Here is a 144,179-nt window from a genome sequence, read left to right as displayed (position 1 = left end):
CTGCCTGCCTGCCTGCGCGCCGTACTCACTCCACTCCGGTGCAGGGGCACTCGCCTGTAAAGGTCAAAATACAGCATCGCACCTGCTACCGTCTAAGGGACAGTCCGGTGCAGGTGCTTTGTCTGTCTGTCTGCTGTGATTCGCGCTCGCCCTCTCGCTCGCTCGCTTTTTGTTTTGTTTTCTTTTTTTTTTTTTTGCGCGTTTTTTTGTTTTTTGTTTTTTTGTCTTTTTTTAAAGATAGGAGAAAAATAAAAAAAAAGAAAAACAAAAAAGAAAAAAAGGAGGACAATCAAAAGTTGGGGGAAGGAGAGGAGGAGGAGGAGGAGGAGGAGAAGGAGGAGGAGGAGGAGGAGGAGGAGGAGGAGGAGGAGGGGCCGGGCGCCCCCGCCGCGAGTTCACTGCACGGGGGTCTGCACCCCGTGGTGCGGCGGCGTGTCCCTGCTGGCCCCGTACACGTCCTCGGCGCCCGGCAGCGTCCCTCCCGGGGGAGTCATGCGCTTCTCTTTCTGTCTCCTGTTACAAAACCACACTCTCACCACCTCCTTCTCCAGCTGTAGGCTGTCCGCGAGCGAGGTGATCTCCTGGGCGGAGGGCTTGGGGCACTTGAGGAAGTGGCTCTCCAGCGCGCCCTTGACGCTCACCTCGATGGAGGTGCGCTTTTTCCGCTTGCGGCCCTGCGCCGCGATCTTGTCTATGCTGGTGGGGCTGCCCGAGGAGGAGTCCGCCTCCTCCAACCACTTGTTCAACAAAGGCTTCAGCTTGCACATGTTCTTGAAGCTGAGCTGCAGGGCCTCGAAGCGGCAGATGGTGGTCTGCGAGAAGACGTTGCCGTAGAGGGTGCCCAGCGCCAGCCCCACGTCCGCTTGGGTAAATCCCAGTTTGATGCGCCGCTGCTTGAACTGCTTGGCGAACTGCTCCAGGTCGTCCGAGGTCGGCGTGTCCTCGTCCGAGTGCGGGTCGTGGTGCGGCGGCGGCCCGGGGGGCGCGGCGGCGGCGGCGGCGGGGGGCGCCGGCCCGGCCGCCCCGGGGTGGGGGCCGTGGGGCGGCGGCGGGTGCTCGGGGCCGTGGTGCGGCGGCCCGGGCGGCCCCGGCGGCGGCTCCTCGTGGGCGTCGCGCAGGCCGTGGTGGTGCAGCGCCGGCTGCGCGGCGCCCAGCATCCCGTTGACGGTGAAGCCGGGCGGCTGGGAGTAGAGCAGCCCCGCCTGCGCGCCGTTGGCCGCGGCCATGCCGGGCGGCAGGTGCGCCGCGCCGCCCGCCCGCCACGCCGCCGCCGCCGCCGCCGCCGCCGCCGCCGCCGCGTGGTGCCCGCCGCCGCCGCCGTGGTGCACCAGGTGCGGCGCCCGCCCCGGCGGCGGGTGCTGCGGCGGCGGCGGCGGCGGCGGCGGCGGCAGCTCGTCGCCGCGCCCGCCCGCCTGCACCACCGCCGGCTTGATGTCGGGCTGGCCCAGCGCGCCCGCCGACCAGGGCGCCTCGCCGCCGCCGCCGCCGCCCCCGCCGCCGCCGCCGCCGCCGCCGCCGCCGCCGGGGCCGCCGTGGGACAGCGCCGCGATCCACTGGTGAGCGTGGCTCAGCGGGTGCCCGTTGCTCTGCAGCGCGTAGTCCGCCTGCACCAGGGCGCCGGCGTCGCGGTAGCCGCCGCCGGGCTGCATGCCGCCGGGCGGCTCGGCGTGCACCATGGGGGAGCCGGAGGCGAGCAGGCTGTAGTGGTTGGAGGCTGCGGTCGCCATGACTCGCCGAGCCGCACTGATCGCGCCGGTTAAAGGCGCCGCGCATTTGACAGCTACTTTTTCGCCTCGGGCGCCGCGCGGCGCCCGCGCCCCCCCGGCCCGCGCGGCGGGGCCCACTGCGAAGGCACGCGCGGCCGCCCCGCCCCGCCGCCGCACACCATTGGCTCACCGCGCCCTGACGGACGCGGGCGCCCCTGGCGACCGCCGCCGCCGCCGCCCACCATTGGCGCGCCCCGCCGGCGGCGCCCCGCCCCCCGCCCCGCCCCCGACCGCCCTCTGGAACCCAACTCCGAGGGGGAACGGGGCGCGGGGGAGCGGCGGCCGCGGGGCGGGGGGCGGCGGCGGCGGCAGCAGGGGAGGGGAGGGGAGGGAAGGAGCGGAGCGGGGCGGGGCGGGGGGGCTCCGCCGCCGACCCCGCCCCGCCCGGCCCCGCCCCGCCCCGCCGGCGGGAGGCCGCCGCCGCTTTGCCCGCCGGCTCCTGTTGCTCGCGGCCCGCCGCGGGTCTCTGCGCGGAGCCCGGCCGTGCTGCCCCGGGGCGGCCGCCGCGGGGCGGGGGAGGCCCGTCCGCTCGCCCGCCCGCCCCCAACTTTCTCAGCCGGGCTGAGCGCCGGCAGCGCCGCCCCGCAGCCAGCCCCGCAGCCAGCCCCGCCGGAGGGGCCGGGGAGCGCCGCGCCCCCGGGGGCGGGGAGCGGGCCGCCCCCTCCTTGCCCGCCGGCCCCCGGGGCTCCCCGGAGCACGCCGCTCCGCCGGGAGTGTCGGGGCTCCGCACCTCGGCACTGCGGCGGGGGGGGTAGTGCTCGCCTCGTCCCGTCCCGAGGGTTCGGGGTGCCTGAGGGTCCGCCCCGGCCGCGCTGGCGGCTCTGCATGGGTACGGAAGATTTGGGCGGGCCGGGAGGGGGGCGAATGGAGAAGGACTAAAGATTAGCAAAAAGAGGGGGATAGGGTTAAAAAAAAAAAAAAAAAAAAAAAAAAAAAAAGAAGTTGCGGCCCGGACAGGAAGGAAAGAGACCCTGGAAGTGGATCCGGACTTCCTAGGAATGAGTTTGCGCCCGTGCTGGCCGCTGCGAAAAGAGTTCACTGCCCGTTTTTGAGCTGGAAGCCATAGCTTTGTCTCGAAAATAAACTGCTCACGGGGGTAGGTGCGCGTCGCAGGCTCCCGCTATCTTCATCGAAATAATACAATAGGGCGGACCAGGGAATTTATTACTACTAACAAGAAACAGCTTTCTTCTGCGAGTTGTTTATAAATCATCGAATTTAACGTGAGCGCTGGAAAGGCTCCTTGCCTGGAAATATTCCTCTGAGTGGGGGTGTAGAGTAGCGGGGGGATGGGCTCCTGCACATAAACATATACACAGAAGCAGCATAAACAGGATATCCAGTGCCCTGAGACAAGGGGCGCAGCAGGAGTTACCTCGTTTCGTTAGTTTAGCGGCGTATCAAGAGCTCCTTCTGTCGGGGGTGGGAAGTGAGGGAGGGAGGGAGGGAGGGAGGAGGAGGAGGAGGAGGAGAAGGAGAAGGAGGAGGAGGGGGGGGGAACAAAACTTTGTCCATGAAAGAGTGGAGACTCTTCCTAAGAATAATTTTTTTCCCCCTTTCTTCGAGGTGCAGGCGAAGGGAAGAACAATACTGCCTGTTCTGCGGGTGTCGCGGGGAGGGAAGTCAGTGCATCTGAAGTGAACCTCTGCCTTTTGTTTCCCGTGTGGAAGCAACTGGGCACCCAGGAATTTTAGAGTTTGATGCTCATTTTCTCGTCTCTCTCCTCCCGATTAGGTGTAGACCAGTGAGTTGAAACAAAACAAGAGGGCAAGTCCGCAGCAGGCAGCCGCCAGAGCATCGCGGGGACCGTCCTGGGAGAGCCGCCCTGCTCCCCTCGGCCAGGCCAGCTCTCCCGCCCCGCTCCCGGGGCCGTCGGGGCTCTGTCGGGGGCGGCTTCCTCGCCAGCCCGCCCCCAGGTCCGCTGCCAAAAGTTCATGCGTGGACGCGACGCGGGGGGCCACGCCACGCGTCAGTATCGGAGATAGATGTTCACGCGGGTGCCTCCAGCCTGCGGTGCTCGACCAGCACGGACCTACCCCGTGACCAGCCGTGGGAACTCCCTTGTGCCCAGGCCCCACGGCATGCGCGAGTCCCACGGACAGCTGGTCCCTGTGGGGTGCCGACAGCACCGCGCTCCCCGCCGCTCGCCACGACGAGGAGACGGGACGCGGCGGGGGTCAGCGAACTCCAGCCATCGAATTTTTTTTTTTGGGGGGGGGGGAGCCCCCCATCTCTGTCCCGGTCGTGCAACTGCCCCCGCCACCCCCCGCCCACCCCACTCCCCCCTCGGTCCTGCCCTGCCGCCTGGCAGGTGATGCCTGCGGTCTCCATCCTGCGTGCCTCTTACCCCTGCCGCCCCAGCGGCAGATCTCAAAGGCTAACGGTAATCACACAATTACCGAAGTAGCAGCACGGCGTTAGGAGGCGGACAAAACCCAAGCCCGGCAGCAGAGCCCCTTGCCGTCCCTCCCGCCCCCTCCCCGGCTGAGCGCACGCCTGTGGAGGCGCAGCTGGGAGCGGCGAGGAGCGCGGCCGGTGCATTCAGAGCCGCCGCAGACTCCACCTCCTCGTCCTCCCCATCATTGTTAGCCCTGTCATTAATACCGCTCCTTAAGCGTCCTTCGCTCCCGTCTGCCCCCGTGGAGGGGAGCGCCGGGGAGCGGGGAGCGAGCGCCCGGCCGCCGCTCTCCGCCGCCGCCCCGCGGGCTCCGGCTCCGGCTCCGGCCGCTGCTCGGGTCCGAGGCGCTCGGGATGTGAAAGAGACAGTCATGTGGCCCCTTTCTGGCGGATCTGACCCCGCGGGATTAGAGGTCTCACCAGCCTTTCTTTCCTTTTCTCTGCTAGTATAAAGGCAGGTTGAAGGTGATGCGGTGTCTTGGGCAGACACTGCGGTGTTTTGATTCAGCTCAGCCCTTTTCACTGTTCAAAGCAGCTGTTCAAATACTAGGGCTGCTTACTTTGACGTGAAGAAGATTTTCAAACAACCCCAAAAGCTTTGAACTGACAGGCCTCCTTGATATCTCCTTCATTGCAGTGCAGCTACTCGAGAATATTCGCTATAAAATACATAGAGCGCCACTTAACTGGAGCTCTCTCCTGGCTGGGAGGCGAGGTGCTGCATACACATCAGGTGCATGCAGAGGGACGCTGGCGGGCCTCGGGAGCCCTCCGGCCGCCCCACGCCCGGCCACCCCCTCTCCCGGGGGTCCCCTGCCCGCCACCCGCCTCGGGCTGCTGCGGCGGGCTCCGGCTTGCGAGATGTCGGGCTCCCTTGGCGGTTCAACTCCGTGCGTGCCGGAGAGGAAAGCTGCATTTCCAGCAGCAAAACACGAGCACGGTTCGTTTCGGCTCCCAGGCGCGGCTCAGCAGCCTCCCCGGCTCTGGGGGCCGGGGGAGCGCTCTTCAAACACGCGCTCTCGCCTGCCTTTGGGTGCGAGCCTTGGCAGGGCGGATAATACATATTGCATATGCCCGTTCTGTCTAGGGGTGACGAGCTTAGTTTAAACTCTGGTCTCAGAGCCTTGAGATAGACTCACGCAGCTGAAAGGAAAGGGGAGGGGGTGTGTGGGGGAAACCCCCGCGCCTCCTTTCTGCCTCTCTATTATCTTCCCATTAGATGTTGTTTTAGGAGGAAATGCGCCAGGAGGGCAAAGACGCGGCGAGTTGCTCAGAGAATTGCTGGGTGCAATAAACGTGAGGCTCCTGGTGCTCCCTTTAAAGGCCAGCTTGGAAGATTTGTGCTTATTGCTGGGGCGCATTTAATGCACCTTTTGTGAGATGGGATTGTTTTGATCTCTGCTTCCTTTTTAACCTTTCTCTATGAGGTATTCAAGCCTGCACTTTCGTGCGGCTCTTTCCAGTGTTGCTCCAAAGAGTCTGATTCGGTGGAGAGACCCAAAACATGAATGAAACTTCAACTTTAAGGGCCTGCAGAGAGACAAAACTGAGGCCGGGGCTTCACAAGTGATTGCTTTAAAAAAATCCAATCTACACAAAGAGGCAGCTGGCTGCTTTAATGAAAACTGCTTAAAGCTGCAAGAACCGCAGCCTCAGGGATGTATTTATAAGATGACTCAAAAGCTACACTTTCAAGTTGCTTCTCCTCGGGGTAGATATAACAAACACATTTAACTAAGAAATCTAAACAAAAAGGACAGAAATTGATAACTTTGATTGCACAAGCTCACATTACCCATTGAAATTAAAATCCGCCATCTAAATAGATTTCTCCACCTATCTCTAGGGGAAAGAAAACCTCTCTCTCTGCATATATAGATATACACACGCGTACGTGTAATATCATACACATTTTTGCCCTGCTAGAATACTGATTATCCCGGAAGATAGAAGAAACGTGTAGAATTAAAAAAAAAAAAAAAAAAAAAAGTTCCTGTAAAGTTTGTATTAATGTTCATTTCCAACATTCCCCACAACTCTATTCTTCCGGCCACTTCATTCATCTGAGACTGCTATTTTATCTGCATCACTGTTTAAACTAGTCGGATATAATGTTCTAAGTTCAGTATTTGAAATTAAATTATTTGAATTCACGGATATTAATCTTTTCCCTTCATCCTCCAGTTCTGAATCTTGTCATTAAAAATGATCCACCCTTTGTAGTCCGCAAGTGAATATTTTATAGACAGATACCGCTATGAAGACTTCTAACACAACGTCAACCAGTCAGACTTAGCTGTTGCAGGGATTACTTTGAGTAATTTATCAAAGGCAGGCTGCTAAATTTTGAGTGGTGAATATGAGGCCTTGGGGGGAAAAGAAGCAGAAGAAGCAAAAGAAAAAAAGACAAATTCCATCAGTCTACGAGATAAATTCTGTTTGGAGTTAATACAGCTTGTTTATTAAATTCTCGAAGACAGACCCAGATGCAATTGGTGCTGCGGAGTTTGCAATTTAGTGTTCAAAAGCCTGGCTGGGAAATGACCGCCCCGCGACGAAGCTGGAAGGGCGTTTCTTCTGGCGTGAAAAACAGGTGAATTGGTAGGAGAGGGGCGGCGAGCCAGCCTCTCCGGCACGGGAAAGCGGTTTCAGAAGGGACTTTCCAAAGCCTGCGCTGGCCGGAGAATTGTGCAGGATGAAACACAGAAACAGATTAAAAAAAAAAAAAAAGTAAGAAAAAAAATAAAGGGGGAAAAGAAAAGAAGAGAGAGGGAAAAGAGCCCAGCCTTCTCTGACAAACCTAACGGTTGCTTTTTTGTTTGTTTCGTTCAGTGATCGCGTCTGATGGAGACGAGCAGACACCCCGGGAAGAGTTCAGATAAATCGTGCCTCTGCTTCACCGGGGGACGTGATCCTCCCTCCCCACCTCCAGCTTTCGGGGCGCTTTTGGGCACAACTCCCGCTCCCCTCCCGAGGCGCCGTCTCAGAGGGCTCTCGGCCGCCGCTGCCCCTCTCCGTCCCTCGCGGGGCGAAGCAGGGGCCGCTCCCGGCTGGGGCTGCGATTTTTCGCCACCGAAGAGGCGAGCCCGGGAGCCGGGAGCCGGCCGGGGGCTGAGGCCCGCCGGGGCTGCGGGCGGCACCGCTCCGGCCCCCGCCGCGCAGGGCCGCCCCGCACACCGACACGGGGCTGGGGGCGGCCCGTGGGCGTCCTGCTGCCCTCCCCGCCCCGGCATCACCCCCCAAAACCCCTGCAGCCCAACGCAACGGGGGGCAGCCCCTCTTCCCCCTCCCTCGGCAGGGCAGAAATCGCCGTCCCGCTGGCGGGGCGGCTGGGGCAAGCGGGGTCCCCGGCTGGGGGGCGACTTGTGTGTGTGTGTGTGTGTGTGTGTCCGGCTCCCACGTGGGGGTCGGCCCGGTCCCGGCGGGGCTGAGCGCGTCTCGGGATTTGCACAGGAGCTTGCCCCGGGGGGCAGAGGCGAGAAGGGGCGGGGGGGGTGGGGGTGGGGGACGGGCTGGAAACTTTCTTTCGCGAGGCGAGGAAGAAGAGGAGCGAGGCGAGCAGGAAGGCTGGGCCATTGTCCACAGAGGGTGCATTTTTGTCAGGCTGGCGTTGGTTGCTATAGTGAGGAGGGAAGGGGAGAGAGAGAGAGAGGAGGGAAAGAAAAAAACACCCAACCCCAAACCAAACAGAGAAGCACAGTTCGCCTCCCTCCGCTCTCCCGGCTCCAGCCGGCAGCGCTGCCTGCTCCCAACCAAAATAAGAGCGCGCCGCGGGCCGTCCCGGGCTCCCGGCGGGGCGAGGAGCCTCGGCGGCCCCGGCCCCGGCCCCGCGGAGCGGCCGTGCGCACCCCCCGCCCCGCCCCGCGCCCGCCGCCGCGCATCCTCCGCCGACTGCCCACGGGGAGCAGAGCGGTGGGACCGGCCCGGCGGAACCCGGGCGCTTCTGGCGGCGGAGCAGCAAACCCGCAGCGCTGCGAGATGCCCCGAGTCCCTCAGCCCCACGCACACCTGAGCCAGCGCCCGCTCACTTGGTCACAGTGGCTTCGCACCCTGCAGAGCATCCGTGACACTGGTCCTGACACGAGCTGCGTGGGGGTTTGGGGGTTGTTTGGGGTTGTTTTCTTTTTTCTTTTCTTTTTTTTTTTTTTTTTTTTTGTGCCTAAATAATTTAGAGGAGGGGAGGAAAAAAAAAACTTTCCCCGATGCAAATGATCAGCTCTTTAATTTTAAAAGAGACTCTTATTTTGCAGCAGTGTTTTCTGTTGGCTTGCTATTGAACTTTGAAAATAGTGTGGCGGGGGAAGGCAATAATGAAGGGTCTCGAAGGCTTAAGATTTAGTTAAGTGAGTGACTCAAGATGGCAAGAAGAAAGTTAGTTACTTAGTTAATTGAGAATTATTCACCTTCTGAGATCGGCGCAGCAGTTTGTTCAGATGACAGTGCGAACTTGGGGCGGGGGGAGTCAGGAGGCAGGCAGGCAGGCAGGGGAGGAGGCAGATTTCACTTTTTTTTTTTTTTTTTTTTTTTTTTTTTTTCCCCAGGACAAGTTAAATTGCAGCTGAAGGAGAGAGGTCAGTATCTTTTCAAATCAATCTCTCTGTCTGTCTGCCTATGTCCCCATCTATTCCCTGTAAAGGGAAAAGCTCCAACTTTGTTCCTCCATCTGTTCTGTATCATCTGCAATCGACAGTTCTTTAGATTGCATGCACTTTTGCTCCCGATGAAGTGAAACTTTAAAGGTGCACAGTCACTTATCTGAAATAGGGAAAAAAGGCAAGTCGTCTTTTCCAATCTTATAGGAGAATTGTTCTCTCCCCGTGCAACTGTTAATTTTTCTCCTCTCTCTCTTTTTTTTGGTCTCATTTTCGAATTGTAGTTGACAAGTTTTATTTAAAAAAAACCACTTTACGAGCCACCACTTAATGCATTATTCACATTTTTAAAAAATGCTTGAAAGAAATCACGTTAATGAAGAGAACATTTGTAGTAATTTGGTGATAATTATCAGAATCACCAAATATTCGCAAAGGCTTTAACATTACGTGTTAGAAGAAAAGCAAAACACATTACTTTAATAGTCTGATATGCAAACTATGGACCATTCAATTACATGGCTTAATAATGCATACATGATGTGATCTTGTTATTGGGATAGGAAGGGCTGCAGTAATTCACTCCAAAGACCAAGTGTGCTCTTACATTCAGTAAAATCCATTGCCATGGATCAGGGGGCCCTGCCAAACTACATTTAAGAGAATAAAAATTAATGACTGAGAATTTGAGCGTTAAATTAACATTAATTATATGACCTGCCTGCTGGAAAGATTAAATTTCTTACGCCCTAATTAGATAACGTCTCCTCATACATCAAACAATTTCCATTTCCAGATTTCAGGATTAAGATGCAGACTGGGGAGACCAGGATCGCTCGGTCGCGGGTGCCCGCCGGCCCCACGGAAAGCTACCGGCCCCGTCCCGCTCCTCCCGGCCCCCGGGGCTCACCGGGGGCTGGAAGCGGGGCCGGGGAGCAGCTCCGGGTCAGCCTCTCCTGTAACTCGCCTGTCTCTCACCCAGCGCCCCGGTCGGGGCGGCGAGGCCGGTCGTGGCGGCAGAGCGCGGAGGGTGCGCGGGTGCGGGTGGGGATGCGGGAGCTGCTCCGAGGCGGGGCCCGGGCATCCACGCAGGCCCACGGGCTGCCCCGCCGGTCGCCCCGAAGGGGCAGGGACGGAGAGACAGGGCTGTCTTCCCTCCGCGTGAGTGAAACTAATTTGTATTTAATCGCTTCTCTCAAGAATAAAACCTCAGCGGTTCCCCCTCCGTCCCTCCCCCAGCAGACACACGCGTTTCTGCCTTTTCCTGCCCGTGAGGGAATCGCTGAGAAACCCCCTCTCCCCTGCTCCTTCGCTCCTCCGGCGCCGCGGTCACCCACGCGTAACCCACGGGCCACGGTCACCCCAGGCAGCCGCCTGCTGCTGGCGCTTGCCCGAGCACCCCCCACCTCCCCCCCCGATTCCCGACGGCGCCACGGAGCGGACACGGGTGTGAGTGGCGGGGCCGTGCCACCGGCGGGGCCAAAGCAGCTCGGTTTCAGGGCTTCGGGTTTCAGGGTTTTAACCTCGACTTCTGCAGGGGGAAAATATTTTTTTTTTTTTTTTTTAAAAAAAGGAGAGGCGGGAGCGTGGGAGGGGGAGGCGTGGGTGCGCACCCGCGGGGCGGAGGATGCTGGGGTCTGCCAGCTGTGGCACAGTCGTGGCAGCGGAGGGGGCATGGCCCCGCTTGAGGCGGCCCCCGTGTCCCCATCCTGGCGGGGGGGCGGGGGGGGGGCTGGTGGAAGCTGGCGGCGCCTCGACGGTCCTTCCTCGGGTCTGAAGGGTCTGAATTTGTGCTGAGCCTTCAGAACACTCCCGAAGAAAAGTCTGAGGAAGTCAGGATTAATCCAAGTGTTACTATCCAGAGGCCATTCTGGGAGAGGATTTGCGCAGCAGAGCTGGAGGGGGGTGGTGGGGGGGGGTGGGGTGTTGGTTAAAGGCAAAGGTCACGGCAACCCCCTCCCCACCTGAAGAAAGCTGTGAAAAAGAGGAATCATAACGTCATAAAATTTTACCTTGTTCTCACTTCATTCCATAGTACCACATAATTGCTTTTTCAACTCAATTGAAACTCAGTTTCTGTTATTGCAATGTTACTGCTCCTCCATGAGTTCCAGCATTTGTCTAAAACATCCATGTCTTGTCTATTAGTGTCTCTTGCTCACTTTCTGGACTGGATTGATAACCAATTATGTTTAATACTATGTTAAGTAACAGCTTCCAGAAACGGAGTAAGTGAGGAGGCTGTGAAGGAGATAAGAGGAAATTGTCTTGTTCCTGGGCTGCCTCCCTGAGCTCCCGAAGCACCTCACCTTCAGGTATGAAGCCTCGGCCATACAGTCAGACCAGTGCTAAAATCACTATTCCCCAGGGAGCTAGTCTTTCTGACAAGTAACAAATAGCTTGTATTTTAAATAACCGATACCTTTTATTTTAAATTTGATGGCAAAAAAAGTCTGGTTGACAGGAGGCAAGAGTGCCGAGGGCAGTGGAAGTTAGCAGCATGCAAGAAGTCTGTGAACTTGAATAGCATCTCCAGCAACACATCCGCACTCCAGTAACAACAACCTCCAGCCAGAAACAGTTCAAAAACATATGTAAAGGAAGCAGATCCAGGAACAACACAAAAGAATATTGTAGCAAGCAGCAAAAACCCGTAGCAGCCTGCAGAGCTCCCACTGCTCGCCACTTCTTCCAGCTTTACAACCGTTTCTGTAGGAGGTTACTCTTTCCCCAGGTCAAATCAATGTCTGTCCCTCCAACTCCTCCCATCGTCTTTAGTGGCAGAAACAAAGGGGCTGAAAAATGTGTTGAAGAGGGCAGAAGTGAGTGGGCGATGCTGTGAAGTTGTGGTCTTCAACTAAAACACACCTGCACTTGTCGTTACCCAGTCATCAGACTGGGAGTGTAATAGTCTATTCATTATGATAAACTAATAAGCCTAGAAGTTTTATACTGCAAGAAGACTACAGCTGACATAACTCTTTCTTCCCTGAAAATGCAGACGTGGATGTGGTGGGATGCCTCTTTCTCTTTGCTGTGGTGAGTGACAGCTCAAAGTTTAATTTTAAATATTTGCAGTCCATCACATTTTCTCACATCTGTGTAAATCTGGTGGTTTGAAACGAGAGGTAAATAACTCTCTTGTTTTGAGTGCAAGGTAGGCAGGGACATTGGCTCGAGCACTGTTACAGGTGAAATGATGGTTCGCGCTTCTGCAGCTATGCTTGACTGTCTGGGGGTGCTGACACCAGTTAGAACAGCAAGGATTTCTCTGCTGCTCCCACACACAGCCCGGGAAAGGCAACCCGTCTTTGCAGGGAAGAGCTCAAATAATTTATGTACCATAATAATTGTATATTCTGACTAAAATGACACCGAACAGTTGATTCTTCTAGAAAAAGCTTTGCCCATCACCCTAGATGATTGCTGAAGTGTGACATACCTAAAAACATATCCCTAAAACCCCAAGATGGTATGTAAATATGGACAAATTAGTGGTAATTCCTGAACCTAGAGCACCCTGACTGAAACATGAGGCTTTCTTCACGTGAGCTGGGTGGCAGAAATGAGCCTAGATCCCTCCTCTTTGCCTGCTAGACCCTTCATATCATGAGGACTGGGTTGTACAACTCCCCTCCCTGCCCTGTTGACTGCTGCGCAAACATATGGTTGGTGTTTCCTCAGTAGGGAGCCCCCAGCTGAGATTGCACCTGTGGTATAGTCAACAGTAAATATGACTAAAGAGAGTTAACCTACTTATGTGCACCGAGAGAGGTGAGTTTACCCACTTTTATTTACTGCTACACCACCGAACTGCGCTTCAGCATAAATTGGTTCAAGGTGCCTCGTTTCAGCAGTTGTACAGAGAACTAGCTTCTTAGTTATTCTGTAACTCAAAGGTGTGCAGAATGACTGCCTAACTGGGAATAAAATTATCATAAGCACAATTATGCCTGTGTTGAAAGGACAAGGTCAGAAGAGAGAATCCAAAATGTCAACAAGACTAGTTCATGATGGATTGTCCCAGACAAAGCTGTCCGATGTTATACATCACAAAAAGTTAAAAGATGATGTAATTTATACATTAGACTCATTGTCAATTCACACCAGAACCTGAGGAACGGCAAAATCAGTTGTAGTACTTTCTGCCATATGGCACGTTTTGGGGTGTGTGGTGAGGGTGGTTGGCAATACACAGTTTTTATCTTTGGTGTGTCAGTAAAGCATTTTCTGAGCTGACAGTAGCTTCTGCATTTGTCATTGATAATCCTGGGGGACTCTGTGACAGTCTGCTTTCCATGCCATGGCTCCACTACAACTCACTCTCCTCTTGAAAGAGAAGGTCTTTATACAGCCAAAAAGGTCTCTGAATTAGTCCTATTGCTCCAGAGTTTTGGCATTGCTGATTCAAACCCCTTGGTCTGGTGCATCACAGTTAGGCTGGACTACTCAAGGACAATTTAGTGGCTTCTGTCAGCTCTCAAATATTTTTTTGTGGGCTTCTCGTGCTCCTCCCCAGTTATTTCTTTTCTTCCTTTTTCTTATAGCCACCTTTTACACTAACCCAACATATTTATCCAGTAAACATCCAGAAAAGTCTGGTCAACATCCAGTGTTCATACATGATTTTGGAAGCTGTCCATATTCACGGCTGCTGAAAAAATAAGTAAGTTTAAAAATATGCATGCTTTGGTTTTAAGGGTAGAAGATCTTGCTCTTTTCTTTGCCTCCTATCTGGATTCATCCTGGTCATTACAGGTGAGAATGGGAGAGCTGCCTCTTGTTATAGTTGCTTGATACTCCCAGTTAAAAAATCTCGGGTTTTATAATGTTGCTAGATTGTATCAACAAGGCCAACATTTTCTGTTGTCACCTGAGCTTCGGGAATGAGAAAAGATCAGGGCATTCAAGTTCCAGGGTGCAAAGAAAAGCTGTTATGCTGATTTGGTCAAGTTAAAAAGAGTCTGGAAAAAAAACAGGTTGTATGTATCCAGCAAAGCAGCAGCAGGCATCTTTGAAGGTTCTCTCCTTCCTGAAAAGCCTGAATTTGCTCACCTCTCTGGATGCATGCACGCACCCTCAGTAACTGGGTGCAAAGCCACTGGAGGTACACACAGGCTGCGTCTTCCCCTCCTGGCTGCTCTGCGCTGCTTCCTGAGAGACTCGTTATTGTCAGGCACATGGGCCAGATGGTAAAGCCCCCTGGCACAGAGCTGGAGGGGAGGGACAGGGTGAAAAAGAAGGGAGAAGTTGGTGATACAAATTTGGATTCACCTTTGAAGTTGGAAGGGGAAGAGAAACTATGACTTGGCCTTCAGGTTAGGAGTGAGAGCTGAAAATGATAAAAGTGGGGTAGTAATGGTTTGACAAAGAAATTAGAGGTGGGTGAAGAAGGAACCTGGGTGTGAGGATTGGGAGGAGGATCCTGCTTTCTGGAAGACAAAAGGGAAGCTTACTGAGGGCACTCTGAGTAAGCAGAAAGCTGTGTGGAGAGCTGGAGTACCTAGGGCTGAGTGGGTAAAAGAGTCTCAGACTTCTTCACAGAATCACAGAACCATCTAGGTTGGAAAGGACCTTGAAGATCATTTAGTCCAACAGTTAACCTAGCACTGACAGTTCCCAACTACACCATATACCTCAGCGCTAAGTCAACCCTACTCTTAAACACCTCCAGGGATGGGGACTCGATCACCTCCCTGAGCAGCCCATTCCAATGGCTAACAACCTGTTCTGTAAAGAAATACTTCCTGACATCTAGTTTAAACCTTTCCCGGTGCAACTTGAGGCCATTCCTTCTTGTCCTATCGCTTGTTACTTGGTTAAAGAGACTCATCCCCAGCTCTCTGAAACCTCCTCTCAGGGAGCTGTAGAGGGCGATGAGGTCTCCCCTCAGCCTCCTCTTCTCCAGACTAAACACCCCCAGTTCCCTCAGCCGCTCCTCGTACGACCTGTGCTCCAGACCCTGCACCAGCTCCGTTGCCCTTCTCTGGACACGCTCGAGTCATTCAATGTCCTTTTTGTAGCGAGGGGCCCAAAACTGAACACAGGAATCGAGGGGCGGCCTCACCAGTGCCGAGGACAGGGGTCAGATCCCTTCCCTGTCCCTGCTGGCCACGCTATTGCTGACACAAGCCAGGATGCCATTGGCCTTCTTGGCCCCCTGGGCACACTGCTGGCTCCTGTTCAGCCGGCTGTCAATCAACTCACATTCTTGAGCCATTCAGGGAGGACTGGGACATAATGTAGAAGCAAGCACAGGCAGAATTTTCATCTATGGTGGAGCAAAGAGAAAAGTCCAAGGAGTGGGGAACAGATTAAGAGGGACTGGCTGCAGATGGAGTAAGTACTTCAGATGGAGAACTAGCTCTTCCGGACATAGCTGAGGTCTTTCAGCATGATGCTATATGTCCTGCAGACGTGCTTAGGGTAGAAATGGGGGCCACTGGGAAATTACATACCTTCAGATCATAAGTGCATTGTAAATGCAATGAATAGAAAGGATTATTCTTCTTTTCTGGAAACATAACTTTCCTGGACCTTACATTGGACTATATTTGTTGTCTTAGGTTAGACTACAAAAGACAATACCATAGATAGGGCATTTTGATTTTAGTGTAACTTGCTATTATGTCCATAAAGAAAAAGGCGCATGATACATATATATATATATATATATATTTATTCAGAGACATACAAATATGGTAGCTGCATGCCAGGGGTTAGATGTGGTGTGGTAAAAATACTAGTTAAATTGCTTAGGATAGCCACAAGCCCTCTTCTTTCCTTCATGTTTCCTGAAGGTACAGAAAAGAGACTAAAAATGCAGTTTAGGCCAGATACCCAAAAGGGGTCTGAAGCTCAGTGTTGCAATGCCTGATTTTTAGATACCCCACTTTCCAAGGGAATCCTCAGCTTGGAACTAAACTCCAGATTATCTATATACAATCTGCTAAACGGGCACTTCAGAAGGGGCATGCTGGCTGGCCTCAACCTGCTGATAAAAAATGGTAAGCAGAGGCAGTTGCTCTTCTCTTACCAAGAGTTGTTCTCTTCTCATCTCTTCCCTGGGTGGTTTGTGAGAGAACAGCGCAGGCGGCGAGGGTGAGGATTGTGTCACCTAACTTCAGATGTCTGCAATGTAGGGGCCTTTTGCAGTCAACAGGAGGCACAGCTCATCTGCTGTGCTCAAGTGTCTGCTCTGGGATGAAATGCAGTGCCTAGGGTAACTCAGATATAGCTGACTGGATGCTAAAGTTAAGCAAAATTAATGTGACACCCGGGTTAAAGAGCTAGGCATTTCCACTGATAAATAACAAGCTTTGAGGACGTAAATTTTAAATGTGGTTGTCTCCAGGGACAACTCAGTGCTCAGCCATGTGTATCTAAAAGTTGAGGCAGTGTAGTTTTCCTTCATATCTGGTTCTGTTGACATAAAAGATCAGAGCTCCTATTTGTGTTTTCATTGCGTTTCTGCATTTGCATTGGGGTTGGTAAGCAATCCTAGGCTGCTCTTTCAAAAATCTTGAAGCAGAAAGTTAGTCCAGTTATTTTTTAATAATATTTTTGAATTCAAGCACCAGAGCAAAGTGGCAATTTTCAATGGGTTCATCTTTGGTGAGGCAGGAGGAGACTACCTCTCTTGCTATTAACTTACTTGAATGGGATCTTGCGAAATGTCCTCTGAAAGGCAGTGTTCACATGATTGGGATAGTTAAAGTGGATTTTGATGAGAGGTAAATGAAGGAATATGTATGCATATACACAGGAATACGTGTCTCCCACACCTGAGATATTTTTCTCTATTAGTTATGGGTGAGATGTCTTTTCTGCTTGACATTGCTGTCACTTCAGAACATTTTTGGGCAATGGGTCTGTGAGGCATAAGGATAAAAAAAAAAGCCTTTTACAGCTAAATTAAGTGTTGGCATCTCTCACAGGACTTTCTCACAATTTTTTTTTTTCCTTAAATCTCCTACTCCTGGATTTATGTAATTAAATGACAATCTCAGCTCTTGTGGAAAATAAAAAATACGGTTTCTATACATCATGATTCTAGAGGGAAGCTTTAAAAAGTGATTTGAAAGTACCCTGAATGTGCAGTAACCAACAGAGAAATAAAATGAAAACCACATTTATTATTAGGAAAAATCTTGAAACTTTTAACCATACTTGTCATTTTTAAAGCTGACTTATGATTTAGATTAGACATTAAGAACAGCTTTCTAACTTTCAGTTGGAAAGCACAAGAATAGATTGCCTAGAGTGGCAGTGGGAGGATTTTGAAAATAGATTGGACAAATGTCTGCCAGGAATGGTTCAGCTGCAGTTGATCCAGCCCAGTGCAAGAGGATGCGGGATGCACAACTGACCTCTACTTCTTCTGAGCTGCAGCTCTTTATGCTCCCTGAAAGCTGGCAGTGGTCCCCCTCCGCCGGCGCCAGTGCAGGAGCCTGGCTGGGTTATGCCGAGGTGCAGTGGTCGGCCGGCGCAGATGGCCAGGCTGCCGTCCTTCCCGGGACGCGTGTGGTGGAGGGGAGCGCCAGCGCTGATGGGAGGGCTGTCACGGCTGGGATTTGCCCCCCGCCCCGCCTAACCTTTCCGCTTGACTTCTCCAAGCATATTTTTGGTTATAAGCAGTTCCTCTGGGCAGCCAGGAGCGAGGTAGGGAGTCACCTTCTCTGCAAATGTTATACATGAATAAACACCTTCCTAGGATTACTTAACCCCAGTCTGCTGTGTGTCTGTTTCCCTGCTGACACACCATTAGCATCTGAAGCATCTATATTTCCTGAATCGCAACAGAGATAACTTATCATTCCAGCTGCTTATCTCAGACCTGCCCTGTGGATTTGGTGGAAAGATTTCCCCTTTAGCGTGTAACAACAGGTGCCTGATACTCGCTTTGAAATGTTCCTCTTTTTTTAAAAAAGAAGTTTTGGGATTCTTGCCCTGTACATTTTGCATCTCTCCATCTCTATGCCCATATAGCTCAGTTTATTATTACCAGACCTCTGGCCCATATCTTGCTGGTAGTGATAGCAGGTCCATGCAATATACACCCTGGGAAGTTTCAGATGTGTTAGGAGCATCCTTGCATTGCGGTTGTCAAAGTCGGTGTGCTGTTTAGAAAGTGGGCCAGGAGGGGATTAGGTACACATCCAGGAAACTCTTCTGGAAGCTTCAGGAATATGGGAGTACAGGAGCAAGTGTCTGTCTAATTGTCTTTTTCATTAACAACTCCTCTGGATATAAAGTCAGCACATATTACATTATGCATAAGTTCGTTTTCTGGGAAAATAGTCAGCAGAGGCAAAAGTGCCTGTAGCAGCTAGTGTGATGGCCCCAGAGAGCAGGTGTGTGGGACTATAGGGGAACTTACCTGGGAGACATCCCTTTGTGATCTCTCTTCCAGGGAGTTTCACCCTGCTCCCTGGGGCAGCCAGGTGTGGCATCGCTGGAGGCAGCTCGTCCGGCAAGCTCCTCAGCATCCTTTCTTGCAAACATGGCAGACAGTAGAGCACTCCTTGTCCCCGTTGCAGCCTGGAGCTGCCAGAGAGCCCCTGGTGTGCTTGGGGCTGCACATAGGTGCGTTTGCTGCTGTTTGCATCTCCATGGAGCCTGGCCCCAGAAAGGTGTGACCCCTCCCAGTTGTTGCTCATGTCAGCTCCTGACTCAACCTTGATCCCTGTGTTTATGTGCACCCTTATAAACTTCACTAGGACTTGTTAGGGGAGCCACTGGTTTAGAAATGTTACAACTTTTTAATTATACCTTTAGGTAAGAAAATAGGCACACTCCAAGGGAGGAAGAAGATCAGGGCAAGGAGCAGAACTTTATACATCCTCTACTGAGTACTACTACCCCTAAATAGTGTGCTTTGTCATGCCATGAAATCTTATCTGAGGTAGTGGAAAGCAGCACGTAACTTACCATGGAGTTGAGATTCACTGGCTGGAATTTTATTGTAAGAGATACAAGGAGCATGACAGACACACTGGTGCTATTACCTATAGATATGTTTCTTGATGCTTTTCATCATAAGATGCTGCTTCCTCTTGCTTATATAGTTTTGCCATCTGTCTTGAGTGTTTCAGTGCTTGATATTTTCATCCAGATCAAGATCCAGAAGACAAGTGAAAATATAAGCAACCCATCTTCCATTTCAAATGAAAGGCTTCTTGAGTTTGCAAAGTTGTGAAGTTTGCAAGTGAAACCTTGTAAATGCAGGTTTACCTTGGAAGTTAGATCACCTCAACTGCAGGTGCCTGCTTTTACTGTTATTTGAAAAAAAAAAAAAATGGTTTTACAGCTAATCTATGAGGTTTTTGTGCATGGCCTGATTTGTAGTTTCTTAATGCTCAGGACTGGCAGTATTGTTTATAGCTTTGCCAAACTTATAACAATGAAAGAGCTTTTTTTCTGGCTAGTCTCTGACTCAAGGCAAACTATCCTGGAAGCAGTCAGTTTCATGGTTCAATTATTTCACTGAATGAAATTAAGGAAAAATGATATATTTGAACATCCTACAAAATTACTGCAATTATTTCGTTGGGAAGATCTAGCACACCATGCTTTGGTACAGAAACTCAAGATTTTGTAGGACAGGGAAGTGGCTTTAACCAAACTCTGATATTTCTGAAAATGTCAATTTACAGCTGCCTGTTTAGCCCAGGCCAGACACAGTCTTTGCAGGCTCCATATGCATTTAACATATTTCAGCCTCTCCCCTCATCCAGTCATGACCAGATTGTGGATGGAGAAAAAGATTGGGGTGGAGCGGGGTGGCGGAGGATTTCCCTGCAACTTCTCTTTGTAGTGACTTTATGTTACTGTGTTTCTGGATAGGGGAACTGCGAGCAAGGGTCGCTCTCTTGTGATCTTACATGTTACATCTTATGGGATGAGGCTGGAGTACAGAGAGGGGAAAACTACTGGCAGTGTGGAAAGATGGAGGGAGGATGGGGCTTCAGACAACAGAAAAGAGGGGAAAGGGAGAATCAGAGCAGGAACAAAGTGAGATTAAGGGAACAAGGAAAGCATCAGGGCCCAAAGCAGGATGAAATATGAGACTGAAAGGGGATAAAGGGAGAGAGGCCAAAGGGCTTGTAGCTCCTCAAGGGACCCAGGGCAGGATCTGAGTGCCATCTCTCAGATTTTGTGCTCTGACTTGCAAGTAACAGTGGACGAGCTAGCCTTGCACGTGCTCCCATAAGCCTCTGGTGAGCACCACATAGAAGACAACAGCCTCTTACTGCCATTATTTCAAGCAAGGAATGGTGCCACAGAGCTAACTGTGAGTGGAGGACGTAATTCTCCTACCCAGTGATACATTTATTTTAAAACAAGTAATAAAGTTATCCTCCTCCTGAATTCCATCTGTCTGAGGGGTATGAAGGTTGAATAATGGAGCCTTCAAAAGTTACAGCATGCCAGAATTAAGTTTCTTCTGTTGTGTATATAAATTAAAATGTGCTTGTGTGATCACATATCTGGCTTCAGTTGACTAAGACTGGACATCCATAGTTGAGTGATCTCATGTGCAGGGTTTGATCAAATGACCAAATGCTTTTAAAAAGGTTTTAATTGCATATGGCAATGATAGATAATAACCACACTGTGTGTGCATTATTTTCATCCCAAAGCCTCCCTCATAATGTGGGTGGAACACTTCATTCGTCATTGAAAATTAGCCCTCATCAGGGTAAGAAATCTGTCCTGTTATTTGCTGGAACACGAGTTTATTACCCTCAGTCTTCTGGTTGGAAGTGAAAGAAACCATTACCTTTTTATTTTGTGGGAGAGAATAGAGAACAGTATTGTGCAATGCAACGCTGAGTTTTCCTCACTGGGTGCCCCCAAACTTCTCAGTGTAGATGAGCCAGGGACACCAGTTAATGTTACATTTTTCCCTGTCATGATGGCTGGTTCTCACCCTGACCTTCCTGGTGCTCTGAGACATGAGGTTGCTGGAATAGGTTGGAGAAGTTTCTGGTAGCCCAATTTTTCACAATGAGAATCAGCTCTTGGAATAATCTCCAGGGAAGTGGTAGATTCCCCAGCACTGGACACTTTTAAGATTCAGCTGCACACAGTGCTGGGCCATCTTGTCTAGACCCTGCTTTTGTCAAGAAAGGTCAGACCAGATGATCTTTGAGGTCCCTTCCAATCTGGTATTCTATGATTCTATGATTGTCCGTGGAAATGGGCACAAAGCAGCTGCAGCAGCCTTATAGCCAGGGCCCTGGTTTGGCTGCTGTTTTCCTCCTCCTTCTCAATTGCTTTTCAACAAAGATCCAAAATGACAATTTGAGGTGGATAGAGTGAGTGCAACTCTTGGGAACAGAGTTTTATTATTTTTCTGGCCTTATAAGCTTCATAATTTTCAGTGAGGGTACAGAAAAGGCAGAAGTCTTTGTTGCATACTGAATATTCAACAGACTGTTCTGCATCTACTAATTCTTAAGTAGAGATGAACCATTGCTGCACCGAGGAAAATTAGGTTTGTCAGTTCATTCACATTTTAAAAATAATCTTATAAATCTGCATTCTCTCCAACCTACTTATAGCTCCTCTCTCTCCATCTTTGCACAGCATAAGCCCCATGTTACCCAGGTTCTTGCAGTACATGCAAGATGCACGGCAATCCGTTCAATTTTAATGAAGAGCATTTCCAAAATTAATTACCTAGAAACAAATATTAAATGACTGTTCTGTATAACATAGGAGGAAGAATTATTGCGGAGGAATGAAGGCTGTTATGAATGTTGCCGTTGTGCTCCGGAATGCAGCCCCCACGTCCTCCCCCAGCCCCCCGCTCCAGTGGAAATGTAATAGCAACGAATGCTACGCTCCTCTCAAGATTTAGATATGTGCCTAATTTCCAGCAGGTGGATGATGCCGGTGATCTGATGTGCCCTGAATTAAGCACGTCTGTAAGGGTTTTTTTTGCTGAATTGAGACTTCCACTTGTGTTATACTGAGGCTGGCAGTGACTTCAATTAGCTCTGGATGTGACTGCAGGACCTGAATCTCCCCAGCTCTCCGGCCCCGTGCTCCCTCACAGGCTTTGCAGAACTGCTGCCTGAATCTGATTGCTCTCGGGCTGGAAGAGCTCTTGTTCCTCTCCAGTAATTCTTCAGCATGCTGTTTAGGATTTGAAGTTATAAAAAGCTAAATAGTAAGTCAGTGTTAAACATAACATTTTAACTGTTTCCAATGTTTTTTCTTTTAGTAAAAAGATACCCCTATAAGAATCAGTTCACTTTAAAATGCTTATACAGGCAAAACAAGTTTATTATCTTTTACCCTGATGTTTTATACATCAGTTAGGGTGGGGATTGTATGTGTGAATCTAAAAAAAAAAAAGAACGAAAGAAATGACAAGAAAAGAAAAATCGAAAGCTGTATGCTGACAGGTGTAGATGGGCTTAGATAGCAAGGATTATATTACAAAATCTAATATGAAGATGGGTTATATCTAGCCCTTGCCAAAATTAAAAAAAGGAAATCTGATCAGCATGGTAGGCAGCTGAGTTAGACCCAAAGACTCATGGAATAAAGTGCCATTTGCATCCTTTTTCTTTTCTGCAGTCTCAAACCAGTAATAAATAGTGCAATAGAAAAGAAGTGGCAGTGGAATGCCTCATTTTAAAACTTTTTTATATTAATCTCTTTCAAAAGGAATAAAATAAGAAACTGAAGGTAAACAGTTCTGTTTAATATATAAAAAGCATATAAAATGAGCTTTAAGATTTATGTTTTTATGTATACATGTTTATACTTCTTTGATGACAGTAAAAAATATGAGAATGAAAAAGAGATCTTCATTTTTTTCCACTACGCATTTTCTATGCATCTTTTTTTTCTAAGGTATCCTGGTGTCAGAAATCATTTGCAATATACATGATACAGGGTTTTACTGTGATACATAGTTTTACCAAATAACAGAGTAAATAGGAGATTGTACCTACAGTAAATGGAACCTAAGTATAATATTATGTAGTAGAAGGAAAAAAGACAGTCTGTCTCCTTCTGTCTTGTGGTGTTTGTCTTCCACAGCAGAACACCTGGTTGCCTTTCTGCCTGCCACACAGACCGCACTGAGTGGCGGGTGTCTGGACTGACCATGCCGTGCCGGCTCTACCTGCCCCAGCACCCAGCACGGCCACCGAGGCCAACGGTTCAAGGGGTTTGGCCAACCTCTTGGGACAGATGTTTTAAAAGAATTTGACTTTTATGTATATACCTCACCCAGGGACTGGATTTTCAGAAGAGCTTAGAGGCTGGATGCTGGGCTGATTTGAAATGCAGATGTTTCCTTTGGGTGCAGGAACAGACAGGGGCAGGGCTAAGGAGAGCTGCAGTCCATGAAGTCATCTCCAGCTCTGGGGCACACTTCCAAAGCAGCAGTCCCAGCCAGGATGGTAGACACACATGGAAGGAGCTACATACCCTTCTGGCTGAGCCTCCTTTGGGCACCACTCAGGAATGCCAGAGGTTGTCGGAAATAAGCAGAGCGCTAAAAATACACGTATGGTGGAAGACCCACCCTTAGTGAAGGCCATGGGATTTTTACTGCTAATTTGAAGGAAGGAGAGACTTCTGACCAAAGGAGTCAACACTCATTACTGAAGCCTTTAAATAAATTTTTGAATGAAGCCTAATATTTCCACAGCTATGAGCTAGTACATCCATCTACATACCATACTTCTGTTCATATGTAAAATGATGAAAAAAGCGTGTTCTTAAGGACACTTGTAGGCTGTACAATGCTGTGCTGAAGCTTTTATTACATTGATTCAACTACTTTCTGCAGGTTATGTAAAGTAATCTTTCTGTATCTCATGGAATTTGCATCCTGGGAGTGATTGATATTCTATGTGTGATGAAGCTGACTTCCATTCCCTGCCACACGGGTGTGTGATGAATCCCAGTTTGAGATCTGCTATTATTTACTGCCAAGGTTATTTCATAAATTCAGTTTCACACTTCTAATTCAGACCTGCATGCTTTCTGTGAGGAGGGCTCTTATTAAGTCATCATTTCTTGAGCAAACTAAACCAAACTAAAAGGTACCAGTAATAGATTGGTTTTATTCCACTCCATAAAGGTGTGAAGTATTGTTTTATTATACATTAAAAGTGTGATTATGTGTGATGGTGTCTTTGGATCATGTCAATGGATGAGTGCCGCTTTTCATTGCTAGCTTTAATCTGAGTGTAGATCACTTATAGTTTTTTAGGATATTTGTTAATGGGATTGTGAAAACTAACACACAAACTGGAAAGAGGAAAAAAAATCTCTAAAACTGCCCAAGAAGTTAATATTAATTTTCAGACTATATGAATATTGGCATATATATCACTTGCCATTAAAAAGCCAACCCTCCCATGCAGCAATTGTTTTCCATTCCAGGGACAGGGAAATGATGTATCTTTTTGGAAAGCATGCACTATTACTGCTGGCTATTCAACAGCAAACACTGGATCTCCTGCCTTTGCTTTACAGCAGAAGTATTTGCAATTGGTCAGGTAGTTGAATAATTCAGCCTTTCTAACCTCTGCCAAGCACTGAAAACAGGGCAGAACCTTCAGAAGCAGGAAGGGTGTCTGGTCTTTTTTTAGCCTAGAAGCAGGTTAGAAAGGATGAGAACATGCTTGTTGGGTAGACTCAGTCATGAAACCGCTCTTTTTACACATTACCCTTCAAGCTCAGCTTGGAATAGCCTGCCTACTTATTTGTTCTTGATTGATTTGGTGTCTTTCAGGCATCTGAAGAACAGAATCATCCCCACCTTTTTGTTCTCTGAGGTATAAATTATACAGTATAGTAACTTTTTCTTTTAAACCTTTATTTAGAGCACTCAAAATGGTTTGTGCCCCGAATCTGTGCTCTGTAACAATTTTGTTCCTGTGTTCTTGTTTCTTGTGTGTCTGTCTCTGTCTACATGGGAGACAGCTGGGCGGTTGGGTGGCTCTGCCTGTGCCATGTGAGCCAAGCAGGGAATGTTTTGGATGGATGCTCAGGACAGAAATGGACACAAAGTTCATAGGTGATTTTGTCCTTCCACTAAGTCTGGCCTCATCCAGCATATTATATCCCTTGCTAGGCTGTGTTACATGCACTGACTCCTAGGTATATCTGCCACATAGTTTATCTAGATGCTTAAGGCCCTTCCTTAAGTCACCACACAATTTTGCATGAAAAAAATTATTCCACTGCTTTAAAAGATAAGACCAATTAAAATTTCAGTTGATCTCCTCTGTCTTCCTCTTTCCCTACGCACTGCTTCAGGTATACCTCCCTTTAAATGTGTCTCACCTCTTTTCCATACCGCAATCACACTGGTTTCTTTCTGTATGAATGCAGGAAACGTGTATTTCCAGCAGCTATGGTTCACTGGGCATCTCTTCTCCAGAGTCACTGTGTAGGTAACCTTTGTTATGAGTCTCTTTCTTTCAGCCTTAGCTCTATCCTGGCCCTCTTCAACTTGTCTTTTGTCTTGTATTTTCCAATAAACCAGGTTAGCCATTTGTTCCCCCCACTGCTTCCCCTTCCTTCTCATAAAGCTAACAGCCAGATGAGACATCTCTATACTCTTCTTGATGTGAACCTCTGTGGCCCAATTCTGTTGTTATACTTGGCTGCTTTAGAAAATGCTACCCATGGAGCTTGGAGCCTGGTCTGCATCACCTCACATGGAGAACATGAGTACCATACACAGTGGTCTTTCATGTCCAAAGGAGAAGCTGTAACATGATGTAAGACAGGCCAAGCAAGGAATTTGTGGGGAGGAAAAAGTATCGTGACTGCATAGGTGGGATAACACTGCTACTTCTCCTCCTCTTCTGTGGTCTCCTCCTCCTTTATAGCCTCAGGTGCACGCTTGCTTTTGCTGTTTCCACAAAACGCTGCTGTGTTTCGTAGTCCCCCCTTGCATGATGCCTTCTTCCACAGAGAGGTAGCCCAGAAAGTGAAATGGCCAGACATACAAAGGCACATCTTACCTGGAGCTCACAATGGGTCATCTGAAATGTGCTGGGGGATGTCCCCAAGTGCTCTCTGCAACCAACACTTTTTTTTTTTTTTTTTTTTGTTATACTTGGTTTGGAGGAGTGGTAGTGGTAGAGCAGGCAAAGTAAGAACTTGGCTGGTGCTGGGTGTGTAATCCACCGGCCCCTGTGGCACAGAACTGGTGATAAAATGTGAGAAGCAAGGAAGCCACGGAGAAGGGAACAAACTAAGCAGGAACTAATCTAGGCAGGATCTAATCAGCTCACCTCTGCCACTGTTTCTTTTCCACTGAGGGAAACAAAATGAAACTTCTAAAATGACTTTGCCATGGTCCTCTAAGGCCTATATAATTAACTTTCCAGCTGATGTGTGAACCATATTTTCTTCTCTTGGCCTTTACTTTCGTAGGTTATTATCTTATGGTGTGCACATCTTACTTTAGTTTCTGCCTTCTTGAGAAGGAATCTTCCAGTGTCCGAATGCCTATTTGTCCTGATGTCAGGGACATTCAGTGCAGCTCTCCAAACTAATCTGCTTGCAGCACAGATTCCTGCAGTGTGGAAGTTTGTGGTGTGAATCCAAACCAGCTTCTATTACAATAAAATATCATGTTCTACATAAGTAAGAAGTAGTTTATTTTTGTCCTGCTTTGATGCAGATCTTGAACAGTTCTTCCACATCTGTCTTCATAAAGGATAATTCACATGGGTGATGAAGTAAGAAGTAGGGTCAGATGCAGACATGCATTTTCTGTACAGATAGTGGGAAACCACATAGAAAAAATCAGTGAAAAGACCATTCATTTTGGAGATACGGATGTAGCTAATTTGCTGTGTATTTTACCCGTTTTAAAAGGAGAGTATGTGTAGCAGTTGCTTAGAATGAATGCTTGGCATTGCTGTCAGAGTAAATCCATATACTTCCTTTATATTAGATCACTGTTTTATTTCAAGAGTTACATGCATACAGGATGACAGCAAGCTGATTTTCCAAATTGCTCTGCTTTGTCACTGTTAGCTTCTGGCATTAGGCCATCCAGAGACGCTGTTTTTTAGATGTGCCTTGCCAGTTCCAGAGTTGTCCCTCCAACTCTATCACCTTTCCGAAGGTCAGTTATGCTCCTACAGTACGTGACACATTACATTTTTTTCTTTTTTTCTTTTTCATAGACAATAGTTCTGTAGCAGTATAAAGAAATAAAACCACCCTCCCTCCCAACACAGTGGTCCATTGAGAAGCCACTGAAAACAACCTATAAAGGACATGGGGCTTGTCATTGCTATCTAGTTTCTTGACTGCTGCAAATATTCTCTATCACAAGGATCCTGTTAAATAAAAGGGATTTATGAATAAATACTCAGAATCTTTCACTCCTCAATGTGAGCTGCCTGGTATACCAGGAATCACCTATCAGGGTAAGTATTTTCCAAGCAACAGAGTGGAAGGATTGGAAGTGCTGAGGAAGCAGAAGTACCAGGGAGGAGAAAAATTGGCTTTCTGTTTTGCCAATACTTTCTCGGCTGCCAATTTCCACATAGAGCTGCAGATGCTACACGGGAGTGGAAACTTTCAGTTAGTGTCACACAACTCTTGAGATTCACTGCCACTGAAAATATAATTAGAGATCTGGTTATCCAGCTAGAGGTCAGGAAGCTAGAGTTAATTGCTAACCTGTTTATCCTACTCAAGGGATAAAGCACATAAATACAGTTAGAAACTGCTAAAAGCCTAAGAGACCTCTGCTGAAAGCCTGCTGCAGGCTTAAGGTAACAGTTTTGAAAGTGCCTGAGGGAATGAAAAACCTACAGTATGCCACCCGCACTGGTAGAGTCAGCTCCACACCAGCAGCCTGCAGAGGTCCTGCTTTGGCCACAGCCCCATTAGCAGATGGTGTCCCTCATCCCGCCCCCTGTTAGCCCAGGCAAAGTCTCTCTATTAACCAAGGCTCTGCTGGAAGGGGTAGATATATTCTAAGTCACTTAAGAGGGGAAGGTCCTTTAGAAAACCAGACTTAGATACTCTTGAAAAAGGTGCCCCAGACTTTTGTTTAAGTGGCTGCATTTACAAGCCCAGTCCTCCAAAGATTACTTGTGTGAATAGTCCTTACCCTTCAGCCTAGTGTGGCTGAAATCAATGCCTCTTCATGTGCCCCTTTCATGCTTAAATGGCAGGAACCACAAGTCATTTGTTTCCCATCCTTTCACCACCTGATTTCCTACATTAAAACCCCCACATCTATCTATTCTGAGTAGGCAATGAAATCCTTTATGCCTGTACAATGCAGCCCACTTTCAACCGGAAGATTTTTTGTTATCCCTTGTTCTTATTAAAATAATTCCTGTGCATATAAAGACTTTGATTATCAAACCTACATAATGCAGCCAAACCTGAACAGGACTTCCACGGGGCTGGGGAAAGTCACTCCACCACTCCCCAAAGACAATCTTCTTCCCAAGTCTCTTCTCTCTCCTTCGGAATATTTCTGGGCTACAGCACTTGAAAGAAGCCAGAAGAATTATTTTTATATCAGGGAAATGTCATTTTATTTTTACTCTCCTCACACTGGAAAAAACATCTTTTTTTTTTATCAAAGTTTTCAGAAATGTTTTCCTCCAGCACAGGTGGAGCATGGTGTTTCTCTCCCCTCATTTTCACCACTGAAAAGCCAGCAGCCCAGTTCAAGTCACTTGCCTGGGCTCCCTCGGCAACTATTAGGTGTTCTCGGAGGAAAGTGCACTCTCCCTTGGGAGAGGTGTTAGAGAGGGGATGTGGGGGGCTCCCAGCACTCTGCTGCGTGGTGGGTGACAGGTCAGCTAGTGAGATGAGTCTCACCTGAACCACGAGGATTAGGAGCAATCACAAAGCTGAAAGGTTTTGATGGCTTAAATGGTGGCCCTCCACTGGGGTGATGCTTCTGCCCCTGCATTCAGGGTAATACTTAGGTGTATGCCAAACTTTTAAGTATATGTTCACTGACTCCAAAGAAAATTAAGAATGTGCTTTGGCCTTGTCCTGTTACTGGCACACTCACCCTAATACACTATCAGGGAGCATATTATTGCCTGTTGCTTAATACAAACATGATGGAGTAGTTGATTCATATTATTTAATAAGAAGATGACTGACTGTTCTGCATTGTCTGTTTGCGTCTTAGGAGCAGTAAAATGAATCCATTAACTTATTAACTTTTATTTTGAAATCTTTCATGGAACTGTCATGTTATTTTGATTTGAATAAGCAATTCATCTTTTTTAACAACTATTTTTTTGGTCCAGGGAGACTCATGTACTTCTGTTAATAGGTCAGAATTATGAGACATATCACTCATGTTCAGAATCTTTTTGTAGTGTATAGCTTATTAATAATAGATTTGAATATCAAAAATAATGATATGCTGTTTCAGCATTTAATTTTGGGGAAACATTCAGAAGATTTCCCCCTTGTACTGGCACAGTCAGTGATGAAGATAGAGGGAGACGAAATGTACTGTAGGTGGGAGCAGAGACACTGCAGCAGCTAATGTGAGGTTGAGCTTTAAATTTTTATGACAATTCATAAACTATTTTTCTAGCAGAGACCCTGGCTAATCGCAGTCTCTCCCTGACAATTTCCTTGTTCTGATTCTCATGGATTTAATAGTGTTCGTGGGGGGTGAGCTGGGTGAGATAGCTTGCTCTTGTAAGCTGCTTACACTTGTGTACATTTTTCTTCGGGAATGTCATGTCTTCAGCAAGCTGTTTGCAGACGAGTGATTTCTCTCTTAATTCTTGTCTGTCTAATGGTTTTACTAGTGGAGGGTGGACATATGGATTCAAAGTGATGGCTCAGAAGCCTTTATTCTTGGTAAAATTATACTGGGTTGTTATCTTTTACATCAGATATCTCTCCATGCCTCTTCCCTCATCTCCTTCCCCCCCTGGCCCCACCACCTTTGGGGTCTTTCCAACGCTTGCCATATCTTCCTTTTCAGATTTACTCTGTGGGCACTGCCAAAACTCATCTCCCATTTTGTATAATGCTGTCTTTTCCTGTGTACATCCATGTAGCAACTCCCAACACCTGGCATCTCCTCACCTTGCCCTCCGTCTAACTTTCCCACCACGCAGGGAGAAAGACACAACAAATGTGGTTTAACTAGTCTGAAACTTTAATTTCCTCAGCTGTAAGCTTGCCAGCAATAGCTCTTCCACTGCAGGTAAGAACTCCTTTCCTAATGCCTTTATTGGCAGCCTCCTAAGTCACTGCTTTTCCCTTTGGAGGACAGAAGACACCTTGTTCCTCACCACTGAAGCAGGGTCAGGTGACTCAAGGGCTTGTCTTCCAGTGTTAGGCAGTTTGCTTTGTTGTTTTTGGCTTAATTTTTCCACTTCCAGCTCTGCTTTATCCTGTAACTGGTGTCCTGTGTGAGTGTGTTTGATGCTGTACTCTTGGGGTTTGATGTTGCTTTCTGTACTATGCACCAGGAAGATGAAGAAGATGGTGGAGCATAACTTAATTTTATAATTAACATAGCTTTTTCCCCTTTTGTGGTGACAGTGACCTCTGCCTTTGGCAATGTATCCCAGTTACCCCTGTTAAGATCATCTTTCTGGCTGGTCATTCACATTATGTTTCTCCCATTTAGCTTGCAGCTTGAATCTCTCTGCCAAAGCACCACACTCCACCCTATTGAATATAACTTTCCTCTCTTCCCCAGTAAGGTATAGAGCAGCTCCAGTCTCTTCCTGATTGCTCTTGTACCTTACTGTAAAAACTGCTTTGCCAGCATCGGCAGTCTGACGGTCCTGTCTCTGTGCATGGGCTGTCCTTTCTGAATCAGCTGGTTCCACACGTTACCACCTCACCCCTACAATTATCTCTCAGTGTCATTTCAGCTGAATAGCCTGCAAAAATTGCCACCTGCTCATAGCTAAGTACAGGACCATTAAATACTTCAAACCCCTCTTTTCCTTGGATGTGCCTTTCAAATATATTTGGATATATTCCTGGTGGACTCAATACCATCCAGGAGAATCTCTCCAGCCGCAGTTCCTGTTGCTCTTCCCTACACCCTTCTCTCTCCCATCATTCAGGCTGTTTTCCTGAACCTGTTAGCTTCAACCTGCACGAAACTGGTGCTTTTCCTCTCCACATCGGTGACATCCAATTACTTTATTCAAGGGGGTATGGACAATCTCCAGTGATTCGTGGTGTGGCATGGAAAGGGAACATGCTCCTGCTGCCTCCTTCCAGTCACCTGCTCACCAGAGGTTAGGATACACCTTCTCTTCAGCCAGCCCTATTATAGGGGCATTCAACAGTGGGAGACAGACTGGGAGAAATCCCTCTTAAAATCCTTCAGAGTGACATTGCCAGGTCATGTCTGCCAGCCCTCTCACCTTCTGCAGTGCCCGGGTGAGCAGCCTTGCAGAGGGAGAGCACATTCACCCCAGGGTGCTGGCATGGGCGGCTGTCGAACTCACGCAGCCAAATCATCATTTCTCCAGTGAACGTTGGCAGTCTTGGGACTCCACTGCTCCCACTTTGGCAGGAATCATCTGCAATTTAAAACACCTCTTGGAGCAAAGGATTTTGGTGTGGACAGGATCTTAGTTAGGAGAAAACCACTTTAGTGTAGAGACTTGTTTTAGTGAATTTACACTTGCTACCACCATGGAGCTTCAGGTTTGATTGCAGTGTTGACTACATAGTATAAAACACACAAGAACAAAAACTTGATGTATGTATAAAGCCCATATAATACATGCTGCTGGCCCTGAGGTAGCAAAGGAATTTAAAGGCAGAGCAGAGCTTGTCATTACAGATTTTCCCTCACCCACTGCCTCTTTTTTCCCACTGCAATTCCGCCCTGTGAAGGCACTGGGCCCAAATATTCTCAATTCTTTCCCTCCCCATGTTTTACATATATTACATACATGTCTTACAGTAGTAAGCAGTTTTAAAATTTTTGTGTGGCTTACCTCACCCTCTCAACCAGGAATTTCATAAATAAATCACTGTCTTTCAAACCTTTTTTGCAGGTTGCATCTGTCTAAAGTGTGTGCGCTTCAATAAGTGTGCCTGACAGAGAAATTAAAAAGAAAAATCATCTCCCAAACAGAAACTATAAGAGGCATGTTGAGCTAAACACTCACTGCACATTATTACAAGGGGAATATGATTTGAGAAAGAGTGTTTAGAAAATAAAGGTGACATTTTGTTTCCCTGAGCTCAGTGGGCCAGAACTTCACCTGGGGTAAATTGATGTAGGTTCACTGAAATCAATAGCTGATTTGTACTTGCTGGGACCAGTTCTGCTGAATTTTAGCCATCAGTTATTGAAGGGCTTATTTTTTTCCTAAGGAACTAAATATTTCTTCATAGTATGTCTTGCTGTCGGGATTTATTCAGTTTTCTGTGAGTAATTCAAAGGGATTGTCCATTGAGACTGTTTTTCAGCAGAAATGTGGATTCTTAACTAAACAGATTTTTGGAAGGAAAACATATATGCTTTTCCTGGAAAAAATTGTGATGTAAATAGATGCTTATATAAAAAAAAAAAAGGTTTGTTTCTGTTAAAATTGAAAAATTTCAGCTGAAAGTGACCCCACATTTGATCTGGAAATGCTGTGCCACTGTCTGACAGGAAGGGTAGTTTGGGGGACATAAAGCCTCTATGTCCCTCTGTAAAGGGGGATGTAAAGCCGTATTTCCCTGCTTTGCAGCTGCACTGTGACTAGGACAGGAGCCTGTGAAGATCCTTGAGAAATCAAGGTCTGTGGGGTCAGCCCTTGGAGAAGCGTGGGTGCAAGAGGCACTGCCATGCCCATCAGGCTTTGCAGTGATACACTTACCTTGAAGATTTTGGCCATTTTCTCTTTAGCCACTGATGTGAGAAATCCTGGAAAAAAAAAAAAAAATCACACCTCATCTTCTTTTTCATCAACAGTTTTGATTCATGGGAGTGATGGGAGGAAGAAGGAGGCAATCCCTTTCCCATCTCTCAGCCATTCTGAGAGGGATCCCCCTCACTCTTCTGTTGAGTGCTCTCCTCATGAGAGCATTTGGGCAATGATTAAGAGTCCTGGTGCAGACTCTGCTTCTTCACAGCCTCCAAATACCTCTCTGTTGGGGAGCTGGAGACACGCCATGTCCAGTGGGAAAAATCCGAGGAGCTCCTGGGAGGGAGTTGTGGCTGTGGGTAGTAGGGGGCAGTGGTGGTGGTGCTAGAACACATCTCTTAGCCAGCCAGAGCTGCTCCCTCCCACCCGTGACACCTGCCTTCCTTGCCGGCAACCTCTGTGCCTGGGTGAGGAGGGAGCAGAGCCTGAGCCCAGCGATGTTCAGCCCTCGCCTCCTCTGGAGGAACTCTCTGCTTTTAGGGTCAGGCATTGCCACTGTGCCTGCCGCCAGCCTTTGTGTAAGGGGTAATGGGGACGTCTCCTCTGTTCAAAGTTGCCAACTTTGGTTCATACAGCTGAGCAGTGTATGTGAGCCAAAGGGCATGTTTCGTGTATCTTTTGCTGAATAATAAGCCTTTATGCCATTCCTGTTTTCATTCGAAAGCACTGCAGATAATCTGAGTGGTGCTTATTTGCAGTATGACCACTTTACACCTTAAAATGTCAAACACTAAATTCACCTTCTTTATAAGATCTTTGTTTATGGCCTGAAGGGGTTAAAGTTGCCCTTGTGGAAAAGAAAGGAGACTTTATATATTCCAAAGGCAGTTTTACTTAAATCCTGCAGGAAGGCTGATTTTTCTATACACAGTTTTACGTTTGGATTGTGCTCAGAAATATCAGTATAAATACAAAATGCATACCTAAAGTGTACCTACAGCCTGCTGTCTGTTTTTCCAGTAGACACAACTCAGGGTGGCCCTGCCCACTTCCCACTGGACTCAGCATCTCTCCCTGCCTCTCACCTTGCTTCAGCTGTGTGTGAATAACTATTCACTGCAATGGCCCCAGGATCACCAGAAAAACAGCATCATTTAAAGAGGGCATGTTCATACTTAGATGGAGCTTTATTGCATTTTAATCTCTATATCCTTAAACCTATAAATACACTCTAACGCTAAAATCAATTTTGAACTTTTTAACTTGATTTTAAGGCCATCTTTTTTTCCCTTTCCTTAACTGAATTGAGAAAAAAATACCCAAACAAAAGTCTGCACAGTGATTGTGCACTGTAAGTTGCTGTGCTCTTTTGCATAAAAGATTTTCCATATTACAGCAGGGGGCCTTCCTCTGGTATGTCAGGAAGAAGAAGAAAATTCGTTTCTTACACCAGCCTGTCATTTGCCCTTTTATGATTGAACCATATACAGTCAGACAACCACAAAAATGACAAAAGCTTTTGCAACTGAATACATCTGATAATTGCAGTGTTTGGCTAAATTTAGGAATACAGTGGTTGATACTGCAGTGTCCAATAGAGGAGAAAAAAGAAGAAATGGTGTGTAATCTTGTTTTTCAGTCTGAGACACTTTAATGATTACGTTACTTGATCATCACCTTAGTGTTTCTATTTTGTTAATCTAAATTTTATTTTAAGGATTTTTTTTTTTTTTTTTAAATACAAACCAATCCTCTGAACACTTCAGAGAAGCAAGTACACATGGGGTTGCCTTTTCAGTTTATGAATTTTGAGGTTAAAGTGATTCACCTTTGCAGAGTGCCTGCAAAGCATGTACAGCCCCTGGGGTTCATGTGTGGTTTGGGGCATGAGGGCTACGAGATCTTTCCAAGAAGGAAATTTGCTGTACTTGTACTGTAGGAAGTTATGGGAAAGTCAGGGAGGTTTTGCAAATGGAACCCCCTCATCAGCATTTTTCCTTTATATAAGGGAGGGTGATTATGTGCTGCCTTGGGAAGTGTCCTGTGCAAGAGGGTTCCAGGTGTTTGTGTTAACCCAGAATATTGCATTTATTCAAACAAACCAGACCCAGCAACTGATGAGCTTTAAAATCTACGTGGGAGCCATATGGTCTAGGTGACCTTTAAGGGTGCCTTTCAACTCAGACAATCCTGTGATTCTATGGTTCTCTGGTCTGTTCCAAAGCTTATTGGTATCAATGAGAAGATTCGATCAAAACTCTATTTTAAAGGGTACCAGTTAAAATCAGGTTCTGATTTTGACTTTAGCCAAATTGTGTTGAAATTTGCATTCCTAAGAATATGAGAATAGTATGAGAAATAGAATTGTAGAATAGTTCAAGGAAACATGCTCAAGATTTTGATGTATCTTAAAACTATTTCAACAGATCAAGGCAATTTGAAGCAATATAAACACTCCCTGTTAATGACTTGATCAAGTACATGACTTGATTAAACATAATCTGGTGAAATATACACCACTTGGGGGACCCTGCTCTGCACCTTGCCCAGGCAAAAGCTCCAGTGAGAGGTTTTCATCAGTTGTGCAATGCCAAGGCTTTGAAAACTTCACCAGTCTATAGTCTAACATGAATCGATATAACTAATGGTATTAGACTGATATTACAAACAAATCATTTTCTTCCAGAGCAGAAAAATCTTTCCATCAGATCATGAGAGAGTATTGAAGTGAGAAATAAATTTATATGAAGTTCTTTCCAATGGTTATCATTCGTACATGTAGCTATTTAGGGTTTTCAGAGTAGTCTGAAGTTCTTGTTATTGATTTGATGCGTTTTAATGTATTTTCATGACCTTTCAAAACTCATTGTTAAAAATTCTGTATTTACTTTGTTGCTGTGTAAAGACATTGATATAATTAATATTTAACCCGCATACCTCCAGTATGAATTCTCCCTTCCTCATCCACATCGTACACATAGCAGTCAGGAGCACTGTCCCCCTCCTTTCCTACTGAACAGGAGAGAAACACCATGATCAAATTGGGGTACAGTAAATAAAGAAAGGGGTGACAGAGGTGTCAGGTACCAGTCACGTTGAAGGAAGGTGCTTTAAAAAATATTTTTCAGTTCCAGATGTATCTTAGTTTCATGGTTATTAATTTATCAGGAAACTTGGGTCTGAGGATAATGGAAAGATGTGTGTATTTGTGTAGGATGGGGGAGAAGAAAACAAATCCAGATCCCAGTGGGTGAGTGATGGGATTTGTCTGGGCCTGATTCAGCAGCACCAAAAAGGAACCAGGGGCGTCTTCAGGGCATTTGTTCCAGTGGGACCCAGTGGGACACTGAGGTTTTCACCCCCCCTCTAGCACTTTCAGCTTTTAGTTTCCTGTGAGAAGAAATGATGAAGTGGGCCAAAATGTTAACTGAAGAAAATAGTGTCAGGATAAAGCTATTAATGGGTCTGTAACTGTGATGAAAACTCAAGTCTTTAATAATGGCTGATGATAATATTATTAATACGGACATTTCACACTTCATTTTTATTTCAGATTATATTTTTAAATATTTAAAATGGGCTTTAAAATATGGCTATTATTAGGACTTATCTGATGTTATGCTAGATTGCTATGTCCTTTGGATATAGTACATACATAAGAGGAGCTGTGGCATACACTCCATCAAATATCCTCCCTGGAATTCAGTATGCAAATTATGGGACACTAAGATTTGAAGTATAATGTTTTTAATCTAGAGTATATAAAAATTATTGTTTGGGCTGATACACAGCTTTAATGAAGGATGGACGATATTTAAAATTCCTATGTTAGGAATTTGCTGCCTCGGTACTGGAAGGCTGGGGTGCCTTTGGTTTCTAACAGGGCTTAGCCACCCTCTGCACACTGACAGTTCTCCTGTGTGGTGTGTATTGAGCGCAGTGCTGCAGCACAGGATGAGTCCCCATGACCAAATGCACAAGGGCTTTTCTGAACTGAAGTTTTAACCTTGCTAGAGGTGACACACATTGTGGGGTGGATTGATTCCCTCCCTCGGTTGCAGTTACATGAAAGCATTTGTGTAAAGGATCTATAGGCAAGGACTGAGAGTGTGGTCGCAGCAGCTGCGATGAATCTGTGGGCTGCAGCAGCTGGAGGGCTGGGCTGTGGAGATGGGGGAAGAGGTGTAACGGGGCCCAGGGGATCCCAGCTCGTCCTTGCAGCAGTTGCACTATGGTTTTGCATTCCTTGTGTTCACGGGCTTGGGAAGCTGTTGGGAGCCTCACAGCCAGTTTGAATTTGTGGGAGGAGAAGGCCCAGCTATATGAACTGGCTGAAATGGGCCTTGATGTAACTTGTCGGCTTCAAAGGGGTGACCAGCTGCTGTGGCTTTGACAAGCTAAACTCAAATTCAGCATCTCTGCACTAGAGTCACTTCTGCTTGTCTCACAGCCAGCCTGAGCAGGGCAGATGGAGGGCACATGTCTTGATGGAGGTCAGACAGTAAGTCAATAGCTTTACCAAGCTGAGATACTGGGACCTTTTATTTTCTCAAAACCATATGCTCCTCTCTTTTACATCTTCTGGGGGTGGCAGATGAATAGAAGACACTTTCTTTCAGAGCAAAAGTGGCTGGCAACAGGGTAAATGCCATTACACCTTCCCAGAGGGTGCTGTGCTGTCTGTGCCACTTACATGATAGAGAGGGGTCTGGGGAAGATGAGTCACTGGGAACATCCTGGGAACTTCTCTTCTAGTCTTGCTGGGACTGTTTAGCCTAACATAATGCAAACTCCTGCTTTTTACATGGTGAGGTTTTCTGGAGGGCTGGTTTAAGTCCATGGGTGAGTAAAACTAGTGGACACTCTTTTGGAAATCCTGGGACAGATTCGGTGGACAACCAGAAGATTTTTTACTGTCAGATCAACAAATGTGATAAATGTCTGGATGGACACAGTCTGCCCTTCTCTGGTTGCCACTTAGTCCCCTTGCTGCATCCATGGGATGAGGCTGAACTGGCAGATATTTACCCAGAAGTTCTGCCTGACTGGGGAGAGGAGTTTTCCCTTTGAACAGAAACTTTGTGCCTCAATGGGGCCAGCTCTCCCACCCCTTCCTCTCCTTCAGGATCCTGTCAGCTGCCCTGCTCCAGTTCCCTTCCCCAAATGCTGGCTCTGTTGCTACCACCCCTGTGTCCTCTGCAGCCTCTTCAGTGCTGCCACCATCCCTGGGCTTGCAAAGCCACTGGACCCCTGTGGGCTTGGTGGAGCTGGTGTAGTGCCAGTGCCAGCACAGTTTGGAGACACCCAAGGTGGCTGAAACAGGGCCTGGAGGGGGCCCTGGGTCTGCTTAGAAACCCTCTGCTGATCCACAGCCTCCTGGCATGCCCTGGCTCAGGCAGCAGGCATGAATTGTTTGCAGAGAGACCAGCAAGGGGGGCTTTGTGTTGTGGCACAATGGGGTGTTGCGCCTCTGAAGAAGCAGGAACCCTCTTGCCTTCTGAAAGCTAACAGCAACATTCCCTGAGAGGCTTGTATGTTACAGGAGGCATGTCAACTTGCTGTCCTGATTATACAGCTGCTAGCCTAGTTCTGGGAAGCGAGTGCATGAAAATGAGTGCAGAAAATGAGCCTTCTAATAAGGCTCAAAGACTTTGAACTTCCCCTATTGTCACCATAGGTCTTCCCCTACTTGCTTAGCAGAGGGAGAACTATTCAGCTACAATCAAATAATGCAAATGACCTGAAGGAAATTCATCCTAGAGACACTTGCTGGATACACTGCTAATATGGTTTCCTCTCTTTCACTATTCAACCAGAATCTAGGATGACCTTTCCAATGAAACATAAAACCTACAATGTGCACCCTTACTAATGTATTCTAATGCAATTAGTTCATACAAAAGGCTTGTTAAATTTGCAGTATCTGCTTTCACCTTTACAATAATTGCTAGTGATCCCAAACCATAAGTGTGTGTCATTCTGCAAGGCTCCTGAACTGTAAATAAAATGGAAAGTTTATTTGATAATTCTCCTGCCTGTCTCCTCAACAGTCCTGCTTTTCTCACAGAGGTGTTTGTATGAAGCCTATCAGAGGCTTAAATCTGGCTCAAGAGAGAGGGTCAAAAGAAAAGATATAAGCCATAGCAAGGTATTAGGGCAGGAGCGATACTGCCAGTCTACATCATTGTGCTTTTTGCGGGGCAGGAAAGGAAATGCTAAGGTTAATGAGAAATATGGAGGCTTAAACATTGCTGGGTAGTGACTCCATTCTGCTGGGGAAATAAAGGAGGATGCTCCTCCCTCAGTCATTCTGTGATCCCTTCTAAATAGGTTTGTCACACAGAGAACTCCATGAATAATTACATCCTTATATCTCTTGAATCACGCAGGAAAGTTGCCATCCCTAATAAATGCCCACTGTGCCATTAAGCTGCCATGTGACTGAGCTCTAAGGGCTTCTGGAGGTATGTGACACTTGGGTGGGTGGGATGGTGCCATAAGCAAATCTGGTCCATTAACCAAGTCAGCTCATCAAGCTCACTGGGATAAAGCCAGCATCCCTGACTGAGGCAGCCCTGGTGGCAGAAAATCCACCTGGAGTGGGATGACAGTACTGCAAAGTACCCTGAGCATCTGGGTGCTTCAGAAGGGTTTGAGACAATAATTTTGGCCCATAAAATGTATGAAAGCAACATTTGTTCAGTGATTCTGCTCCACAATTTCTCCTGGTGACTGTTCCCCAAAGAGATAGAAACAGGTATGATCTTGCACTTTTGCTCTGAATTGTTACTATTACATGAATTGCTGCTATTATTTTGGTAAACCTTACTTACCCCGAAGTCTTTTTTCTTCTCAAAATAACTTTGCTACAAGCAGAGATGCACTGTGGTGCACTGAAACAATGCTGCATTTCCATTCCCCCACTCTGGCATGTAAAGTCACAGGAAATGAGCTTTTCCAAGGGACTGGATGAGGTCAGGGAGAAATAATTATTTTTTCCATCTAGTAGGTTTATGTGTTCAAATAGGGTGAAACCAGGGTCTCCCACTGCCCTCCTGTGAGACCAAACTCGAGCATCCAAAAACCTGTCTGGGAAATTCTTTTGTCACTTTCTGGAGCTAGGAAATCTGAGAGGAAGTACCTAACTCCAGGAGAGAACTCCCACAAAGGACCTAAGGCCACACAAAGATGGTTACTCTGTGGTTGGATCTCTTCCCCTACCTAGAAAACTCCTTAAGCAAGGAATTTGGAGATTTTCTACATTTGCCTAGGATTTCCAGCCACCTGGCAGCCCTACCACTGCTAGGGTTATATGCAGGCTGTGGGCACATACATGTGTACTTACGCAACCTCAGTGGCACAGGCTTGGGGAGTTGAACACCAGACTGAGTGACGGCCCTGCAAAATCTGAGTCCTGCCATGTGCGCTGGAGACAGGCTTAGGTGCTTCTTGCTCAGCTGTTTTTTCCTCCAGGCACTGAAACTACCTCATGCATGCCGCTGGTGGCAGGCATGTTCTGCAGCCAAAGATCCATCCCACACATAGCATGATGCCCAGGAATTTGGCGATGCAGGGCTTGGTATTGCCGTTGGTGTAGCCATAGAAGGATTCACCCATGGTGAATCACAGTCTCAAGTGAAGTCTGGGGCTGAACAAGGACCTAAGCCGAAATACTGCTAGACATGGGCAAGTGGTTTTGTTAGTGTTAGACTTGTCCTGCTGCAGCTGTAGGAGCTGAGAAGTAGTTTTTCTGAAAGAAGAGCTGACTCGGTGTGCCCATGTGTAACTCTTGCCCCTTTTCTTTGTGTTCCAGTTATTTTGGTTGAAGAACTGGCAGATATCAAAGTATCTGTTGGCTTTGTGTTCTAAGCACATAAAGAAGAGTTTATCCTTATTTTCTGTGAGTTTCTTACTATTCACATCTCCCATGTCTTGTGCTTTTGATGCAAAGCCTTCTTGCATCAAGTGCTGGTGTTTATTTACTTTTGAACATCGATATTTTAATGTGAGCAGCTCCTAATTATCTACTGCTAACTTAAAATGGGAAAATGAAGTTCTTGATTTGACAAACTGCCTTCGGAAACCAAGGGGAAAGGCTGCTGTGCAGGAACTGTGCCCTGCACATGATAAGCAATAGGTTTTCTTTGCATTTTCCTTAAGTGTAGTATCTGCAGTGGCTGACTTGAAGATCCCTCCTCAAATATATCGTCAAACAGCAGTAACACCAAAGTATTCGACTTGGCTTTCTTTGCTATTGTTATAAAAAGTGAGGGAGAAGCAGGTTTTTGGCAGCTATAAATGGGTGAAATCAATGCAGCTACACAGCTGGGGATATGGTCCTTTGGTGTCTGATGAGGAAGAAACTAACTCTTTACTTTTTACCCCTGAGGTGAGTCAGGCATTGTCTGTTGCTCCAACATACATTTCTTTGATGAGTTGTGCAGTTAGTTCAGGCTCTACTTGCCCCAACCATGTGTGCCTGTGCTGGTGGTGGGAACGGCAGGCACACTGTGACCAGTCCTGGGCCTGAGCTTCCCCACTTGGCACATCGATCTGCTCATCCTAAAGGAGAGCCAAGGAGTTAGCCAAAATGCAAGCAACCCGAGAATTAGAGCTCGAATACAAGTCAGAGTTCGCAAGACCACGTTGGTTGTGAAAGCATCTTTATTCTTGATCTGCAGAAAAGATTTCCTCATGCTATTTTTTGAGCGGAACTGATGGGATCGGGATTACTGTCTATCAGGCAACAAGGGAACCCACCAGCTCGGAGAAGGTATGTGATTAGAAAGGACCCTAGGGTAAGGCAATTCCCAGTGGGACTTATAAGGGAGCGCATACTGCTGAAGCAGCACACATTACTGGCTTCCACTGCCGGAAAGTCGGGGCTGGCATCACTGCAGACACTCCCCACCAGTGGATGTTGCTGCAGGCACATCAGAATTTCTTAATGTAGTGAAGAAGAAAGGGGGAAGAGGACAGCAGGGAAGAGAAATCGGGGGAAAAATGTATAAAAAATTCACTACATAAATTATCTGCGCTTCTTGCAGCAAAACTAACAGTTTCTTTTGAATGTGAATTCTGTTGCTTCTCTTAACTAAATGCCTAAAGGAATTGTATCACATAATATACAAGGGTAATTATTAAAAATGCATAAATAGTCTTGTAGGTACAAAAAGTTGCAACTTGTCTCCAGCAAAACATTAAAAGGTTTGCATATGTCAATGAATTACAGGCTGTTTGCTTTTAATCGCTGCTATTTTGGGAGTTCCTGTAAGGATGTTTTTAGAAGAAACACATTTGGTAATTGGAGGAGGCTGCCCCATTGTAATGGGCAGTTGAAACCCAAAGGAGGCCTAGTAAGGATTATTCAGGGTGTCTAACGGTTTTGGCTCTGGCTTTGGGTGTTAAGTATCGGCTAACATGTTTATGCCTGGCCTTCAGATGTCCAAACACAAAGGCTCCTTTCTTCTGCTCCTGGCACGAATCCAGGCCAATCTTAGAATATTTGCCCATCCTCCTCTTCTGTATCCGACCCATCATTGAGGACAGTGTTTCTCTTGGAGTTTCATCTGAAAAACACTACAGCAAAGGAATGCTCACTGACCCAGAAGCTCAGTGACAAGAAGAGGGAATTATATGTGTATGAATGTCTGCCTTTGGGAAAAAAAGCACATGGAAAGAGAACTACAACAAATCCAAAGTTTCTTTCCAAATTGAGCCACCTGGATTTTTTCTTTTTAAAAGTCAGATCTGGTGGGACATGCTTGGATAATTTTTTTAAGGCGAAGTATTATGTTAAGACAGCCTGCTTACTATTACAGCTCTGAGATTCAAGAAATAGAAAATGTACATTTGTGTTCAAGAGAACAGGCATCAGTTCAGATTGATACTTAGAGATTATCCTGAGCTAGAATAATGTATTTATGACTAGGGTCAAAGGGATTACCCACATGAATAAGACCTAGCTGGATCAGGCGCTGCTGCTTACAGCCAGCCAGGAATGGATAATGTGATATGAAACCAGACCTTTTTGGATTGTTTTCTTCAAGCTTATACATCTAATTTCTGTCTCTGTGTTTGAAGCTATTAAAAGCATTTGATGAAATCCTTCATGTTGGTCAGTATTTTCTTTTAGATTTTGTATTTTTGACCCCAGTCCTGTAGTTACAGCTGATGGAAAAAGAGATGAGTGCTTCTTGCAAGCAGCTAGAAGCCAGTTTCTAAGGACTCGTGTTATTTGTAGGAGAAAGGATTACCGATATGAACATTGTGGGATCAGTCCCAGGGTTTGTCAAACGAGTGCTCCAATGTTTATATTAGAAAAGATCAGACAGAGAAAACCTGCATTCAGCTAGGTCCTCATGTTTCTCAGTTTCCGCAGATATGCACAGTATCTGTAACATCTCAGTTTTAAGTCTGATGTTCTACAATGAATGGCAATGACAGAATACAATAAATGCATTTTACTGGCTAACAAGATGGGAAGGAAGAGGAAAGGTATTCTTAAGTCTTAATAATTGGCTTCTGTATTCTGGCTTTGTTTCAATAAGCACAATTCATCAACTGCTTACAAGAAGTATTTAGTTATTGAGAGCATCTGCATGCTGCGTTGATGTCATCCTGGCGTAGTTAAATGTTTTTGTTTTTATGACTCACAGAAGAACCCTGAACCTTCTGATGTTCATACAGCTCTGTCTCTGATGAAAGAGCCTCTCCTTTCCTTAATTCGGATCACCAGTCAATGCACCTACCTCCAGATTTTCGGCAAGGAAGAGCAACAGAAGCGAAGTTAACTGACAGAAAAGAGCTGGAAGGCAGGTCGTTCTAATTATGCAGGTAGTGTTCCCAGCACTGTTGTGTCTGCCTTCTCCCATTAAAGAGTGATTTGGATGGAAAGACTGAAGAACCAGCCATCAGTAATGCCCTCATAAAAGTTGCTTCCTCTCCCTCTGCTGCTGAAGCAAAGGCAAAAAATCCAACTGATTTCAAGAGGAGCAGGATTGGGCCCTTAGGCTGTACATAAGTGTCTGTGTTGGGAAGGAGAATGTACAGTGTTGGATGCTTCTTATAATATAAGATTAGATCAAATCCTTTCAGTGCCCTGAAGCTTTATACCTTAATGCTGGGTTACCTGTGGCAGATAGTGAGTGAACGCCTGTCAGCATGGATCATCCTCTCAGCGTTCACTAAAAATGTACAATTCTCATTTTGCAGCATTTGAGAACTTAAAAAATAGAGTCTAGTGGGAATAGAATGTAACATCAAGACAAGTAGCTTCAATTTTCACCTGATCATTGGCATATTCAAGGTATTTTATATATAGTGATGCCTGACAAGCAATCAATGGACAGCCAGAAAATCAGTTAGTTGTTAGTCTTCTCATTGAGGTGCATGAAAATTATATGTAGCTAGTCTGACAGAATGGTTTACCAGGGAAAAAACCTGGTATTTTCAACAAAGACAAAAATATGCTGATGTTTATCAGATGAAAGGAATTTCCTCTGTCCCGTCTCTAAGCTGTCCATGAAGAAAACAATCTTGCTGGAGTGTGACCTTGTCTCATGAGCGCTCAGTAGCCATAGCTGTGTGAAGCTCCGTAACATGTCTCCTTGCAGTTGGTCCTCAGGCTGGAGTGACCGATTCTAGTGCACACCTAGGCTTCTGGGCAGTGGTGAGCACCCATGGCCTGTCCCAACACCAGTGAGGGCACAGCCATGGTGGAAAACTGGGAAATATGATGATTAGACCTCATTAGAACAAGAGAGCGCACAGCAAAGTAACTCCACTCTAGCGTGTGTTGTAGGAGCCTCCCTGGAGTGTTTGGATGCCCAAATCCTACTGACTTTGGACAGCTGACTGGAGCTTCCCCAGGCGCACTCCTGTGTTTGAGGACAGAGTTTTGCCTTTGCATTTTACACACCATCTTACCTGATGGGGATCTGAGATCTCAGATCCCTTACCTGTAGGGATCCGAGTCTTCCCAGAAGGCAGGCATGCCTTAATGCCAAATGCCAAACCAAACCCAGCACTGAGTGAGAGGGGCCGGGGCAGGTGGCATAGGGTGGCTTAAGAGAGCTGCACTCTCTTCTCCCCCCAAACCCGTGTGCCTTCAGTTATCTTGCCTTCACATCCTAGGGTGTCCCCAGGTGCTGGCTGGAGAGAGTGCTGCTACCTGCAGAGCTGGCAAGTGGCCTGGGGCATGGTCACGACAACAGCAAACACTGCAGCACTCGGCTCTGCCCCACCTAATTTGCAGGTACAGGCACTTCACTAGATGCCAGATGCCCTCACCAGCCCTTCACCTTCCAGCAGAGGACAAATCCGCACAAGGCTGATGGCTCACAGTCTGAGTGTATGGAGGTGAACTCTGAAGAGCTCTGGCTTTCTCTCTGCCCTGTGTTTTACATAGGAGTTGGACAGAGCTGAAATGGGACAAAGTGTTTCCACCCCACACTTTCATGACTGGAATTTTGACTCTTTCATTTTTTTTTGGAATTAAAAGCTGCTTTTTACATAAGTAATATACAATAAGTCGGTGAATACCAATTAAAACCATATCTCACAAAATTAGACTTTCAGTTGCCTGTTCTGTTGAATATCAGTTGGTAATAAGCTTTCCTCATTTCCCTGAGCATGTAATTTTTCCCTTGAATTCTTGAGTCACTGCTTTGATCACTTCTTGATTGCTTAAAGGCTGTGAGTCAGTAATATTTCCCAGTTTCGTTGTCACATCAAAGATCTTTGAGGGGCTTTCTCCAATAGAAAGCAGCCAAGGTTCCTGGTTGACATAGTTCATCACCATGCGGAAGCTGTGCTGCACAAATGAAAATAGGGAATAATGCATCACCTTTAGCCATTTGTGTAATCATTTGAATAATATGTATCACCTTCTTAAATGGGCCAGCTGCTACACAGCATTTTTTTTTCTCGAATTTTTACACTTGAAAATATGGAGGGCAAACATTAAACAGGAAAGGTGATTTTTATCCAGACATGCTGATGAATGGAAGCAAAGACAGTTGCTTTCCTCTGTTTACAGATTTTTGCTGCTACTTTATTCAGGCATTTATGACATTAACAATTCTGGCATTGCAAGGCCTCACATTTTTACAGAAACATCATTTGATATGATAAGCAAAGTATGACTAAAGTCCCAAACAATATAAACAATTTGCACAAGATTCAGACTTTCAGTTTGGTACAGCAATTTGTATCCCACAGTGGTAGTTCTGATCAGCTTAAATTGTTGATGTGCCTTACCACAGCACACCAGATCCTGATATCCTTGCTCTGCTTTTAGTCAGGCACCTCTCTGGCAGAACACAGAGAGATTTCCAAAGAAGCTGGGTGTGAGCAAAATGTGGGCTAAATTACCATCAAGACTGACAGCTAGACAGGGTTTTCCTTGGCTTGTGGGAAGGGGGAAAGTCTATTTCCCCACCATGTGCTGTGAGCCAGGTGGTCCACGGAGATTGTGTCACCAAAGCCTCTGGGCTTTCACCTTTGGATGTGAAACCCTGCAAAGTTGAAAGAAGGGCATCACACCCAGCCCCACCTGAGCCACCTGGATCTTCATGTTCCTTTCTTGGTGGAAGAGTCAAGGTGTCCCCAAGCACACTTTTGGGATGTGTTGGAGGTCCCATCTCCTACAGAGGGAGAAATGGGTAGGGGCAGAGACTTGCTTTGGTATTACCTGAAAGCAAAAGGTATCTCTGAAGAAGGTTGTGAAGCTTGTAGTAAATTTAACTTCTTCAGGAGCTGCGAGTATTTCCAGTGTGAACTTTGCTGCCATCATTCCTGAAGCAAATAAATTACCGTGGGAAGGTATTTAAAGGGACACTGTCACCTTACAACTCCTACACTGCAAACAAACAAATGCCTTTACCTGTGTTACAAATCCCACCCTAACATTATTAAAAGTGAAAGAATTTTTAAAAATCCAATTTACTTGTCACTCTTTCTGCTTTGTTTACTGGTTGTGTTTTCTCACCATGGACAATAGAAATCAATGAAGTCAGGTTCGCCTGTGTTTGAGTCACTTCCACTTTTAGGCTTTCAGGTTTAGGGCGGAAAGTTCAGGGGAATGGTTATTTCATCAAATACGACTGTTTTCACTTGCAATTAAAAAAAATCAATGGCAACGTTTCTATTCAGACATATGTTTTGTAAAAGTCTGCTTCTGTGAGAATTAAACTTTGGACCAACCTTGGTAGTGTCCTTTGAAAGATGTAGCTAAGTAAAACCTAGTGGCAATATAAATAATATTTTTCATTGTCTTGGCAGATGAGAGACCAGTTATGCAGCAGGACCCCATTTTTATAGGTATTGCATAAATAAGGGATAAAATACAGTCACAGCCTTTGAAACAAGGGGTAGATACATCCCTAACAAGAACAAGGATAACGAGATGCTAATATTCAGCATTATGAGCTATGATTTCAGCAGCCCGAGAAACCACTGTTGTAGATAACATGGCAAAGGCTGTTCTGCAAAGGAATACGAAATCAGATAAAGGAGTAACTTTGCAGATATTTACATGAGATTCTCATAAGCACAAGGGGCAGCTTTTGATCAAAGGATATAAATCTGGGTGAATCTAAATGTGGTTTTTTCCTATGCTGGAGTTCCCTATTCTGTGCTACTGCAGGAGGGCTCAATTTAGGTCCTCATAATGGTATGCAAAACTTGCAAGATGTATCCCAGATGGGGCGTGCTCTCTAGGTAAGGCTTCCTTCTCACTCCAGCAGGACTTCAATTGAGAAAGTTACTGAAAGAGTGAAACACAGAATAGCAAGTGCTGTTTGCATTCTGAAAAGTAGCCCTAACCTTCTGCTGCCACCCGTGTCAGAAACGATTTCATGACTGGGCCTCGAGCTTCTATTTTCTGTTTATTTCAGGCTAGTGTTTTCCAGTGAGATATTGTCAGTAAAATCTCAATTTTAGTAGAAGTACGTAATTTGAATAATTAAGAATTGGTTTATTTATTTAAAAATGTAAAGTCAACTCAAAGAATTTACAATCTAAAATATGTTTTTGTTCATAACCTTTTAGTGGAAACGTTATTGATGTCAATGAATAGGGTTTGTGGTTTACTATTGACTGAGATGACTAGCCAGAGTGCCCTTCATGACCTAAAAGACTTGCCCTTCTTCCTTGTTGTGTGTGAGAAATGGTTGAACACAGAAGTCTCTACTTGGCACGACTAGGCACTGTTAATAGGCTGGCTAGTAATTCATGTATATTGACTACTCATTTGCACTGCATTTGGCATATACTGCATAATTCTGCAAAAAGCAAAACAGAAAAAATAGTTGATCAGGGATGGATCGTTTCCTTTTCTACTTAGAGAAGTGATGAAACTCCCAATTCCAGGCTTAAAACAATAGAAAATTCGTAGCTCTAGTTTTCAGATACCAAGCATTGGAAGATGCCTGGATTGAAAGTCCTGCATTGTACTACTTCTGGACCAAGTGCTAAAGGTCTCACCCTAAAGGAGCTGTTTTTTTGTTTAAAAATGCTGAGAGTACAGATTTCATCAGGTGAACACTGCTTCATCAGGTAGCTGTCTGCATGCCTTCCACTGTTCCTCCTGACAAGCTCATGTTCTTACAGGCAGCATCTAATTGCTATAGATACCTGCAATGTATTATTCACTTTCCCTCCTTAACATAAAACTTTGGCTTTAAAGGAAAAATGGCATCTGTTATTCCCGACATTTCTAAATCTCTCACTGTTGCTAGATGACACCAGGCAGGGTGGCAGGAGGAGGATATCAGGTTGCTTCCAGGTAAGCTGGCAAACCGCTCTGTGGACCCGGCGGGGCCACCAGGTCTTCTCTAATGCTATACGCATCATGGGCAGGAAACTCCCAGACAGTGAGCCCTCTTGTACTGATGGACTGGGAGTTGTTCTTAAAGGGGGAGGGGAAATGGAGGGATAAGAAAAGAAGACCTTGTAGAAAATTCCACTTTCTATTCATAAGGCTTGTGATAAAAATGACCTCATGTGTTTCATAGTGCAGCAAACAGGGTTGAAGAATGCGGTCTTGTGGCCAAGAGGAGTGTGTTTCAGTGACCATTTAGGAATATTTGAATCACACTGTGGCTTATTTCACTGTTCTTTCTTATTCCTGACAGCACAGGGTTTAGAGAGGCTTTTTGAGCGGAATGAAGACACTGAGGTTTTAGTACGGATAACAGCTTTTATTTGTATACAGCTTTGCAGAAGGAGGGACCAGATTTTTGCCCTTCTAAGACATCTCATAATCTACCTGTGTCTGTCTGTCATAGATTTAATCCTTTGAGCTATGATCCTAAACGCCATCAGGGGTCAAATTTCTTGGGGAATGAAGCACTTAACACAAACAGTCTTTTGCAATTGATACTAGATATGCTTTTAAAATACTTTTATTTCCTTAAAAGAGAAAAGAACCCGTAGAGATGAAACCTACTCATTCCCAATATTGCTGCTATTATATGAAGTTGCTACAAAGCTTAGAGTGACCAATGACACTTCTCCTTTTTGGCTGACATGTGCAGAAACTTTGTTGTTCTCCCATTTTCACCATACAGTACCAGTCAGTTTGTCTTTCCAATACATCCTAAAAGCGAATGGGCATTGAGTATCACCCAGATTGCCCAGTTTCTCAGCCCACCTCCTGTCCAAACCTCTCCAAGGAAAACAAGCCTATGGGTTCTTACGGCCAGCGTCAGGCTCTGAGTCATGAGATGACCATTTCCTTGGCTTATGAATTTGGAGATTCAAAACCTGTATCTGTAGTGGTATGTTTAGGACATAGCAAACATAGCTTTTGGCCCTGACAGGTCATCAGCTGCTCAGTCCTCAGGGATGTTTCCAACTCCCATATTTTTGACTTTTTCCCCTCTTGCAGCTTTGCAGAGATCTGCACCTGGATGGAAGCGAGCGGGAACTGCAAAGCTCCTCTCCTGTAAAGAAAGCTCTTGTAACTGCCTGCTTCTGGCTCTTTGTCTGCTTTTGGAGAGGCCCTACCCTCCTGTACGGACACAAGAGATTTCAGCTGAAACACAGGTCTCCCCTTTGCTGTCTCCCCCCTCTTCTTGAGATTTAAGAGGAAATAGAATGCTGCAATATAAGCATTTGAGTTACACTTGTATTTAGTTCAATGGCCTCTTCTTTCTAACAGTTTACTTTGTCTCTTCTAATTCAAGCATGTCAGTAGCAAGTATCATATCTGTGACATCGATAATAAAAATCCCATTGTAAATGCCAGGGTGTCATTTTCCATTCTGCCTAAACAATCCCGAGCTTTGTACTTTCTGGAGTGGCCTCTGTCTTTCACAGGTGACATTTGCAAATGGGGATCCACATGTGTAAACCGCGCAGCTAACCGTCTCATTTCCATACGCACAGGCTGGCATAAGTGCACTTTGTGTCAATGAAGAGGCTACTCTGCAGCAGGCAGAAATTTGGCTATATTTGATTTACTGTGAGGGAGCGGGTCATTCTGCCTTTGCAAGGGTGTCAGCCTGGAGGAGGCAGTGGAGGTAGGCTGTGTGGTACCCAGTGACTTCAAGTGCAACCCCATGCTCTTTGCTTAGAAGGGAAAACCAGAAAAACCATCCACAAGCTTGTGTGCTTCTGGAATGCTTTTCTTGACATGTTTTGGCCCAGGGTGCCAAGGGAAGTTGATAACCTCACTTGTGTGGAAAGCAGCCAATGGTGGCACTTCCAGCGCCCTGGAGCAGCTGGACCGCTCTGCAGACTCTCAGAGATGTGGAAGACGGAGCTCCCATTTGGGCAGGGCTGGTTTTGAGCCGGCCAGGACTTTTTCTGCATCACCACCATGGCTTCTTCTGTGGCTCTGCCAGCATCCCACTGGCAATGTGAAGGGACTGTGCTCCCTTCTCAGAACAAGTGATTCATTTTCAGAAAATGTGGCCCTTGGGAAGGCTTAGTTTACTGAGTAGGGGGTCAAAACTGTGTATTTTTGTGATCTTATTCATTCTTAGAATTACACCATCGTTTATATACTCTTATAAAGCACACCAATTACTCTAAATATGTACCGACATATACCAAAGTAGCTAAAAAGGAACAATTATGAGACTATTTGGCATGGTTACAGAATCTGTGAAAAAGACATCTTTTATGCGTAACACAATTTGTCCAGAATTAATGAAAATATCCAGGGCTGTTTTTATGAAGTAATTTGTCACATTACACTAAAAAAACCTAAGGTTATGTTGGACATGAAAAGAAACTCCCCGAAGGTCAAAGCAATTAAACATTGGAACAACCCGTCAACCCAGAGGTCACCGAGGCCTCATCTAATGAGAACGTTCAAACGGGAGGAAATCCTGCAATCGTCTCTACTCATTTCTTCGCCAGGTTAAATACCCATTTGAAGTCCTGGCACAGTGCAGCCAATGGAAAAATTCCCATGGGCTTGATTGGGACTGCTATTTTCCCCCTGAAATTTAATAAAACCTCTGTATTTCAAACAGATCTGGAATAATTCACATCTTCCATGAATTCCTGTAAACCAAAAGACTTGCAAATAACCTAGCACTATCATCTTTAATAGTTTTTTCTTTCTTCCTCTGTATTAATATTAATAGCTAACATTTGGCTGTTGTGAACAGATTCACATTTAATTATTTCTGAGGGAATATGTGTATTCTAACTGAAAAGAACTACTGCAGAAAGCAACCTTAGAAGAGAATGGTGTAACAGGAGGAGAGTGTTTATACAAATCTGGCAAGACTATAGCATGCTTTTAGCATTCAGTCAAATCTTTTCATAGTTTGGAAATCTCAGTAATAAAAAGGACTCATCACTAACAATCTGAGAATTGGTGTGCTGCCCTAACCTTCTGGAAGTAGGTATAATAAGATTTATAAATATCTCTCCTTTAAAACTGATTTAGAAAAATGCCAGGTAAGCTCACACAGATTTGTGGAAAGAACTATGTGGGTCAAGTGCTACGAATTTTTTGTGAGCCTCAAATGGGCAAACTGTTTTAGAGCCAGTAATGATAGCACAGCACAGAGCAGTTTCGTGCCGGTTGTTCCCTTCTGTGCTTTACTGCACAGTGTTTTCATTAACACTGCTCCCTCTTGTTTTCCTCCCTTCTCTTTTTTTTTTTTTTTTTTTTTTGGTGTATGGTTATCTGGTAAGTCTACAATACTGGGTTGTCAGAAAATTATGTTCTATTAAGTTACAATTGCCATAGGCATTTCCCTGCTTTAGAGCAGGTGCTTTTACTATAAACAAACAAAGCCTCAAAATATGGAACCAATGCCTTTGTGAAAAAATATATTTTTGCATTAGACAGAAGAATACAAGACAAAATAAGTGCTTGAGTCTATGTACCATCATCTGTCCATGTACTGAGATCCATGTGATTCTGTGTAGGGACTGGGGGTAAAACCAATGAAACAGGTTGGAGTTCATTATATAGAGATGAAACATGTGATAGCTTTTCATTTGGAGCAGCTTAAGTCGTGATCCAGTTAGATTAGGAACATGTATCCTTTATAAAAAAACTTTGCTATTTTGTGCTTTCTGGCTAAGTGGGATATAATGCACTCCTGTTTTCTCCACTTGACTGCTCATCAACTTTTAATTCATATTGAACAATAATGGTATTCTGTAGTGTGGAGATGGTGTTGCAAGTAAAGATTGCAGTAATCACTGATGCTGATGTTTTATCAGCAATCACCATATACAAATGGGAAATGGCTCAAAACACACACTTCATAATGATTCATCCATAACCTCACTGGTAAATAATGATATCGTTGCTCTAACCATGTCAGACATCATTCATGTCTTGCTTTCCTTCCACAGTTGTTGAATTTGAGGGTTCGTTTCAACGTGCTTTCTCCAGCAGAACAGCAGACACATGGAGCTGGCAGTGATGATAGGGCTGAGTTGAAAGTTTTCCCTTTCTTCCCATACAAAAATGCACCTTGAAATAGTATTCATACTTACCACAAAGAGGAAAAAAAAGCATTTGGTGTTCTGAAATGTAGTGGTAATAGGACATGGAAGAACATTTAGGAGAAGGAATATTAAAAATCTACATTCAGTTTTTTCCCCACTATCAGAAACTCCAAAAAAATCGGCTTGAGACCAAATTTCTTAAAGGGATCAGGATTTAGACATGACACAATCATTAATATTGTCAATGCATTAAACAGTTCAGCAGCATCTTGTGTCTGTTTTCTATGTCCTGCCAGTGTTTTTACAGGATATGAGTACATGGTTCAGCCAGGTTTCAAGCAGTGTCTGCAGGGGAAGGGAGAATTTGGGGCAGCTCTGGACAATTCTTCAGGTATTTAGCTTTAAAAAGAGTACTTTTTAGGGCTAAATGAGTGCCCTTCGAAAGAATAAATCAGAAGGCTCCACCAAATTAAACCCAGTATATTTAATTTTATTTTTAAAATTATTTTTAGAGATACTAATCAACAGTTTGCAGAACATGAGCAAAGGCTGAATTCATATTCATTCTACTAGGCAAGTTTAGAGCCTAGTGAGCAGGACAGTGCACAGTGGGTATATCCATCCTCACTGTATCAAGGTGAATTTGACCATATTGATGGCAAAAGGCCTCCTGCCTGGGAACAGCAAAAGACAATCAGGGTATGTTTCTTTCACCCAAGAACTGTTTTCTTCCCCAGAGCAGGCATCGCAATGTCATCTTCCCCTACGATGTCTGCAAGGAATACATTTTCCTCTGAGCTAGATTTCATTGTTTGCTTCTCCTGGCAGAAAAACATGCACTTTTAGGGCACAGTTCCTTTTATCTACCGCTACTTGAGGAGCAGCATTGCTTTTTGGTTAGGTAAGTCCCAACCCAAAAGGCTTTGTGGAGATCTATGTTTTCTGGGGGTCCTTATATTGATCCATAAGGCCTTCTGCTTCTACTCTTTAAAATCTTTCCTTCAGACCTTATTTTCTAAGTTTGTAAGGTCATGCAAACTGGAATGACAGGTTTTAAATGAACACACAACACCACCTAATTGAAACTAGACCCAGGTTCTGCAACCTGGTGGTGGTTCTGCATGAACCAGAGAGGAGGAGATGCTTCATGAGCTCAGTCTCACCCACACAGTCCTGGAGGGAAGCATCATGTTCTGGTTTTCATTTTCAGTGGTTGGCTATGGAAATGGAAGTGATTATTAACAGCCTGTTCTATCCCACCAGCATGGACCAGTTTCTTCCAGCTCTTGTCTTTTTTCCACTTGGTTGATAGACTCCTATGTAAAAGGTATTGAATTTTACAGATATTTGTAGAAAGAGATAATAACAATCTTGGACCCAGGCAGAACAAGAGTGCAACCCATGCATTGAATAATGACAGACACCAAGGTGGGTGGCGTCGAAGTCTCAGGGGTTTCCAGGAGTAACAGGGGAACCTGCCTTATTTCAAAACTCTTCCCCTCCAATCAGTAAATGAAGGAAAGATAATGAACTTTTGTAACAGGCATGGGGCTACTAATAGAAGCTTGTCTTGCTGACATTCCTTTATTGAGATTATTATGTGTTCCTCTTCATGTGGAAGCAAGATTAACAAAACCCTAGAATAATAGTGTTTTATTAGTCAGAAATCTGCACTGTGCCAGAAGGAAGACAAAAATCTAACCCAAATTCTCATCCACAAGTTGGAGGTGAGCACTAAATAATGTTTTGCAACAGATATCATCAGACAAAAGTGATCTTTTAAGAAGCTGACTTTCTGTTGACAAAGATGGACACAGACACTGAATGATCTCAGGGCCAAAACTAAAAGAAGAATGTAGCTGGATCAGCAAAATGTCATGGTTAATAGTATCAAAAGCAACCAAAATAATTAAAAAGCAATAGGTCAGTCACATTGCCACACTCTGATGACTGTAATAAATAATTAAAAATTCAAAACAATGCAGCCTCAGTATTATGGAAATCAAACGAGACTTTAGGGAAATTTTCTGTGACTAGATGGTCAGATACATGATCATCTTTCCCTTCATCCCTGCTGCAATCCTTTCCCAAGGTCTTAGGGATGGGAGGTGAAAGAGAAGGTGATAATTCAAGATGATTAGGAGACAATGATAATTTACTTATGATAACTGAATAATAACAGCACAATTCAAAACAGATGAAACATAATCACAAACAAGCTGTAGGATTATCCATGTTGAAATAAAAGGACCAAACACTCAAGGAGGCATTGATTGCACTTGGGGGTATTTTGGATCTGCATCATGTAAAACTTTTGCATGAACTTAATTTACTTCCATTAGCGCTGAGAATGTCAGTGGAGGAGTGACTCTAGCACATCAAATTATATGCCTGCCTAGACTGATGACATATCAGACTGTAGAGTGAATCTAAAAGTTGAAATGATCAACTAAGAGACAGTCAGAGAAGAGAAATGGAATCTACAAATAATTAAAAGGCAACAGAAAAAGGCAGCACAAATTTCTGCAGAAGTTTCAAAAAGGAGTTTTGCTATGTAATGAAAAGAGCTCTTGATCAACTTGAAACAACTTAATAGGACTTGAAGGCTAGCTAGGCTTTTGCTTGCTTCAAGTGACACCATCAAACAGTTTGAATGCATTGATATCTTCTTATATTTTAGATAACAAAATTGAAATTTGGTTTTGATTTATATTCCCTTATTCAGTTCTGGAGAGACAGAAGTACAAGTATCTCATGAAGATGAAATACTGAGTCACTAACTTCAAAGACAATGTTTTCATTGACTTGACTTCCTAGGCCCGCAGCCCCTGAGGGCAGCAGGAGCAGCTGTGTCCGTTCTATGTGTCAGAGTTGTTGTTGGGGTAATGCATGCTGCTTCAACAGCATGCTCTGCCTCCTGTGGCCCCCTAAATCAGATGGTCATCCCTGGCCATTTTGCTGTCCATAGTTAATTTTACATGATCAGGTGAAACAGCAAACCAAAATACAGAGAAAAAACCATATTATAAGCCCTTGCTCAAGAAAGGAGATTGCACCTTACCACCAGGCTTATCAACAAGTAACAGGTGTGAAAGAAAGTAAAAGATGCATTTTGATACGTACCTGAGCTTCTTCCACTAAGATCATCAAAGGAAAATATATCAAAATCCTTTCTGATCTAGACAGCACATTAATCAGTACTGTTCTTGACAAATCAGCCATTAAACAGAATGATCCATTTTAAGATTGGTGCATAAATCCAATTTAACAATTTGTCAGTAGAATGGAGGAGTTAAAAAAATCTCTTAACCAAATGCCATGAGTTATACCATTATTAGTTTTGAATTAAAGTTTAAACATGGTAGAATACAGAAAGACATAGGATCAGATTTTGTGTTTGTTGCAATGGCATCCATTCCAGTTATTCTACTGAATGAGTTCCTAACAATTCTCACGTCCTGTTGAAGCTGAATTCAGTTAATCTGATTGCTGGTAGACAGCACAACATGTTATTCTTACTGAGATCTTGCATATTGTTTTTCAGCTACAGATCCCAAAATGCATACTTGATGCTGAAGATGCTGGTTGTGACTTTGATGTCAGCGAATCTGTAGAAATATCAAGACTTCTACAAAGATTTTGAGATATTAGTAGAAATATGTATATGTCAAAGCCATAAAGGACAGGAGTCATAATAAACACAGGGGGTCAAGTTCACTGCTGATATTGATGACAGTATAAATGGCAGCACAGATAAGATCTCATACTGGTATAAGTGGTTAAAAAGATAACATACTGGTTCTGAGCTAAAGAATCCTGTGAACCTGAATCTAACAACTATTGGTAGAAGAGGACAATGCACAGATATATCTAAACTAACCAAAACATTCCCTTCACCATCTTTTTGTGTTGCAACCTTTAAATACCATTACTGGTGCAGGAAGACAGCAACTATTAATATCAAGTACAAAATGTTATTGCTGGATTTTCTGCTGCAAAACACAAAAAGCCCAGTGGAGAAGCAGGATGTTGTTAGCATTAAAACATCTGGAGAGGTCATGATTCTGCTCGTCTGCACGCATCCCTTGGCTCTCCAGTCTTCTATAACTTACTTCTATAATTTAATCACTTTGGCAGCTATATAACGGCTTATCACTTATGTTTATCTAGCCACTTTACAGCTGCTGTAGAAATTATGCTGGACCTTAGATTTTGTTCAGTTGCTCCTTTTTTTTTATACTTCTGCCCAAGAAATTGACTCATAGGAAAATATCTCCACACCTTTTCCTCCAGTCTAGCAATTTTATCCACAAATCAATTCTACTAAGCCATGACTGCATTTTTTTTAAAACAAAATGATTGTTTGGAGTTTTGATTCAGGAAAAAGTAGCAAGATAGGGAGAAATCTGATGTCTTGCCAATAAACATCAATTAATGTTGAAACGATACAAATAGAATCAGAAAAGAATGGTACCACTGCTTCAGTTTGTCCCAAAATAGATGTAGTAAGATACAGTCACCCTCAAAAAAATTTGTTTTACAACCTTTACTTTTTTTTAGGAGAAGGTTTCAGAAAAGGTACTTGATGCAAGCAAAGCTAATAAGTTGCTTTTAAGCACTGAGATTTACAAAAATTGATTTTCTATTGCACTGTGTCTTCTGGGTGAATCTTCTGGTGTCTAGTAGGGCTCAAGCAATGAGCAGAGTGTATGTGGCAGCTGGGGTGTTTTGCCCTCTCAGGTAATTTCTGTGGCATCTCTTGGTGGGTATGTGCAGCCTGTAGCCACCTTCTCAGTTAGGGCACCAGAAAAATTTGTCTCTTCTACCATTTGCTCTTCATGAAACATTTAGGAAGAAGGATAGATTTGAGCATTGTGTACTTCTGTTGGGTTGAGCTGAAAGCGCTAATGAATTAAGAAGGAAGTGGGGTAGAGAAGAAATAATATCACTTTCACAAACACATGCACACACATACACATTATATGTGCAAAACCAGCATGACCATGCAAGCCTTATCTTCTTAAGAAAGAAAGATTCAGAAATTCCTACTGACTTTGCAGAGCTCTAAGCCAGGAATGTTGCTAGATACCACTGATGGGTCAGCTGGGTTGATACTAGAATTACATTGAGAGTTACACTAAAGGTGTTGAGGCCCATCTCACACAGGGTATTTATTATCTGGGTGAATGCTAATGGGCATTTCCTGGCTATGTAGGGCAAACCTGCAGGGCATTGTAAGGACACAAGGACAGTGGGGCCAGGGGAGGTGGGGTGCATAAGCCTGGTGTAGAGGAGAGCAACCCAGTTGTAGTTTTGATGTCACATTACTTCCACTTGACACCAGGACCAGGGAGAAAAGAATCTGGCTGGTCAGCAGGCAGAGAAATAGTGCGTGGCTCAATGGGTTAAGTAATGGGCGAACGTTAACCCTGCCCAGAGGGTGGTCAATGAATGAATGAGCCTCGTTCCCCTCTCTGTTCCAGCAGTGACCAGGATTCCTTTCCCAGCCCGCCCCCGGGATTCCTCTCCAAGTAGGAAAAGGGAGAAAAGCAAATCCTTTCTCTCCTCCAGGCACAGCGGGGGCACGGAGCAGCGATCCCCCGCCCGCGCTTCCCCTACTCACCCCCTTGCTGGCATGTGGCTGCTGCAGAAGTGGTGAACTGCTGTTCCGAAATGCAAATGTATTTTCAAGACTTCTACTTCCATTGAGGAGAAACACAGAATCCAAGTGAAGAAAGGCACATGAATGAGATTTGCTGTCCAAACAGAAAGAAGAATTGAGATTCCTTTGAAAATGTGGTCCTTCTTGTTCTTTGAACAGAATAAATAAGAAGGTGACTGTAGCTAATAATACTTTTCTAACCCTGTCACCTGGGGATTTCAGTACATTTTGTGAAGTTTCCTCACCTACTTCTCGTAAAACCCATCTCAGCAGATGACAAACACTACTTCCCTCATTTTGGAGGGGGGAACACCAAGTGCTGGTGAAGGGCTTTGCTCAAATTCTCCAGGAAACCTGTAGCATAGAGAGGAAGCAGAATAATTTGATCAAATTATTCTGCCTTATCACATTTGTGTCATTGTTTCCTTTCACTCAAATAACTTCAGACATTTGCATTGTAACAGACATTTTCTAGAGCAGTTTCTAATTATCCTGAGCCTGCTGCAGTGTACCATATCTACTGAAGTCAAAAGACCATCCTCAAACTAAGGTGCTGTGTGAAGATGTCCTCATTTGGTTTATGATCAATAGCCCACAATAGCATTTGGGCCAAGAGATTATAGACATTAATCTTGTGTAAGAACTGTTTAGGATCATTAACCAATCTAACAGAAAGTCAGTGTATGTCTCTGTAAATTGAAATCAACTTAAAACCATTATTTTCTTGACATCTTTTAAAATCTCCTTCACCCTTCCCTGGGGAAAAAGATGGTTTAGCACAGAGGACATGGTTTGAAATGCATTTCTCTCTGGTGTATTCCATCTTCTCTGTCAGTAAATCCTGTTGTTACACACAATTCCTGTGAAAACAGACCTTGCTTTGCTTTTTTTTTTTTTTTTTTTAATTTGGAGGATTTTAGTAGACTCTGGTGATTGACAGGGCAACACGCTGGCCAACAGCCAGTCATAAAAAACAGACGTTACTGGTTGCAGCCTTGTTTCATGAGTACCCACTGGTACACAGTTATGACACAAACTAGAGGGGTAAGTATGAGCAGAGTCCCAGGTTTGCTCTTTGTGGATCCAATGGTGGAAGTGCAGCTGTATGTGAGCATTTGTGATTTTCTCAAGAGTTTTCAGTGTTGTTGTATACACTTTCAATTTAAACCTAGGTCATAGACCAATACCTTCTCAGAGGCATACATAGATCTTACCTGGAGATGCATTTGTGTCCTTCAGCTGGGATCAGGCATACAAGTTTACATACAAGATATCATTTTGGGTCAAAAAGATCCAAAAGACCAGCTTGGACCTGCTTCTGACTGTCAGCAGAGAATAAGATTCCCCTTCCCCTTCCTTTTCCCCTTCCCCTTCCCTTCCCCCAGCTTGCTCTGGATGTAATTGGTGCTGAGGTTTACAGGAAAAAAAGAAAAAAAAAAGAAGGGTAAAAATAGTAATCTGGGTAATAACTGGGTAGTAGCTGCTTCTGCTGCAGACATCCCACTACACTGGCTGGGCTTGATATCACTTTTTCTTCAGATGGTTCTGCTGAAGAAGCAGGTGTTACCAGACTTGCAGAGAACTTATTTGGGACTACTGAGATGCTGCCTTCTGATGGTGTGGGACACCATCATGTCAGGCACATGACAGCACTGGTCATCATGAGCCACGCAGGAGGTGAGGGACCTGTGTGCTGGGGCACGGTGTCATGGCTCACCTTCTGGTCTGCTCCTTGCACCAGCAAACAGGATCACTGTGGGGATGCGGGGAGAAAAGACCCTGGTACTGAGCTGCAGGTGTGGAAGGAAGGAGGTAATTGCAAGGAATGCATTTCCAAAAGTTTTGGTTTAGTGCCTCTGGCTGTATAGGTGCAGCTTCAAGGAAGATGAGAGAGCTGCACCTGCTTGCACCAGAGATAGATTTGGACTAAAAGACACAAGGAAGAAAATCTCAGGGAGGCAGATATCTAGACAGAATTATAGATACTACTGAATCCCCAATGTATTTTTAAACTTTGTTTTAAAGGGAAAACAATGGGAAAAAAACCTCAAAGGCACATATTTAAGTGTTAGTTTCACAGTAATACCTCCTCAGAGATCTGGCTTTATCACTACTGAAAGGAGAAAGCAGAAAATGGAATTGTTTTTGTTGTTCTATCATGTTTATGACATGACGAAAACGTGGAGTTCTTCTGCCTTTTGCTTTTCACCTTGTTGAACTGCTGTCAGACTTCTGTAAATCGTTTACACCATAAATAAGCTTTGTAAGTGAAAGGGCAAGTGCTGAGAAAAGCCAAAGACAGAGATTTTATATTGAATCTTTTCTTACAGAGATAACAGACTTCAGTGTGGACCAGCTTCACCTAGATCTGGGAAGAAAAACCAAGCATCACTGAAGACTGTATAGTATAATGAAGCTGAAACAACAGCAACTGGACTAAGGCTCTGAATGTGTTGGTTTTGGCTTTAGGCAAAGACTAAGATAATTGTGGCTGAGGGAATTTGGTTTTGAGCAAGAGCTACTGCCTTGTTTCTCCATAGCATTTCAGCTACAGATGTGTGGCACAAAAGCTCCTGGAAAGGCAGACATCCCTTACACAGGAGCACTACCTGGGAACTGCCTGTTGTTGTGAAGCTACAACTGTTATTAATCACAATGTAAAATTTACAAGACTGTCTGCCCCCATGCACCAGTGATGGGATATCAAAACAGGAAGAGAAGAGGGTGCCTTTTGCTTGCATACATGGCTATTACAGTGTTAGTACCCAGCACAGCAGGCAGTTCCAGCAGGGAGCCAGTTTGCAAGAAAAAGGCATGGGCATGGTGTACAGCATGGCAATGACAGGCTGGGATAACCAGGTGCCTGTGGGGAACGATGCTTGTATCAGTTCAATGTGAGAGTCTTAACAAGGGAACCTGCTCCTGTTTTATCTTGCTAGGTGTTGCTGTAGAAGCTGTAGTTGCTGTAGAGGCACAGGAAGAAGACTGGAGCACTCAAATAAATGCATCTGTAACTCACTGAAGATTACTGCATAAATTCAGATAAACACAGCTTGTGTACCCATAGTGTCCTCTTTGTAAACGTGGTACAGCTGATAGATGGGGAATAGTACTTAAGGAGTTTGAGAGTCACTTGCATTGGAGCCCACTAAGTCCAGGCAGCCTGACATATCTCGTGCAAATACCTGCAGACTAAGGCCAACTTGTGACTCCAAGGGAGAAATCTGGGTGATTGGTCTCTTCAGTAGCTCAAGATGCATAAGCCTCTATGTCTTACACACTTAGCTCTGCTTTGGTGGTTACATCTGCGACCTTTTAGAAAGTAATGTGACACAGTCCAGTACTAATTACTTATCTATAAACCTCTTTCTTTTTTTTTTTTTTTTTTTCCTCCCCCATTTTGTTATTACATTTTCATCACTGCTTCTCTATCTCTATATCACTTATGCCATTGGGGTTTTAATACAACAATGAACTCTTAAAAATGTTACAGACTTCAAAAATGGACACTAAAAAGTACAAATCCATAATTTAGAAAGGAATAAAAAATACACAGAGGCTATAAGTAATATAAACTGTTCTGCAAACTTGCCCGGGTACCCCAACATGCTTTTGACCACACCCGATTTGCAACCAGCAGCAATTCATGAGTAACATGGAGCCCTCTTGAGCCCTGCCCATGGTGGATGGATGCAGAGTCATTCAGAGTTAAGTGCCGCTGTAATTGGCATGCACTGAAGAAACAGGGAATGTTCAGGACCTGGTTGTGGCACAGGACGAGGAAGGCAAAGAGCAATTTAAAGGAGAGCTGCATGACTTCTTAACTGCTAGTAAGTTTCCAAACAATGCTTCCTAGGTAAGATTCTAGTGTATGTATATGAATTAATAAATATGTTGTATTTAATTAATAAATATGTTGTATTCTGTACATGTTATACAGAAAGATAATTTACATTATGTTTTGAATTCATGCAACTAAGGATCTTATTTTGCCATATAGCTCAGCAGGCATTTGAAATTAGTAGGACTGAACTGCTAGGTCATGTTGAGAAGGTGGGAAGCAACGCTGTGTGTAACATCCTGCAGCTTGGGTTAAATATTTCTGAATCTTTTGATAAAGTTGTTAGGAAATGGCTAAATCTACTCCTTGGTTTTGCTTGTAACATCCAAGAAAGTGGTTAAACAAGTCTCTTGGTCATTCACTTTGGTGCCCAAAGGTGAAGAAGAGGTACGTATAAGGAGCTCTTTGGAGAAGCCTGAGTTTAACAGGTGCTCTGAAGCCCCAGAGCACCATGCACTGCTGTGCACTCTTGACTTGGAATTCTGCCTATTGAGGGCTTAACATTTTTGATACTGAGGATTCTCTATATAAATCTGTTTTGAATATGGAACATGGATGAATTATCTGGTGTTTTTTCCTTTCTTACTGGGGAAGAAGCTGAGGAAGAGTCAGGAGAAGCTCTTCCACCTGAGACAGGCTAACAATAGGAACTCATCATCTTCTGCTGACAGAGCATTCAAATGGAGCCGAGGGGAGCAAAAAGATGGATTCTGCCTAGAACAAACACATTTTTCCTATCTAGTCCAGAAAGGGGAAATAAATAAATAATAAAGATCAGCTGTGTCTGATGAAGCTAATCATATAATTAAAGCACATGTATGTTACAGAAGAAAGGGTTTCTCGGGAGATGTTGAAGACACACAGATGAAAGACTGACCAAGCATATGTCATCTGCCCACCAACCAGCAAGGCAACGTGGTCTGGAAGGTGTCATCTGAAGGAGCAGAGAGAAGGGCCAAAAGGATCTGGTTTGTAGCTGAATGTCTCTTCAAACCAATGGGCAAGTTGAGGAGGAAAGAAACCTGAAGAATAGGAGAGAGGAATCACAAAGATCTGTTTTCTTTAGATCTGTACATTTCTGTGTCACTAAAGACAAGATGGTGTGATTTTGAAACTCCTGATTATTTTATCCCAGATGGCTAAGGTAAGTGACATTAATTCCTCTCCAGAGATGTCTGCTTCTTGTCACAGACTATATATGGAGTCTAGGTATACTTAGACAATTAAAGCTTGGCAGAAGGAACTTCTCCTTCAGTATTCCTAATTTTTCCCTCTGACTAACAAGCCTGTGGATTTTCTAAGTGAAACTGGCAGTCTGAATCTTGTCCCCAATGTGTTTCTTAATTACATCATAGCTGTTAAGCTGTAGTGATGTTCCTTGAAGAATGGTCTGAAATTAAAGCTAAGAATAAACTCAGGTGCCTTGCTGAAGCAGAGCCTAGGTACTACTTTCTAAAGGCAAAAAACCAAACACCTTTATCTGAGACTCTAACTGGTTATGAAGCGTGTAATGGTAACGGGATAGAAATAATACGCATTTATAGGGTAAGAAGTTAAATTATGATTGGAAATAGTGATCTTTGTATCCCACATGGCTTGAGGATGCTCTGATGCAGTGCACTGAAGTCCATTTCATTCAAACAGGCATCAGAAGTGGCATTACATCTTGTTTCCAGAAGTTGCAACTCACACCAAAGGGAGAGCTCAGCTCAAGCCTGGGGTCAGTTCTGCAGCCAGTGGTAATGCTAAGGAGAGGCTGGCAGGAGATTAGACAGAAATGTACATTCAATAAAATCAAAAGGATTTTCTCTCCCTAAAGGTTTGGAAAAAATGGGTTTATACATAACTCCACAACTGTTTGCCCTATGGACATCATTCTTTAACTTTCACTGAGGCATCACATGCTGTTATCCTGTAGACATCCAACAAAGTAGACAAGAAGGAATAGATGATTTTCCTGGCCAGCTCTGGAGCACATTTAATACTTTTTTAAGGATAGATCTTCTATGAAAATTATATCAACTTCAAGGTTATGTTTAATGGTGGTTTTACAGTTTGCCAGCTACTAATGGTATTTCTTTGGAAGCCTCCAAAACCATCCCAAACCACCACTTTCAGTCATTCATTTAATTGTCTGTCTAAGAGATTGTAGCTTTGAAGAAAAAATTCCACAGCTTTGAATCTTCTTGATCCTTCTTTGACTCAGCTTGACAATTGGACTTTTCTGTCTTAACCTTATGCAACTGAATTATATGCATTTTCTTTTAGAATCAGTATCTTTGATAATTTTCTACATGACTTAAAACTCAGAAATAAATTGATTAAATAGTCTTTACTAAAGCCAAATTAAAGTTATAGATCAAAAGTTAGATTGGTGAGGAATAGAGTAATTCCTAATATATTTTTCGTTTTCTTCCCTTGCCTAGCCTTGCCTTTTTCCTTTGCATCCCCCTCTCCTAGACAAGGTGTTCTGAACCAGTTTCCTTAACAAGAAGATATCACACCAGTGACTAAGTGTTTTCAATTAATTTTTTTTCTCAGAGATTTTTTGGGACTTCAATTTGAAAATTGATCTGCAAATTGTATTTTGGGTTAGAAACGCTGAACAGACTTTCTGAAAATCCCCCTTTATCATTACTGAGACATTATTAGTTAACCATCCTTAGAAAAGACATTTCTTGCCCCCAAACTCTGATACTCTGCATTACTTTCAGGAATTGATCTCACATTCACTTCACTCTCTGAATATCATCTTCTTTTCAGGAAGGGCAGAATAAAAGACCTACAATAAACAATATATTCGGTGAATTTAGATTTTTTTTTTTTTTTTCTGTTGAGACTGCCTGCAAATAAAGCTATCAGAAATGAAAAGATAAATAGCTTATTACTGGTCACCAGAGTATGTGTCACCACATTTCATGGGGCCACAAGCACAAACCAGCTGCTGCTCTACAGCATGTTTCTAAGGGGAGCATTGTGTGGTTACCCCAGGTGGATCTATTTTTCATGTAGTTGAGGGGTCACTGACAGTGCTCATTTCAGGGTGTTCAGGGTGGAGGAAGCAGGCAAGGCTACTCCAAGCATCCTTGTCACAGGTCTGTGTGTATGCTGAACTTCATGAACTTGTCTTCTTACTGCTGCCCATGGTCATGATGGGACAGATCATGGAAATCTTGCGTGAGCTATTTCTTTGTTAAGGGTGAGATGTTGGCACAGTGAAGTAGCATTTATACAGTGAAGTATCCTATGGTTGGCACTTGGGGAGCATTTCCTGAGACACAGACAGCAGCAGGATGTAGGTGATTGATTTATAACAGACTTGGACTGACATGATGAAAAACTGAGGCTGCTGCTCCTTGGTGGAGGCAGAGAAAATAATAGGGTGAGGTTAATTCATATCATCACACAGAGCTGGAGTAGGAGCCTGAGGACTTGCAAGGGAGGGAAGGGACCTTTGCGGCACTGCCTGGCATGCAGAGCTTGCCCTGAATCTGTCCCCACAACAGCTGGCTGAAGAAATGGATGCTGCAAGATATTAGCATTTGCTTTCATATTTGGGATCCTTAAATTGCTTATTAGATGTATTTAAGTGCCTCCTCGTTGCCAGGAAGAAGGTTAGGCTACATGCACTAGCAGTTTTTGAGGAGAAGGCACTGAAAGCAAAATGGTGGTGTTGGCAGCCCTCTAACATGACCAGTGACGTATCTGTGCTTTTGATGATGTGCCCTGCACATTTGTGAGGTTCAAGCAAAGTATTTTTATTTGGCGTGGTCTCTGAACACTGTAAGTTATTGATTTTCAGCTCTGATATAGGTAAGCATAACCTGTTTCCCCCATCACACAGTGCTCCTTGCGAGTCAGGGTAGTGTAAACACCATGTGATGCATTAAGGTGAGACCTACATGGTTTGAACTGTTTTAATCAATTTTTAATCATCTTTTACTACACAACAGCAATTTATTATAGGTTTTATGTGATTATAGGTTTATTGTGATTTTACTTGTTCACTTACCATAGTTTTTATGGGCTTATGGTGATTTTAGGTTTTATGTGCTAATGACATTTTGCAACTTCACTAAAAACCTTATCTGTACAACTTCCCCACTTCTCCTGCCTTGGCAGAAGAGAACATTGCTACAGGCTGTCTCATTTATTAACTAACCTGTTCAAATCAGAGAAAAAATAATGTAACCGATCCATTACAGACTTTTTATAAATGCCGAATAAATGATGTGTGTTGCAAACACTGTGCAAATGCACGCACCTGTATTGGTGTGTGCTTGCATAAAATATTCAATACTGTGAAAGGACAGGGCACAGATGGAAGCTCTATGCCCTGAGTGGCAAAGTGCTCCATCTCCAAAGTGTTCTTGTTCCTGGAAAAGTTGCCAGGCCAGGAAGGCTTGTACAGTGGTGGAGCAATCCCTAGGTGCCAGGGTTGTCTCTGGTCATTCCTATGTTTTTCACCTCTGCCACGGAACAGAACAAGCTTCTCCAGCCAGAGGGCAAGGGAGAAGAAGATCCCACTTGCTCAGGGACAATTTATGAGATTTTGGTAACTGGACAGCCTATGGGGTTTTGACAGGTCTTGGGATGTCACCGTTGTGGTCCTGGTGTGAGGGAACTGGCCAGGAGCTTCATTAACAGCCTGTGGATACCATTGAGCAAAGAGATTTGAAAGCCTTACCCAAGGAGCAGAGCAAAACTGAAGGAAACATGAAGATGTCTCAAAGATATGGACATTTCTGGGGATCTTGCCATAATTGCAGGACCAATGGTATTCACATCACAGTATCCTGGTGTGCTCCTATAGTGAACTAACTGTGGCTAAACAGCAAGCACCTTCCATTCTGGTTGGAGCTGATTAGAAACTGGCATTGGCAGGGGCCACTGCCAATGATGTAGGGGGTACAAGGCAGCAGGTAGCATGGGGGACATCATAGTATGGTAGAGAGAACTGCAGGTATTGTTAAGGACTTTATAGACTGGAGTTTAATCACCCCTAATGACACTCTCTGAGGTTTGTCCACAGTTTAAGCATGTGAACACTTCCTTGCCCACAAAGAAAACCCACTGGTTTGAGTACAACTATCTTCACCCTGCACCCTCCAGAACATGTTTAAAAGTTTTGAGGAGAGGTTGGGGGCCCCTCTGCATGCCACAACACATGGATAATTGACACTTCTGTTTCAAAATTAACTTTATAAACAGACCAGGCCAATCAGTCTCACCTCTGTGCCTGGCAAGATCACGGAGCAGATCCTCCTGGAAACTGTCCTGCACAACATCCTTGTCTCTAAATTGGAGAGACATCGGTTTGATGGATGAACCACTCAGTGCATGAGGAATTGGCTGGATGGTCACAATCAAAGAGCTGGAGTCAATGGATTAATGTCCAAGTGGAGAACAGTGATGAGTGGTGTTCCCCAGGGGCTGGTGTTGGGACCGCAGTTGTTTAACATCTTTCTTGGCAACATGGACAAGTTTGCCAATGACACCAAGCTGTTGACAGGCTGGATGGAAGGGATACCATCCAGAGGGACCTTGACAGGCTTGAGAGGTGGCCTCATGAAGTTCAACAAGGCCAGGTGCAAGGTCCTGCACATGGGTTGAGGCAATCCCATGCATAAATACAGGCTGAGTGAGGAATGGATTGAGAACAGCCCTGAGGAGAAGGGTTTGGGGCTGTTGGTTGATAAGAAGCTCAACATGACCCTGCAATATGTGTTCACAGTCCAGAAAGCCAACCATATCCTGGGCTGCATCAGAAGAAGTGTAACCAGCAAGTTGAGGGAGATGATTTTCCCCCTCTACTCCACTCTGGTGAGATCTCACTTGGAGTACTGCATTTAGATCTGGGGCCCTCAACGTAAGAAGGACATGGACCTGCTTGAACAATTCCAGAGGAGGCCACAAAGATGGTCAGAGGGCTGGAGCACTTTCCCTATGATGATAGGCTGAGAGAGCTGGGTTTGTTCAGTCTGGAGAAAAGAAGGCTCTGTGGACACTATAGCAAGATTTCAGTACTTAGAGGAGGCCTGCAGGAAAGATATGGAGGGAGTTTTTATCAGGTAGTGTAGTGATAGGATGAGGGGTAATGGTTTTAAACTGAAAGAGGGTAGATTTAGATTAGAGGTAAAGAAGAAATTCTTCACTGTGTTGGTGTTGAGACACAGGAACAGGTTGCCCAGAGAGGTTGTGGATGCCCCCTCCCTGGAAATGTTCAAGGCCAAGGCTTTGAGCAACCTGATCTAGTGGAAGGTGTCCCATGGTAGGGGGGTTGAAACTGGATGGTCTTTAAGGTCCCTTCCAACCCAAACCATTCTATGATTCTACCAGTCTAATCTACCTAAACCATAAAGTCCTCCATTGCCTAAGGAGAGCATCAGTAGGAGGATGACACGGTATGTCTGAGGACAGTTTGGAGCGATCTCACAATTCAGGACCTCATCTGTTCCAAGGTCTCCTTGTGCTAGTCTAGATACAGCCAAAAGATGCTGTGGGCTGTTGTGAGCAGCAAGGTTATCCTTGCTTTGAGAGAAGCCAGCAGGCTGCTGCTGAGCATGCGATCAAATAGGGACAGCCACAGTGGGGGATGGCAGCAGCCAGCACAGCTTTGCAGATCTTTCCCCAGGCTCCTTGCCCCAGCTCCATTCCTTCTTTCTTCCCTGCCTGTCCTGAGGGAAGAGCTGCCCCAGATGTCTTCTGCCTAGTAGGGAAACTCCACTGTGCCAGCAGCATTGCAACCCTTTGGGCTGACTTTGGCTCTGGGTTTCTCAATACTTCACCAGGTAGAAGGGTCCCAAAAAGAAGTTCAAAGACCCTGTAAATAACCCTGAAACAAACAAATCTGCTTTACCGGTTATCTCTGTATTTTTGTCTTCTGTTTCTCTGTTCAGTGTTATAAGGAAATAAAATGTGAATTAATCTTGTAAACCAGCATCAATATGAACTCCATTATCAGTTTCAGTCACTCAGACTACTAAGGTTGGCTTTTAGGCTGGTTCTTGTGTCACAGATGAGAAAGTTACACAATAGACATTAGAGAATCACTTTAAAAAACCTCCACAATCCTGCATTGAAATCCCATCCAGCAAGGGAGAGAACCAGCCCTCGCCTGGCTGAGACACAGTCACATGAGTGTCCAAAACAATGAACACACAGTGTCGAAAGCTGAGGCCATTGAACTTTATGTCACTTCCCAACTGCAGCATTACTCATAATTTATGGCTATACTCGCCTTTCAACCTTTAAAACCTTTTCCCAAGTATTTGCAGCATTCTCACATAAATATTGCTACAATAAGTAACATCAACATTTAGTAGCTGTTTTTCAAGAATAACCGTGTGACACTATTATGGCATTCCATTAAACCAGCTGCAATGTGGGGAAGGTCTAAATCAAATCATGCCAGCTAAAGGTAACATTTACACATATACAAGAGAACAATGGATGGGAAAAGTTTATTCTGTGTTTCAAGACTTAAATGACAGTTTTGTCTCCCTTTATGGCTATGCAAGATGTCTCTCTCTGGTGAAATGACCCAGAGTGGACACAGACTGCAGCTTACATTCCAGTGCTATTTGTTACCTTCTCAAAAAAAAATTGCAATTATAAAATCCATGCATTGGTTGGTTGGTGGTTTTTTTGTTTTTGTTTTTTTTTTTTTCTTTAGAGAGAAAGCCTTATTTCAAAGGAACAGGGAATGTTGTCTTTTCATTAAAGCTATCAAATGTTGTGAAATGATTAGTAAAAAATTCCTTGCCAGAATTGTTCACTGTCCAAAATGCGTTACAATGACTAAATGTAAATGACAGATAGTTAGCTTGCATATAGATACGTGCTTAATTGCCCTCATCCCTCCTGTCTGAAGAATGCACTTAAGCATATGCTCATTTAAACACATATGCTTCATTTCTGTTTAGGTCAACAGGATTTGAGCATGTGCTTAAACATAAGCAAATGCTTAAGTGCTCCTCTTGAATAGGGATGCTTTTCTGAGGCAAAGCCAAAAAAATACTCTTTTGGAATATTTCTTCTTACCCTGGCCTACCTCTTGCTCCAGCAGCACTGGTGGAGCGCTCTTCCTCCCCATAAACCAGCTTACACCCCTCTCCACATCTCCTCTGGGGCTGATGTCAGACACACACATACCCCTAATCTGATACAATGAGATTTACAAAACTGCCCATAGTGGAGAGAGATGGGAGGGGGGCAGAGGTCTGTGGAGGAAGAGGAGAAGGGGAGCTACACCAAGAATTTTGCAGTCTTCCCTGAACAGGACAAACCTTGGCAGTGTGTGAGTCTGCTGGGAGGGTGAGAGAAGCCAGCAGCACCTCTCTTCTGCACCCATTCTCTGCTGTCCTGTGGGTGCAGGGAATGGGTGCAGTGCCTGTCTGACTCCCCACGTGGTCCTGGGCAAAGTGTCGTGCTGCAGCCTGTCCCTCCACACCAAGCAGAGCTGTCTGGTTTCAAATTGCTTTGCTCTAAGTTTTGCCTACGCCCTGTCCCAATTCCTCCTCCCTGCTCGGCCTCATCCCCATCCCGGCCTTCTTGGCTCTCCCTGGGCAGTGGCGGTGCCTGGTTTAGCTGTAGTGCCCCTGCATGGAGGTGTGTGTGGGTGTATCACTGCCAACACCAGAGGCTTGGCTGTGTGGGTTCCCTGTGGGAGAAGCATCAAACAACACGGCAGTGTCGAAACCTTCCCAGCAAACTGCAGAGCAAAACAGGGCTTGATTTCTGCTCTCTGGTTGGGCTGCAGAGCCTGTCCATCTACCCAAATGCTGCTGCTGGGTGGTAAAAACCCTGTACAAACACGTGCTTGTGAGAGAGCCGGCGGTGTTCAGTGCTCTTTTCATATGCACTTGGGAGCTGTATCTGTTGTGTGTTATCAGTTTAATTAAGATAAGGATATGGAGTTTACGCTATATTCCCATAAATGACAGGGCAGGGATATGAATGATTTATATGGTATTAATTGTACTTGCGAAGCATAGGTCTGTCAATATGCATAAATAAAATCATAAGTTTAATCCAAGTAAGGGAATGAAAGTGCAAGATTTTTTTTTCATTAACGACTGCCCCAAATTCCCACTGTTTGCAAAAAGCTGTCATATGTTGGGCAAAAAGTTGGAAGGGGCAGAGACTGGACTGCCTGGGCACTAATTAATAAATACATGTCTAAAGGCAACTTTGGGGAGTAAATCTGATTCAGTGAAAGAAGACTGGCTCCTCTCCCTGCCCTGCAGGTAATGTCTTTGCTTGTGACGGCAGCAGATTATTTGTTCTTTTTTTTCTTTTCCCTGACACTGAACTAAAGAATGCATTGTGGGAAAACCGTCCTGACACATGACACTGTGCAAAGGAGGATCACAGCGTGAGGCAGCATCAAGGGGCTTACTTGGCCTTGATGCACTCTTGCACAGCATGGGGCTCCAGAGATGAGTGTCTCTTCCAACTGAAGCACTGGTGCAATTTGCACAACTCTCATGAGAGCGCACGGTGAAGCTGCTCTCAAAGCCCTCATGTAAACAGGGCTGGGGAAAGAAAAGGGAGAGTAAAAGAGCCTGCACCATGCACGGGAAAAGCACAAAAGGAGATGGTTCAAAAGAGGCTGAGTTAAGGAGGAGGGGAGTTGGGAGGGACGCAGGGTGGAAAGAGGCAGAAAATTAAATCCAAATATTAGAAGCAGAAGAGAAAGTCTTAGGAGTGTAATCGGATGTTTAGCACCACTGCGACATGAGCGGTCAGAAGAAGTGAAGTATGGGAAGACACTGGATGGCAATGCACAACTAGAGATTTAGCTTTCAAGGCAAAACTGTAGCTGAGATGCGCTCTGAAGACTCTGCCTCAGATTTGCAGCCCTTAAACTTCTTCAAAACCTCCTAAGTTCAGATAATAAGTTTGCATAAAGAGAGAGAGGGAGGGGAAGAGAAAAAATAAAGCCTGCTGTAAGTATTCCTTGCTAGCCAGTCTCTGAGCAACAGGCCCTCCTGTACTCACTCTCCCTTGTTGCTCCTGCTTATCATAATATGCCACTTTTGCGCATCAAATTTACATTTCAAAAAATGCTGTTTCGCTGCTCTAAAATTAATTATTAATCTTTCATCAGTCCCTTCCATAGATACATTTTTAACTTTGATTTTGCTACCCGTTTGGGGGAGGGATGGGAGAGGGGGGCGGGGGAGAAAAGATCCTTTAATCTTGTCACTTTTCTGTGGGGTTCTCCTCTCGTGTGCTGGTACTTCCAGCCCTGTGAGTCCCCTAAGCACTCTGGAGGTACAACTTCAACTTTTCCGCTTGCTGAGAGAAGTTCCCCACACTTTTCAGAGCAGGAAATTTTCACCCCGCAGGATGCAATTCAGAGAAGTGACTTCTCCTCTTGTTTGACCTGGCATTTCAGCCTCAGTAAGGTGAAGCTGTACTGATAAATTGAGCCCCAGGCTAAATAGCTAGAGGGATTATATGCCTCTGCTGGGAAGAAAGATCTGGGTGGGATTTATATGGCCTACCCAGAGTGCAGTATGGGCTTATTCACCGATCAGTTCATCACAGTGACTTCTAGGGTATGGTCCAAATATTGGCTATCTACTGTTAAAAGTAAGCAAGCACTGGAAATGCAGCCGTTAGCTATTAGTCTATAGAAGAACAAGTCCTTCTCTCGCCTGTAGTGGAAAAGGAATAAGAGCAAGGAGAGAACTGTGTGTCAGATGGATACTGGAGAGATGAGTACTGCTGGCAAACTCTGTACCTGTTCCACTCCTGGTCTGAGGTTGTGCCAAATCCTATAATCTACCTGAAGGAAGGGGGAAGGGCTCACACAAGATGCAGTTGTGATAAGAGACACTTTTATTGATTACAGAATAGACACATTCTTTTTTACTTCTATGCTGCAAACTTACTGATCACTGGCTTCAGTCAAATGCATGTGTGTGTAGGTGTCCACACGCATGTGCACACACACACACACACACACACACACGTGTGTACTCACCCCCTTCTCCCAGAAGCATACAATATGGATGTTCGTGAAACTGAAGTGCTGTGTGTAGGCTGCTTCCTTGAATTAAGGTGGAAAAACTTGCTGGACTCCATCATATTCACTGTACTCTACTCAAAAGGGACAAAAATTTATCTTGTTGGAAGACAGATGTCAACACAACATGTCATCTAAAGGCCAAAGTCTCCCAATTATAAGGAACCATACTCTACATTGCACTTTTTATCTTTCTATTCACATGTACAGCCTAAGAAATATGTGCTATTTTCAGCAGCTTCTTTGTTGTTATTTGCTGGGTGTATGTGTGGGTGAATGTCTCTCAGGATGCTGGACTTAATCAGAGGTGAATTTGGATCAATAGACTATCACTTACTAGAAAATCAGATAAAGTACAAGGGAAAAAGAAAGCTGAAAATACAGAGCAAAACCCCATCATGCTTGTTTTCCAAACCCACCCCTCTGTATGTGTTTCTTCCCAAAATTGTATTTGAGTAGGTTATAAATTTATCCCTGTGGTCATTCCCTCCTGACTGTGCCCAGGTTATGCAGCCCTCTCTTTTATCTGTAGCACCAATCAGCAGATCCACTGCAAAGTGTACATACTGTAGCACCGTCAGCTAGGCTGCACTTTGCCACCAATAAATTAACATTTGCATGGACACAGCCAATAGCTCTCACAGTTTACCTCTACATAAACATTATCATGTCTGCCTTTCACAGCTGGAGAAACTGAGCCAGCAAAGCTGCTGGAGGTGAGAAAGAGTCAGCAACAGCCCTGGATCAAAACTGAAGCCTTGCTCAATCACAGCTTTCTTCTCCATCTTCCAGACAGCAGTCTGAATACAGCCGCACATCTACTGTCTGTGATTTATTCTGTGTAACAACGGATTTTTTTCACAGCGGTCTTTGATTTCAGTTTGTTGACACTAGTTGTGCATGTATGTGTAATTAGGTAGGATCATCAGTGTGCTACAGAAGGCGCACTTTGTATAGTATGTCTCCACAAACCACTGGAAATGAAGTGCCATGATTCTCCTTGCACATTCTCATTTGGAGGATGCAAAGCAAGAATAACTGTAAGTGTAGGTCTTGTTTCATAAAAATAAACAATGTTTATGTGGATGTGTGACAGATGTTACACCCTGTTGAGTGCATTGAATTCCTTATAGCTAAATAAAAATAGCTAGATCACATAGGCTTCAGAGTAAGTGTGGTTTCAGCAGGAATTCAGCTCATGCAAAAAGCCAATATTGGCCTTGGGAAATGTCCCTTTTTGTCCATGTAAGAGCTGAATAATGTTCATGGCTGAAAATGCTATAGATTTTTAATCATGCACAGACTCTCCGCAATCAAAATACAGGCTACACGTTTTGATGGCTTACCCTCTTTGCCTGCCCAGCTCACCAGCCTAGCTAAGGAGCTGCATGTGTCATAAGGAGTTAGAAAGACTTTTCTTGCCTCTTAGAGCATTTTCGTTCCTTTTACAATGCTATGGTAGGGGTGGCTTTTTTCCATCCCAGAACCTTTCTAAGGGTTAGTCTTAAACAATTGCTTCAACACATTTAGGGTATTCCCTTTATATTTTTGTTGCTTTATTGCTTGGGACAGGTCTTTTCAGTAGAGTGGGGCTATAAAAATATTTCTTGATGAAACGAGGTGTGGCTGGGGAGGACAGGAGAAAGGAGTGAAGGCATTAGGTCTTCAGCACTTGAGACATGATTTTCCTGAGAAAACCTAAACAACACAGCAACATTTATCCCATATGTCCTGGCTTCACAACACCCCTCTCATTAGCTAGAGGTATCCTTGCTAGTCCAGGACCAAGACACCATTATCATTCCCCACTTGCATACCCCTTCATGCATCATGGGCCTGTGTAAAGGCCTTTGACCACTGCTACATTCTCCCATCTACTCCTCTTCCCTCTAATGTGTGCTGCAAAGAGATCTTTTAACTCCTCATTCCTGCTGCAGTCTTTTCTGTGGGGCAAGGACCAAGACTGCAAGTGGTTTTTCTCAGCTATGGGAGTATCTTTGGCCAACCGTAAGCCCCTGTCTTTGGGAGAAGGAGACACTGACCTCATGCTCGCAGAGCCCAGACTCCACTGATGGCTGTTCACTGATCCCACAACTGTTGAGCAATTTTTGAGAGCTTGGTATTGGGGGAGCTACCAATTTTTCACATGCGGGGAAAGGACAGTTGCCCAAAGCTGGCTGCCTGAATCTCCAAAATGTACTCTACACCCCACTGTGTGGGGAGCTCGGCAGCTGCAGGAAGCCTCATGGTGTCAGCAGCTGCCTCTCTGCAGGAGAGCAGGTAGTGAAAGGCGGCATCTTTCTGTAGCTTCTTGCTGTTTCATCCTCCCCATCCTTCATCACGTACTGCACTATCCTCTACAGCACTTCTAATTAGAAAGTGAAGCAATCACAAAAAAACTGGACTGAAATAGAGCTGTGAAAATTGCAGCAGCTGGATGTACAAGAGCGACCAGCTTAGCAAAGACAGAGGCACAGGGGCAAGCTTTTGGAAGTTGGAGTGCAAAATTGCAGTGTGTCTGTCTTCTCAGTGACTACAAATGTGCATTCCCAGCCAAGTGTTTCCTCCCTGATGGACACCAGAGAGTTTAAATGAAAGCCCAGTAAGTTATGTAGGAGGTTTCTGTTGGAAATAATTTCAACATAGCTGACACATTGCAAGCTCGCATCCTAACTGATAATGTCAGCATCTTCTTTGGCTCACACACTTGCCAAGCTATTTGTAAAGGTGGGCCCATACACTGAGGTTAAAAGGATACATTAATTAGGGGGCCAAATCTTAAAGCCTGGGGAGGAAGGAGTATTGTCAATCTCACATTTGCTGCAGTATCAGCCTTGGCAAATGACATCCGATTGGACTTAAAGGGATCCAGAAGTGCAGACAAACTCCTGGCATCTGTCTCTCCTTCCAGGCTTGGGACTAAGGTCATTACTGCATGCCAGCATCACTGGAAAAGGCCTACGGCCTTTGCCCTCGTCCTATAAGCATCTTTTGGATTAGTGGTTTGTTTTTTTTTTTTTTGTCTCCATGGAGAAGTAGGAAGAGGAAATTCATATCTGTGAGTTTCTGGATGCTTGCAGAAAAACAGAAAAGGCATCAAAGGTATTTCACATCTGTACATCCCAATCCAGTGAAAGTTCAGCTCCTCTGCATCACAATCCTCAGTCTGTTTGGGCCCCATTTGCCCTGTACTGCAGGAAATGCTGCTGTGAGGCCAACAGTTGTGAAAGCTTTCCCAGGCATTGCTGTGCAATTATGGGCTATCTGCCCTGGGAAAGGGATTATCGACCATGTTGGTGAGCTTCGTCCTGTGAGTGCAGTGTGGGGCTGGGCCATGGGGCTGCAGCCTGCAGAGCATCTTGGGGTGGCGTGGGCTGCCTCTGGCTCTGCGTGGTACCTGCAGACATGGAGCCAAGATAAGCGTTAGAGGAGTGGTCTGTCCTCTGGCTAATCTTGCTGCAGGGGTCAGGATGGGGCCATGAAGGACCTACAAAACTGCAGATCTGCTCCAACACACCTGGCATTAGAGTTTTAGTTTTAGACAAGATGAATTTTTATTTTGTTATAACTGACAAATTTTTTGTTGACCACTCCCTTTCAGAGAATGTGAAAGAAAAGCAAAATGAGGAAGGGGGCAGAACTGAAAGAGAGGGAGAAAGAAAGATTAAAAATAGGCTGATTGCAAAGTGTATCTAAACATTTTGTTAAGTGATGCATTTCCCTCTTGCCCACACAGGCCTGAAGAAGATGGTTTTGTAATTCAGGCACAGCTGTACCCTGTGGGTTGGAAAGCAATGTGCTTTGGTGAATGGGAACTAGGTGGGAAGGTGGGCACTCCTCCGTGCTAAGTGTTTCTCTGCTTAGACTCTGTTGATCATGTCTAAGACCTGAGGCAACTTCCTTCCACTAGTCACCCTTTCTGAAAGCAAAAGAAGGGCAGTAGCAAATGGCTCAACTTTTTATTCCTCTGTATCCACCAGGAATAAATCAGGGACAGTGGAATTAATCTCTGAGGAGGGGCTGAATCTCCACCAGTGCTTGTCTCCACTTTTTGTAGAAATTGGGCAGAAGCCAAATCTTAAGAAATCTAAAAACAGGTGAGATGAAGCCTTTTCCCCTTAATGTTGATAAGAAGTAACACCTGAAGCACAGTAAATGAGTATAAACCTGCTGTAGTCAGATGGGGACAGCCACACCTTTTTTCTGGAAGTGATGTGCAGTAGCAGGAGGAGCAGATAGGCAGGCTTGCAGGGGCTCAGAAAAAAAACCCTGGACAGAGGTGACTGTGTATGAGACTCCAATGGGTGTTAATAGTACAAGGATGGTAGTAAAGATATTCACAACAGGGTACCAGTTCTGGAGCTCTAAGAGCAGTCTGAATGTGTGCTAGTATCATGGCCATTAAGAAGCAGAGAAGAAGCAAGGAGTAAGGGCAGAACATTCGGTCTGAGCACCGTATTGCAGCTGGGAACATCAAGAAGGAATGAAGAAAGAGGTGCCTGCTCTGTGTGCCACCACTGGCAAGGGAAGAGCAAAATGTCATCTAACAAGGACATCTCACTTCTACTGAACAGCCCAGCAGTAATATGTTGGCAATTAGGAAATAAAATATAATTTTAAATGTCCAAAAGGAAAAGCAAGCTAAATAGTGTCTGAGACCAGCTGGAACTTGTCTAGACACAGGACCACATCTCTCTATGTAGGCCACCACCACCTCCAGACTGTTTTGCTTTCTCCTGAAACATGAAGACAATCTGTCTGTTTGCTTTTTTTTTTTTTTTAATGTGAGTTGAATGTCTTGGATAATAGCTGTGAAACAATATTTAACTATCGGCAAAAGCAGCTTTTATTTACTCTAGTAACTGTATTTTCATATACTGCATTTTTCTGCCTTTGTATTTTGAGCAAGTAATCTCCCTGGGGGGCCACAATTCTCACCCGCTTGAACTCTCAAGTCCACTGCACCTGCACATGGCATGGAGATGATCACCCTGTGAGCTGTGGGATTAAACTACGCAAGCATTTTCTTCTGAAGAATAAACTTGTCCTATTCTCTTTTGTTCCTGCTCTACCATGCCACATTTGTGCTAATTGCATTATTTCAGTGGTCTCAGGAGTCCTTCAGAACACAAGAAGTGCCAATGTTAGTGGGACAAAGGCATTTATGCTTTATTGGCCACTATTTACCATGGGCATAACGCTAAAGCTGAACAAATAGGCCAGCCCTGAATGCACACAAATCCTACCATCAGCATCTTAGAGCTGCCAGACTTGGTTCTGCCTCAAGCAGGAGGCAGTGGGAGGTTTGCTGGGTCCCCCCAGGTGCAATGAGAGGGCTGTTCCCCTGCATCCCAGTGCAAGCCCAGATGTCTCAGAAGGGCCCTCATTTATGAACAAGCACAACCTTTGCACACCACATGGATCAGGGGCTTTTCATTGGAAATGAAGTAATTCTAGGCAGACTGTTCCCCTCACTGTGCTCCATGAACTCTTCCTATGAGATGGACTTTCCTGGGGGCTTTGGAATCAGCAGATGAACACTACAGTGTCAGCGTTCACATCTGAAAGAGTGTATGAGGAACACAGCTGCCTGGCACAAGGCTTCCTTTCAGCAGTGCTAGGAAAGCAATACCAAGAACCCACATTTTCCTTCAGTACTCCATCTAGTAAGAAATAATATTTGCTATATAACACTTCTCAGACTCCCAAGTGCTTTGCAAAATGGATCAGTGCCAGATGAGGAAACGGAAGCAAAAAGCACTGAGTGCAATTACCTGGGACACCGAGCTCCCCTGTTTCAGCTCTAGCCACTAGGTCCCAGTGCTTAAACAGGGTAGGAGGACTTCTGCGAGACTATGGGGGACCTGGTGCTCTTTCAGGCATGCTTTTGTCTCCCCTGAAAAGTCTTAGCCTGTGCCCAGTACATAGAACTGGAAAATGATAGGGACACTGCTGGTGCTGAGTATAAAGGCATAGAAACTTTATTGGAATACGCAAATGTTTAATTATCTTTATCACGGTATAATCATCTATGCATTTATTCCCTGACTACCTTTATCCAGAGACCATTATTCCTACTGTTCTATGGATGAGAAATGGCAGCTTTCTCCCCTCCAGAAGGGCTAGTGATGCAGGCGGAGTCTGTAGTGGAAGGAGGCTTTTGCTCACTCCCCCACACCCCAGACAAGCAGCTGTCCTCTCTCCAGCCCTCCCTGCTGAACATTGTAAGCAAACCCATACACGGTTGCCTGCAGAAGAGCTCTCAGTAGCTATAGAACAGGCATCACTATTTGCCCCTTAAAGCAGTAATAGAAAGCTAATTAGAATGGCAAGTGAAGTGTACAAAAGGGGAGGAAAATGGAGTTTCGTTTGACTATGCAAATAGACAAAGAGGTAAAACTTGGATAGCAGAAGAGGGGTTTGAAACAGCTTTTGGTGCATTCAATCTATTGCCTCTTCACTCCTGGTGGAAAAGATCGCATATATCATCTTACAGTGTTTATTGTTCTAAATAAAGACCTACACCGATGGAGCTCTCACACTGACTTCATACTCCATTGTATTGTCTCCTTGCTAACACTTATCAGCTGAAACAACATTATAACAGCACAGAGACCAGAAGAGTGTATTTTACAATGCCACTAGAAGACTCTGTGTGTAGAGGGAAATACACTTTTTTTTTTTTTTTTTTCCTTAAAAAAAGCTAGAAAGAAGAAGATGATAGTACAAAAGCCAGCAGTCTCTAATAATTGGAGCCAGACCTGCTGGCTGACCAGAGATAGATACTGACACAAAACACTTTTGCAAAGGCTACAAGTTAGTAAGTTTGGACCTTTTCTAGTTACAGCAAGTGAGGTCCTTTCAGGTCATGAAAAGGACAAAAGACACAGGAAGGATGAAAGACCTTCTTCTGCATATTTTCCTTACAATTTCTCAGGTGTATGCACTGTGAGCAAGGGTGTGTGAGCACAAGAGAGGATGGCGCCCTGGGAATCGGTGATGGAACAGAGTCTTTGCCATTGTTTTATCACATCTCAGTAATAAAGGTAAAACTGCACAGAAAAGCATGGAGAAATTCTGCTACTGTCCAGTCCACAAAACAATCATGACATATCCACTGCCAATATGAGAAGTGGTCTTCCAGCTTTCTCTGACTCTGTAATCTAAATTAATACTTAGAAGTTATGAGAGTTGAAATACTCACTGTTGGCAGTGCCCAAGCAGTCAGATTGTTTGCTGCAAGCTTGTGAATTAAGAGTGCAAAGGCTTTCAGGTAAACACTAACCAGAGAGAAAGGTCTGGGTCCATTGCAGTTCAAGCAGTGATGCAGGAACCCATGTGTGTCATGCAGTGCCTTTAGTGTTCTGCATCATGGTGTATGTGATACCATGAAGCCTTAGGAAAACATATCCTGCAAACTGAGCTCTCGGATCTTGTAAGGGCAATGGAGAAGTGTATGATGGAACACAGAAAAAGCACATAATGGTTTATTTGAACATTTCTTCCATGTGGCATAGGTTCCACAACAATTGTGTAGCCTACACAGAAACTCAAAACATATACACCTCTTAAGATGGAGTACTTGCAGCCTAGCTGAATTATATTAATGTTAACCAGAAAAAAGCGTGGTTGGTCAAAAGTCACAAATACATATATCCAGTAAACCTATTAGCTTGTGCTTATTTTAAAACTTATGGTGAGTCTCTCATATGATAAAGCACTTTCTTGGATCAGGGTCAAGATGTCCTGAGGCAACAATGAGACACTCCATAGATCCACAGAGGGGAAGGGATCTACAGAATAAAGTGGATTTACCCAAAAAGTGACCTAAAGATCAGGATGCCTGTAAGAGAGCATTCCCTGCCATCCCTCCTTTGAGACTTACAAATACTTATCTTGTCCATATTAGAATAAATGGTGTGGTCAGCTGAGAAAAGCAGCTGTATGAGAACCTTTCTATACATCACACATTAGGATCAGCAGGGAGAACAAAGGGTGAGTTTAGAAAACTGTGAATTTGGTTCAGTTCAGCAGCAGAAAGAGATGTGCTACTGATCATTCCTAGATTCCTTTATCTTCCAAATGTTTCCCAATTATATATAACATTTCCAACTATATATAATTTTCCTATTAATTACCACAAATATTTTATTATAGGCTCTGGAAACTGACCCTAAAGAATTACTTGACATTTTTTCCTTAAATGAAATGAAATGAATTTTCTGTCCTGAAATGAAACATAGGTTTCTGATGGATTCTACTCTTCCATAAACAAATCTAAGCTGATTTAATTGCTCTTGAATAAGCTAATACAAACTCTGTTTCTGGTTTAGCTGTAATCAGAGTTAATAAACAAAGTAAGAAGGCAGAACTGGAACAGGTCTCTGGGTCACTGATCCGAGTCCTTTGCCACCGACTTCGATGTTGTGTTTTCCCTTTCATTAACTCATCAGGCTCTGACAACCACGTTTTAGATAGACTTGATGGCTTTCACCCCCAAATGAAAGGCACTTCCTCAAGGCGATTCCAAGACAATGCCAAGATAAAATCCGAGTATCCTGAGTCCCAGTCACTTGCTCTAATACCAAAATACCAACATGTCCAAAATAATGTAGAAGGTGGATCATGCTTGTAGGCTATATAGGGGAAGAAAATTGTATTTCTTTTTCCAATTCACTGAAATTCTCATGAGAAAACAGTGACCAAGATAAAAGCTCAGCAAAGACAAATAAAGCAAGAACTCCACCTCTTCCTCAAAAGATGTGAAAATGATGTTAACTGGAGAGGGCTTTGTTTTGCTTTTGCTTTCTCTACAACACAGAGAATGTTAATGAATTACACTGTTAAATGGGACGTAATCTTGTCTGCAAGGGATCAGGGGAAATTTAGATGTGGGACTATCTCACATAATGAGAGGCAATTGGGAGTTTTTGGAAGAGCTGAGAAATTGGCATGTGGAAATAATAATTATAGATTTTACAGTATTTACTGAGAAATGCTATGGAAGAAACCTCTTTGGTTTTAACTGTGAACCTTGGTAGAAAGGGAATTAGGATACCTGGTGTTAAAATCTCCTGAAATCCCTCAAAGCTTTAGTGAAGATCTAATGCTTTGGCTGGCACACTGGCATTTACTTAGCTGATAGAAATATTTCCAGGAAAATTTTTATGTTACACTCCCAGATGTCAGCCAGATGATACAAGGATGTTTTGGCTTGGAAGCTTCTTTTCTCCTTTTCTGTTTTGCTTAAGAAGAAAAGAATTGCTTATGTGCTATTTACAAAGATTTCAGCATGATATCTATTATTTTAGCCACTAACACAAACAACCTTGACAATCAGAATGTATTTTTTTCATCTTTCTTCATGCAGACAAGTAAGCAGTCATCAATTACAATCCCACACATGAAATACAAATTTAGCACTACGGAAATGAAAACTAAAGCAATTTGTACCTTTACTATTCCAAGGGGATTCATTCTTGCTCTGTTTACTATGAAATATTTCTTCTCTTGAAGTCAAAGTTATATCAATGTCACCGACCTTAAGCGGAATGAGACTGAGAAGATGATATCCTGGCATTCCTGGCATCATCTCCTCATTACTGAGCTTGCTAGTTAGCATGTGTTTTAAAACAATGCTCAAGCATTTGTTTCCCTTAGGTTGCAGTCAAACTTGATTTGTTTGAGTAGATAACATCAAATTTAACAGTAAAAAATGCATTTTAGAAAACCTAATTTTTTAATTGATGCCCAGTAAACAGATAAACTTTATCAGCAAAATAGTTTAAAATGTTTCTTTATGCACTACATAATCTTTCTTAATAATAGTTCAGTCATGACACTAACAGAAAAGAGCTAAAATGCAAAAGCATATAAATGTCTGTAGAAGCACACGTTTCTGTGCATCTTGTCATGAATGGCGTGAAAAACAGAAAGAAAATCCTATTTCACTTCCAGTTCTTATCCTTCTCTTGCTACAGAACCAACCAGAATATTAATATGGGTGTTCATTCTTCTACTGCACTGGCCTGTCATTTCCCCTATTTATAGTTATTAGTCCCCAGTAACAGCATTTCACACACATTTATGTACATGCACACATATGTACACATATGCACACATAAGTCATGCTGGCTCTTGCAGGAAGCCACGCCACATAAAATGTAATAGCAATGTTATAAAAGGCACACCTCGATCCCCAACACACCCAAAGGGACTCTGTATTTTCACTTCTGGAGTGTACATTTGAGTGTAGGGGCACAGTTATACTGAGCGTCTCAACACTTCCCTGTGCCCAAGATCAAAAATGTTATCAACCTGCTGCCCAACCCCCACGTCTGAATACACCTCTGCAACTCCAAACCAACTCCAGCATGGTGAATGATGCCACTCTGGATTTATGCTCATTTAAATGGAGGGGGCTTTGGTTGAAGAGGTGCCTGTGCCACATGGGGCTCTCACACCCTCTGTCCCACAAACCTCTGCAATGCTATTCCACTGCTCTCCTCCTCCTCCTCTTTTAAAACTGTCCTTCTAGTGATGTTTGACAACATCATAGGCATCTAGCACCAATTCTACTGATCGGTGTTGCTCCTTATTTCCCTTCTTCTCTCTGGTCTGACCTATCTATTGCCTCTTGTCTTCCGCTCAAACTGCTCAACAGGGATCGCCTCTGGGCTGGTCCAGTACAGGCCAAATGCAGTAGGGCTCTGAAACATTGTTAGGCTGCCTGGGCACTAAGGGTCATGCTCATCCTTCTTTCTTTTAGGGAGCAATGGAGATGCCCAGTTTGGGAATGTGGCCACACTGCAATGGTTCTGTCTCCACTGAGGTGAAAAAAGGCATTTTGTCAAGATGATTAAGCCTTGCTAAGGTCTGGAGAGGTTTCAAAGTGCTTATCTTGCTTCGTGGTCTAGAGAAGAAGCCTAGAGCAAATAAATCTCACAGAGCATCATAAATTAGGTGGGATACTCTGGGGCTAATGTAACAAATATAAAAACCTCCATATCACCGATCTACAATAACTATCCTCCCTGTGCAGGGCTCTGTTACATTAGCACAGAGACACTAATTTTGTGTGATGGGCTGGCATGGAACCATCATCCTCATTTTCCTTGAACACAAGACCAGAATTTGAATCCAAACCCTGATGAGCTTTTCCATACAGTATTTCAAATTGGTATGTTTAGATGGGAAAGTCAGAAGCACTGCATTAGTGCCTAGGATATTTGGCTGAACCTGATGTCTCTATTTTCGAGCATATGGTTTATTGAATTGTAATACTTTTCAAGATAATTCTGACTGCCCTGTTCTGAAGGATTTGTATTCTCAAGTAGAACATGCACAAGAATAAAGATTTTGATTGCAGCCTTAATATCAAAGTAATATGTTTCAATTGACTAAGCAGGCCACTAACAATTTAGATAAAGGGATGCAATATAACAATTAATGAGCTATACACAAATTCCTCATTGTTCATTAACCCTTCAGAGGTTGCATATCTGCATATAGCCCATGTTTTCCTTTCAATTTGCCAGCACTCTAAAAGGTGGCAGAGTTCTCAAAATATGCTGCTAAGAGGTTGTTTTAATGTATGGTAAGTGATATGCATACACATTACGAAATAATATGTACAAAGCACTGGTAATGGTCCTAACAGAGGTAATGGAATTTACTGTAATTTCTACAGGGTGAAATTTTAGTTAATATCCATTATAAAATCAGCTATCTCAAGCAGAGCTGGGTTTGCAAGATCAGTCAGCCTGGGGCAAAACTCTACTTGAAAGAGCAGCAGGATAGGAAAGCTTTCAGGGAATGGGTTACCCACTCCCTTATTCTTGATTTCAGCCCCAGTGAAAATGAAAACAACCTAAGGCCTACTCTGTTTGTGCATGCAATATTTTACTTTAGCAGCACGGTAAACACCTCACACTATTGTCGCACACGCTGCAGCATCTGGTACACTCTGGAGAGGTTCAGATCTGGTGGTCACACGATTTTATGAGAACCATTGCTTCAGTTCTTCAAATTTGTGGGTTGTGGTAAAAAGGCTGGCATTACAAACCCTGAAAAGTGTGAAAAAATTTTTGTCATAAAAATCCAAATTCTTCCCTTTTGTTTTCCTGACTCTGACAAGCCTTTTTCATGAGGTCCTTGGGGTGGAAGCATTAGAGTGGGTTGCCACGGCTGTTTCTCCCTTTGGATATTCTCATTCCTCCCTATTTTTTTTGACTCTATTTGCATATTTGTTTGATTATTTGACAGAGCTTTTTAGGTTGGAAATGGCAGATATACATAGATGTATATTAACTGGAGTAAGTAATCATTCTGTGATTCTAAATAAGAGTATTCTACTAATGACAGGGGAAATATAGCACACTAGGCTATATTTCCCTTTTTAACAACTCAACTTTTCATCCTGAATTTGACATTCAGGTGACCTACATACAAATGACACAAAATTATCATCCCAGTTTTACAAACGGGGAACAGAGATATGAGGCATATTAAAGCAGTTTTCCAAGGACACACTGTGAGTCTTTAACCAAGCCAGAACTTGAACGAAGGACTCCTGGAGGCCATCCCAGCATCCCATCCTCCTGGCAACGGAAGATACAAAAAGGCCATAAAAGTGTATGAATCATGTCCATAATTCATTCACTTGAGCTTTGTTTTCATTCATGGAAACAGTGTTGATAATCAGGGATGTTTTCATTGCTGCTGAGCAATGCCTGCACAGAGTCAAGGCCTTTTTTGTGTCTCACACCATCCCACCAGTGAGTGGGCTGGGGGTGCACAAGAAATTGGGAGGGGACACACCTGGGACAGCTGACCCCAACTGACCAAAGGGATATCCCAGACCATGTGACATCATGCTCAGCATATAAAGCTGGGGGAAGAAGAAGGAAGGGGGGGATGTTCAGAGTGATGGTGTTTGTCTTCCCAAGTAACCGTTATGTGTGATGGAGCCCTGCTTTCCTGGGGATGGCTGATAGGAAGTAGTGCAGGAATTCCTTGTTTTGCTTTGCTTGCATGTGCAGCTTTTGCTTTACATATTAAACTGTCTTTATCTCAGCCCACGAGTTTTCTCACTTTTACTCTTCTGATTTACTCCCCCATCCCACTGGGGGGGAGTGAGCGAGCAGCTGTGTGGGGCTTAGTTGCTGGCTGGGGTTAAATCATGGCAGATGCTCTGTGGCTGTGCCTTCCTCACAGCTCATGGACAGGGAAACAATTCTTTTGCAAACTAAAGGTTCAGACCAGACGAGTTTTTGTTATTTTTCCCTAGAAGAAGGAAAGTTCTGCATTCACAAAGACCACACTCCCTGGCCCTGAGCAGCACTTAGTGACGAGTCTCTTCTATAGTAAAGGTACAAAATATATCCTTAAAAATAAGTACTGTCTCATAAGATATAGAATGCTTGGCATGTTGGTTTGAAAGCATTTCTTGGTCCTTTTGAGGGAAATTAATGCACTAAGACTGCATTATCACAAGAGATTGTGACTATGCAGATTCCTGTGGCTTTCTGATATGTGTGCACGGCAGCTATTTCAGTTATTTCATATAACATTGGTATGTATGGCACATATTTAATTGTTCCTGAGGCTCACCAGTACCTTGAAATTATGATTTTTTGTTTCAGAATGCTTGTATACAACTAAACAAATTCAAGGTGGGCAGTAACAATATTTAAGGTGGACACAGGCACAAGCAAATAGAAAAGGAGACAGACAAAAAATAGCCCATAATTTTAGAGCTGGGGTTCTTGACTACTTTGGAAAAAGGATTTTTTAAAAAAACCCCTACTCTGCATTTTTTCCCCTGGTGCATCAAAGTTAAAAATCAAATCAATACCATCTTAGTATTAGACGGTGGTGACAGCATGCGGACATCAGTGGTGTAATTAAAAAGCCATTCAGCTCAGTTGGTAAAATGTAATTTTAGCTGTAGTCACTGGCTGTTTCCAAGCAATCTATTTACCCCAAAATGTCCTCAGGCATGGACTGAAGAGTGTGAAATGATCGAGTTTTAGTTATCCTCATACATAACAAATTTCAATTATAATTCCTACTGTAAAAAATGTTACAATAATATTACACTGAAGTCCCTGTGCTAACTGGCACCAGGGATAGAAAAGCAAAAAGAAACTTTCTCTGCTTTACTGCTCCCATTAATCTCATTTTACATGGGACTTCTTTCTTGAGCCTGCACAGGGTCTAACCTCAGCTACTGACTGAGGCACCATCCTGTGCTGCCCTGGTCTGTGGTCCATGCCAGAGACTGTTCTAGAAAATGATGCTGCAACATTTTCCCTTGCTCTGACAGGGACCATCAGAAGAATGTTCCTCATCACTTAAAGACTGGCATAGCTGTGGCTTTAGATACTGCTCACAGAAAAAGCTTAGGGCCACTCATTAAAGTAGCAGCTAAATTAATGGTAAGCAAAGTTAAGTAAAATGCACATGGCATTTAACTTTCTAAGCTAAAACTATCAACCAATTTAATCGAATAACATGGCTGAATTAAATATTAAACTTATTTACAGAGAAGAAAACTGAGGCAGAACATCAAAAGGCCAGTTTTGAGGATGGTACCTTAGGACTGCTCTACAACTGGCATTTCTTTTGGGTTAACTTATTTCTTTCTGGAGTGCTGTGTGCCCACAAACAACCTTCTTGTAGCTGTAAATCATCTGATATTCTACTGCGCATTATGAAACCCATGGAGATGGACCTGCCCTCAGTGCTGCAGGGGTGCCTGCATCCCCATCCATATCCCCATCCTCCTGCACTACTGCACATCTGCTCACTTCTCCCACTGCTCCCGGGGTCATTCCTTCCCTTCTGCTGTATTGCCCTGCCATGGACTTATCCTAGCAATGTCCACCTTGTTGGTTAAAAATGAATGCTGTTTCAGGACCCCTGAGTTGTCCTCTTTCTGGTTACTCAGCAGTCAAATTCACTGTGTCCCAGCCCCCCTCACTCTGTAGCAGGGGATAGGATACTCTTCCCCCTCAATCACAGCAAAACCAGTTTCTTCGACACATAAAAGTGAAGGTGTACAGGGCTTTGGACTGGTTTACAAGCATCTCCCAGGGGCTGACAAGAGTTCAAGCAGTCCTCAGAAGGTTTCACCTGCCAAGGGTTTCACCACTCACCTCCATATATCCTGGTGGGGCTAAACATGACGGAGGCTAGGAGACTGGTTTTGAAAGCCTGAGCTACTTGGTCTGATGAACCCAGAAGCTGGCAGAGGCTTGGAGATCCAGTAGGTCCTCAAATCACAGCTTGGACTGGCTGGCACAGGGAATGTAAGTGCAATAGTAGAAGCAATCATTCTTGGTAAATATGGAATGCAAGTTTCTTTCAGGCAGGGCAGAAATAAAAGTAGAAGCAGTGAGATAATATATTTGCCTAATTCTGTGCTAGACCTTACAGGTAAAAGAGGAGATGTTCAGATAAAAAGATAAATCACACCGCAATATGCAGTGCAAATGCATGTGTAACTTGGCATTTCCTACTCTCTCCTCTGCCCAGTGAGCCTGGCACTGTCAAAAGTAGTGGTGGTCAGCTAGGACCACCATATGTGTTACAACGCAGATGGTTTGAAGGACAACCACTTCAACTGTAGTGTCAGATAAAAATTTTAGAACCATTTTCCTGATTCTCAGTTTCATCAGCACCCTCAGCCTCAAGGTGATATGTGGTACAATGATTTCTTCCAGAGCAGAGGTTTCCAGAGGGAAAGGCTCTTCCCTTTGGGCTGCTGTAGAATGCAGGTTATTGTACCCTGCATCTTATGCTGACTTGTGCTTGTTAAAAAGTGAGAACGAAAATTAGAGAGCGTACCCTAATCTGGCATGCAGCTGACTCTGTTCCTGCAGCAGAGAGGGGGCACCAAGCAAGCAGGAGCAAGAAGGTGAATTTTATGTTTATTTTCTGCCTCTCTCTGCAGAACTCTTCCCTCCTCTGGGGGAGATGCTGCACTGTAGCATCCTTCAGTGGAAGGTCAGCTTGCAGAAGCACATGTACAATTACTGGCCTGCATCTGCTTCTTCTCTTTAGCTAGCCAAGTCCCTAACAGCCCTATTAGACCTGGCATTTTTTTCCCATCCTTAAAAGTTGCCGGAGCTGCTCTGTTCCCTTTCCATGTATGTTTCTTTCTTATGATGGCTCCGAGGGTCTACCAAAACGGGGGATTTTTTGACATGTCCAAGCTCACCAAAAGCTGAGAAGAAGCAGCATTCCTACATGTATGAAAAACCCCACAATTTTATAATTGTTTATATGTCCATGTTAAAATTTAGGGGCAAAGCTGCTTGGATTTTAGTGCAGCCGCTGACACAGAGCAGGGACCATGGACTGGGGCAACTCACAGTCTTTGCTTTTCATCAGAGGGAAAATGAACCCAGAGAAGAGGAGAATGTGTTCAGACAACTCTCACACACATCCCAGGGAAGGGTGAAATGACAGAGGAATACAACAATGTCTTCTGAAGCATGGTGAACAGGAGAGAAAAGGACAGAGAAGAGTTAGATAAGGCTCATAAGGATGACCGAGAGGCAAACATACCACCCTGGTGGCTTTCAGGGAGGGCACAAAGCCTCCCTCAGCCTTTGGGTGTAGAGCAGTGTCCACCCTGCCACACTGCCATATTTTGGGGCACACATCTCACTCTATTCCTGCAACCAGGCAGCAAGCAGAAGAGCAGCCCTGGGATGTTCCAAATGGACACAAGCCCATTTGCTGTCCTCTGAGCAGAGAACATCCATTAGCTTCCCACGTGCATTGCTTCATGTGGTCTTGAGGGCACAAACTTATCTGCACATCATTTATTTTTAGGTTTTTAAAAGATTTTAGCTTACTGTATTGACATAGAGTGCTCACTATTTCTCCCTGCTGTCAATAGTTAAAACAACATTAATTGACACTGGATTTATATTCATGGTATGTTTCTTGATCAATTAATTAAAACGTCCAGGCTCACTGCCATAAAATCCAAATATGGACTAAAGTAGATCTCATATACCATCCTGCAGAAGCTCCATGTGATGCACAGGAAGAACTCCTCACCACAAAATGACCAGTAACTTACTCATTAACCACATGTGCTTATATATTCAAAATTAAGCGCAAAATGTGCTCCTCACTCTTTCCTAGAAGCCCTCTTCGTTGCTGTGTACAACATTCAGCTGAACAAGCTGTCAAGTGGGAAAAGGAGTAGGAGGTGACCAGCTTTCCCTTCATCCTTTCAACTAGTGTGCAAACCAGCGCACAGTAACTATCAGGGGGAGCACATATTTTTTAGTAGCCTGCAGGCTAAACATCCCTCCTCCATCTACCTGTCTATCTTCCTGACGCACGCTGCACTGTGTCTCTGAAAATGCTTAGAATATGCAGAAAGAGCTCCCAGGAAAGCCTGGGGAGCAGAACTCAACCTGGCTCTTCCAGAGTCGTTAGATGAATACCAGTACTTCCTTTGCCCATAAATATGGACAAAAAGGTCTTTTTATCAGTGCAGTAGACAATGCAGTATTTCTCAAGACTGAAAGATCCCAAGGTATCAAATACCTAAACTGCAGATTGCTGATATTCAGTACAGTATAACAGGGCTTTTATACTGTTTTATACTGCTCGCTAGACATCCCCTTCTGGTCACTATTAGGCACAGGCTACTCAGTCAGATGACTCTTTGGTCTGACTTGATGCTAGGTGTTTTCCTAATATCTTAAATAATTTCCAGACTACTGAAACACCTTGGTATTGGTGAGTCTTCTATGATGAGCCTTGCAGCATGATGAAAATATACCCTAACCTGCTCACAGACCAAAGTCCAGTGGCTAGGACACAGAATATATGCATTAATAACCTCAGTACACTTTGGCTACATCTATATGGGTGAGTTAAACACGTCCAGGACTGTTTTCTGGCCAACTGGCCTGGAACAGCTTGAGTCCATATATACACAGACTGCCTAATGGGAATGGTCTCTGGACTGGCTTCTGTAGCATGTCCAGGAATTGTTTGGGAGAGCTCTAGTTGGCCTTGGACAAAACTGTGCCAAGGACCCTTCTAGCAATTCAATGGTTCAGACAATCAAGTTTCAGTGCCAGAGGTTTTTCATCTGAGTTGTTTAATTTACTTGGGTAGCATTAGCCTTTGGGAATCCAAGAATCTAAGCTCATTGATAGCCTTCTATATATCACCCACTATTATTAGCAAGAGTAATAGCACTTTCTTGATAGCAGCACATATCTCCATTACAACAGCTTTGAAGTGGTCTGCTCTGAAGCAGCAATCAGGAGTGGCAAGCTTCCAGGTAGTCTGGCTAAGCACCTGCCTGCGCTACAGGGCACTGTGCTGTTTCTGTTCCAGGATGACGTTATCCACATCTCTAGCAAAGTGGGCACGAGTCTCCCCAAGTCCTGAGTCTACTGCCAGTCACTCTAGGTCTGAAGTGCTATTGTCCCGCAGTTCCTGCCAGTTGGACAGGCCTAAAAGCACCAGATGAAATTGTTCATAGAAAGAAATAGGTTAGCAGCATTCACAGCTCTAGCATCTTCCTCCTTAATACTTTGGTTCAGAGCATGGTTGTTCATATGTTTGCAGTGACCTGTTTGTGGCTGGCACCCTGGTGATCTTTCCTGCAGGTTGTCTGATCCTGCCCTGGAAGCAGAGCTGGCTGCAGAGAGCAGAGGGATGCTGGGATGCACTAGGACAGCTATGGAAGCTGAATTCCTTTGGCTTCAGAGGAAAATCTCACTAAAAGCAGCATGAAACACCCTATGAAATGGGAAATTTTACTGTGGAGCTAGCAAGAATATGGCTCTGTACTGTGTTTGTGTCTCTGCTCTTTAATAGCTGCCCGTGTACTGCTTTACCATTCTTTTACCAGATGGCAAAGGCACTTAATCTGAAATAGCAAGACTTCTCTCTAAAAGCACAAATACAAAAATTTCCCACAGAATGAAACATGATGCAAAATCAGTGGCCGTGGTGGTTTTCTGGTGAGGATTTTCTGCGTTTCCAGGCCTTCTGACTAAGCAGAATTTGTGAGCATGCAGCCCCTGGGTTACAGACCATGGCAAGGAGCAGGGACTCCCCACGGCAGAGTCACCGTTTGGGGAAGACACCACTCCAGCATCCCCACTGTGAGTCCCACCTGAAGCACACGATCAGGTGTAGCAATGACCCAGTTTTGCATTTCAGACTGATGCAGTTCTCACAGAGGTAAGGTGGGAACCTTTTCAGTTGGGGGATTAGGGTCCGGCAGGCTCTCATCCCCAGGAATGCATGTGCAGATAGATGGTCTCCAAGTCATGGTGAAAGCTCAGGAAATCAGTCAGTCCCTTTTTTTTTTCTTTACACTTGAGACAGATTAAGCAATAGTGCACCCTGCTCTTGGCAAGTGCATGTTTCCATCTCTCTCCCAGCTTTAACTGAACAGAGACGGCATCCAGCTCAGCAGCAGCAGCCGGACTCGCACGCTGATGTAGGATAGTTGCATAATGTCATGCGATCTCTTCTGTTCTCCTCCTTCACCCCACTGGGGATCTCGCATGATAAAAACAGTAAAAGGCTCTTGATTTATTTTGCTGACTAGAACATTTCATTATATTGATTCAGCTCATGAAAGCCCCACAAGGAAATGGAAAATAGCCCATTATTTTTAATTTCCAATCGGAAAAGTTACAACACATTTCTATTTATGATGTGCATTTTTTTTTTTAATCTAAATCATCAAATTCAGCACTTATTTTTAGAACAGTCTATTTCCATCATTAAGGAAAGACTAAGGCTTGAACTTGTGGTTCTCTATATCACAAGCTGCTGAGGTTCAAAGAGATTATTCATATATATTTTGCACAGAGTTGGTGAGGAGGTGAAACTGCCAAATATCCTGAACTTCTCTATTTTAGGAAAAATGGTGGGCTAGGATGATCTTATAAAATGTATTCACGGCTTAAATTGAACAATTTAACACTCTGAAGCTTAAGTAAAAAATTAATAGAAGGCAAATCTTTGAAGTGGTGGCATGTGTGTAAGCCTCTTGTCCCCTGCAGCCAAAAAAAAAAAAGTCATCAAGGCTTCAGACAAGCGGCATTAAGCATTTGAATTCTCCATAAAAATATTCGTGATGTAGAGCAATTACTTGTTTTTGATATTAGAGAAAAGTTGCTAAAATGTGTTTATTTTGCCTCTCTCTGTATAATATCATTTGGAATATGTGCTTTGCATGACTTCTGCCTCATGGTAGATTCATCCTTTGTGGTGTAATCATATACCCCCATGCACATACACAAACGTACATATATATTTATATACACATACACATACACATACACACACACACAAAGAACAAATAGACTAGATGGCCAGAAATTCTTGGCACGTACTCTGTTATTTCTGTGTTGCTCTTGCTTGAAGCACATGTTTAACATTTTACTTGACTTGAAAACTTAGTAAGGTAGATGGATTAAGGAAAAAAAGCCAAAGGTTGAAAGAATGAATAGCTTAGAGAATAAAGCATTGGGCACTTACAGTACTGTTGGCACTGAATGCAAGGAATCATTTCTACAGACCTCAAAAGGGTGAGGAATGAAACTCAAACACACCCGGTTTGGTCAGCCCCAAAAACCTAACTGAACAAAGACATCCCAAACCTGCAGCTTGGGTTAAAGAGCTAAGACACTAATCCAGTACAAAAGGCTGTATTCAGACTGTTTACCCTTTTGTATGTATGTATATACAATCAAAACTAATTTTTTTTCAGACCCTGATGTGAACCAGTGCTCTATACAAATCTGGGGGGAAAAAGTCCAGCAAGTTATTTCACTGACAAAAGTGGCCTTTATGTTGCTTCAAAAGTGGCCTTTACTCTTTGCAAAGTTCCTTTAGAATAAGGTCTGCGAGGAATTTTGTGGAAAACAGAGCTACTTTACAGTATTTTCTAGGCATTGACTCTTTAAACATACTAAATCTGTGCTTTGTTAACTAAGCATTCAAATGTAGAGAAATCCTAAGAGCAGGTCAACTTTCTGTCCCTAATGACAGCTTTCCCTCTCAACCGGCCAATGGCCTGGTCACACAACCTAACCTTCTGCCCTGGAAGATTTATCATCAGCTTTGCATATGTCCTTGTCGCTTTGAACTAAATGGGGCTGCTCAACATGCCTTAAAATTTAGCGCCTGCATATGCCTTTGCTCGACTGAAGCTCAAGTGTTATTAGTGCAAAAAGCTAATTGTAGATGTTTTGCTCTTGGTGAGTTCAAAATTTAGTGTAGCATGAGTCTTGCTGCCTTGATTAAACTGTAAGCTCTTCAGTGAACAGGCCACCTTTTATTCTCTGTAGATTTCAGTGTACCAGGACTCTTAACTTCAGCTGGGGTCTTTAGGTGCTACCATGATACAGATAAATAAAAGACTATATAAAACGGTGCTGCTGAAGAAAGTGGAAGCATCAGGGCCTGCCTACAGAAACCTTCTGTGAAAGATGTGAAAGGTAATAAATAAAAGTAATTCAACGCATCTGAAAATAACTGATTAAATCAGCAAATAGATCAGAAAGAAGGTAAAAACCGGAAATCTTTCCATAAACATTTTCTACCTCTTTCAGAGAACCAGTGCAAAGTTAATGTATTACTCATCCCTACCCAAGTCTTGCTTAGATTTATTCCTTCTTAAATAAAAAAAAAAAAAAAGACAACATATGTGATTTTTGCTGCAAAGTGTTTATGCAATACTTCTCAAGAGAAATCCATGCCTGTACTACCAAAACTAACATATATCTCCTTAACTGGTAGAAAGACAATCTTCCAAGAGACTCTAGAAGCTAGAAATGGATCAAATAAAAGTACACATGGGTCCAAACCTTCTGTTTCATGTCTGCGGATATTAAGTATATTGCTGTGAATATAGAGCTGAAAGACTATTCAGATGCAAGACGGCAATACTCAATTTCTCCTCCCAAAGACGGTTTCTTTGTCAGAATTAGAGGAATTCTAAAGGGCTTTTCACTCGCACAAAAAGCCGCCTGCCAGCAATGATCATGGTTAAACAAAAAGCACGTCCAATAGAGCAAGCCACTCATGTGACTATCATTTGCAACCCAGGTACTGGGAGCAAACGCTGGCTGCATACTTTGATCTAAATACACCCCAATTAAGGTTTGACTGATTATCTGTACTCACAGAGTGGAGGTAGGCAAATTTAACAAATAGCAATGAGGAAACTTGGGTTTATGGAGTAATTTAGCAAAAGCAACATAATGGCAATAACACAGGAGCAGCAGACCACCTGCTCCTCTGCTGGGTTCACTTTCACATGGACCTGTCACACTGGAGAGCTCCTCACAGAAACAAAACAAAAAATAAATAATTCTCCTGGAGAGCAATTGTTAAACTACCAGTCCTGAAACACAGCCTGATGGAAACTGATATTAAGTGACATTTTTAAACCTGTTTGAGGAAGTCAAAGGTCTCATTGATTACAGCAGAGGTTTTAACCAAAAGATGTGTGAAAATCATTAACACTTCTCACTTTGTGAAATACATGTGGATTTTGCCATGATATTATCCAAAGAGCTGTAGGTACAGGAGAAAATCTTAATGAAAACAGCCTACAGAAAATAGTGGAAAACATTAGTCTTTCTTTAAGTTATTTTATATCACAATTTAACATTTGTCAGCAATTCAGATCTTTGTTATTTGGGTAAGATATAATTTTAATTTAGGGGTTTTTTTTGCCTGGTTTTGGATGTTTTGACTTTATTAGCATATTTGTTTAATCACTACTGAGCAACATGGAGTGAAATTTTGAAGTAATAAATACAATACACCTTTAAAAAAATGCACATTGTGCCATGAGATCAATGCCAACAGATCCAGAAGATAAAACTGCAATATGTAGTACCTTTTTATGGTTTGGTGGATAAAAGGAAAAATGATGGGTTTAGTCCTCAGTGGTAGGATACATAACTAGACAGAGGCTCTGAAAACAGTATTAGTATGAGGTTATTTCACATTTGTCAACAAAAAATGGGGAAATGGGTTCAAAAACCATAGCTGCTCCAAAGACTGTTGAGATGGGATATCTTCCCAGAACATTTGGACTGGATCCTAAGGGACTAATTTTACTTTCAGGTGACCTATGGACGTGAGTCATCACCTTGGGTAAGCACTTGAAAACAGATGCCCATGCACCATTTGTTCCCTTCCTCTTGCCACTGATAGAAATGACAATTAATATGCACATCTGAACATGCATATTCACTGCGGGACTGCAGGCACTAGAGACCTTTGCTTCATTGTCATAATGTGTTTTTTCCCATGAGTAAATTTACTGCTAATTCTTTCAGCTCTCACAACCAAGCATTGTTAAAAATAGAAAAGAAAAAGAAAAAAGAAAAAATATTCAGGCACAGTTGGTGAGAAATCTTAAAGTTCTGATTAAAAAGATGTTGACACAGATGTTGTGAGAGTTCACCTCTGACAGTCTCCTCTGCAGACTGCGTTTCCTGGATAGAGTAAGTGTGGGATTCAACTCATCTCACTTCAGAAGTCTTAAACATAGTTGTCCTGGTCACTCTGGTCTTTCTTTACTGTGGATAGAGTAAAAAAATAAAAGACTTGATATTCAGAAAACCATCTTAGGTTTTTTAGACAGCTACACTGCTCAAATTGCCTCTAGAGGGGCCTGTTTTCCTCCATTACTGTGCAAGTCTAAATTGAGGAGCTCAAGTTGAGACGACTAACTTCTAGGCACCTGCTTTAAGGCAGATCTTCTCTTACAGATATCCATGGAGTTTTTCTCGTGTGTCAGGCAGGCTCTGGTCAGTGCGTACTGGGGTACTGAATACGTCAGAGAAACTTGGACCATGAAGGAAAAGGAGATGGCTCCCAAACTCACAAACAAGTGAGGCAGAAAGAAGGGATCTGCTTGGAATGGTGCTGGCTTTGAGAGGTTCAGATCTGGATCTAGACCTGGACTTTGGGATATGATAGTCACTGGAAAAGAGCAGAGGCCAAAATTTAGATGAGCACTGTTCTTCCTGTGCTCACAAAATGCCTCAGGTCAGTGCTGGGCACTAAGTGCCATATGCAACGAAACACCTACGCGCCATGGGATCAGCTCAGTGTCACGTGTCAGCTTAAACTCACAATTTATTCCATTTATCAGCTCCTGTCACAACTGGAACATTACTTCAAGGCAGCAGGTATTTGGGGTGTGTGCCCGTTAATCTTACTTTACTGTGAAAATGTTCATGATAGTCCTTTTACTATCAAGATGTAATGCTGCTGATTAAATTACAAATGACACACTACATCAATTCTTATTAGAGATGCTCAGGTCTCTGAGTATGTACACTCATGTGGCTGATACCCCTCTTGCCCATTTCTCATAATATTCAACCCAGTAATTATCAGCAAAGATTTCAGACCTGAGTTGAGGTAGTCGCGCATTTCACTGTCAATCAAGGGTTTTATTTTTTTTGGCAATGCTTATGTGATATCAGGGGTCAGAGGTTTTTAACCCTACTTCCCCTGGTGAACTATTACAATCCTCTGTTGAATTTTGCTGGGGAAGAAACATATCCTATTATGCTGCCATCAATTCTTCATCTTGTAGCATCACTTCACAATTCACAGATATGATATCGTTAAGTCTGAAATTCTACCGTATGTTGAAATCTTTGTTTATTTCAATAAGAACTGAAAGATCTTTGGACTAGCTTTCAGATATGATGAGACCTGTCAAGAATAACTTCACCAGTTTTTGTACAATAACAATATTTTATTATTTAATGGTAGTTTAAGACTGTACTAGATACAGGTTATTCATAACTAGTCTGAAAAAGATTATGTTTTGCAAGCGGTTGTCTTTCATCCTTTTTTACCAAAAACATAAACACATTTGGCTGAAGACTGAAAAATATTTCATTTTTAATGCAATAGTTTAAATTTTCTATTATGACAGGTGAGAACTTTTTGTGGAAAAAAAAAAGAAGTAATAAAATAATCAGGCTGTTCACTGAAAAAAATCCATTTTGGTGGAAAATGCTTGGCAGGGCTATTTCTTTACAACCTGCCGAGCCCTACACATGTACTTTATGAAAACTTTATAAGTCCTTGATAACCTCTATAAGCAGATAAAGTGAGAAACGTAACATGATAGTTCCTGAAAGCGGCACCTCAGCTATTCTGGTTTAATAGTGGCACTTATGCTCTTTTAATAATAATAATGACAATAAACCCTCTTTTTTTTTCTTTTTTCTACCAAGTCACAATATGATGAGAACACAAAGTACCCCTCAGTATAGTTCTGCAGCACAGACTTGGCAAAAATTTGAAAGCACTGCTGTGACAGCAGAGCTGAGAAAATGAAACAGATAAAACTGTTGACAAAAAGTAATGTAACTCTTAATAGAGATGCAATAAATAGAAGCCACCAAAGTATTTTAACCTATAAAAAGGTGGTCCTTTCGGATAAAATCCACTTACATACATATAAGGCAAACTGGATTTCTAGTACAACACTGCAGAAGCACAAGGGCACTGACATAGTCCTAGAGTCGCCTTTTAATAAATGAAGTGTTAGGGGGCTGGGCAACACATGGGGGTGACACGGAGCCACTTGCTTCCAGGTCACTGCTTTGAATCTGGCTCCGGCTGATGCCAGCTGAGAGCCATAACTCTTTGATGACTGCTTGGTGGCTTTAAAAACTTCCCCCTTAGTTAGGTTCAGTGGTGTGTTTGCTACACTGGTGAGTGCTCCCATGGTGGCAGGTTTGGCATGGGGACAGTGGGTCTGGTGGTCTGTGCAGAATGGGGTGGTGTGAGTAGGGGATGTTGCTTCTGTGCCCGTAACTCAGGGTATCAACTGCCATGTTGGTGCAACCACATTGACAAAGAAGCTCCCTGCAGTCCATCGGTCTTGAGGACACAGAGTGCTTTATTCTGCATGGCTGTTTCTCAGTATGGTTCCTGAAAAGTTTTTGCTAAGTGTGCTAATCCTAAAAATGTTTTGGTTTATGAGTAGGTCAGTATTATGCCATTTTACATCTATCCCCCCACCCCCATACCATGTACCACCTGGGAGTCCAAAAGCAAGTTCACAAAACAGCATAACATTTTCTAGCTATTTATTTATTTGTTACACTTACTTTCTAATGGAGTGTGTGCAACATCATATTTAAAACATGACCTTAGAAACTTAAAAACACATCCATTTCTCCCGAAGAATATACAGCTGCCAGAGAAAAGGGGACATTCAGTAAACTGCATGTCACTATCAGCTATTGATAGCCCGTGATTTGTTCTGAATCCAAAGGCTAAACCAAACCTCATGCTGCTGTATGTCAGATGCAATTGGTCCAAAGTCAAAGTTTTACAGCTCAGACAGGGCGCACTTTATCCTTCAGGCTGCTACTTAAGATAGCCATGACCCTGAGGAGAACCAGTCAACAAAACAGACAGACAAGAGGATGTGATTTGTATGCATCCCTGAGCCTGCTCAAATCACCTCTGACCTGCAGGTCAGGCTGCAAATGACAGCAGAGTGCATGCACCTGATCAGACAGCACATTCTCATTAGAAAGCCTGGGAAAAGGGGGCAGCTACACTGTGTTTACTCATAGACCAAATGCAATCTACCCAGGAAATGAGAAGAAAAAAGATCAATTTAGCTCAACAGAAGGATGTGAGCGACATGTAAGTATGTTATGAAATTCCAAATCAAACTGCTTATTCTTATAAACCCAGATGGGAGCTCTCTGCCTCGATGAGGTACTAAGAAACAGGTTAGCAACAAAACTGGGGTATTTATTTGCTGCAGAATGCCATGCCAGGAGTCTTCAGTGGGGTATGTAACCTCTATTGTAATAAACTGAGATATGCTATCAAAGGCATTTACAGGCTTGATTTGCTGCTGGTGCTAGTTGAACATCAGTGCAGTTTGCTGATTTGATAGTCGTATAGTTATTGTTGCTAATTTACATCAGCAGTATGTAAATCTATCCAGTAGAGAAGGCTGGATTTATCCAGCAGAAGGGCAGTGTTCACATGGAAATCTGGGCTTTCCTGAATTTATTTGTTTGGATATGGGAGCTTGTCAAGTTACCAGAGATCAAAACCATAGCTTTGTTGCCAGGCTTCTGCAAAGTTTGGACAGAGCTGGTGCTGAGGTTTTAATTTAGGATATCTTCCAGCACATTTGAAGTCTAGGATTTGAAGGGTGCATGTGTTTGGTGACTATTACTTTGTGCAGAGACTAAGGACCACTCTTCATTGGTTCTCAAAGGTTGCGTTATATTTCTTACAAATTGCATTTGGCATTAGACTGTAGGTTACAGTGCTGCCACGATCTGTCTATGCTAAACAGGCCTGCCGATGGCGGTGAGGGACCTGTGGCCTGGGTACACGTCACCACTCATACAGACACTAAGGAAATGTGATTTGTGCCTCCACTTGTCAGGGGCTGCAAGGACTGCTCTGGCCTCAGCATCAGGTCAGACCTGGGGCTACACAGGAATCATACTGCCCACCTATAGCCTTAGTCCTAATGGAGATCAGCTTAGCACCCAACTCATCTGTCTCAGCTGTTTCTGCTTCCAGCCCTCACTGCGCCATCTGCCTTCTTGCTCCCACTTCTCTGCCCAGGCACGAGACGTGGCACTGACTGCACTGGGTGGGAATTCCTGTGCAGTCCTACTGTAAACTGACCACAGCACAGAGGTTAAGCCCCCCTGTGCAGTCCTGGAGAACAGAAAATTTAGATAAAGTCCTTCTGGAGCTAATGTATTTCCAACACACACCAGCAGTGTACTACTGATATGCTTCTTGAGTGCCGTGCGAAGTAGCTAGTGAGGAGGTCAGCGTCATTCTCTATAACCATTTTCTTCTGAGAATAACACTGAATGGTCTTATCCAGTAATGAATGATGGTCCCTGCTAGACATGGGCTTTTGTCATAAATGTGAGATGGGAAACAAGGCTGAAACAGAATTTAAGCCTCATCCTTTGCTTGGATTAAGTGGGGACTCAGTGTGTGAAGGTTAGTTATTTCACATTTTCCACAGCAGATCCACACATTTATGATAGATTTTAGCCATGATGTTCAGACTCGTATTTTCCTCCAGTGATATCCATGACAGCAGAAATGAAAGGAATCCTACACGCTGGGGTTATTTTAAGAGGTATCATTCCTGTGAATTAAATAAGTGCATTTTTTTAAAGCTCTCAACATAAGACATCTGGCGACAGACATTCTGGTGAGGAGCCATCCTTGCTTTTTACACGTGTCGAAGTACCACATGTTATGACATTAATGATGTTTTGATACCTACTGGACAATCACCAAGTCCCGTGAGTATATTGCCTTTTGGTTGTAATGCCTTTCAGCATCCTGAGTTGGGGAAGACGGAGAATGCTTCTGACAGAGCTTCCCTGTGCAGAAGAAGAAAGAAAACAAGTGTCCCTGTGAGTACCATGAACGGGGTCACAGCAGTCTGGATTCCTGATAAAATCCTTTCCAGTGTGCTGGCCACAGTTCTAGGGAGAAGAATAAAAATAGACGTTGTTGCTGGAATTAAATAAGAACAGAGCAACAAGAAGAGAACAGCTGTACTGAGTCAGACCAAAGGTCCTTCTGCTTCTGTCCCCACCAGTGTCTAGTAATAAATGCTTGGGGAAAGATTATGAGGAGGACAGCATGGAGTGAACCTTCCCATGGCAGAGACTCTGCTTTCAGCTATTTGTAATTTAGGAATTTCCTGACACAGACATGGTATCCACTGGACTTTTCTTTCCTGGCTTTGCGTAGCTGCCTTTTGAGCCTATTTGGCTTTCACATTCTCTTTTAGGGAGGAGTTATGTGGTACAAGGAGCCTGAGCATGCCATGTGTGAAGGAGTACTTTTGTTTGCTTTAGAATTCTACTTACTAATTTCATTTGGTGTTTCTCAATTACCAGACCTAGAGAAACTGAGATATTCTGATTGGACTAGGAAGAAAACTCATGAAGCCAGAAAATCTCCCTGTCGTTTATCTTTGTCATGGTTTCTACTACATTACAAGCCACGCAGTTGTTGGTAAGCTGCATTGTGCTAATAGGAGCATATGGAAAGTACAAGAAATGACAGCAGAGTCTGGAAGGAAATGCATTTTGGTATCACATGCACACCTGTAGGTACAGATGAGAGATTTTGAAAGCTTACTACGATGTGTCTGCAGGCTCTCATGAACTGCACAGCCACTTTCAAAGGCAATGAAAAGTTGGGCACTTTACAGGGATCTTTTTCAAAAAAAAAAAACCAAACCCATGGCCAAATACTGTGATTTCATTTGTGGTTATAACTTCACTGCAGTTTGTTCCTCTGCTTTGTCACCCACAAAATCTAACTAATTACATCCCATCAAGCCCCCCCCCCCAATACTAACATGTATAACAGACAGGACATAGGTTATAGAGAGTTAAGTAAAGCAGTGCAATAGCTGTTTTCTTCAAGTTTCAGCAATGACTACAAGCAGTGTGGTTTATGTTTTTGTGAACCACCGAGCTTTCCAAGTTTGCTGGACAAACCCATCAATTCATATGTAAATAAAATATATCGTATCCTATAAGAAAAGAGCAGTTGATAAAGAGGATCTAGTGCTGTGGGTCTTTATGATCAAGAGAGGGAAGAATTTCTTTGTGTCACTACAAAATGTTACTCTGTTCCTGAAAGGAGACAGAAGGCTAGCTCTATGCAAAAGCCTGACTGCATGTGACTGACCCAGCAGGAGAAGGGCTGGCTCTCTTTCTCGGGCTCCTTCTGTTGCAAGACACAGATCCTAAGTACGTGCTGGATGCCTCTGCCTGATTTCTTGGGGGCATTCAGGCCGAGTGATACATTTTAAAACAAGAAGGGGAATGAGAAGATCAAAAATGTAAAGCACAAGCTGTTTCTCTTGAACTTCATTGCTCTCCTGAAAAGGAGGACAGCAAATATCTGTGCATTTTCCTCCTTTTTACATTACACACTGATAATGACTCTTGTTCATGTTACAAGAAAAGATTTCATCCTTTTCCTTTTTCCTTTCAAACAGCAGTCCTTATTTAAAATTATCTTGTCCCTTCTGAAATGTGCTTTTTCAGGGTGAGTGAGCCTAGAACGGCTTGAGAAAAAATACAGTCCTTCCAAGTTGGACTGCATCTCATCAAAGTGTTTTTCCCCTTAGGATTTTATGGAATGTTACCTCACTTTATGACAGTTCACATCACAGCGTAAATGCTGAACATTTCTGTAAGTGAGGCAATGCACTGTGAAATGTCAAGCAAACGATAAAATCAATAATCTGCAAGTTACCAAAGAGAAATGAAACTCATGGATGTCAGTAGTTTTTGGGTCAAAGGCAGATGCTCCAGAATGATGATGGCCAAACACTTTTGGGTTGTTTTTGTTTAAGTTTCATACCCAGACAACACTGAAAAATGGCCCTCCTCTGATCAGCTAGGAGCATCTTTACATACACTTCTTCCATCTTTTATTCTTTTAGCTGAGATGGTGAGATTGAAAAATTGTTTTCTTTAATATTATCTTCCTATGCCCTGGATGTATATTCTGTAACAAAGTTAACTTGTATTCTTAACAAGCGTAGAAAGAAACCTTTGAACAATATCTACCTGAGATCAAATGGTGTATTTCTTTTGCACTCAGATCTGACTACAAAATCAAAACCTGAGGATTGGTATTCTGCTTGAACTAAAAAGATGTGAAAAAAATATTTTAGCCAAAAAAGAAAAAATGTTCATAGAAGTGTTCTCTGCATTTTGAAAATGGAAAATCTTGGGGTAAGCATCTTTTTGCATTTCTTTTTCAGAAATTAAATACTTGACACCAAATTTTATTTTTAAAGTATCAGGACTGAAAGAGTTTTAGCACAATTATTCAGTTTTGACTTTTAGTTTTTAACTGAAAACACATAACATTTTTCTGAGAGACTTCTCCCTCCCCAATTCCCCCTGAACAATTATAGCTACTTTTCAGCCAGTTGTGTTTAATTACTCAGATGGCCATGTCCAGGAAAGAAATGCTATTGGAGCTTCCCATATTCGCTTTGAACTTTAAAATATATGGGGGGAAATGTACTTAACACTGGGATTAAAGCAGTCACAGAACAAGTAAAAGAAAATTGACTGTTAACATTTTTACTGAGCTTATTTATGTGCAGGCTTTTGAAAAATACCATCAGAGAACTTGTAGGGTAGGTGTAGCGGGTCTTGTAATATCTGCAGATACACTGACAGCCTAAACAAATGTAAAGCTGGAAACGAAGTGTTTCAGCTGCAAAGGATGGATATGGACGCTTTCATAAACCCACAACAAAAAATTCCCTGGCAAAGCCAGGCAAGTGAAAATATCCCAATACAGTGATGTATGGTGGAGGCTAAAAGGTCAATGACTGCAGCTAAAAGTTATCAGGATAATTATTGCTGATGCCTTGATTGGGGAAAATAAGCACCACCACAGAAGCTTTTCAGCTTTGCATCCCTTTCAGCCTTGAGAGCACTCCTCTGTCCAGGTGTTATTTTATTAATATAAAAGGCTTCGGGCTTTATAAGTATCACACCTGCAGTACCGCCTTTCCTCGGGGAAATCATTCAGTGCGCTAGTAAATATGACCCTACCCGACATCAAAAGTTTCCACTTTCCCTCACCCCTTTCAGTGGTGGGTCCCTCCCCTCTCCCCGGGCGGCTGGCCGTGGTCTGGGGAACCTCTCACTTTTTGTCCTCTCCCGACCCTTCTGGACCACATTCTATGTTTTTATTCAGGCCATCTGCTCGCCGGGGAAGGGAAAACGGCCACTGCCGGCACCACAGCCCCTCCTGGCAGTTAGCTGCTTGGCGACGTTACCTTTTCAGCCGGCTGCGGCCCGCGCGGGCTAGTGCTGGCGAGGCGGGTTTTTATTTCCGCTTAAATATAGCTGGTGAGGGGTAGGTTTGTGGCGGCGGCCTCCCCCTGCTCCCCCAGAGTGGTACGACCGCCTTGTTCCTGACAGAAGTCTTTCTAAAGACCTGCTCAAGCCTCACTAAGCAGCTGTGAGTTAGGTCATTTTCCCAGGAGTTTTACATGTGGAAAACCGGGCATTAGGAAGGCCTCAAAAAAGGACACCATCTGGCCCCAGTGAAAAAAAGGATCATGACACTTTCTGTGGTACCAACAGGCCCTGATGAACCATAAAGGAATTCAGGCCTCGACTGTGATCTGATGGTGACTGGCCCAACAATCCCCCCCGTGACAGCCTCCCCCATTCAGCCCCGCAGTTATCTCATAGCACAATGGACTTTTGTGCCACGCTGTTTACTGGGGGCGTCGTCAAATCCAGTTGGATTTCTGGGCTCGGCTTCAGCGCCCCTGCTCTTTGCTGCAACATGTAACACACATCGGGAGAGATAAGGACACAAAGGAGGCGGCTTTTTTTTTTTGCCTTTTTTTTTTTTTTTTTCCCAGCGTTCAAACCTCTTGCATTTCTTTCACTGTACAGAGGAATAAAGAGTAAGGCTCTGTAGTGGATGCAAGAAAGATCTTTGCTGAGAATCAAGGAAGTCCCCCCCCCCTCCCCAAGTTAAGTCAGACATTGTGGATTAAGGGCAATTTGCACTAGTATTTTCTAAAAGTGAAATTTAATTAATGCAGATCAGGATTTACAGTTTACAAGCACTTTTTGTGAGGAGAAAAAAGGATTTATTTTTTTTTAAGCCAATGTATCACTATTTCCTCATTTTGATTCTGGAATAAATTCTGTCTAGGTAAAAAAGTATTTTACTATTAGCAATACTGGATTAATCTAATTTTTTATTCTGTTGCCTGATTTCAATGTATGAGTGTTTGTTATTTAATACAGGAAGTTTCTTAATTAGTTTGTACACTGGGGTGCAAGATGTGTATGGCTACAAGCAGAAGTAGCTCCCCCTGCCTCCCCCCACCAAGGGCACTACCTTCTCCCTGCCATTCTCACCCCCGTGCCCCACTCCCACTGCAGGAAAGAGCCTGGGAAAATAAACAGACCTTGTAGCCTGCCCTCAAGGTCACTGCATTGACCTTGAAAGGGTAGGGGGTGCCAAAATCCAGAGTCAAGGAGCCTGCAGGGAAAGCAACCTGCTGCCTGCCCCAGACTCCCCAGTTTAACAGAGGGCTTGGTGGTGCTTCCAGTCACCAGGCTCCTGTGGCACCACACTAGTGGGTGGGATGCCTCTTCTGCTGGGACCATGAACCAGACATGGCTCCTGAGGTCAAACCCAACAACTCTGACACCATCAGAAAACTAGATGGAGGCTGATGCAGCTTGGGCAGCATGGACATAAGGACAGATGTGGCACATGTCTCCCTGTTAGGGCTAAAATAGGCTAAATTTGGCTGCAGGTTTTGGGCATGCTGCGACTCCCTGAGAAAGATCTAGTGCTGACTTCACAGGGGCATGATTGGGTTATAACTGACTTTAATCTGAAATGGTGACAGACAGATACCAGCTGTGAATCTGGGTGTTTGTCCTTCCAGTTTTTTGTTCACATACCCCCCAAGAAGGCATTTCTGTCCTCACCCTTTCGTGCCACAGGCCCTGCAGAGCCCAGGTGCCCTGGGTGTGGAGGTGAGCACTCATGCACAGCCAGAGCACACCTGTTTCACATTGGCCATATCTGACAAATCACAGAGGTGTCCCAGGGAACCAAAACGTCATTTATCCTCCTTTTGGGAAGGAGAGAGGATGAACATAATGTCTGGGGACTTTCAGCAAGTTTGCAGAAATGGATGATAAACCATATCTCCTGGGGTATCCGCCCAATGCTTTAAAGTCTTTATGCAAGCTTCTGTTAAAACAGATCTCCAAATTCTTACTGGCTCGCTTGAGTGCCTAATTGAGCTTTGTGCACCCAAACAGAGGTAGGGTGGGTTGAGGAAACATTTCATTGCAATGTTTCATACATTGCCTTAATTGGTGACCCCAGACATTAAATATTGGGCAGCTTATTACTTGTGGTTTCATTACACTGAGCTTATTACACAGGCCTCCCCAGCACAAAAGGCGGACCTCTTCAAAAGGCCCCACATTATCCAACACATACCCAGTAGCACATCTGCTGGCAATCAACAGTTTTTAACGAGATCACTCATTCTCTCGTTTTCAGCAGTCTTTTACTACCCCAGGAAATGTCTTACTCTCCATTTCAAGAGGAAAAAGCAGAAAGAAGAAAACCTGTGGAGTAACCACATCCAAGTAAAACGCCGTAAAACTTCTACAGAAAGAGGACTCCACTTAACCGCTGAACCAGCATGTTGTTTGACAAGATGATGTATTAAACACCAAATACTGAAGTGATTTTAAGAAAAGGCTAGTTCTTAGAGGAATTGCGTTATTATTTTATTTTTGAGACAATGATGCCATTTCCTATGGGTCACAATCTGTACCTACAGCTACTGATGTCTCCCAGTAAGTAGATTTACAGTTTATGCGTGCCAGCTTCTGTGTATACTACATTGAGAGATGTCAGAAAGGAAGAGCTTGACTGTGAGAGAAGGAATTGTGTGTGTGTGTTTTGAAATGTCTAAAGATGAGGTTTGTGGCAGCCTGTATCCACTTACTGAAGTGTTTTCATAATTATGCACGCAGTTATTTATCCTATTATGAGTTACAGCTTTTCAGAGGTTGTCTTTAACCGCTTAAATGAGAAAACTGCCAATGACACTCTGAGCCAAGAAGGAGGGAGAGCAGCATGCCCTGGCATGGGCATGCAATGACAATCACCTGATTGCTGAACCCCCCAGCAAGCCCTGTCCTTGCAAAGGGCTTTGGGGACTACCATGAGCCCTGGTTAAAACAAAAAGGAGTGAGGAGACCGGAACACTTTGGTGTGTGTTCCATTCTGCCACCACTAAAGATATTTATCTAGTAACTCTTTCAAACAGGAGGAAAACCGGGATGAGGACTTTACCATGCAAACAGTTAAATGTTCTGTAATCTGGGGTACACACTCACTTTTTATTCAGAAAGCCCTGCTCACTGTAATGAAAAATGTCAGGCTCTTTTAATAAAAGAACAATTTGAAAACTTGATATATCACAAAACCATTAATTTTAGCTATTATCTGTTTGACACTTTTCATAGCAACGATTTCACTGTGTAACATGCTTCCCAAGGATTAAAATGATTTTAAAGGATTAAAATGTTAATTAAAAATATAATAGAAATATCAATCGCTGAGAAGACCAACATAAGTATTTGTCTCTTTAACTGTATAACCATGCTGCTGTGGTTTTCTCCTGGCTCTTTACAGTTTGGACCTCCAGTTCATGAGGAGGTAAATGACAGATCCAGGAGCAATTCTGTTCTTTAACTATTTGACAATGCATCTGTTTACACTTCGCAAAGGCAGCGTTATGTCCTTGAAATTTCTAAAGGTCATTGTTAATGGGATCAATTTTTTTTTTTTTTTTTTTTTTTTTTTTTTTTTGTGCCAACTGTGTCTTTCTTAGCTTGTAAGAGCACTATTCCCGGAGAGGGGCTGGAGGGGGTGGGAGCAGGCAGGTCCAGCAAATTCCATGTGACCAGTTTAGCTGCAATAATCTCTTTTCTCCTTCTGGTCCAAGCTACACATGAGAGCACTCTAGTGTCTTTCATCATTATTTGTCACCCTTTTGTGTTGAGCAACTTATATCCACAGCCATTCCAGCAATTAAAATAAAAAAGGACCAAACATTATTCACAGTGAATAGCTCTGAGACCAGTGACATCAAGTACCAACCAACCCATTGAAGACGGGGTACCTGATATCCCTGGAGTATTTTATGGAGGGAAAAGAAAATGCAAACCAAAATCAAATCCAGCAAACACGTGGTTATATGGAGAGTTCAGAGCCTGATTAAAAGATAGGCTCTCTACAGCGATTTGTCTTACAACATGTTCTTAGTAATGAGAGGAGAGGGGAGCGGGGCAGAGGGGAGAGAGGACTGAGAGCTGAGAGGCTCTCAGTTACTGGACAGCTAACTTTAAAAGACCAACACCTTCAAGGTTCATTTGTATGTTCAGGCACCTAAATGGAGCACAGGTCTACATCACCTGCACCCACCTTCCCAAATGCTGTAATTTAGGAAACCTTCATCATTAGTACTCCGACAAAGTTAAGCTTTTCTGCAGCACTTGTCAAGTGACTTGAGCATGCTTAAGTTACACGGAGACCCCCTCATTTTTTCCTCTCTGCACAATTGCCTTCCTGTGCACCTACTGTGAGTAGGTGGATTTGTATGCCTAGGGAGATACAACTCCTTCCCCACCTGACCAGGTAAACAACTATTCATCTTCTAGAAGTTGATTATTCTCGATCCAATATCTTAATCTTCCTTTTGGAAAGGCACAACCCGCCCTGAACAAATCCTTGGCTTCAATTTCCCCCTAAAATATTAAGAAAAATCATATTCTTGTCTTTTCAAAGGGTCTTCAGACTGAAATGACATTGAAATAAAAATCCTCCAAAAAACAACAGCAATGCATTTATGTTGCATCTCTTAGAGCCTGGATTAATACACTAAGGTATGCACAATGGCACAAAGAGAAATGACTCTTGGCAACAGAAGGAGGCAAGAGATTCATGTATTTACAGAAGTGGTCTGATTGTCTAACCTCAGAGTTGTGTGGGGCTATGTGGAGATATTCATTAGTAATTTCTGCAGTGAACAGATAAATACTTCATGGTGTTCAAAAGTCTACCACATCCTTTTATAATTGTTCAGTTGGGTAGTTAGTGGCACTGTTAAAGAAATGTCCTTTATTTCTAATCAGCATTTGTGAAGATTATGTTTTCAGGTTCTGATCGTTATGCCTCTGTTGCGTTAGAAAGCCATCTGCTACCAGCAAAATTTCCTACTTTTCAACAGGTAGAGCTTTATAAGGCATCACAAATTTTCCCTTACCCTTCTTTGAAAAACTGAAAACACAGAATTATCTTATTTCTTACCACAGAGTGGAATATTTAATAATTCTGAATGAATCATATATTATTTTTAATTCTTTTCACATTTTTCCTACATATTTTTCGAAGTGGCTGAAGGAATGGGGACAATATTCCAGTAATGTTCTCAGTGGTGCTGTTTGGATGCAATTCACTTCCTTGCTTGATATTCCTCTGCTTTTAAATTTACTACTCCTCACAGCCAAAGCACTGGACTGGGAGATTTGCAGTGGTATATAATATGGGCATTAAGTGGTTTTTTAGGGTCAGTGCAGTCTGGGCCAAGGGACTTGCATCTTGTGAGTCTAAAATTAATTTTTGTTTTTGTTCTGAGATGTATTACATCATGTTTGGAAATATCAATAACCTCTGATGTTCAAAGGAGACTAGTTTATCAAGCAACCTAGATTGCTCTGTTCAACTGATCTGTCTTTATCATTAATTTAGGACTTCACCAACTTTGAATCACTAGTAAACTTTACTGCAAATGATTTATATTTTCTTCCAGAGTACTGTTAAAGGTATTGAATGAGAATGAACAGAAAACAGATCCTGGCAACAGTGTGCTAGAAACTCTTTTACTGAGGTGGTTCCACCCATTACTTTGTATTATGCATTAGGAAGCTCCTCTCCAGGGTCTGGGCACTAGCCTCTAGAAACTGTGGAGCACGCAAATGGGTAGTGACTCTCTGTTGAAAATGTTTCCCTGACATTTGGCTACTTTAGTGACCCCTCCAAGTATGTGCCGCATGGGTTTGGCACAGTGCTGCTTTTTAGGTGCTGATGTTTGTGGGTGGCAGAGGCGCTGACCCGGCACCAAGCTGGGGGAGCCCAGGGCTCTCAGCCTCTGGAGGGAGATTTCTCACCCCTGTGGACAGTCCCCCATTGAGGGAGTTGGAAAAAACCCTCATGTGAGACTGGGAGAGTTCCCAACTATTCTATCACTGGACAAACTCTGCCTCTGGAAAGACGGGATACAGAGTATATGCCCTGGGGCTCGGTCCATACAACCTGTCCCTGATGAGGTTTGGGAGTGAAAACTGTGCCTCATATTGCCTTGGAGGGTCTCTGTCCTTCAGTTTGAGCTCACAGAAGCAAGGGGAAGCTTAATTTATAAGCATTTTTTAAAGGGCAAAAGAGGAGAAAAAATACTGACATTGCCAAGGATGTTTTTCTGTTTACAAATGACATGAATAAAATAGTGATATATTAAATGCACTGCTCTGTTTGGACCAGATGCTTTCGATGTGTGAAAAATGACCATGCTTCTCTCCCTAGGAAAACCAATCTTTTGCTTTAATGCGATTTATGAAAGAAATCACCATTACTTTTAAAACTTGAGGCACGGAAGAGCGATGCTGTTAGAAGTTTCTGCAACTTTGGTGAACGCTGAGCTGTTTGTAGAGATGTCAGACACAAGATTGGTGGCTGGACCTAGCAGGTTGTATTCAGACTGGCTCTGTGTCAGTTTTCAATTTGAAAGGAACTGGCTAAAGTGTTGCAAACACTTGAAGCTATGCATTCTGCATTACAATGATAGTGGTGTCATTATACACATTACACTCAAAACAGTTTCCTTTTTAAAACAAGAAGGACATCATAATCCAAATCTCCTGACTATAAAGCACAGCACAGCAAGATACCCAGATAACCTGGATGTACCAAACCTTGTAGCCAGTGCTGTGGACACGTTTTTTTTCCTCAGTGATGCTGCCATAACTCTTACATAACAAAAATATTAGGATTTAAAATAATGCATTAGTGATACCTGTCAAAAAGAATCAGGAAAGGTCATAGCATAACTCCTGCTTCTCTTCTCTGTTTTGCTTTACTTTTCAATGTAACAGCATATGAAGCATATATAATGACAAGACATATGCAATGCATACTCCACCCTACATATGCAAATAAGAGGCACCGGTTATCTTGAAACAACTCCATCTGAATCCCCCTGACTGTTAATGTGCAGAACTAGAGGCCAAAGTCATACTGACACAGAAGGGTATGGACATTTTCTGTCTGTTCTCCAGAAGATAAATCCAGAGCTGGAACTAGCAAACGCATTGGGCACACTGGTTGACTAGGCCCTCATGATAGGTGACCCATTTTTGTTCTTTGAGAAGCCTCCTTCCTTTGACATTCCATGTCTCCCCCAGCACCTATTTCCCTGATGAGATATTTAATCATAAGTAATAGCTATTTCAGTCCTTTCTCCCATATAGACAAACATCTAAGGGAACAGGGTTTGTATTCCTAGCATTTACTTGGAATTTGGTTCCATTTTTGTTATTTTCAAGAGGAATAAAAAGAGACAGAGAAAAAGCTTTCCTTGAATGGCAGAGTTGCACTGTGTTGGCTCAAGGGTAAAGCACCTGAGACCTCATTTCCTGGTGTCAGACTCTGAGGGCCAACACTGAGTCTCCCGGCCATCCTTGACAGAGCAATATCTGAACTAAGACTCTGACCAAGACTCTTGCTGCTGGACAAGGTGAAGAATAAATATTTTCCCAGCTGAGTTTTAATCAACCCTTTACCGAAGTGTCATCATCTGATTTTCCCTGTAACAAGCAGAACCTTAACCCCAGAAGTCCTCAGAGGTGCTCAGAATAAAACACCTGTTTTCACTGTGCAGAAATGCCATATCAGGTGGGACAGAGGACACACTGACCAAACATGTTTATTTTGTTTAATTCTTGGAAGTAGTTTGCTTTTACATACAAAGAGATCTGCCACCTCTTTGTTTTCTAGAACAGTAATATTTGAAAACATCTCACTATAAACATCATAATAAATTCTAGAAGGGAAAAATACTGTCGAGCAGATAAGCCTTCTCCGTGTTTGTTTCATGCTTGTAAGGACCACCTTTCACTTAGCTTTCCACCATGTACGATGATGGGAGCAGAGATAGGAGAGGTTGTTTACCTGATAAAGTAACAGCTCTTCTTAAATGCTAGATTTTGCCACTGGCTATTATGTTGTACCTGGTGTGCAATGAACATGTGGTAAAATTTGCTCTGACGTTAACAGTATAGCAAAGAGACAAAGACTGAACACTTCTAGAAATCCTGCTTTACGTTCATAAAACTATTGAGGAGCATCTGAAAAACCTTAGGTTATGGAATCCAAATGTGTGCTTTTTTAAAACGGCATTTCTGAAAAGACAGAATACCGCATATTCTACCATATAGTAGAATACCACATAGCAGTAATATTTAAGTATGTTTTGGAGAACCTAGTTCAAAATTATTTGAACTAATAAATTGAAATCATACCTAGTCATTCTGGATCAGAATGTGATGATGTGCATTTATATTATGTTCTTTTATTATCTTCAGTCAAACTCTAGAATATTCATGTTGTTGATTAGTTCAGTGTTGGATTCTTTTTTTTTTTTTTGCAGACCCTTCCCCAAACTCTCATCTTAACACATTTCTGTGGCTGATATATGGATTAAAAAAAACTACCACAAAACTTTGACAATACTGGAGATTACACAGAAAACTAATGAGGAAGAGAAGAACTCCGAAGTGAGGTAGAAATTGAAGTGATGCACACTATTTTAGCATGGATTCAGGGGCTCCTTTTTTCACAATCCTTACCACATGCTGGTTATTTTCCTAGAAACTGGATGAAAGGCATATATTTCAGATGTGAAAAATTTTAATGAGAAGATAAACTTTCTTAATGATTGGATGAACTGTTTCTCTGAATGTTCCCATTGTGGACCATGTTTACTTATGGCTTTTTAGTAAAGGGTCAGCATGGAAAGGGCATTGATGCAGTGATATGAGGGAAGGCAGCAGGCAGGGGGAAAAATGGGTCTTGAAAGGGAAACTCCAACAGGTTGAATGGAGCTCAAGCATCAAGAATAGCACTTACAAACCTATCATTCACTGACTTCATCTTGCTGGAAACACTAGCACACTTTCAGGGCAGGTTTAGTTCTGCCTGATTGGGATTGAAGTTAATAGATTTGGCAAAAAACATGCAAAAGGGAAACAGCGGTAGATCTCAGCTGCTTGCACATACCTAGCTTTCATCTCAGGAAAGGGACATGGCAATATTTGGAAATCACATAGAGTGGGATTTGAAGGGATGGTGTTGTACTCTTAAATTGCTGTGACTGCAACAGCCTGTGGGAACAGACTGCGCTTTGGTGTCAGCTGTTTTGGGAAAGAGGAGTGGAAGATGAGGCATGAGGGATTTATCACTGACTTGCAATGGGAAGTAAGGTAGACAGTTGTGTTTGAAAGACTCAGAGATGGTACTACTTGGGCATTCCTTGCCATTACGAAGACACAACATTGGCAACTGACTAAAATGTTTTGCCTTTATTTGTAATAGGACCTTTGTCAACTGCCAGTGCCCATGTTCACAGGTAGTTCTCAGAGCAAAGGCAGCCATGACAGAGAGATATAAAACGTATTAGGTGCAGATCCTCATCTAACATATCTCAGTGTTGATCTACCGTGTGTTGGTACAGCTAAGCTATAACAATGAAAGTCCTAATCTCTAGAGACTGTCAAAGAAAGTGACTTTGAAATGTCTTACTCCATCCTTCTGTGACAACCTGGAAAATAACTGTGTGGGAAAAAGGAGCACAGACACTTTCAGTCATAGAGACCTGGCCATCATTCAGCTGACCTTGACTGTTCAGTACAGATTTCCAGAATACATTTTCTGCTCCTTTAATTGGTGCATCAGGCAACAGCACTAGCAATAGGACTTCCCTGATCCCTTGGGTGGGTGGAGAAAACTTCCGCTGGCTCTACTTCAAGATGCTACTGAGGCCAAGGACTTGGGAGGATCCAAAGAAAGAATTTATTGTTCAGATAAGCATCTTCATATTAGTCAGTATAAGTTAACTATACTCATAGTAACTTTCATTTTATGTGGCAGGTCAGGAAAAAATCAGTCATTTTCTAGGTTTCAGAAGACACTTTGCATCTGAGAACGATATTTAGTCATTATCCAGGATATGACAATTTTGTATTTCTGTTTCCTGAAGTCCACCCTGATGGTTGTTCCTGCAGAAAACAAAAGTGGGCTAGATGAACCACTTGCCTAATTCAATTTGATACATCTCAAGTTTGTGGCTGGTCTTAAGCAGGCCCTTGCAGGGAGTGTGGGGAGAGATCTGCCTCTTAAGTGTAGTCTAACAAGCCTCTATGAGCACTGGGTGCTGCCTCCGTTGTCCAGCTAATAACCAGAAATGGAAGGGTGAAGAGATAGACTAATCTTCAGTATAGCTGACAAAAAGGGGAGAAATTTGGGCTGGTGCAGTGCTGTCATGAATGATAAGCTCTGGAGGGATGCAGAGAGCAAACCTTTCCAGCAGTGAAGCCATGTGGCCCCAAACTCAACCATGGAGCATTGTGTAAATTACACAACCTAGTCACACGCACACACAAATCCACTGTGCCTGAGATGTGTTATTTCATGTTTCACGGAAGAGCTGATCCGTCCTCTTGGGAATCATGGATAATACCAAAAGTGTACGGTGCTTTTTCTTTTGGCCTGGTGGGTAACCGGAGCTCGTGTACTAAATAAGTTATCTGCTAGGAAATGTAGGTGTGCTGCTCCTTTGGAGCGTCTGTGGGATGTTAATTCAGAAGTGGTGGGAGCTGATGGCTAGCGGCACTGCACAGGGCTTCTGGGGACAGGCAGAATCCTTTGCAGTGTACTTCAAAGGGGGTTCTCAGTTAAGGGAAAAAAAGGATAGATTTTGAAGTTTCATTCTGCCAGAAGGCTTTACTGTGAGCCCCTGAAGTTCTTCTTTTATAATCAGGGATGAGATAGGTACTTTTTCTTTCTTTTCTGCTTAATTTGGGCCAATGTATTTTGAACCCTGTGTAATTTCTTGTGTGAGGAGAAGTCCAAATGTGCTGTTTATTTCTTTGCTTTCTGTGTTGATCTGGCTTCTTTTTTATTTATTTAATTACACTGAGCCTCAAAGGTTATTTACAAGGAGACCTTAACCACTGGTTTGGCATTCATTCAGCATTCATTCCCAAAGCCAGTGAAATTATTCTTTGGCATTAAACATTGTAGGAACATAATGCTTTGCTGTATTGGACTGAATTAGTCCCCACCTCCCAGGACTGAGCCCCAACTTTTTGATAATTTCACGTTCACTCTTCTCAGGGGTGCATCAGATGTAAAGCCTGTTCTTGGAATGAATTTGCACTGATTTTCAGCTCTCTTTCTCCCCTTCTCATCACTGGTTCCTGCCTAAGACCTCCTGAATGAAAAACAACTCTACCAAGCGAGAGACCTTCAGTTCTTGTGGTTTTAAAACTATGTTTGTACAGGATCAGCACTGGAATTGGATTCCTTCTTCTTACACCTGCATCCAGTAGTACAGTACTCTTCCAAGGCATAATTAAAATGCCTGCTGCACATATGGCTGCAGTGGGAATATTCTTTGAGACCACAAGCTGGACAGGGCATGTGCAGTGACCCAGGCCCCTTGGTTCTGTGACCTTAGTAAGAACCTGTGAGGAGGTGATTAATTTTCATGCTAACCATCTTGAATTGAGTGATTTGTTAATGACATGTGGGAGGGCAGTGGGATCTCTTTTGATGTCTCCCAGCAACAGTTTTCCAATGACACTGTGCTGTGTGCCTCAACTTTCTTGTGCTCACATTGGGAAACACTCATGACAAGGAAGTCTGAAAAACTTCTTCCAGTTCTAGTTCAAAATGGGACATGATGGACCTGAAAGTAGATAACCTAATGCAAACCCCAGGTACAACTTTGGGTACAAATTAAACCAACAGATCATTTCAGAGTGAAAGTCCTTCTTGATTAGAACCTACTGAGTTGTATTGGATATTTTAAAAATAATTTGTCAAGCCATGTCTGTTTCAGAGCTGGGAATATCCCAGCTTGTGCTCACAAAGTTCAGACTAAATGTTGCTTTCTCAAGATGTCTTACAATTCTTTTTCATGCTGACATACTATTTATTAACCACTTGTACTAATCATGGTGAGGTCTGCATGTTCATGTAATGAATTACAGCTTGATAGAGTAAGAAAAAGTTTTCTCCAGATGCATGCAGAGAGCTTCCATAACCTAAAAATGCACCCCGGATAAAATTTAGCTATAAATTTTCATGGTTGTATGAAAAATTACTGTAAATGGTGATGCGAGGTGGTACTTTAAATGGCACCTTATCTATTTATAAGGGTGGAAATCAGGAGGACTAAAGCCCAGCTAGAAATTAATCTGGTTTCAGCAACCAAGGACAACAAGAAATGTTTCTATAAGTACATCAGCAGCAAAAGAAAGACCAGGGAGAGCCTCCATCCCCTGCTAGACGTAGGAGGAAACATGGTAACAAGTGATGAGGAGAAGGCCGAGGTGCTTAATGCCTTCTTTGCCTCGGTGTTTAATAACAAGACTAGTTGTACTGAGGGAATCCAGCCTCCTCAGCCAGAAGACAGAGACTGGGAGAACGACCCCCTTGCAATCCAGAAGGAGACAGTCAGTGACCTGCTGCATCACACAGACACACACAAGTCTATGGGACCAGATGGGATACACCCGAGGGTGCTGAGGGAGCTGGCTGGGTGCTCGCCAAGCTGCTTTCCATCATTTGCCAGCAGTCCTGGCTTACCGGGGAAGTCCCGACAGATTGGAAATTGGCCAATGTGATGTCCATATGTAAGAAGGGTCAGAAGGATGATCCGGGAAATCACAGGCCTGTCAGCTTGACTTTGGTGCCCAGGAAGCTGATGGAGCAGCTCATCCAGAGTACCATCATATGACACATGTGGGACAAACAAATGCTCAGGCCCAGTCAGCATGGGTTTATGAAAGGCAGGTCCTGTCTGACAAACCTGATCTCCTTCTACGACAGGGCGACCTGCTTATTGGATGAGGGAAAGGCTGTGGATGTTGTCTACCTTGACTTCAGTAAGGCCTTTGACACCATTTCCCACATCATTCTCCTGGCAAAACTGGCGGCTCCCAGCTTGGATGGGCACACGCTTTGCTGGGTAAAACTGGCTGGATGGCCGGGCCCAAAGAGTTGTGGTGAACGGAGTTAAATCTAGTTGGCGGCCAGTCATGAGTCGTGTCCCCCAGGGCTCGGTGTTGGGGCCACTCCTGTTTAACATCTTTATTGATGATCTAGACGAGAGGATCGAGTGCACCCTCAGTCAGTTTGCAGATGACACCAAGTTGGGTGGGAGTGTTGATCTGCTCGAGGGTAGGGAGGCTCTGCAGAGAGACCTGGACAGGCTGGAGCCATGGGCTGAGGCCAACTGGAGGAGTTTCAGTAAGGCCAAGTGCCGGGGGCTGCCCTTGGGCCACAACAACCCCCAGCAGCACTACAGGCTGGGGGAGGAGTGGCTGGAGAGCTGCCAGTCAGAGAGGGACCTGGGGGTGCTGATTGACAGCCGGCTGAACAGGAGCCAGCAGTGTGCCCAGGGGGCCAAGAAGGCCAATGGCATCCTGGCTTGTGCCAGCAATAGCGTGGCCAGCAGGGACAGGGAAGGGATCTGACCCCTGTCCTCGGCACTGGTGAGGCCGCCCCTCGATTCCTGTGTTCAGTTTTGGGCCCCTCACTCCAAAAAGGACATTGAATGACTCGAGCATGTCCAGAGAAGGGCAACGGAGCTGGTGCAGGGTCTGGAGCACAGGTCGTACGAGGAGCGGCTGAGGGAACTGGGGGTGTTTAGTCTGGAGAAGAGGAGGCTGAGGGGAGACCTCATCACCCTCTACAGCTCCCTGAAAGGAGGTTGCAGACAGCTGGGGATGAGTCTCTTTAACCAAGTAACAAGTGATAGGACAAGAGGGAATGGCCTCAAGTTGCACCAGAGAAGGTTTAGAGTAGATATTAGGAAGCATTTCTTCACAGAAGGGGTTGTTAGGCGTTGGAATGGGCTGCCCAGGGAGGTGGTGGAGTCCCCATCCCTGGAGGTGTTTAAGAGTAGTGTTGACTTAGCAGTGAGGTATATGGTGATTTGGGAACTGTCAGTGTTAGGTTAATGGTTGGACTGGATGATCTTCAAGATCTTTTCCAACCTAGATGATTCTGTGATTCTGTACTTTGTGATTCTATTTTGAACATATTATAAAACCAGAAGATTTTGAACTTTGCTCCATTCAGGGATAGGACTAAATATTTTCTTATAGTATATATAGAGAGCAAAGTAAGTGTCACATTTGCTGACTGTTATTCTGCAGTCTATAGCAGTAAAATGTAATCAGATTCTAAAGAGGAGTGATGGTTCCATGTGAATTACTGATGGTGCAGGTTGTGTTAAGCTATGATTTTATGTAGCTACAGTAACTACTACCTGATCCATTTTTAATTTTTAATTTATTTCACAGTCAACAAGGTTTAATCTTGCAAGAAGATTAAAAAAAATACAATTTTTTTAAGGCCACTGAAGGACCAACAGCCTTCTATTTAATCCACCCATGAGCTGAATGCCTTGAAAAGATGTGTGACTTGTTTGGCGCTGACCCTAGCAGAGTATGATATTAATAGGTTATTGACTTGGTAGGTCTTAAACAGCCAGAGGGAACATCACTTGCAGTAGCTGCAATGCACTGGAGGTTTGTTTCATTGATTGGGCTGTTTAACCCATCATCTCCAGGCATTTAAACAATGATATACGCTTGACAAACCTAATATTTCATTCTCTATCTGGGGACCATGAAACAGAAATTAAAGGAAAGAAAAAGACAACTGGACAGACACATAGCAGAAAATGATGATAAATGAGAGGGAAAAACCCAGACAGATAATGGCCCAAATTTTGGACTGTGCCATAACTAAGAAATATATAAAAAATAACAGAATTTTCTATGAAAAAGGTGGGGAAATGATAGCAAATACATCTGAGCCCTGAAAGACTCATAGTTAGCATGAATTCTGAAATCTTTGTAAATTAGGTGTTCTTTTGCTTCATGCTGTCAGGGAATTTGATGAGGTAAAAAGTGTGTTGGAATACATGGCCCCTTCCATTTACAAAAGTAATGGCAAAGCTCAACAATGTGCTGAGCATATACAGTATGGACTGAAGGAAAAGAGTTTAATTTTCAGGACTGATGCTAACTTAGCAGTAAAGATAAATATAGTAACAACAATAACAATGACAATGGTGGGCTTCTGAGTATTAGATAGAGTATTACACTGAAGGTCCATCTGAGATATTTAAAATACTACTCATATCATGGGCTGTTACATGTGTCTGCACCTGAAAAAGGAGAAAAATTGGAAACCTAATTTTATTTTGCCATCTCAGTATCATAGTTCCATTAGAAGAACACAGCTACGGTATAGGAGGTCCTTGATTATCTTTACAAAAATTGAGGGCAATATAGGAAAAGCACAGCATGGATTCTGTTCTAAACTTTGAGTCAGAACCACACTTCTACTATGAGCTAATAAAACATCAAATACAGCAGTTAAGTAGATCTCTATAGTAAAGCTGGGATTCATTTAGTTAGGTGTTCAGTGTATAGTAGCTGTGGGATTCATTTTTCTTCTCTCCAGACCCTGGAAAGTCATGCTGAATTGGGCACCGGCATGGCAGGGTGGTGGGTGCACCTTGTTTAGCTACAGCCTTTTAAAAGTAGGGCATTCACTTTGATCTAGGCATCAACAGAGAGAGTGTGTGACTTGCTGAGGTTCATTGACACCAGCAGCAACCTTAGCAAGGCACAAACCACCACCTGGAGATTTTGCTCTATTCCATTGGCCACTGAGACAATCTAATCTTTACACAGCTAAAATTAGTCTGGGTGAACATAGTTATTTTGGGATTTCTTACTCTCTTTGAGTTTCCTTAAATAACCAAGTCACTATACGATCAGAAATGCTTAGGCCTCACTTCTGCTAATGAAAGTGCCATAGCCACATGGAGTCCTAAAAAAGCTGAGGATATTCCCATACTGGAACAGATCTAGCAAGAGCCACCAATACTCGGTTAGTGAAGAGGAAAGGCTCCATGGTCTTCAGAGATAGCTCTGAATAAAGTTATGGCATGGAAAATGAAACAACCGTGTGAGACACAGCCACCTGCACACTGTGGAAAGCAAAGAGAAAACAGTTAATGATATTTTTGAATAATCCAGAACAACCTATGGGAATAGATAGTTGAAAAATTATGAAAGGATTGTAACAATTGATCTTTTACACCTTTAATGTCAATGATTCTATGACAAATTGCAGTTGTGAGAGATACCTCATCTCAAATACATATTTTATTAATAATTATTAGCACATTTGTCACATTCTGTATCACTGCATAGCTTTTCATTTGTTTTCCTAGAAGAGGAAAAATGAAATGCCTAGATATTACTAGCTAATGTACTTTAAATTATTTAAAAATTCTTGTCTTGACTTTAGAATATACAACCATAAGAAATACAGGACTATGGTTAACATGGAGCATAAATGGTTTTTTTCACTAGAAATACCAGAGGCATTAGCATTGTGTTTGCAAAAAAAAGTGCCCAAAATGCCAAGTTGCACCAGTGGAGTGTGGTACCACAGGGTTTAGTAGGTAACAGTTTTTATTTCTCATGTATGAGACCTTGACTGTGAGTTTTACTTAATTCAAAAGACTTTCCACTAGCTTCAGGTGGGTCAAGATTCTGCCTCCAAAGGATGCAGAAGCTTACATGGAAGAAAGTATTTCTTTTTTCACAAGAACGTGATAAGATTAAATTCACCTGTGTGAATTTGTAAGGAAGAATTTTCTTAATTCATTCTGCATAGTTCCATGCAGTTGAAGTTTATTTTCTTCTCTACCCTTCTTCAGTAATGTAGGCAACACTGTGAAGGCAGCCAGACTAACTGTGGGTGATGTGCACCTGTATTTCCTCAAAAACACGTGTCCTGCTCCTGAAACACCACTGTTCAACATAACTGTGATCTCCACAAAAGATGTCCTGCTTAAGTTTCAGGTATATAGTCCTGATCTGCTCCACTGCTCTACAGCAGATCAGAGCCAAGTTGTTACCGGGGAGGGTATATAGATATACAGTATTTATTTAAATGATGAAAGCAGAAGTTGAGCATACATTGAGAGGGAATTGTAAAAATGAATTAATTTTAGTAATATCACATAAGAAGGGTCAAAGAGGAAAGAAGGCAGGCCCCCTTTTAAAAAATATTTACTAATGGAGCCCTGAGCAGATGCTGTGAAAGCAGCATAAATGCTTCTGAACATTTACTATGATGAACACTCTTTAATACTACTAATTAAGTTTCCTTTACTAGCACCAGCTGATATTTATGTATATACTTCCCTCCTCAGTAACTGGATAGTTGGTTAGGGCATATTGTGCAAATCTCTCGCTGTTCTGAGTGACTGCATTAGCTTTCCTGTTGCTCACTACAGCAAAGGTACAACCTCAAAAATATTGCAATGATCAGCTAATATATAATCTTTACTTATTGCATGCAGATGTGTGAGACCTCAGAATCTACACAGAGATTGATAATTTTTTAAAAATCTCATGTCATAGCAGAAATGAAGATGATTAGAAGCACCAGTAAAACTGCAGCAAGTAATGAAATGGGTAGGTCAACAAGCTACGAGATAAAATATAACTCATAACTCTTTTTATTATGGATTATTCAGATTGTCTCTTACAGGTGCTTATTTCTACAACAAGAACTCCAGACTGGCATCCAGAATCTTTCTGGTAAAAGACACAGTGTGCCTATTTTTCTCTAGCTCCCCTTATTACCTGAGCACCAGCTTCATGGCAACACTTGATGTATAAATTTGCTATGTGAGTTACATCATACCACCCTGATAAGTGACTGTTGTAACTTGTTTTCTGCATAAGGCTGTTGGAAACAGGTTTCTGCTATGTCAATCTAACATGGGACTAGATGGTACACATGTAGGTGACCGTAGGTGGCATATTTCCTACAAAGCAGTTTCACTGAAATCACGTATAGCCATATGTGTAACTTAAAACAAATTTATGTAAGAGCTATCCAATAGCACACTCTGTGGAATAACTCCTCTATTTTACTCAGGAAATGTTTAAATTAAGAAAGATGTGTGTTGGAGATGTAGTGTATCTCTATGACTGTAAGCAAATATATCCCACATGGCATCCATTTAAAATACAAAAAACATGCTTTGCAAGATCAAACTCCCACAATTATGCATCTATATGTAACTCAATGCATACGCAGTCTTAGTTATGCACACTCCCAAACTACTAATGCTCCTGAGCTTTCTTGAATCTGGAGAAATACCTTTCTTTTTTTCTTCGTATTTCTGATTTTATGTCATTTTACTCTCCATCATCAGTGTAAATGTTAAAAGTCCAGGTAACCAAGCACTTAGGCTCTGTTAAGAGTCACTCAAGAGAAACAGACTTTTTCAGAGAGTGATAGGAGAGCAGAGGGAAAGACACAGGACACTCCTGTCCCATCTGCCCAAGTTGATGGAGGAGACCCCTGCCATAAAATCTGCTGGCAGCAGAACTATTTACCCCTGCCTCTGGGGTAAGGAAGGGTGGAAGGGTGAAACCATTTTGCTGTTTTGCTCAGGGCTTGAATTGCCTGCTAACCTTCCTGTGACTATCTTAAGAGAGAAAGTGTAGAGCAACAGTGAAAAGAGGAAAATATAGAACATCAGTCTCTGGCAGCTCCAGAGACTGAAGTGAGAACCAGATCCAAGAATGGAAAATGTGCATTGAGCCACCCAAATCCTTTAATGTCGATGGGGTAAAGGGGATAGTTCACACCAGAGGGCAGAAATCTCTACTTCTCCTTGGCCCCTTTCCTGAGTCTCCAGTGTGATGGACATCTCTCAGGTGGAGCAAGTCCTGTTCAGCAAAGAACGGAATGATGCTACTCATTTGTTCCCACTACACTGACAAATGGCTATTTAAAGTAAACATTATTTTAGTTGAAATCTGATCTGAGTCAGATTGGGAGGAACAGGCTGAACTGCTTTTTAGCCATTCCTCTATTTGTTGCTAAATGTATATATAAAAATGTGGCACTTGCAGTCTTCTTCAAGAGTCACTTTGTCTTGGTGTCCCTGATAGAGGTCACTAAAGTTAAAACAGAGACTTTCCCACTGAATCATTTAATGACTGGAAATTGGAGGTAATAGACTTGAAAACGTATTCTCATTTCTGCAATTCAAAACCCTTTATCTGTGCCATGTAGTCCTGCTAGAAAGAGCAAAATGGCCTTTAACAAAGTCTATTTGCAGAATAGTAAGAAGTGTTAAGATGCCAGATGCATCTTATTATGAATTTTAATGAGTAGATCTACACCTTGTCTTCCATTAAATAAATTACATGGTCTTTTCCAAACTCTTATCTGTCAAATTTGAAATTTGTTTCTAAAAAGTAGGCTCTAGGAGAGTTTAGGACTGTTCCCCCAGGGTCCAGGCCCTGTGGTCTGTAGTCTACCAAAGGGGGAAAGGGTCATACTCGTTCATGTGGCAACACCCGGCAGCTCCTTTGTGCCATTGACACAGAGAGCACTGCCTGGAACATGATTAAAAGTAAGAATCAGAAATCTAGATACTCTGGATTGCAATTAAAAGAGAAATCAATCATGTAATTTTCTTTTTATCTCAGGAAGTAAAGAGCCAAATTCATCTTCATCATGTAGAAACCTCCAGAAAAAGAAAACAAATATTACAGTGGATAGTGAAGCATATTCTGGTCCCATTATCACAGCAAATGCAACCTCTTTCATAACCAGACCCTTTTGGATAATGGTCAGAGACATTTTTTTCTACAAAAGGCATGTATCAGTGTCTGAGTCTGAACTCTTATGTGCCACTTCATCTCTGAACAGGTTTGAAGTTACAGGCTCCTTGAAGTTATAAGAAGGCATTGATTTCAGCAAGGGATGTTTGCAACACTGCAGGAGTGAAACGGAGGGGAGGAAAGAAGCTTCCCTTTCTCTGCATCCTGAAAGGAAGGATGTTGAATACACTCATTCAAACTACTAGCAACTGCAAAGAGAGTCTTAAAGTTGAAAATATGAGACTTTAAGATGCTTTCAGTCAATGTAGTTTTACTGAAATCAGTGACTGCACAGTGCTTCAGAGAGGCAGAGGTCTTGGTCTTTCTCTGTTGCATAATCGTGTTTCAATTTTTCTCTGTTTACGGATAGTCAGAATCTCTGTAGAAACAGATAATAGACAACCTTCTTGAAATAAGTTTCTCAGGTCTATGGTCAGAATTCCTCTTGTGAGTAAAAAACCCTGTGAAATTAATGAGATGTAATGTCTTACTCTAATCCTTTCCCACCAGAAAGAGGGGCAGTTTGAAAGTTCTAAATGCAACGAAACAAATTGCAAAATTTCACTAAATGTTATGGTCAACATCTTACAGCATATATCCAGGCAGAAAACACAAGGGTAGGATTTTTTATTTTGGAACAACTTGAATCCAGTCTTTTGCCCGACTTTCATTCCTTCAGTCTATTGAATTTCTGTATTTTGTACAGTACACACAGAAAATACTTATATCATTTTACTCTTTCCAGTGCAGCGATGGTGCTTAATGAAAGCAACCATCACACACTTGCATATATGGAAGAGTGTCCTTTTTAACAGTACACACAGTGTCAATAGACTAATGAATGATGCTAAAGAAAAGTCATGTCTTTGGCAGAAATATCTGGTTTAGGTCAAGAGAAAGAATTCAGGTATCACATCAAAATCCTATGTATGTGTTATGTTATGGTTTAACCCCAGCCAGCAACTAAGCACCACAGAGCTGCTTGCTCACTCCTCCCCCTTCCCAGTGGGATGGGGAGGACAACTAAAAAAAAAGGTAAAACTTGTGGGTTGAGATAAAAAGAGTTTAATAACTAAATAAAATAAGATATAATAATAAAATACAATAATAATAATTGTAATGAAAAGGAATATGACAAAAACAAGAGAGAAATAAAACCCAAGAAAAGAGGAGTGATGCACAGTGCAATTGCTCAGCACCTGCTGACCGATGCCCAAGCAGCAATCTGCCCCTCACGGTCAACTCTCCCCAGTTTATATACTGAGCATGATGTTCTATGATATGGAATATCCTTTTGTTAGTTTGGATCAGCTGTCCTGGCCATGCTTCCTCCCAGCTTCTTGTGCACCTCCTCTCTAGTAGAGCATGGGAAACAAAAATCCTTAATAGGATAAGCGCCACTTAGCAACAACTAAAACATCAGTGTGTTACCGACATTATTCTCACACTAAATCCAAAACACAGCACTGTACCAGCTACTGGGAAGAAAATTGACCCTATTCCATCTGAAACCAGGACACTATGTAAGTGCAGTGTGTGTATATATATATAAAGGATATTAACAAATAATTGGATTTGGTTTTAAATATAGTTAATTGAATGCAGGGACTATCTGACGACCAGATTTTATCCACACATTATACATTTCCAGTTCTGTGTATTTTGTCAAAGCATCTGCCAAAATCTAGTACCTACTTTCTAGTTCAAAGGACAGAACAAATAATGTTGGGTTTGCTTGTTTACTTCATAGGGGAACTATCAGAAAACAATTACTACATTTTTCTGGGTCAAGCAAATACAGGTGAATTAGATGAACGGGAAACCAAGTGCAAGCACCAACTATCACTAAAGCACCACTAGTTAAGATACAGCAGATTTATGAGCTTTATTTTCTACCTTAGGCCTGTCATATTTTTTCACCTTTATGTTAGTTAATTGCAGAGTAACATAAATTAACTTTGGAACACAGCAAAAATGGGAACTTTATTTATGAATTTCTTGGATTTCTTTACCCCAAGCCAAACAACTAAATTGCTACTTAGCATAAATTATTTATTGGCCCTGGCTCAATACCATCCAACACCAGCCCCTGGAGGTCTGGGAGATATAAAAGATTTAAAGCATCTGTGCGACAGCATTGGTGCAGCCACAAAGCTATGTTTCTTTCCAGAAGGGTCCACTTTATTTTGTTGTAAATAAATAGAGCCTAAATTTCAGGGGAGGGCTGGGTAGCTTCTAGCAGGACTGTAGTGTTTTGCATATGTTAATTACCCACAGTTGTATGACAGAGAGACATACACTGTTTGCACAACTATTCTGGGGAGACCTGTTGACAAAAGGATGCATTTTAATTTACACAGAATACATGAATGCAATCATTTTCTATCACTTTGTTTTATGTATATATACGTATAAATACATTACAAAGTGATCATATATACATAGTCTCTTCATAACCTATCTTTATCATCTTTATTGTTATCATTATCTTTATCTATATATCTCTACATGACTAAAGCCACAGTTAACTTGCAAATGGGCATATGCCGTTCAGTATATATTTACATGTGAAGCTAATCTCTAACTTGCCTGGCAAATATGGCCAAGTAATACCTCCATCTAGGCTGTTGTCTGCAAACTGCAGCTGAAGGAAGCCATCCTGCATGGCTCCAGTGGACTTGCTCTCCACCTATGTACCATCTCCATGGGCATACTGGCTTGGCTCTTCCCCCTCCAGGCTCATTCTCTGTCATGCTCTCCTCAAATTCTCCCCCTCTTTGGTAATGACAGAGGCTTGCACAAGGCAAGATGCAGGACCCTAGTACACTGTTTGTGTCTCCAAAGAGAGAGTCCCTATATGTCAGACCTGCAAATGTATATGTAGGTCATAACTCACACCAAACACTGAACAATTATCTGTACACTGATTCTTGACTATACAGGTGAGCACTTCTGAAAGTATATATATAGCTTATATTTTATTGTTTGTCAAACTGGCTTCTACAATACTTAAAGCTACAATTTACTCTCCTGTTATTTTTGCAAAAATTGTCTTATTTTTCTGTCAAAATGTCAAAATGAGGTAGAGTAAAATTTTATTGAAAGTTTTATAAGGAATTGGAAAGACTTCTAGAATTATAAAAGCCCTTTCACTTCATTAAAAATGTCTTCTTTTTTTGATGTTGCTTTTGTGGCTGCTGTGTCCTAGGTAGTTGGTTTTGGCAGTGGGAAATCACAGGGAAATAACAAGCACAGAGCAGCTGTATCAACATTAGTGCAACAGTCTGTAATGACAGCCCGTATCTCATACATGTGCATGTATGCTTAGTTCTACTTTCCTTGGCACGTCCTATTGGTTTGACTGGAGCTCAGGTAGCATGTGCACAGTAGAGTCTTTATATCATTGGGGATGAATTGACAAGGCTATTTTAATACTTAAGAACAACAAATGAAGTTTAAATTGCTTTTTTAATTTTTTGGTTTAAGGTTTAAAAATATATTCGTTTTCAGTTTTATCAGCACTTAGAGAAACATCTTAAAGCCAACATATATAAAACTGATGAAGGATGGAGGAATGATGGAAACAAGACTGTGAGGTGATTCGTGACTTGTTGCAGAGCAGAGTAGAAGAGCTGAGATGAGCAGATAGTCTCCTGTCTGCCAGTCCATTGCCCTATCCAGCAGAACAAGTATCCCATCAAGAAGACAGCTAAAATCCTAACGATTGTAATAATTTTTAAATACAAACCCACTGCTTTCTTGTCTCCATGGACTCGTTTAAGGAACTGGAAAAGGTCATGGGCAGTTATTGTGCAGAGTGTTATTTTCAAATAGTTAACAGACATGAAGGGTGAGAGGTTCCAGTGGTCTGAAAGCATGGACATTACCTGGAAATGGGCCTGGAACCTGATCCTGTTGTTGCCGTCATGGAGACCAAGGGGACAGTCAGGACATGCAGTGAGCAATCATCATCTGGGCACACAAATAGTATTTGGGTAGGCTGACCCTGAGTACCATTTACAGAGGCATGCACCACTTAAACATATACATTGACTTCTGAGGACTCGTTTGGCACTTACAAGATTAGTAATGTAAAAGAAACAGAACTCCAAAAATCCAGAAAATTTAAATGCAAATTGAAATATCAGATGATTTTTACTTTATTTATAATACTTTTTTATTGATGCGACTGTTGCATTTATCAATAAATAGCTTATATTATGGGAGTTACAGAGATAAACAAACTATAAAAATGGTTGGGGGAAAAAAAGCAATTATGTAGGGGTGAAAATGCTGTTTTTGAGGCATATCCAGAAAATCCATAATCATCAATAAGGTTTGGCCGATGTGCATTCAATAAACCCTTTGTATGAACTCACAATGATTTCATGAAAATAATGATTTCTTACATAGAAATTTTTCTTCTTCATCTTTCTCCTCTTGCTCTGACAGTATGTTTTTTAATCACATCCACTTTAGTGAGTTTAATTAATCAACCTGTGTCTCTGAAGAGTTGATTTTATAAAAGCTCTGCAATACTGTAGAGGCACTGCTTATTTTCTCTCAGTGCTCATTCAGAAAGGAAGACCTCTAAACCCTATCTGGGGCTATTCACACTTACTGATTCCCCATTGGTAATTCAGCTCAGAGTTTGGCATCACTGCTCATGAGGTCTGCCAAGGAACCACATCTCCTGCTTCTGTGTTCAACACAATTTGCTCCTTGCTGGGTGTTTGGGATCTGAAAGTCCTGTTCTCAGTATGCCAAGTGTTTTGTTGCTAGTCATGTTCAACGCAATCCTTTATGACAGCAAAGTCAAGGAAAATCTTCCCCGCGTTTGAAGTACACTCTTCAAACAACCTTAAAGGTTTCCCCATATATCCTTAAAGACCTTCATTTTGATCCACATCAAAACTAATCTGTCTAGGCTCTGTTTCCTTGTTTATGAAGAAGGAATATAGAAGGCCATTCATGATCTGACATCATTCAGTACTGAACTGTTAAAAAAAATGGGCTCAGATGAAGCCTTTCTAGCAGTGACCTAAATAAAGCAAGCTAGCTATGAATCAAGAAACTTCTTCCCTTGCTGACTATGCTCTTACTATCTATTTGTTTAGAGGCATTAAATTAATCTTTTTGCTTACATTTTGAACAATAATCTTTGCTCACATATAATTAAAATTACGATTTGAAAGTGAAAAATCAAAAATAGTACCAAGTCTGAAATAAACTAAGATATACGAACCCATCTCTGAGCAATGTTTTGTGTTCCTGTTGACAGTTTTTCTCTCTCTGTACCGACATGAAAAATACCCCAATACTTCAATGCAAGCTGTCATGCAGAATCCTCAGCTGCCAGTATCCAGTGTTTTTGAAGAGTATGAGAAAAAATGTCAGTGCCAACAGATTTCCTAATAAAAATAATAATGAAGTCTGGAGAACTGTCAGTCCTTCAATTATGCAGCTACGACAGTGGCTGCACATTTGCAAGGATCCAACCTTGCTACTGGAGGGCATGAAAAGGCCAATCAAGCTTCATCAGAGCCAGATACGGTCAGACACAGTATTTTTGTTCTCTCCTGTACCAGCCAGCCATGTCTTCAGAAAGTTTAGCTTTAAACTCTAGGATCAGCTTTGCTGACATAAAGAACCGAATAAGTTAAATCTAAATGAACCCCAATCCTGACACAAGAAAAGCGTAGTGAAATGATCAGTATTAGTCTTGCAGTGCTCCTTGGATGAGGGCTCTCAGTGACATTAAAATAAGCAGCTAGCTAGAAACCAGGTAGACCCAGCAGAAAAATATGATCTATTCTTCTATGCCGTCTCTAAAAACTGCAGGTCAGGTACTACTTTTGTTAGGAAATAACATTAGGAGGACATTTGTATAGAGTGTATCATTGCCTTGATAAGACTGACACCGAAACTAGCAATCAGTGAAATCGGAAGCATCATATTTCTTGTTTGAAAAAGAACAAGGTATTGACACAAAGCAAGAATCCATCTCAATTTGTTCTGGTATTTCCTGATTGAGATCTATCAAAATGGTATCTCTTACTTAGTCATAACTTAGGTGTAGCTTTCGGAGAAAGCTACTGTCATAGCAAGAGATAAGGCATAATTATCCATGACTGGTAGAGCTCAATTTTTCTCTTTATGCTTAACAAATAAAAAATAGATTCACTTTCTCTTTGGTTAAATAAATGGCAGCTATTAAAGCATGAAACCTGAAATACTCTCTTGCCATGTTACAGTTTCCACCTGATCACTAACCCAGCATATTCAGTGCAACTGGATCAGTCCAGTAAAAGAGGTATTAAATACAGTTCGCCCATTGTTTGTAGAAAACCAGGATGTGACAATCCCACCATGCCCAAGATTTTCCCCCAACCCCTCCTGGTGAATGGGTATTCCTAAACAAGCACCCTGAAGGGAAAAACTGAAGGGCTGAGGGAGCCAACAATAATGTTTCTCCCTGCACTTTCATGGAGCTATTGGACCTGAGCAGGTCTCCCTATACAGCCTGCCATGTAATGTATGCCTGTGCCAAAGGACAAATTAACTGACAGCATCTTTGGGCTACTTAGAGTCAAAGAAAGGCCACAGCACATTCTGCTCCTTCACATCACGGTACTCAGGAAGGTGGCTTGACTTTTTCTTGTAGCATCCTGAACCACATACAAATTACTAAAAAGGAGTGAGAAATTGCTTCAGCCAGCCATAGTTTCCTTTAAAAAAACACAACTAGTTTTCACAGTGATACAATGTGACAGTGTTTCTGATTGTTCCTTCTCCCTCTCCTCAATAAAATACACACTTGCGGCGCATGGTACACAATAAGGATTTCTCTGGAGGGAAAATGTAGCACTGATAGGAGTGCTTCAGTTTAATCCTCCTTTCTTTCTTTCCCTTCTCCTTTCCCTAGCTTCCTCCCGCCTCTTCGCCCACCCTCCAGGCTCTTATGGGAGTTTCCAGGTAACTAAACGCTTGCAAAGCCAGCTCATCGGAGTGACAGACCAGACAGCTGCAACATTTAGGAGTGAGTGACATATCATTTCTTTAAGTCTCCCTCCTCCTGGGTCTCTCACAATAAGGCTCCAAGCCATTCTTTACATTATATATAGTTCTATTACTGTTTTGGTTAGGAGTTGGTGATACTGTATATTGTAACAGGCACGTGTCAATGAATCACTGTGTATCGCTATATACCCTGGCTGTAGAATTATGACTTACTCAAAAACATTGAACAGAGGAGCGGTAACCATGGCTTTATTTACAAGAGTAGGCACACCATACTTATGTACTGCAGAAATTTCACAGCACCGGTTGTTTCAATTTTTAAAGTGTATATTCAGCAAGATGTGACTTATGTTGTGAAAATGCGTACATTTTTTTCTTTTTTCTTTGATGTAACAGCTGTGGGCAATGCAGTTGGGCTAGTATAACCATAATGGCTTATAAGATCTCAGACAAGCCCATGATACCTAATGCTAAGGGCTCCCAGGAGGAACTAAGTGCAGGATCGTGGAACCCCATCTTGTCAGGCATTGCTGGATGCTCCTCACACAGGATGAACATTTCAGCCTCACCGGCAAAGCAAGTGTCTGGCAGCTCAGATGGATCAGGAGCTGTGTTGGGACAAATTGTCTCTACTCCAGCTGATCTCTTGGGTATCGAGGTAGAAGATGAGACTCAAGCACCAACCCACTGACCCCATTCCTCCCATTCAGGGCTGAGACACATGGAGTATTGTGGGAGGATTTGGCCCCATCAGCAAAGGCATTTGATGCAGTTCATTTTGGGAATTCTGAATAATTTCATGAAAGGTCTAAATCTGAGAGGTTTGACTAAGGGCAATGACTGTCCAGCCAGCTCTGCTGTGGTGGGGACAGATCCACACTAGTGCCAGATGCAGGCAATAGAACAGTGTTAGGCAGGCTGGTGAGGAGCGCTACATGGCTGGGTTAGCTTACCATCCTGGCACAAGGCTCCTCACTGGCTAATTCACACTGATGAGCAGGGTTGCACAATGCTCTGGGCGACCTTAGGGAGCCTCCTTCCCCCCACATCTCCCCACCTTGCATTAATGCAACAAGTTCAGTTTTCTCACACTGTCCCCAGTGCTCAGAGCTGTCCTGTGGCCTCTGTGTTCTCCTCTGTGACAAAATCGATGGCCATCCCTCCTTCTGCCAGCAGACCCAAGAAATGTTTCAGCGTAAGTTATAAAATAGTTGCAGGTGAAAAGAGGTCTGTATCTCAGAGGAACTGAAAGTGCCTGTTATCACTCAGGAAGCACCAGGGAAGGGGACCATTTATTTAGCAGATGGCCTGACACAGCCCCCCTCTAGGAAGGATGTTCTCATCCACCTGAGGGGTGTCTTTGCCGATAGATCTCTCCATCCTGAGGGGAGCAGAGGAGGACTCAAGCACCTGCTCTCTATATTTTCTCTACTATCGCAATGATCAAGAAGGAAATAATTAGACAGACCAGACTTCCAGCTCCCATTATTTTTAACAGGCGTTGCACATCTAATTTGAAATGCACAATGCAAATATTTACCTTCAAGTGTCAAAGGAGACTATAAAGATCTTTATGGATCTTCACACTTCAAGGACTTAATTCATTAAAAATAATTATACATATGTGGGGATTACTTCCACAGTAGAGCTGAGATATGCAATCAGTTGCCAAGTAGGAAAGTACAACATGTATATTATACGTCTGTGTGTCAGCTTTTACGTGAGAGAGGAGGGCTCTCTTACATCGGAACATATGTGTGTAAACAGGGCTGAGAAGAGATCTCGCTGGAATTCACCACTGAATAAATTAGAGAGTCACTGTGTGCCACTGGAGACTCCCAATGCCACAGACAAGCTCTTTTGTGCCTGCCCACCTCCTTCACCTCAGCCTGAATACTCCATATGCCTCTTCATTTTAGAATGAGAGCAGTTTTAGGAAGAAAAATATTAGAAATTGGCTTTGATTTCAAGGGGTCCAGCAATTTGTTTCCAGCAGTGCCAGTTTTACAAGATTGAGGCTTTTAGCCTCAAATTTTGATTTATTCTGTGAGAGCAGACACACAGAACTTTCCCATCCTTGATCCATGCTGGGTGTTTGAGGGGCCAATGCTGCTATTTTGAGCAGGTAACTGGAAAAAAATTTACGGCTGAAGTCAATGGCCGAGAGAAGGTAGTCAATTAAGTTCTCAGACAGTAATAATCTGATCTTACTTGTAAATCATGGAGACTCTGTTTTAAGTGCTTGGAAAACTTCAAGCATGAAACATGTAATAACAAGTACCTTCTTTTTCAAAAAATAATGTTAATAATTTAGCTGTCTGGTTACCACAAGGAGCATCTATTGAATTGACCTATTTGCTGGCCACCCCTGCTCCCAAACTGCGAGAGAATCTCAGTGTTCATCACACGCACAAAAAAGTAGCGGGGAAAGAACAGCTTTCCTTTCTCTCTGCTCATGCTTGAGATGCAGTGATTTTGAAGAACAGCTGTCATAAACAGGCATTTCTTTCTCCTTGTGAAGAATCCCATGGCCATTTACCTTGTCTGCCTCAGAGGACGTTCACGCCTAGGCTCAGCACTCGTGAAGGTCCCGCCACCTATGCTTGCCAGCCTTCTAGCATTGTCACCATCCCTGTGTGCTGGGGGCTCAGTCACCTGTGGGGACCACACTCAGGCAGGGAAAAAAGAGTTTTGGGGATCAGGACACAGACAGGGAGGTCTTGTAGTATTATACCATATATTCTTACTGTTATGTATTATCGGTAACCTGTGCTCAACAGGGAGACAGCTCTGAGAGCAAAGTATGAGGATGAAATGGTCACAGCAACATGTGCTACTTAGCGGATTTTCAGCTCAATTTGCACCAGTTGGTGAAACTCTGAGACGATGGCAATTTAGTCCACTTTTTAGATAATGGATCTTATCTGTCTTCATAGAACAAGTTTGCACTTCATAAAATCTTACAGAATTTCACTGGCTGTAGTGACACAACCCAGCTGCTGTTGCTGGTAATGAAAATTTTATGGCATATGAAGCGCATTAGGACGTTATTGGGAATCTGTTGCAACATCAGACATTTGCCTTTGACATAAGAAAGGAGGTAAACTAATGATGAAATGTGCTCCGAGGGTACATCTGGTATAATAGTGCCTATTACACTTGACACAGACAGGCACGAACCATGTTATCTTGCATTTTTGCAAATAATATTTATTCCACAAAGAAGTTCACACATGCAGAATAAATAGCACCTTTCTGGTGAAAGCATATAATTAGCTGAAATGCAAGAAGTGACAAATATTTGCTTTGCCTGAAAGTTACTGCATGAGATTCTCAAGTTTGAAGTATTTCAGAGACAGAAACAACATCCTTCACAGTTTCATAAGTACTTGGTACTGTTAAGTGCTAAATGACCCAGGTTGCAGGTAGCAAATTTCTAGCTTGTGTGGAAATTATGCACCCTGTTTGCCAGCCGCCCCCCCCTCCCTCCCTCCACTTTCTCCATTCCCTTTTACCCTCTTGGAGCTCTGAATGCCCTTATACTTATGGCTAATTGAGGGAAGCTGTAGCACCTTCCAAGTACCATGGACTGAAGCCCATCAACTGTTCTTGAATCTGCCTGAAAAGGTTTCTGTTTTGAAAAAAAAAAAAAAGAAAAAAGGTTTTCCAATCAAAAAATGCTGTTGCAACTGAATTAACTTGTATTTCATTAAGTTCTGTTTATATTGTTGTTTTTGTTTATCCGGGGAAAAAACGAGAGTTTCCAATTTCAAGCCTTACAATAGGTTTTTTTCATTTTGAAGTAACTTTTGTTATAAAATGGTTAATTGTAGCAAAGTAAAATGCATCAAGTGACCCCAAATATTTATGAAAAATCCATCGCCTACTGGTTTGGTCTGATAAACCACAGGAGATTAATTAGTCTTAGTCATGTGGCTTTTCAAGCACTAACCATGGCTGAAGGGGTTTTGCTTTTCATAGTGTAAGCCTATATTTTCATGTATTTATATAAAATATATAACATATAGGGGGATTTGTTACATGCTAGCATTTACAACTGCTATGATTATTTTACCAAAACGTGAAAATGTCCACTTCACCAAGAGCTATAAGTCTATTTTGATAATGGGAATTCAATGTCATTTTTCATCTATTAATTCAAAACTGCTCCTTCTCAACTGCTTTAAAGTAATGTGTACAGTAATTAAAAAAATAGTATGAAAATAACCTTTATTTCCATTTTAAGTCAGAGGGTACCACACACATACTGAATAATCTATACCAAAATATTCTTTAAGATATGGACTAGTGTCTTAAAAAGACCACATGCTTTCTCTTCTCTTTTACAAAAATGAAAAAAGAGGACTTTCCCCCAAAGATACTCAGCATTGACTGAACTGCTGCCTTGCTGCATGCAACTGCACCCTGATGCATCTTGAGGAGGTCTGACATATGTCCACAGGGTTTCTAGTTCCAGACAAATGTCCAGACAACTGAATCATTTAATTCTAGAGTTAAAATGAGAAGAAATTAAACTTCCATAAAACCCTCTAACCGTATCAAACTCAAATATCTTTCCTCACCCTGCTCCATTTATGCAAATACATTTATAATGTTTCATAAACCAGAAGTGTAGCAGCTTAAATGTTTAAAAATAAAACTTTTGCAGACATTAGCTTTAATTCATTTTGAAGTGCCTTTTTTTTTTTTTTCTTATGGATTTTCTGAATTCAGATTATGTTGTGTTAAGGTTGGGATTTTTCTTTAGCTGTGAATATCTGTCCTCATTTGGCTTGCAGACAGCCCTTTCACTATGTGGTGTTGTTGCAGGTGAGGAGCACCTGTGCCTCTGCCAGGCGGGAGCGTGTGTTTGACAAGGATGTTGACGGGTCAGAGGCTGTCACCATTCATCCTAAAAAGCTATTTCTGACTAACTGTCACAATAGAAACACACTGTAATATGGCTACTGGGTTCAGTATTGATTTCCTATCTAATATAATATCATGATTGTATATTACTTGGTTTCGCACTTTATTATTCCCTAGGATGTTAAATTTGAAGTTTTAAAAGCATTTAGTTCTACAGCTGCAATCCTTAACACCTCTGCAGACTTCTATGCATCACTTTGTCACCTTCCTCTCCCTTGTGTGCTCAGCTGACCTGGTGCAGGGGAAAAACCCCTCCCGCTCACTTCATCAGGAGGTAAAAAGTCCTGAAACACCAAAACATGGTTTTAAAAGATGTAGCACTATTGAAAAAGGAATTATTATAAAAAAAAAAACCCCAAACCCAACAAACCAAACCAAACCAGCTGTTTCCTCTGGAACACCTTTACAGGGTAAGAAGAGGAAGGTTCACTGGAGATCCATGTGCTGGCAGGGACTTCAGGGGACTTGACTTTGGTGTGGACTCTTAGAAGGGTTCAAATGCTTCCCGCTGGTCCCTTTCCCCTTTTGGAGTCTTGTGTCCACCTTGCCCCTCTGGACTTTGAAGTCTTTGGGATATTCTTTTGCTGAACACTCTTATCCACACATCAGCTGGGTTCTCCTACATGCTGCTGTACATATCTATAGCAGTCCAAGTCAATTAGAATATAAAAATGTTTAATTGAATTCTCCTTTGTTCCCTGATGATATTCAGGAGGGCAGCACATGGTACCTGCAGATGGATGGCAGCTAAACAGCCATTTAAAGCTGCAAGCAGAAGCTGAAGTCTGTTTTCATTCATTTTCTATCTCTCGTTCAGATATGGCAAAACATTTATTAATCCTCCTCCAAACCATATGCCATACATCTAATGAGTGGTAGGTTAATTTAATAATATAAACCCAACCAAGTATAGCAAAAAACCCATAGCGGAGTAGGTGAAAAAGCTAATATTATAGATCTGAGTGACTTAAATAAATGAAGGAGATGAAGAATATTCAGGGTCAGGCCATCCAGGAAGTTCAAATAAATATGAGTTGGCTAAAATTTTTCTGGATGCTTGAGGTGCTCTCTTGATAACTTTTAAATAGTTGGCTGGGACATCTTTACAAATTTTGTGAAGGCTCATGCTCCAAGTATTGTTGGCCCTGCTTTTTAAGGTTTAGGATTTATTCTCAAGGCTTAGCAGATACAAATATTTATACAGGACTTTATCATACAATTGCTTTAGTTTGTAAGGAACCAGTGGCAAACTGAACTCAGAGGTTTCCCAGGCTCAACTGTGGGGTATCTGAATTACTGAATGAACCCACGCTTGAGTTTTCCACACATCTTTTATTGCAGAAGTGACAGGACTGCTCATAAACTGTGATAACACAGAATATCTGCAAATTTAGAAAAGAAAAGGTTGGAGGAGTTTGGGGTGTTTTCCACTATTTTACCAGCTTTACTAGGCTGTGGTGTCTTATGATCTTTTTACTGGGACAGCAAATGCTGACTGTGAAAAATAAGCGTTGACAAATTCTGTGCAAATTTCTGTGTGTCGTTCAGTACCAAATTATAACTTGCAACAGCTCTTCTATTCTCTAGAAATTAGCCTGCAATGCTTGCCAAACTAGAACAGTTTTGTGGCTTGTGCAAACAGGACTAGGAAGACACCATCATATTCATTTCACTTGAGCCCTAATTTGACCCAAAGATTTGATTTCCAGCTTCCATAAATTCAATATACTACTAACCCACTCCTCCAGCTAGGCCCTTGAGTCCTTTACTCGCTGGAAATTATGCTCCTATTTAATTATAAATATTTATAAAACCTCTGTGGTCTTTAAAAATGTGAGAACTATCTTGGTGTTTATAATTGTTATAAAAAATATCCCAAACCCACTAATTGAATGAATCTTTCAAATGTGAGTAATTTTTTATTTGAATTCTACATCCTTATGTATTATGTAACAATTAGTAATGATGTGATGGATAATTTTTTTGGAACAGTTCCTGATTCCATTACTCAACTACTCGATCGACCAGTAATTATGAATCATATCTTTAATTAGCTGCCGCTCTTCAGAAACATATGAAAGCCAAGGGCATAAAGTAATTGGCATAAAAGTTTTCCTAATTAATTTATCTGTCCATGTGAGTAACCGGGACTGGAGTCAGGGGAACATTTATAACTCCAGGAAGGCCAGCCCTAAAACCTAATGTCAAATGAGATTTATATTTCTGAATTATAAAAAGAACAACAACAAGCCACAAAATTACATTATCCCCAACTCCAACAATGCAGCACATAATGCGTTGTTCAGAGATGAGCAAAAACTTCTTATTGATCCAATTCATTTTCATCGTATTCTCTAGTGGGTCTTTCAAATCTCTCTGGCTATTTCCCTCATTCCACATAGCAACAGTAATCAAGCACATTAAGCAATTCATTAAACAACAGGCCCATTGACCACAGGGAGTATTACAGCTAACATTCATTAGGCAACTAGCAACTTTATTTAAGCAGAAGAGAGCTCGGGACTGCAAGACTCAACTCTTTGTCTTTCAGGAGCACACTGTGGCCCACCTAGGCAGTACTGTACCTGCTTTTTATAAAGTGTAAAACCTTAAGCTGGCTGGCACAGACAGTGCCTTTTTCAAGGAGCCGCCTGGGATAAAAGACAAAACGGCGTGTGTGTTGGTTTAATTCTCACCCTGCCAAAGATTAAGTTAAAATCTGAGCTCATTGTTAAGTACAGGTTGTTAAGATTTATGCCTGATATAAAACTAAAATCTCACAGTATTGATATTTAGGTCCTGTATTTTTCAGATCTGATTTCAAGAGGGCAAAAGTTGTAAAGCATCCAGGTTTGTTCATTTGAATATCCTGGCTTGCCTGGCACTTTGCAGTAAAAATGATATATATTTTCCTTCATAATAACAGAAGAAAAGCTAAAACAACAATGGAAAAAAAAAGTCTTTCTACAAACAATGATTAAAAAAATATTAGAAAAGTTTGACTAACATTTGGCCAATGTTCCTGTATGGTGTTTCTGTCCTAATTAATGAAGTATCTAAGCTTCACATTTGTTGCAAAGTCCCTGAAAAAGACATAATTCTTAGGAGAAAATATACTGCTATTCTTTTGCTTGCTTATTTATTTATTTAAGTCAGACCATATTACAGAGAGGAGAAGACAAAATTAGACAATATTACTCAGCATTACAGCTCATATAAGGATTCCTACAGAAATCTAAGCTATCGTCTTAAAAATTTGACTCTCCTAAAGCATTAAACCAATGCTTAAGTAGTTATTTCCACAGTCTACTCAATGGTTCTGTGGAATGAATATATATGAACAAGGCTAAAAAAAATTACCTTCCCCTTCCATAGCGTTATTATTTCCTATTACTTCTACGAAAGCATAACCAAGGTTTACACAGTTACAATTAAATCATACAATACTTGAAATGACTTGGCTTCATGTGTATGGTGTAACTTAGCAAAACTCCCTTGATTTCAGAGGAACTAGAAAAAGTGAGAAGCTGATACATTTTGTCACAGCCGTGTTTTGGCTTTAAAAGCCTCCACTACAGCATTCCTGTTATTCCCTATTGCTGGTACACAAATTACTAAGAGTATTAAAAAGAATTAATGGTATTTACTGATTACTGATGCTTATAACTTGAGGGTAGATTCAACTCTAATCTGAAAACACATTTCTGGAGTGTTTAATTATTTGAAACCTTATGATTAAACCTGCAAACCAACTTCTCTAGAGTAACTTTTCCTGCTAGGACATCAGATTTCTGTCTAAATCTTGTATCTCACTGGCAAAATACCAGATTCATTCTTTCTAGCTCATATGTATTGATTAAGCTTTTGAGATGGTGCCATCAGTAAATAAAAATTTTAAAAATCCCCTTTTTACTCAGTATTCTGTATAAAGTACAAGTATAAAACCAGAACATGTGCCAAATCTGAGAGTGGTGCAGTGTGAGGCCCTGTGGAAACCTAGGCTCAAGGCTCACTTCAGTCTCGCTCTCTGGGCTGTTGTGGCCAGAAACATGGGAAGAAGTAGAAGAGTCCTTGCCAGAAATGTGATGTTTATGTCCTCTGGATAGACCCATCCTGAGGGTGGGAGTCTCCCACTGAGGAGAAACCAAAGGGCAAATTTACTGCCCTACATTAAGGAAGATGAAGCTTACAAGGGATGCAGCTTAATCTCAGAAGTTAGCTGGAGACGCCACTTGAAACTTCTTTATCTGCCTGTAGGAAAGAGTATCAAGAGGTAGATAGCTAGTGGGCCAAAATGCTGGTATGAAAATGAGCTCCAGCAAGAGCTGTGGGCCAACAGGAGAGCACCAAAACCAAATACAGCCCATCAGGCCCCACTGCCTCCTGTGCCCCACTGCTCACAAGCTCTGTCATTCATAAGAAACCATCAGAAAGTAAGACATTCATCTCACCCAGACATCTTGACAGCCTTGTGAGCAGAATGCGTCTGGTTGTATGACTAAATATTTTGGGATAACATGAACCCTGGGTCCATGTTTCTGGACAGGCAATTCAAAGCCCATACAATAGCCGAAGCTCTAACATTGTTACGAGATTTAAAGGGCAATGAGAGTATTGTGCTCTTTCACGACACAGAGCCTGCAATTTCACCTCTCTCAAGCTACCCTTGGAAAACAGAGCTAGTGACTTATTTTATTAACAACAGAAAGTATTACAAAACGTATATCTAACATATACATTTGACTGCTTGTATTTTCTGTACTCGATTCCCATACCGGCATATAAATGCATTTGTACTAAGGTGGAGAGTTTATTATATATGATGAATGGCACTGAAATATCAGTTTTATCCTTCCTGTAAAAACAGGGGCTATAACTCATGACAGGTGCAGCCTCCAGATGCCAACAGTGCTATTGGTTTCAAGGCCAGGACCAGGAAGACAGATAATTTTGCTAATTTCCTCCATTATATTACTATATTCTGCAGTGTGAGACAGCTTATCAGGGAATCATTAGAGCAAAAATGCATGTTTAATGTTATATTACTAAAAAATAAACGTGTGCTGCAACTCTAGCACCATTCAAACATTATGCAGTATACACTGAACTCTGGGACAATGCAAAGTGTTTGGTTTATTTCTATTTGATATCTGGAATGCTTGAGGACCACCTTTTTAAGTTGGGAACTTTTAAAGGTCTCCATCATCATAATAACTGGGCATGGAGGTCCTTATTATATATATGCTTTCATGACGAAGGACCACCAAGGACCTCCATGGGCCCTGGAACAAACTTTCCTAGTTCCTTCTTTCCTTTCTAGTTCCTGTTGAGTTTACACCCCTAGATGGGGACTACTTAGCTGTTACTAGATAGTTACAGGTGCTCTAGAAATGGAGAGGAGTTGTTGCTTCATTTACTAATACTACAGGACCACTGGGGAACTTGTTCTGTACTCCTCTACAACTTCGATTACACCTCCCAGAATTAGGATAATACTGTAATTCTTACTTTATAGGTGAGATGAGGCACAGAAAGAAAATTACTTGTCCAGAAAACCCATAAGGAAACTGTAACAGTGCAGGGATGCAAACCAGGGTCACCCAAGCTCCAGGTAAATACTGTAAACACTGAACCAGCTTTTATTGTTTTTTTTCTTTTTCTTTTTTCTTATTCTGTTTTTCCACCACTTTTAATTACCTCATTGATTTCAAAGATGTCCCACTGCCTCTTGGAAAATCTTGAAAAGCATTAATTTTTAGAAACAATTTTGCTGATATGTAGTTTACCTTATATAGCTTTTTTTTCTTTTATTATTATGCAAATGCCTTTGGAAGAGAATAAGCATACTTCTGAAGAATTGCCCTGCTAATACTGCTTATTTGTGTCTGAAGCCATTCTCATCTTGCTCTTGTAAACACAAGCAGCAAGTATGGAACATGCAGGAGAGCAGACTACGAATCAAGTTGGCATTTTCCTTAAATATTTTGTGAAGACGCCTTGAGAGTACTGAGAGTTTGCAGCTCTACCTTATTTAAGGCTTGGATTTTATTTTCCCTGAGTTTTTACAAAAACAGTCTCTATAAGAAAAGATTTGGCTGCATTAGAGTTGCACTCTCCTGCAATTGTATGACAGATGGGATCAACTGAGCTGCTTTAAATGACAGTAACTGCAGGAGGACAGAAAGGGAAGGGAACTTGCTGTTACTTATAACCCATCAAAACACGTCTGACTTCATTAAGATCTTCACAGTGTCCAACACAACATTCACATAAGCTATCCAACAAAAGACAGTCTAAATCACTATGTGGTAAGTACAAACTGGTTGAAGACTTCTGTTTCAAGAACAGTCACCAATGTCTTTCTGCCAGGAGAAGATGCAGGTGGGCCTTGCAACATATGGTGTGGAGACCACGCAAGGCTTGAGTGGAGGCAGGTCTCTTTATCATGCCCATGATGGAGGAGAATGTAAAAGTTAGAAGGGGGATGAGCGTGGGAGAGGTAGAAAACATTGGAGAGGACAGTGTTCAGAAAGATACTAGAAATTGCCTTCTTGTTTCTACACCCATCTTATCTCTCCTTTAGAGCTTCTTGACCTCAGTTTCCTTTGAATTGCTCTTCATCCCTTTCCTCTCTGCTCTCCCCAAACACAACTGTCACAGCTTTCCCCAAACGATGTCACCTACCTGGACTTGTGCAAAGCATTTGACATTGAATTGGCTGGATGGTCACTGTCAAAAAGCTGTGGTCAATGACTTGATGTCCAAGTGGAGAGCAGTGATGAGTGGTGTTCCTCAGGGGTTGGTATTGGGACCAGTGTTGTTTAACATCTTTGTTGGTGACACGGACAGTGGGATCGAGTGCACCCTGAGCAAGTTTGCCAGCAACATCAAGCTGTGTGGTGCGGTTGACACGCTGGAGGGAAGGGAGGTGCCATACAGAGGGACCTGGACAGTCTGGAGAGGTGGGCCTGTGCAAACCTCATGAAGTTCAAGAAGGCCAAGTGCAAGGTCCTGTACAAGGGTCAGGGCAATCCCAAGCACAAATACAGGCTGGGTAATAAGTAGATTGAGAACAGTCCTGAGGAGAAGGACTTGGGGGTTGGTTGATGAGAAGCTTGACATGACCCAGCAATGTATGCTCACAGCCCAGAAAGCCAACCATATTCTGGGCTGCATCAAAAGAAGCATGATCAGCACATCGAGGGAGGTGATTCTTCCCTCTGCTTTCATGAGACCCTACCTGGAGTCCTGTGTTCAGCTCTGGGCCCCCCAACATAAGAAGGACATGGACCTGCTCGACCAGGTCCAGAGGAGGCCACAAAGATGATCAGGGGACTGGAGCACCTCCACTGTGAGGACAGGCTGAGAGAGTTGGGGTTGTTCAGCCTGGAGAAGAGAAGGCTCTGGGGAGACCTTATAGCGGCCTTCCAATGCTTAAAG

General features: G+C 43.1%; 1 protein-coding gene across 1 annotated transcript; it reads right to left on the bottom strand.

Annotated features, from left to right (window-relative positions):
* Positions 1-308: 308 nt before the first annotated feature.
* Positions 309-1,732, bottom strand: POU3F2 (POU class 3 homeobox 2). Its single transcript, XM_074923092.1, has one exon. The coding sequence runs from the start codon at positions 1,725-1,727 to the stop codon at positions 396-398; it is 1,332 nt and encodes a 443-aa protein (XP_074779193.1). The 5' UTR covers positions 1,728-1,732; the 3' UTR covers positions 309-395.
* Between the last annotated feature and the right edge of the window lie 142,447 nt (positions 1,733-144,179).

The sequence above is a fragment of the Athene noctua genome, chromosome 1, assembly GCF_965140245.1.
Source record: "Athene noctua chromosome 1, bAthNoc1.hap1.1, whole genome shotgun sequence".
In the NCBI taxonomy this organism is placed as follows: Eukaryota; Metazoa; Chordata; class Aves; order Strigiformes; family Strigidae; genus Athene; species Athene noctua.
This window is presented reverse-complemented; position numbering and strand designations above follow the sequence as displayed.

Bases quoted from the DNA above. Each gene is read 5' to 3' on its own strand.
- POU3F2 (XM_074923092.1), bottom strand. From the start codon at position 1,727: ATGGCGACCGCAGCCTCCAACCACTACAGCCTGCTCGCCTCCGGCTCC.